This window comes from Chenopodium album, chromosome 3, assembly GCF_948465745.1.
Source record: "Chenopodium album chromosome 3, dcCheAlbu1.1, whole genome shotgun sequence".
In the NCBI taxonomy this organism is placed as follows: domain Eukaryota; kingdom Viridiplantae; phylum Streptophyta; class Magnoliopsida; order Caryophyllales; family Amaranthaceae; genus Chenopodium; species Chenopodium album.
This window is the reverse complement of record NC_137836.1, coordinates 73,284,547-73,428,725: the sequence shown is the minus strand read 5'-3', so window position 1 is coordinate 73,428,725 and position 144,179 is coordinate 73,284,547. Positions and strand designations below refer to the sequence as shown.

The window sequence follows — 144,179 nt, the reverse complement described above, 5'->3', positions numbered from 1 at the left end:
GACCCTCTATTGACTAAACCATATCCCGAACTTTAGAGAACTAGAGCCATGGTTAGGTTGCAAACTCATTGCATCATATTGTGCCTACTTGACTAATTGTGCATTATTTTGTTGTGCATACATTCTATGTTTTTCCTAACCGTTTGTTTGACTTGTGTCAAAACTAAATAAACTGATTAATGACTAAAGGACTTTGTTTAATTAATTAATTAATTAATTTGAGCTAATAAATAAATATAAAATCGAGTCATAGTTCCTTTAAGTCAACCATGATTTTTTTATTCCCGTATACTGCACAAACGTCAACTTGTTTTGGTCATAGCCGGAGTTCTAGGAAGAACTACGAGTCGTACAACATATGGATCTGTAGCCCCGAGTTTTATCTTTAATTTGGCATTGTTTTCATCCAAATCAGAGACACAAATAAAAAGTTATGACTAAAATACCAGAGTCTGTCAAGTTTAATGCATATACGTGAAATCTTAACTTAGTCTTTGCTTGAGTCTAGTCACATAGTCTAGCCACATGGTCATGACACAAGTCTTAACATGTCACATACACTCACTAGTCATATCACACACTTTTTATATGTCACCGTGACCATGTCCTAGGTTCATGCATGAGTCGGTCTTTTCCGTCATTTGAGTTGGGGGGTACATTCTATTCCTAATTCTTCATATCCCTCCATCTAAATCTTCTTTCACATTCTATTCCAATTTTTCTTCACTTCCTCCATACATTTCATGTTGAATAAAGTTTGAGTCAAATAATTAACAATAAATATCCCCAATTTCCTTTTCCACAGTACTTGGTCGAGGAGAGAAGGGCGATTAATCAAGGACAACCTCTTTGTTCAAGTCTCACTTTTTGATAAACCGATTCGTCAAAAGAGGAAGGATAAGAAGATAATGGCAACTCAAGAGGAAGTTAATGAACTTAGGAGTCAATTGACTAACGTGACTGAGACACTGTAGACACCCATTTGTGTCTCCCCAAAACCAAAACCGGTGATGAGTGCCTTTCACGTCGAATCATAATCGAATGAAACGAAAGTGTGGAAAGGTCTAGTGTTGCGGAAAGTTTTATTTCTTTTCTCTTCTCTCTGTTTTTGAAAACTTTATTTAAGAAAATAGCCAATCCAGTTTGGTTGGTCCATGATATGGGTCCAATAATGGTATAGTTGGATGGGGCTTGCAAAGACCTTTCCAACGATATATTATAAGCCCAATTGCGATGAATATTGAGGAATTTATGACCAATTTACTAAACTGGGCCCGGTTTGAGCTTTAAGTACGGCCCAATGATCTAGGGGAGGGCCTAATATAATTTATCATTCCTAATGCAATTAGGAATGGTTTTAGTCTTCTAGAACATTCTAGAAGGTTCTTTTCATTCCTAATTCAATTAGGACTCTTCAGAGTTTTAATTAGATCAAATAGCATTTTCGATTGAAATTATATTATTTTATCTTCCAGTACGGTAAAATTATCAGATTTTCGAAAACGCGTTAAAAGCCGGTTTGGCGTCCAACCCCAGGCCTTGGCGCCTGGAATCGGGATTGGCGCCAGACGCCAGCATTGGCGCCTGGCGCTAGCCACTGGTTCTGGCGCCAATTAGCCAGGGCTGGCGCCAAGGTGTTTTTGTGGTCTTCAGACTCTGTTTTGATAAATTATCTTTTTTGGATGATTTTCTCTATAAATATCGTATCAAAAACTCCGTTTTCAAGGACCAAGATTCACCAATTCTCTTTATTCTTAAGTTTTAATAAATTCCGTTTTAATCAACTTTCTTTCTTCACGAGTTCTCATCAACAATTAGTTTTAATTAGCATTCATCGATTCTTTTCATTCATCAAGTTTTCATTCTTTAGCATTCCATTCTTTTCTTTTCTTTTCTAAACTTTGCTTTTTCATACAAAATTCCGCATTCGCAAGATCTTGATACACCTAGCCATATTCGAAGTTACCTTCGCCCTAGACGTGAAAGGTTTTAATTTCTGAGGGTTTGGTCCCAAATCTCTATTTCAATTATTTAATTTAATTGTTTGATTATTATTTTCCTTGAAGTTACTAATGCGTGTATTTTGTTATTAGAAAGAGGTACGAGGCATCCAAGTAAGTGCTTTAATTGGTTTAATTGATATTATGATGTAGATATCATGCTTAGATTGTTATTTTGATTCCTAGTATCATGTCTAGGGTAATTTTAATATTAAGTATGATTAAAAGTACGATGCCTCTTATTCTCTTCCTAATATTTGTTCATGTTAGGATTAAAGCTTTGATTTTTATTGTTTAGTGACATGCTAGGGTTTGTTATTAATCTTGTTAGTATCATGCCTAGGATCTTGCTATGCTTTAACATGATTATGATTGATATTATGATTATTATTATTTTATTCATGATTATTTATTATGTTGCTTGGTATATTTTTTATTGTTATTGCTTGATCACCTTTTTATGCATGTTAAAGGGAATTGGTACTTGTAATCACGCTTAATAAGATATTTAATAATCTTGTTAGGTTAACTTTGATTATAATTTCAAGTGATCGCCAATAATATATTTGTTTGTGCATTAATATTCAACCAACATAGATTAAACAGGTTTAGGGTTAATCCTATTGATTGCATGTTAGTCAGAAAGCGCACATGAATACGATCAGAATAAAGTAGAGGCCTATTATTAGGGCAGGTTCAATCTCTTTTAGGTTGGATTTGTACCATCATCCCCGAATCCTTATTTGGTTCATGACCTTATGGAGTTGAAGATCTCTTGGATCGTTAAGGGGTGTAACCTTCATCCTATGAACGGTTTACAAGTTCCTTAAAAACTTGTTGGCGACTCTTTTGCTCTATCTTCTTCCCTTTTGGACGCCACCGTACTTTAGTGTATGATCACAGTGGGGTTCAAGCTAGTGAGATTTTAAAGGCTTGAAATTATTCCCTACAGTTTTTGGCGACTCCACTGGGGAGGATTTCTATGTTAATTCCTGAATTTGTTTTGGCAATGATTTAGAATGAGTGGATGAGACTCGAAAAGTTCTAAGTATTTCATGTGCGTAATTTTGATTAACATTTTGTCATATGCATAAAAAGGTTCTCATTGGAAAGACCATCCGTAATGAGTAAAAAACATAAGGATTTTACACGTAGGAAATTTGAGAAATGTCTTTCACAACTAGGACTGAAATAACACCGCGCGAAACTGGATGATTTTATTGAGCACAGAAAGCTGCTGAGGCATGTGGGAAGTAGCGTCAGGGGCCAGAGCTTGGCGCCAAACTTTTAGCCGTAGCGCCAGACGCCAGTATTGGCGCCAGGCGCTACAGTTAAAAGTTGGCGCCAGTCTCTGTTTGCTGGCGCCAATTTCCCCCAATACCGAGCCAGAAATATGCGTTCTAATTTCGACCGGTTTTTCGTATCGTTTGCTCGATCCTACTTCCTGATTGAATTTTTTCTCACTTTTCTGAAACCCATATGTGTTCTACATATGGACATAACCCTCTGGGAATTCATGCTCTATCTACCCGATTGAACGCTCCTGGCAACAAAGGGTACATCTGAGAGGTTGAATTCACCAAACCATGGAAGTGAGTTTTTTTCTAAAAAAACTCGCGGTGTCCTATCCACACGCGTTAACCCTTCACGGTTAGGCTTCTACGCGGTGCATCTGGACAATTAACCATGGACCCTATTTGACTAAACCATATCCCGAACTTTAGAGAACTAGAGCCATGGTTAGGTTGCGAACTCATTGCATCATGTTGTGCCTACTTGACTACTTGTGCATTATTTGTTGTGCATATATATCCTATGCTCCTCTTAACCGTTTGTTGATTTGTGTTGAGATTATGACTTAAAGAACTTTGCCTAATTAATTAATTAATTAATTCGAGTCAATAAAGTTTTTTCTTCTTTTAATCGGAATTGACCTAGTACGACTTTAGGCATACCCCAGTTGACTAATAATATCGAAAACAGTCCCAGACCGAGGCTCCAATATTGGTGCCAAAATCTGAGCTGTAGCGCCACTGTATGGTGTGTAGCGCCAGACATTTACTAAAAAGTCTGGCGCCAACCACCATATTGTGACGCCAGTCCTGTCGCTTGGCCGACAGTTCGGTTTATTTGTCGAGTCATCACCTAATGTCTAATTAATCAGTTTCCTATTTAATTCGGTTAATTTTGCTGGCAATAATGCTTAATTAAATTAGTATTCGAGTTTAGGCACTAAGTTCCATGGTCTTACACAAAAGTCCAAGCATGTCACTTACACTCAATACACACACCAACACACATGTCTTGACCATGATTAAGGGAGTCTTGTGTGCGCGCGTCATTTTTCGTCATTTTTTTTTAGGGGGTAAGTCGGATATTAATCCTCCAATAAATAATAAAACTTAAGTTCCCTAAACACATGTACATTATTGCTCCCTAAAAATATGCATACTTTTTGCATTCCCTTTTTTTTAAAAAAATAAAAATAAAAACCATAAAGTCAAATTGATTCGAGTCAAGTAATTAAAACGCAAACTGGCTTAATTTACAGCGCGTGGTCAAGAAAGGAAGGACGATTAATCAAAGATAACCTCTTCGTACAAGTCCAACTTTTCGACAAACCTATAGCCCACAAGAGGAAAGCAAGAGTCATAATGGCAACTCAGGAAGAAGTTAACGATCTCAAGAACCAACTGGCTACTGTAACTGAGACACTGAAGCTTCTCGCACTTAAGATCGAAGATCCCGCGAAGCAACAACAAATGGACCTCATGCAAGAAAGCCTAAGCAAGTTGTCCAGCGACTACAAGTTTCAAGAACTCACATCCCAAGGGGTCTCGGTGGATAAGGATCTTCTTCCGCAGAAGTTCAGTGCCAACGACATCCCAAAGTTTAGGGCAATCGACAACCCATACTTCCATCTAAGGGCATTTTAAACAATAATGAGTATCAAGGGTATCGATAAGAAAGTCTTCCCTTCTCTGTTCTCGCTATCTCTCGAGACCGTTTGCCAACAATGGTTCTTTTCTCTCGAAAAAGAAAAGACCTCTACCTGGGAATCCATAGCAAACGCTTTCGTTGATAGGTACAAGTGCAACGTTCAAGTCGAAACTGACCATAGAGAACTTGAAATTCTCAAGCAGAAGGAGAACGAAGGCTTCACATCTTTCTTTAACAAGTGGAGAGAAACCTCAGCTAAAATGATTGAGGTACCAAGTGAAAAAGAGTCCGTGAGACTGTTCATTAAAAACCTCCAAGAAAAATATTCAAAACATCTTAAATATCAAAATAACCTTCATACCTTTAAGGCTGTTTATGATATTGGGATTAATATTGAAGATGACTTGGCTAAATCTAAAGCTGCCAACAATAACTCCAACAGTGGCTGGAAAGGAAAGAAGAACGACAATCCTTCTTCTTCCAAAACCGCCCACTCAAATAATGTTAGCGCCTTTAATCTAGGAGAAGTCCTCGCCATGAACAATCAAGGACAAAAGAAACCGTTTAGGAGAAACTTCACTCCTATTGGCATGAGTTATGACACCGCGTTTGATCGACTAAATGCAAAAGGTCTTATAACTCCCATTGGACCATTTGGAGATCCACCAGTCGAGAAGAGGTCGCCTAATTGGAACCCCAATGCACATTGCAAATATCATCAAGGTAGGGGCCATTCTACTGAAAGATGTTGGAAGCTCAAGGAAGCTATCCAAGACCTAATTGACAGTAACAAGCTACCGTTGCCCCCTGCCAGTAAGAAGCCGAGTATTGACAATGCACCTCTAGCTCATACTTTGGCTATCTCTGATGAAGAAAGCGAAGTTGACCCCTCACCTCTCATTAAGCCTGTCAAAGCAACCAATGTCGAAGAGGAAGAAGAAGAGACCTTTTTCGATGTCGAAGATAATCTTCCAGAACCAGCAAGTGAGGTAGAGATACGAGTGCTCACGCTGTATCTGAGGGAGACATCGCAACTGTTACATGAAACTCTATGAACTTCACAAGGAATATGATGAAAAACCTAAGAGAGAATTCACACCAGTAAAAACGACTTATGAGGCAAAATACTTTCCCTTACAAGTCACCGAAAGATCCAAGAAAAGCAATAAAGTTTATACTCCAATTGGGATCCCGTATACACAAATGTTTGAAATGCTCTCCGAGAATGGCAAGCTCAAACCTCTCGAACCGAGACCATTTGAATCATTAAAAAGGACAGATAGATATTACTGTCAATACCATCAGTCAGGAGGACACACCCTAGAAAACTGCTTCAAGTTCAAGGATTTGGTGCAGAAAATGATTGATAGAAAGGAATTAGTCCAAGTTCAGCAAGAAGAGGAAATAAATGTTAATGGAGTATGGGACAATGATGAAGAAGATGTCTATCTAAAAGACATATTAGGACCTTCACCTTCTGTATCATACACCACGGACGACATTTGGGCTGAAGAAGATTCATCAATAGACGTCCTCACAAGATCCGGGAGAATACAACCTCTCGTTTCAACACAACCTATGCCTACTGTACAACAAGTTCCCATACCTATCATCGAAGACAATGACATCGTTAAAAAATTCAAGAAGACAAAAGTTGAGATGAATGTATGGAAACTTCTGGCAACATCTCGAGAACATAGGTTAGCTGTGATGAATGCCTTGGATAAAATTGGGATAGATTCTGACACCACTCCTGAGGGACTAGCTAACTTCCTCACGAGTGACCTCCCTAGTCCGATTAATCTAATCACCTTCTCTGATAAAGACTTACCCCCGGAAGGTGACAAACACTACAAGGCGTTAAACCTCACGGTAGTCTGCAAAAAGATGAATGTTCCCATGACTCTTGTAGACAATGGATCGGCTATTAATGTCTGTCCACTTAGGACTGCAAGGATGCTTGGCATAAGAGATGAGGATTTAACTCCGTCCACACAAGGAATAAGAGCTTACGATAATACTCGGCGTCAAGCTCTTGGAAAAATAACCCTAAATGTGACGGCAGGAGCAATAGAACATGCTACTACTTTTCAAGTGGTAGACATCAAAGCCTCATTCAATCTGTTGTTAGGACGCCCTTGGCTCCATGATCTAAAGGTCGTCCCTTCATCTCTCCACCAACAAGTGAAAGCCATAGTTGGAGGAATCCCCATCACTATGGATGCTTCGCCAATGAGGATCAAATCAATAGAGAATCCAATCATCAACGTGGAGCACGATGAAGATGATGAAGACCTATGGGGCTTTAACGAAGAAGTCTCCTTAATCCAAGAGGATGAAAGGACATCTCTTTACCACGACCCCCATTCCAACATGATTATCAACACTATGTTGAAGAAACAAGGACACTTCCCTGGGATGACCTTAGGAAAGAAGAAGGGGATAGCAAAATCGATAGAGTCACCTGGCTTCCCTAAACTAGATACTTTTGGACTTGGTTTCGAACCGACTCGGAAAGATCTCAAGCGAGCCCAGGACAAATTGAAAGTACGTAGGGACGCTCGTATTCAAAAGAAAGCAATTCCAATGGATCAGTACCCTCTTACGCTTAATGGTCAGTTTATAAAGGAAAGAGAGGACTATCCATGCCATGAATTTCCCGAACCATTTGTTGTAAATGGCATACGACAACCAGGATTCGAGATTTTCTTGGATTGCTACTTCACTGAAGAAATCCCAACTCCCGTCCATAAGGAGAAAGCACCCCCATGCTTTGACTTTAACGTCATGGGATTACTGTTTGGGCGAGAAAAGGATGAGTCAGTTTATGAGGAAGACAACTCTTCACTCATTCAAACGGTCCTACAAAGCGAAAACTTCGACCCCTCAAAACTGATTATTCCAGCCGAAGGATCGCTGTAAGGGTGGCGCAAGACTATCAAGGTGACTACTCCGAGTGAAAGGAAGATATCGATCACGACAGGGCAAGGGCCGATGTTTGAAGAATCGTCGGAGTCGAAGTCAGAGTCAGAGTCTGAGTCAGAGTCTTTCCCTATAGAGTCTTCTAAGTCTTTAGCTATAACGCCTCCCCTTCCTATCTCTTCTCCTAGGATAGTGAGTGATCAAGTCCCTGAGGACATATCGCTCTTTGATGTTATGATCTCAGAGTATAATAATATCGCTCATTCTTCTTACTTCTCGTGTTCTTCTCTAACCCAAGATGACGAATATTGCTTAGCTAACGATGAAAAAGATAAAGAATTTATTAAAGCAATGGAAACACTTGAAAAGAAAACACCGATAATTGAAGAGACTGAAGCAGTTGACATCTCAAATGATTCAACTCATAAAAGAGAAGTTAAAATCGGACTAACATTGAATAAACAAGAAAGAACCGATTTAATTAACTTGCTCAAAGAATTTATCGATGTATTTGCTTGGTCATATGAAGATATGCCAGGCATTAACAGAGAAATAGCTCAACACACTATACCATTAATACCAGGAATGAAACCTGTAAAACAAAAGTTGCGTCGAATGAAACCCGACGTAGCACTTAAAATAAAAGAAGAAGTTCAAAAACAAATAACTGCAGGTTTCATCAAGGTATCCAAATACCCCGAATGGGTCGCCAACGTTGTCCCAGTTCCAAAGAAAGACGGAAGGGTAAGGATGTGTGTCGACTATCGAGATTTAAATAAGGCAAGTCCAAAGGACGACTTCCCTTTGCCACACATCGATATTTTGGTAGACAACACAGCAAATCACGCGCTTCTCTCATTCATGGACGGATACGCAGGGTACAATCAGATTCTCATGGCGGAAGAAGACATGGAGAAGACAACTTTCATCACACCATGGGGCACTTAATGTTACACGGTAATGCCATTTGGGTTGAAAAACGCAGGTGCTACTTACCAACGTGCAGCAACTGCCTTGCTCCATGACATGATGCACAAAGAAGTTGAAGTATATGTCGACGACATGATTGTGAAATCAAAGGACCGTCCAGGCCATCAAGTAGCCTTAAGGAAATTTTTCGAAAGGTTAAGAAAATACAATATGAGGTTGAATCCATCAAAATGTGCTTTTGGAGTCACCTCAGGCAAGCTCTTGGGGTACGTCATAAGCTCTAGAGGACTAGAGATAGATCCATCCAAGATTAAAGCAATCATGTCGATGCCACCTCCCAAGACCGAGAAACAGATTCGAGGATTCATTGGCCGATTGCAATACATAAGTAGGTTCATATCCAAACTGACAACGATATGTGAACCAATCTTCAAAAAGCTCAAGAAGAACGTACCAGTAATATGGGATGATGAGTGTCAAAAAGCCTTTGACCAGATCAAAGCCTATCTCGCAAATCCTCCCGTATTAGCGCCAACACTTCCCGGAATACCTCTTAGATTATATCTGACGGTTACCAAAGAGACAATGGGAGCCATGCTAGCACAAGAGGTAGAAAACAAAGAGAATGCAATCTATTACTTAAGTAAGAAGATGCTCGAATACGAAACACGCTATACACCACTCGAGAAATTGTGCCTCGCTTTGGTGTGGGCCACAACTAAGTTGAGACATTACATGTTGGTGCATACCGTTTTCGTGGTATCCCGGTTGGATCCACTCAAATACTTGTTCGAGAAATCAACGCTCAACGGACGTATTTCAAGATGGATAGTCAACTTAGCCCAGTTTGATGTGCGGTTTATGCCACAAAAAGCTATTAAAGGATCTGTGGTGTCAGACTTTCTGGCAGACTTTCCAATAGAAGACTCGACACCGATACAGGACAATGAATTTCCAGATGAAGATTTGATGGTCACCGAAGATGATACTTGGACCTTGTATTTCGACGGAGCCTCAAACCAAAATGGATGTGGTGTCGGAGTGCTACTAGTATCACCTAAAGAAGAACACGTCCCAATCTCAATAAAGCTTGATTTCGACGTTACCAACAACGCTGCTGAATATGAAGCATGTGTGGTAGGCCTTGAAACAGCCCTGGCGTTGGGAGTAAAGAAGTTAAGGATATTCGGAGACTCTTCTTTAATTATCAATCAGATATCTAAAAGGTGGAAAGTAAGGAGTGAAAGCCTAGCCCCTTACCAAACTTATCTGGAAACTCTTACCGATCAGTTAGAGAAGGTGGAATACACATATCTACCTAGAGAAGAAAACCAATTTGCTGATGCCTTGGCAAGATTAGCCTCAATGGTTAGGATTCCCACGGATATCGAGCAAATGCCTCTAACTATCGAAAAAAGGCACAAACCGGCATATATACAGGCTATAGAAGACGACGACCCAGTCCAAGACGAAGATGAAGAACAAGAAGAAAAACCATGGTACACAGACATTCTCAACTACGTCACCAATGGAGAATACCCTCCTCATACTGACAAAAGAACAAAACGAGCCTTGAGACTTTTGGCTTCTCAATATGTACTCATAGACAACAAGCTACATAAAAGGGTACCTAAAGGTCGAGCTCTCCTATGTGTAGGGAAGGTGGATGCACAAAGAAGGTCCACGAAGGAATCTGTGGAACTCATATAAATGGCAAAATGTTAGTCCAGAAAATAATGCGAGAAGGGTATTATTGGACTACCATGAATAGGGACTGCCATCAATATGTGAAAAGATGCCCTAAGTGTCAAATTTATGCCAATTTACAACACGTTCCTCCATCTTTGCTCTACACCTACACATCACCATGGCCATTCTCTACATGGGGAATTGACATAATCGGCAAAATCACTCCTCCAGGGACAGGAGGCCACGAATTTATTCTAGTAGCAATTGATTACTTTACGAAGTGGGTTGAAGCGCAATCATATGCTAATGGCCTGTTGCAGTATCGACATAGCCTTAGCATTTTTCTCTAGCTTTTTGTAATCAGTGGAGATGTATTCATCTTCAGCCTTTGGGACTAGCTTCCCTTCTGGATCAGACTTCTCAATGGTCAAGGGACCATTCTTAACAACCAACCAGCATTCATAATCAATGCCAATGATGATGTTCTTGATTCTGTTCTTCCACCATGAATAGTTCTTCCCATTGAACTTTGGTGTCTTGTTGTCATATCCCATAGCATTCATTTCCTGAGTACTCATGATCTACTTCTCTAGGTGTTACCCTTACAAGAAGCCGAGGCTCTGATACCAATTGAAAGTGCAGCTGGTACTCAAGAAGGGGGGGTTGAATTGAGTACAGGGCAGTGTTAAGAATTATTGGATTTTCTTCTCTATTTATGTAAGGGGACCAGGTGATGAACTGGTCCTGCAGCGGAAACAGAAAATTCAATAAATAATCAACACAAAGATTTAACGAGGTTCAGCTCAACTCTGAGCCTACGTCCTCCACTACCCTAATTACTTTTATTAATCAACTCTGAAAAACAAAAGCAATTACAAATGATCACACTCGTGATCCCCACACCTAACTCTAGGTGTCACTTCGCACTTGAACTCACAAGCACTTGCACTCACACTCGTAAATGCTACCCAATCACTAACCTCTTAGTGATTCAATACAAACCCTTTGTTTCCCTCTAAATGCTTCCACTCAAAGCTTACAAGAGATAATTACAAAACAATTCTTACTGTGTGCATAAATAGTTTGTAAGAGATGAACTAACTATTTCCCTTAGAGTGTATTTCGAGCTTTCAAAGATAGAGAAGTTTTTCAGAAAAGCTCACTCGAAATTCTGATCGAGTTTATGCTTTTATAAGGTTGGGAGATGAATTCTTTCGTGATCTTTTCAGATCATAACTTAGGAAAATAGAATATCTTTTATTTTGTAAATAAGAGATATTCTAAGATATTATTCTACTTTCCATAAATGGGTAGAATAATATATTCTAAGTTATATGCGAAATAATTCATCTCCAACTCTGCATAAATTGAATCAATTAGTTTAGTAAATATTCTCTAAGGATAGGAAATATATATTCCAGAAAATATTTACTGAACTAATGTCCAGGTTCACGAAACAAGCTACGAAGCAGCTGTTTCCTAACCTGTTAGTGTCCTAGAGATCAGGTCAACTTTTCCTGATCTCTACAACACTAAATATTCTAAGTAAGGGATACAGATAGCTTACGTACAAACATCCATGCACACTTAACATTATAAAGACTACAAAGATCAACTATCCTAATCTGAGAGACTTCATAATCTTCAAGTCTTGACGGCCTTCCTTGATAGAACATTCTGATACATATTTCTTGAATGCTTTGATTCAAAAGGACTTCATATTGCCTCAAGTACTTGGGATAGCTGTTCCTGTTCAAAATGTCAGTTGATATGATATAAAACCAACAAGAACCAGCTAGTCAGCTGTTTGTCATCACTCAAAACCTTAAGTGACTCAACAAATTCCCCCTTTTTGATGATGACAAACACTTTGAAGTTTCCTGCACCTGCACGTTAGTGAGAAACAGCAAAGTAAAGAAAGTTCTAATCTACACTTAAGAAGACAAGACTTTCTACTAGACTTTCTACACAAGGGATATCTTGTGTAAAAGACTTATGACACTGATGACTGACCAGGATAGCCATCTTTATTTAAAAGAAACAACCTGTTTTTGGATTTTTGGAAAAAGACACTGAAACAGTTAGTTAATCTAACTGTTCTCTCTAAAAGACACTGAAACAGTTAGTTAATCTAACTGTTCTCTCTATTTTAACTTGTTTTTGTGATTATCTGACTCAAGGAAATAAAAGACTCAATCTAATTGTCTAACAAGGCCTTTTCAGAAACTTCAACCTGCTTTTCCCCCTTTTGGCATCATTAAAAAGCATTCAAAAAATAGAATTGCACACCAAAATATCGCAAGTAAGCCAAAAATCAGTAGTTTCAACCACTGATCAATCTCAATGCTGCAGGTTAGCACAAACAGGTTATTCAATCACATGAAACAGAAAAAGCTTAAAACTGTTCAGGATTACACACCAGAAGGTTAGAAACATAATAGAAACCACACTGCATGAAAAACAGTCTAGCAGTGTGGGGGAACAGCAAATATTATGGCAGTTAATGGAAGGGGAGGGGGAGACTGAAGTGATCATTCATCATCATCTTCATCCTCTTCTTCATCCTCTGGGTTGATCTCCTCCTCGAAGTCAGAACCTTCCTCAGCTGTCTTTTCTTCTTCCTTCTTCTCCTTTTCCTCTGTCTCTTCTTCTTCTTCCTCATCAGATTCATTTTCCTCTTCTTCAGAACCCTCTCCTTTTTCAGCATCAGGACCCTTCTCACTGGAGGATTCCTCATCATCCGTCTCAATGATCCTACAGTGTGTAGAGTCAAACTGCATCCCAGACTCTGGGGGCAACAGGTGATCAATCACCCTGCAAATAGTGAGGAATTTCCTGTTGTTCATAAGCTTGTCAAGCTTCCTTTCTTCTTCAGCCAGCACTAGACTGGCAGCCAACTTTATGATCCTCTCATCCTGCCTTTCCAACTTGGCAAGAAGCATTGCCACATCCTCAGGAGTGATTTCCTCCTGGTTCCCTGCATCCCTTGGGCTACTTTCTTGACCTACAAAAGTCAGCCTCTTTCCAGAGTAGTCAATCTTCTTTTGAGTGAGTATTTTCTTGGAGAACAACTGAAGACTCACCACTTCACCAGAAAAAGAAAACTTGGGATTCTGCTCCTTGATGATTTTGCAGATAAAGGAACCATAAGGCAGGGAGTTGTGGGATGAAGCATGGCAGTACAACATGTGCTCCATCATTAGAGCAGGCAGATTAACCTTAACCTTTTTCAGGATCAGATAGATCAGAACCATGTCCATGATCCTAACAGTACCTCTGCCTTGACCTTTGGGCAGAAAGACCTTCAAACACATGGAGTGAAGAACTAACATAATTGCCTCCCTAAAGTCACTAGGGGAACCAGCTTCTTCCTTCTTTCCAAACAAAAACTGAGTAACCTCCTCAGGTGTTACTCCTCCCATTAGGGGCCACCCATCACTGCTATATCTACCAAAACCATCTCTAGGTATACCCAGCAACTCAGATAAAACAGACTCAGAAACATGTACAATACTACCAGAAACAGTTGATGCCACAGACATATCAATGTTTTGCTTTAGATTAACAAAGAACTGACGAACAGGACCAACAAAAGCATCATTTAAATCATTAAACAGAGACATCCATCCTTGGAACTCAAGAAGTTCCTTAACTTGACTCAAAGCAGGAATATCAAAATATTCATTCTCAACACCACAACCAGATAACACAGTCCTAGAACTTAAAGAAGTTGCACCAGTACTGGGGTTAACAGGTTGTTTACCTTTAGCAGCCTTGGAGATACGGGAAACAGATGATGTTGCTTTCCTTTTCTCTCCTCTCTTAGGCTCAGATGGTGTAGTCTCCTTCTCTTCTGAGCCCTTAATGACCTTTGAAGCAGCCCTAGTCTGCCTTTTCCTTACAGAGCCAGTAGTGGTACCAGCAACCACCTTGGTCACCACTACATCTAGATCCTCCTCCATCTTCTTGTCCTCCTTCTCCTCATCCAATCCTTCATCAGCCACTTCCTCTAACTGTTTTTCAAGTTTCTTGGCTATCTTTTTAACAGGTTCCCCCTCAGAAGGTGATTTGGGGTTTGAAGAAACGGTTTCAGTTATTTGAGTGAGGGTTTCGATGGATTTCTCTTTTGGGGCCTTTTTGGATTTGGATTTTTGTGGAGAAGGGTTTAAAGTTTTAGTCTTTGATGGTGAAGCAGGTTTTTCCTTCAAGACATTCTCTTTTGAAGGAGTTTGTCTCAAGGGAACGGCCTTGATGGGTTCAGTTTCAGAGGGGTTGATTTCTGGTGTTGCTTGTGAAGGAGTCTGCTCAGAGACGTTCATAAGAACATCCTTGATTGTTTCTTGAGATTTTGACGAGGGGGATCTAGCCAAACTTGCTTTGGAACCTCCTTTCCTTCCTCCTTTCCTTCCAGTTCCAGCCTTTCTCACCATTGTTGCTTGTCTAAGCTTCGAAGAATTGATCTTGTGTAGAGAGAGAAGTTGAGAATTTTTGATGAATGATGAATAATCACGGAGCAAAGAAAGGGAAGCAAATATATAGCAAGAGGAATTATAGAGACAATCAGAAATAAAATCAGAGGATCAGAAGATATTTGGAAGTTATTTTAATTTGGAAATAACTTCCATAAATGAACAACTGCCCATAATTGCAACTGTCAGAACAAATTGCCGTTGGAGGAAAATAACTGCCATATTTTAAAGATTTTAAAATCAAATAAGAATATAAAAAATATTTTCTCACGGTTTAATTTGAAATTAATTTCAAAATTAATCCGTTTGTATTTGCTGCTGTTTCCTCTGCTGGTAGGGTTACTGAAACAGTTGCTTATCTGTTCAATATGGCCTTCAATCCTGAAAGTGATTAGCTGCAATATTGCTCACATAGAGATAAGCAATTAACATTGAGATAATAGACAGATTGCAAAGGTATGATGCACGCACACATTTAAAGAATACTTAATTAGCCAATCATTGGGGAAAAACAGCTGAGAGAGGTCTCTTAGTTTGACCTAGTCAGACCTAACATGACTCTAAACTTGCAGAAAGACTCTTTACCCAATGGCTTAGTGAAGATATCTGCAATTTGTTCTTCACTGTTGCAAAAACTCAGCTCTACAAGACCTTTCTCAACATTATCTCTTAGGAAATGATGTCTTATCTCAATATGCTTTGTCCTGGAATGCTGCACAGGATTCTTAGAAATGTTAATAGCACTTGTATTATCACATAAAATAGGTACATTTTCATAGAAAATACCAAAATCTTTCAACTGGTTCCTTATCCACAACAGCTGGGAGCAGCAAGCTGCAGCAGCTATGTATTCAGATTCTGCTGTGGATAAAGCAACAGAATTTTGTTTCTTTGATCCCCATGAAATCAAGTAGGGACCTAAGAAATGTGCCATACTAGATGTGCTCTTTCTGTCTACTAGGAATCCAGCATAATCTGCATCTGTGTATCCTAATAGTTCAATTTAACCACCTTTGGGGTACCACAAGTACAGATCATCTGTTCCTACTAAGTATCTAAATATTCTCTTGACAGCCTTTAGGTGAGATTCTTTGGGATTGCTTTGAAAACGTGCACACAATCCCACAGAAAACACTATATCTGGCCTACTAGCTGTCAAGTAGAGAAGAGAACCAATCATACCTCTAAACAGTGTAGCTTCCACACTCTCTCCTTTATCATCACTGTCTAGCTTTGCATTTGTAGGTATTGGAGTTGCATATGATTTACTGTCTTGCAATCCATACTTCTTGATTAGTTCCTTTAGATACTTCTGTTGATGTATCATGATCCCATCAACTGATTGCTTGATCTGCAATCCTAGGAAGAATCCTAGTTCTCCCATCATGCTCATCTCAAATTCACTTTGCATCAGATCTGCAAACTCACTACACAAAATTTGATTAGTAGCACCAAATATTATATCATCTACATATATCTGTACTACAATCAAATCAAAATTCCTGGTTTTGATAAAGAGGGTCTTATCAACCGTTCCTCTTCTATAGTCATGTTCCATCAGAAAGTTGAACAGCCTTTCATACCAAGCTCTAGGAGCTTGTTTAAGACCATAGAGCGCCTTGTCCAGCTTATATACATGATTTGGGAATTGACTATCAGCAAAGCCAGGGGGCTGCTCAACATATACTTCTTCTTTCAAATAACCATTAAGAAATGCTGTCTTAACATCCATTTGAAAGAGCTTAATGTTCTTATGAGCAGCAAAGGCAATCAAGATCCTTATTGCCTCAAGTCTAGCTACTGGGGCAAAGGTTTCATCATAATCAATGCCTTCTTGCTGATTATAACCTTGCACGACCAGTCTAGCTTTGTTTCTGACTATAGTACCCAGATCATCCAATTTGTTTCTGAAGACCCACCTGGTACCTATGACTGACCTGTTCTCAGGTCTTGGCTCAAGATGCCACACTTTATTTCTTTCAAATTGATTTAATTCATCTTGCATAGCCAAAACCCAATCAGGATCTTTTAAAGCCATCTTGTAGTCAGTTGGTTCTATATTAGATAAAAATGAGAAAAATGCACAAAAGTTTTCATAAACTGCTCTCCTAGTCTGAATGCCTTTACTGATATCACTCAGAATTTGTTCAGTAGGATGAGAAGATTTATATTTAAAAATGCTAGATCTAGGTGCATTCTCATTTAATCCATCAGAACCATCATGCATCCCCGGTTCATTTGTGCCATCGAATTGGTTTTGCACAGATGGACCAGTATGCTGAGATGTTCCCCCTACCTCCCTTACCTGGGTGGAAAACTTGTCCTGAAAGTTTTCTGTTCCCCCTGAGGTGTTGCTTTCTCCATTTACTTGGGGACCTTCATCTCCATCCTCATGAGTATCCACTTGTTGAGGATCTCCTTCATTGTGACCAAGTCCTTCACCAGCAGCATCTGGTGAACCAGTATGTGAACCTGGTTTTTCTAAGGAAACATCAGTTGATTCTCCTGTAAAATACAAAAGTCCTATCTCATCTAAGTCATCAACCTGCACATTCTCACAACACATATTAAATTCATCAAATACTACATGAACACTTTCTTCAACACACAAAGTTTTCTTATTGAATACTTTATATGCCTTACTGTGAGAAGAATAACCAAGGAAAACAGCTTCATCACTTCTTGGATCAAATTTATCCAAGCTGTTTTTACCATTATTATGCACATAACACTTACAACCAAAGGCTCTGAAGTATGCTATGTTTGGTTTCCTTCCTCTAAGAAGTTCGTATGGAGTCTTCTTCATTTGAGGCCTTAACATCAACCTATTTAACATGTGACAAGCTGTATTTACAGCTTCTGCCCAAAAAGACTTGGGAAGACAACTCTCAATGAGCATTGTTCTTGCCATTTCTTCCAAAGTCCTGTTCTTCCTCTCAACTACTCCATTTTGTTGAGGAGTTCTTGGGGCAGAGAAATTGTGAGAAACTCCATGCTCCCTGCAGAACTCTATGAAGCTAGAGTTATCAAACTCTGATCCATGATCAGATCTTATGGCAGCCAGTTGATGATTGATCTTGTTCTGAACCTGCTTTACTAATACAATAAACTCATCAAAAGTTTCATCTTTAGAAGACAGAAATAGAATCCATGTGTATCTGGAATAATCATCAACAATGACACACACATATCTAGAACCATTTCTACTTTGGACTCTCATGGGTCCACATAAATCAATATGAATAAGTTCTAGAGGTCTGCTGGTACTGATAGTTTTCTTTGGCTTAAAAAAGGATTTGACTTGTTTCCCTTTAGCACATTCTTCACAAACTCTATCTGCTTCAAACTTGATGTTAGGAAGGCCTATCACCAATTCTTGAGACCTGAGTTTGTTAAGAAGTCTAAAGCTGACATGTCCCATCCTTTTATGCCAAAGCCACTGGTCCCTATCAGAAACAGCACTCAAACAGATGGACTTGTTCTCAGGGATTTGGTTTAAATAAGTAATGTAAACGTTTTCATGTCTGAATCCCTGGCAGACAAGTTCATTTGTTTGCAAATTCACTATGTGACAAAGGTTGTCTTTGAACTCAACTTTATTACCTTTATCACATAATTGTGAAATACTCAAGAGATTATGTTGTAAACCATCAACATAATATACATCACTAATAGCATGGGAAAGTGACTTACCAACCTTACCAATTCCAAGAATGGTACCTTTGCTGTTATCACCAAAAGTCACCTTTCCCCCTTCATGAGCTGTAAGTGAGAGAAACTGTTTCCTATCCCCTGACATGTGTCTTGAGCAGCCACTGTCCAAATACCAGTAGGTATTGTCTCTCACTTCAGCCTGCACAGGAAAAATTCAAACGTTAGCTTTAGGAACCCAAATCTTTTTGGGTCCCTTTCCAACAACAGATTCAAGCAAGTCTTTTCTAACCCAAATCTGTTTAACATTTTTCTCATTTTTATCCAATCTACTTTTCCTGTCTTTACACTCATATTTCTTATGGCCATTCTTGCCACAATGATAGCACACATGCATGTCTTTCGCTAAGACATACTTACCTTTCTTATACTCCTGTAACCATGTAGTATCTCTGGGAGACCAGTTCCTCCTGTTCCCCTTCCCAGTATAACCAAGTCCCCTTCTACCACTGTTTCCAGCAGTTAAGGTTAACTGGTTCAATGAGTTCTGGGATTGGAGGACTTTATCCATTCTCTTCTTAAATTCTATGAACTCTCTGTCCTTTAAGTTCATTTTCTCATGCAGGGATAAATTCTGGTCAACAACTATCTCAAAGTCAAGCTTAGCTCTTTCAAGCTCAGCTTGCAATTTTGAAATACTTGAATCATGCAAAACTACAGAATCACATGAATTAGTCTTTCTAAGCTGGGCTAACTCAACCTGCAAGCTACAAATTTTAGCTTCACATTCATCATGCATATTACTAGAAACAGTTTCAGAACCAGTACTTTTGCTGTCCTTAACTAGGACATATGCTTTATATAGTTTCTCTACATCATCAACTAACAAGTTGAATCCTTCTAACAGTTTAGACCTATTTAGAACACTTGCCCTAGATTTTATACTATCAAAGTCGTACAAGTCATCATCACTATAATCAAGCACGTTAATGACACAACTTGTAAACTGTTTCTCACATTCATCATCACTGTCATCACACAAACCCATATCAGATTTTATTCTCTGAATTTCAAGTTTGCTTTGATCTAAAGCAATCTCTAGTTCAGCCACTTCCTGTTTCAAGTTAGCACAGACACTTTCCAACAAATCACAACTTGAATTAGCAATATCATATTCTTTAGACTTTTCTTTAAACTTTCTCTTAAAATTATGATAAGCAATTCCAAGTTCTAAACATTGATCTAAAGCACTACTAGCACATTCCATCAAGTTTTCTCTATCATAAAAGAGCATATCCTTTTTTATCTGATCAATGTTTACCTGATGTTGATCCAAGGGGTGCTTTTTTGCCATGAGGCAGTGGACATCTGAGCTAGTTCCTCTGTTGTTCCTGGTACCTTCTTCTGAACTTTGATTCAGTATTGCTGTCATACATACATCTGACTGACTTGAATCATCTCCCTCTTCATCACTGTCTGTATCTCCCCAGACAGCAGCAACCATGGCCTTTTTGTAGGCCATCTTGTCTGCTTCCTTGGACTGGTTGTCCTTCCATTGAGGACAATTCTTCACAAGGTGTCCCTTCTCACCACACTTAAAGCATCCTGTTGTAGAGAAGTTGTTAGATTTTTTATTTGATGCATTATTAAACTTACCCTTGATGAATTTTCCCTTCTGGTTTCTGAAACTTCTTTCAAACCTTCTAGCCATCATTCCTATCTCATCATCCTCATCTTCGACTGTTCCCTTTAGAGCAATTCCTTTTGCTGGTACCTTCTCTGACTTAGATCCAACCAGCATTTCATGGGTCATGAGGGAGCCTATCAACTGTTCAACTGAAAGAATTGAAAGATCCTTTGCTTCATAAATGGCTGTAACCTTGGGAGTCCATTCACCTGTCAAACTTCTCAAAATCTTTCTAACAAGATCTTCATCAGTAAAGCTTTTACCAAGAGATTTTAAATCATTTACAATAGTCATGAATCTACCAAAACAAGTATTAATATCTTCATCCTTAAACATATTAAAAGATTCATATTTTGACATAAGTAAATCAATTTTAGACCTCTTTACCTCACTGGTACCCTCAAAGGCAAGTTCAAGGGTATCCCAGATCTCCTTGGCAGTGGTGCATGCTGAGATCCTGTTTGTCTCATTCTCAGCAATGGCCTGTTGCAGTATCGACATAGCCTTAGCATTTTTCTCTAGCTTTTTTTAATCAGTGGAGATGTATTCATCTTCAGCCTTTGGGACTAGCTTCCCTTCTGGATCAGACTTCTCAATGGTCAAGGGACCATTCTTAACAACCAACCAGCATTCATAATCAATGCCAATGATGATGTTCTTGATTCTGTTCTTCCACCATGAATAGTTCTTCCCATTGAACTTTGGTGTCTTGTTGTCATATCCCATAGCATTCATTTCCTGAGTACTCATGATCTACTTCTCTAGGTGTTACCCTTACAAGAAGCCGAGGCTCTGATACCAATTGAAAGTGCAGCTGGTACTCAAGAAGGGGGGGTTGAATTGAGTACAGGGCAGTGTTAAGAATTATTGGATTTTCTTCTCTATTTATGTAAGGGGACCAGGTGATGAACTGGTCCTGCAGCGGAAACAGAAAATTCAATAAATAATCAACACAAAGATTTAACGAGGTTCAGCTCAACTCTGAGCCTACGTCCTCCACTACCCTAATTACTTTTATTAATCAACTCTGAAAAACAAAAGCAATTACAAATGATCACACTCGTGATCCCCACACCTAACTCTAGGTGTCACTTCGCACTTGAACTCACAAGCACTTGCACTCACACTCGTAAATGCTACCCAATCACTAACCTCTTAGTGATTCAATACAAACCCTTTGTTTCCCTCTAAATGCTTCCACTCAAAGCTTACAAGAGATAATTACAAAACAATTCTTACTGTGTGCATAAATAGTTTGTAAGAGATGAACTAACTATTTCCCTTAGAGTGTATTTCGAGCTTTCAAAGATAGAGAAGTTTTTCAGAAAAGCTCACTCGAAATTCTGATCGAGTTTATGCTTTTATAAGGTTGGGAGATGAATTCTTTCGTGATCTTTTCAGATCATAACTTAGGAAAATAGAATATCTTTTATTTTGTAAATAAGAGATATTCTAAGATATTATTCTACTTTCCATAAATGGGTAGAATAATATATTCTAAGTTATATGCGAAATAATTCATCTCCAACTCTGCATAAACTGAATCAATTAGTTTAGTAAATATTCTCTAAGGATAGGAAATATATATTCCAGAAAATATTTACTGAACTAATGTCCAGGTTCACGAAACAAGCTACGAAGCAGCTGTTTCCTAACCTGTTAGTGTCCTAGAGATCAGGTCAACTTTTCCTGATCTCTACAACACTAAATATTCTAAGTAAGGGATACAGATAGCTTACGTACAAACATCCATGCACACTTAACATTATAAAGACTACAAAGATCAACTATCCTAATCTGAGAGACTTCATAATCTTCAAGTCTTGACGGCCTTCCTTGATAGAACATTCTGATACATATTTCTTGAATGCTTTGATTCAAAAGGACTTCATATTGCCTCAAGTACTTGGGATAGCTGTTCCTGTTCAAAATGTCAGTTGATATGATATAAAACCAACAAGAACCAGCTAGTCAGTTGTTTGTCATCACTCAAAACCTTAAGTGACTCAACACGCTCTTTATCGAGAGAAATATCATTTGTCGATATGGAGTCCCACATGAAATGATAAGTGACAATGGAACTCACTTTCAAGCCGAATGTGAAGAATTGCTACATAAATATGGTATCCAACATCATCATTCGTCCCCTTATAGACCTCAAGCAAACGGAGCAGTCGAGGCAGCTAATAAGAATTTAAAGACTATCATCGAGAAAATGACATAAAATTATAAGGATTGGCCCGACAAACTTCACTTTGCATTGTGGGGTTATCGCACGTCAATCCGTACGTCAACAGGAAATACACCATTTTCTTTGGTATATGGAATGGATGTCGTACAACCTGTCGAACTAGAAATACCATCTCTACGTATTGCGCTAGAGAGTAGACTCGATGAAGTCGAATGGACTAGGGCACGATATGAAGAATTGATCCTACTCGACGAAAAACGATTCGAAGCTCTACATCACACCCAGTGCTATCAAACTCGTATGGCTAGACATTTTAATAAGAAGGTCAAGACAAGAAATATCAAAGTAGGAGATTTGGTATTAAAAGCGTTAAGGAAAAATGTTTTAGATCCAAGGGGAAAGTTTAGACCTAATTGGTCTGGCCCCTACATTGTCAAAACAATCCTGTCAGGTGGTGCAGCAAAATTAACTGATATGGATGGCAATGAATTCTCAAACATGACCAATCTTGACCAACTTAAAAAATACTACCCATAATTACTTGAGTAGGACACTCAAGAGAGCTACGTTCGGCCTGATTCCTTAGAAAGGGATACGTAGGCAACCCACTACGGGTGCGGCCACTTTATTATTCGACATCTCCGCATTCCAGAATCAACTAGAAGTCAACAAAAGTCGGAAAAGCTACTGGCGTCGCAGAACAGAGCATGGCGCCAACAATAGGTCGTTAGCGCCAGACGATGGTATTGGCGCCTGGCGCTAGACCTCATTAGTTGGCGCCAATCTGCAACTTCCGGTGCCAGATCGGAAATAAAATCTGGGCGAATTTTGGTGTTTTCGGAAAATTTTCGACTCCCGTACTCGAAGAATTTCTGGAAAATTAATTTTTTTCGGTTTTTCATTGCTTTAATAAAATAAATTTAAAGTGACAATTTAATTGAAAGTTGAAATTTCATTAATAAAACAAAATTACATTGTTAATGGGATTTAAATAAGGCTGAAATAAATTAACTTTAAAATTAACAATCTAATAAATCTAAAGCTAAGCAATGTTCTAGTCTTTCTTCTCCTTCTTTGCTCTTTTCCAATTCTTTTCTGTTTCCTCCTCTTCATCCATTACTTTAGCTAGTAGGCATCCTTTAGAGGACCTATATTCAATTTTAGAATAGATTGTTTCCCCTTCAGCTAACACCCCATGCTTCTTTTCCACCCAAACCTTTTTATCTATAGCTTTCCTTTTCCCCTTGTCTTTAGTAGTATTCTTCTTCTTAGGCATTGTAGGTGTTTTGAACTCAATTCTTGCACCTAAGCATTCTTTGGCCGGTGTCACCCTGTCACCTAGACGATTCTTCACATCGGTCCTACCCTGATCAATTGAAGACTTCTTCAACAACCACTTCTTTACATCATTAGGTAAAGAAGGGGGAACCTTTTGGGTAATCACTTCCCATAAAGGTCTAGCGCTCCAGTACGTGTCAAATTTATCTACTTCTTGAGATATGGGATACTCATAGGGAGGACGAAGATCCCCGGAAGGAATATTTTGAAGCAAGCCATATTGTCTCTTTACTCTGCAAGGATAATAATATGTCACGCGAGACAAGCTTGGAAGACGGCAGAAAGGTTGCTTGTTAACACCAACCATCCTTTTTATTTTCCACCATGGGATGACCCACTTGATAGCAAAATCACGTGATTCAAAAACTTTCTTCCACCCATAGCGCCCAATTTTAGGGATGCGCTTCTTTCTTCTCACAAAGCAAGTGGGCGTATAATTTTCAATGTCGTCCGGAGGGCTAATTAATCCTAGCCTCTCCATTAACCACATCTGTGAAAAAAAAATTGCAATGCAAATAAATTAATATTACAATACAAAAATATATTTTTTGATTCCGGTAATTAAAAATATTATTTTTTTTCTACCTGTAATAAAATTGGAGAACCGCGAAGAGGTGCTTTTGGGTCCCTTTTCAATTCATCTAGACTAATCATAGTCTCTCCAACTATTAATGGCATTGGATTTCTCCCTGATTCAATTTGTGCTAGCACAGTGGTTATAATTGATTGACCCTCGTTAATTTTACCACTACTAAGACAATATTGATTAAGCATGCAGAATAAGAACGCCCTTCTTCTATATATGTGAAAAGATTCAGAAAGCGATTTATCAAAATAATAGCGTGCGAATTCTTTCAAGTTCACTACATTGTCATCTACTATCTTTGATAAATCCCTTTCCTTCAAGTTAAAGAAGCGCTCAAAATCCTTATAGTAATATGCATCTACTCTAGGGAATACTACCAGGTCTATTGCAGGGAAGCCTAAAATAGCACCAAATTCCTCTGGCAAAGGGCTAATTTCATCATACCCTATTCTAAAACAATGTGTATCAATGTTCCAATATTCCAAAGCGGTATGTATGAAGTCTATGTCTAGATCTACCCCTTTAATGCCATAAATTCCCCCCAAGTGAAATAAATCAAATTCTTTTCTTTCTCTAGCATTAAGAGATCGACACCATTCATGAGAATATTAGGTGAAGGTTTTAGTGGCTAAAGCCATGATTATTATTTTTTCTAAAAAGAAGAATAATTTTTTCGCTGGAATTTTGTGAATAATCGGCTGAGCAAGGGGGCTATTTATGCACAAATTACGAGGAATTTCAACCTGACTGGAATACGAAGTCAGCGTCAATTGGCGTCACACACCCGAAATTGGCGTCACCCATCAGCCATTGGCGCCACACGCTAAGTGTAGCGCCTGGCGCCACGCGCCACAGGCTGGCGCCAGCTGGCGCCACATTAGCAGAAAAGCCGCGCGTGCTCAGTTGCGTTTTGATATTAAACTGGAGTCGGTTTAATGATTTTATGGCTCCGTTTTTATTTTTCTATATATTTTTCTATCTTTTTATTATTATTATTAATTAATTAAATATAGCAATTAAAATCAGCTTTTTTCTCCGTTTTATTTTTCCTTTTTATTCTTTTTTGGGGAAGAGAGTCGGATAATACCCTCCATCAATAATAAAAATGACGGAATTCTTGCGCAAAATTGTTATCACACTTGCACACACTAACATACACTAACATAATAGATAATAATGAATTTACAACAACATAACATAAAGTACAAAGTGTCTAAGTAATAAGTCAAAGGCAAAGTTCTATAAAAAGTCAAAATAAAAAACATATACAGAAGCAAACTACGGCGCTGGAGGACGTAGGCCCATGCCATAAAACTGCGTCGTCCGAGGAGTCACCTCTCCGCCAGCTCCGGCCTCAGCACCAGCTCCAGTCTCCGTAGGAGGAGGGAAACTCAAAACAGGACCGCTCCAGCCAAGATCAACCTGAGGCTGAGACCGCGGAGGCTGCTGCAATGACGAGCCAACCTCGTACATCCCACCACCTCTGAAAGCCGAGGTAACCTCTCCTACCGGTGCAGCAGGAGCACCCTCAGAAGAAGACCCTGAGCCCTCAGCAACATCGGCTCGAGCAGCCTCAGAACGACCACCTCTACCTCCGGACGAAGTGCGACGACGTCTCGAGCTAGACCTTGCCGGCTCTCTCCGCCCCTCAGGCCTCGTACGGGTGTGAGAAGCAATCGGCTGACCCTGCAAAAAGAATTAAATGAGAAACAAGATAAAACTGAAGCATAATGCAGAAATAATAAGTGAAGAAAAGTTACCTCTCGGACAGCGTCGTCTCGACGACAGGTAGCCGCATTCCTCATCCGAACGAGTTGGCTCCGGAAGGCATCTATGCATCGTGCCATAGCCGAAACCACCTCGCGTGAGAACTGTCAAGGAAAGTTAAGTCAGTAAAAATGCATGATAACTGAATACAAGATTCTGAATTAAAACTAGACTTACCCTAGTTTGGTGACGAGGAATCGACCGCTCCACGAAGCGCTCGCCCTCAGGAGCCGGAGAAATCATCTTCTCGATCGGCCCGTACATCCCCTGGTAGTGGATGGACATACGGGGTGGCACAAACTCAGTGGGACCATCCTGATAAAACAGAAAGAAATCAGCAAGGTATTACTTGGGGGCTACTCAGCGAAAAAAAAAATATAATAAAAATAAAAAAAAATAAGGATCTTACCCTCACATCCTCGGCCGGTACAGGGGCGGGAGCCAACAAAGGAAGTAGCTCCTCAGCATAACTCCGCCCAAGGATCACATGGGACCGCCAGAGGGAACCAGACTCCTCAGCCATGCTCGACAACTCTCTCTCGTCGAACATGTGACGTGGTTGAGGAGCAGGAACAACAAAAATATCGGAAGAGTGCTGTCTAGCAACTCTCTCTCCTAAGTATACAACTGCTCCGTAGGTCCCCATGAAGTAGCGGCGCTCAGCAGAGTACCGTGCGGCTAATCCAGGGACTGTCCAACCACCCCATGGTCGGTATACTACCTCAGGTCCCTATATAAAGCACCAATCACATAAGAACATGTCCAAAACATCGCAGAAGAGAAAGGCAAACACTAAAAGTCGTACCGAGATGATCCGACTCCGGACGCGTGCAGTAGACAGGTCCACATGGTGGCCGCCCCAAGAGGCGCTCACCTGTTGGGGTTGTGCTAGCCTTCTGCAATATATTCTATGTTTTCCTAACCGTTTGTTTGACTTGTTTCAAAACTAAATAAACTGATTAATGACTAAGGACTTTGTTTAATTAATTAATTAATTAATTTGAGCTAATAAATAAATATAAAATCGAGTCATAGTTCCTTTAAGTCAACCCGGATTTTTTTATTCCCGTATACTGCACAAACGTCAACTTGTTTTGGTCATATCCGGAGTTCTAGGAAGAACTACGAGTCGTACAACATATGGATCTGTAGCCCCGAGTTTTATCTTTAATTTGGCATTGGTTTCATCCAAATCAGAGACACAGATAAAAAGTTATGACTAAAATACCAGAGTCTGTCAAGTTTAATGCATATACGTGAAATCTTAACTTAGTCTTTGCTTGAGTCTAGTCACATAGTCTAGCCACATGGTCCTGACACAAGTCTTAACATGTCACATACACTCACTAGTCATATCACACACTTTTTATATGTCACCGTGACCATGTCCTAGGTTCATGCATGAGTCGGTCTTTTCCGTCATTTGAGTTGGGGGGTACATTCTATTCCTAATTCTTCATATCCCTCCATCTAAATCTTCTTTCACATTCTATTCCAATTTTTCTTCACTTCCTCCATCCATTTCATGTTGAATAAAGTTTGAGTCAAATAATTAACAATAAATATCCCCAATTTCCTTTTCCACAGTACTTGGTCGAGGAGAGAAGGGCGATTAATCAAGGACAACCTCTTTGTTCAAGTCTCACTTTTTGATAAACCGATTCGTCAAAAGAGGAAGGATAAGAAGATAATGGCAACTCAAGAGGAAGTTAATGAACTTAGGAGTCAATTGACTAACGTGACTGAGACACTGTAGACACCCATTTGTGTCTCCCCAAAACCAAACCCGGTGATGAGTGCCTTTCACGTCGAATCATAATCGAATGAAACGAAAGTGTGGAAAGGTCTAGTGTTGCGGAAAGTTTTATTTCTTTTCTCTTCTCTCTGTTTTTGAAAACTTTATTTAATAAAATAGCCAATCCAGTTTGGTTGGTCCATGATATGGGTCCAATAATGGTATAGTTGGATGGGGCTTGCAAAGACCTTTCCAACGATATATTATAAGCCCAATTCCGATGAATATTGAGGAATTTATGGCCAATTTACTAAACTGGGCCCGGTTTGAGCTTTAAGTACGGCCCAATGATCTAGGGGAGGGCCTAATATAATTTATCATTCCTAATGCAATTAGGAATGGTTTTAGTCTTCTATAACATTCTAGAAGGTTCTTTTCATTCCTAATTCAATTAGGACTCTTCAGAGTTTTAATTAGATCAAATAGCATTTTCGATTGAAATTATATTATTTTATCTTCCAGTACGGTAAAATTATCAGATTTTCGAAAACGCGTTAAAATCCGGTTTGGCGTCCAACCCCAGGCCTTGGCGCCTGGAATCGGGATTGGCGCCAGACGCCAGCATTGGCGCCTGGCGCTAGCCACTGGTTCTGGCGCCAATTAGCCAGGGCTGGCGCCAAGGTGTTTTTGTGGTCTTCAGACTCTGTTTTGATAAATTATCTTTTTTGGATGATTTTCTCTATAAATATCGTATCAAAAACTCCGTTTTCAAGGACCAAGATTCACCAATTCTCTTTATTCTTAAGTTTTAATAAATTCCGTTTTAATCAACTTTCTTTCTTCACGAGTTCTCATCAACAATTAGTTTTAATTAGCATTCATCGATTCTTTTCATTCATCAAGTTTTCATTCTTTAGCATTCCATTCTTTTCTTTTCTTTTCTAAACTTTGCTTTTTCATACAAAATTCCGCATTCGCAAGATCTTGATACACCTAGCCATATTCGAAGTTACCTTCGCCCTAGACGTGAAAGGTTTTAATTTCTGAGGGTTTGGTCCCAAATCTCTATTTCAATTATTTAATTTAATTGTTTGATTATTATTTTCCTTGAAGTTACTAATGCGTGTATTTTGTTATTAGAAAGAGGTACGAGGCATCCAAGTAAGTGCTTTAATTGGTTTAATTGATATTATGATGTAGATATCATGCTTAGATTGTTATTTTGATTCCTAGTATCATGTCTAGGGTAATTTTAATATTAAGTATGATTAAAAGTACGATGCCTCTTATTCTCTTCCTAATATTTGTTCATGTTAGGATTAAAGCTTTGATTTTTATTGTTTAGTGACATGCTAGGGTTTGTTATTAATCTTGTTAGTATCATGCCTAGGATCTTGCTATGCTTTAACATGATTATGATTGATATTATGATTATTATTATTTTATTCATGATTATTTATTATGTTGCTTGGTATATTTTTTATTGTTATTGCTTGATCACCTTTTTATGCATGTTAAAGGGAATTGGTACTTGTAATCACGCTTAATAAGATATTTAATAATCTTGTTAGGTTAACTTTGATTATAATTTCAAGTGATCGCCAATAATATATTTGTTTGTGCATTAATATTCAACCAACATAGATTAAACAGGTTTAGGGTTAATCCTATTGATTGCATGTTAGTCAGAAAACGCACATGAATACGATCAGAATAAAGTAGAGGCCTATTATTAGGGCAGGTTCAATCTCTTTTAGGTTGGATTTGTACCATCATCCCCGAACCCTTATTTGGTTCATGACCTTATGGATTTGACGATCTCTTGGATCGTTAAGGGGTGTAACCTTCATCCTATGAACGGTTTACAAGTTCCTTAAAAACTTGTTGGCGACTCTTTTGCTCTATCTTCTTCCCTTTTGGACGCCACCGTACTTTAGTGTATGATCACAGTGGGGTTCAAGCTAGTGGGATTTTAAAGGCTTGAAATTATTCCCTACAGACACTGAAGCTACTCACACTCAAGATCGATGATCCCGTGAAGCAACAACAAATGAACCTCATGCAAGAAAGTCTAAGCAAGCTATCTAGCGATTATAAATTTCAGGGCATGAGTTCACAAGGGGTCTCGCTGGACAAGGAACTTCTTCCACATAAGTTCAACGCCACTGACATCCCTAAACTCAAGGCAACAGATAACCCTTACTTCCATCTAAGAGCTTTCGAAACCATAATGAACATTAAGGGTATCGATAAGAAGGTTTTCCCCTCTCTATTCTCACTATCTCTTGAAACCGTTTGCCAACAATGGTACTTCTCCCTTGACAAAGAGAAAACCTCTACCTGGGAATCGATAGTAAACGCTTTCATTGATAGGTACAAGTGCAATATTCAAGTTGAAACCGACCATAGACAACTTGAGATGCTAAGACAAAAAGAGAATGAAGGTTTTACTTCTTTCTTTAATAAGTGGAGGGAAACTTCCGCCAAGATGATTGAGGTCCCCACCGAAAAGGAGTCTGTGAGGATGTTTATCAAGAATCTTCAAGAAAAGTATTCAAAGCACTTAAAATATCAACACAACTTGAATACTTTCAGAGCCCTCTATGACATAGGTATCGAGATCGAAGATGACCTCGCAAAGCAAAAAGCTACTAACAATAGTAACCACGGTGGCTGGAAAGGAAAGAAGAACGACAATCCTTCTTCTTCCGAAAACGCCCACTCTAGTAATAATGTTAGTACCTTTGACCATAATGGTGTCTTAGCCATGGACAATCAAGGCTCTAAAAGGAAACCCAGGCGAGAGTTCACACCCATTGGAACGACCTAAGATGCTGCTTTCGATCGTCTCTATGATCGAGGATTAATCAAACCTATTGGCCCTACCGAGGATCCAACACCAGAAAATATATCTTCGAGATGGAATCCAAACTCCTATTGCAAGTACCATCGAGGACGCGGTCATACCACCGACGAATGCTACAGGTTTTAAAATCTCATTTAAGACCTCATAGAAGCAAACAAGGTCTCATTGCCTCTAGCTAGCGAGAAAACGGGGTGATGATGAAGCGAATGACACAAGACAAGAGGCGAGCTTCAACGACAAGATTTCGTGACCTCTTTTTTCTATTTCTTTTTTTATTTACCCCTTCCCCAATAAGTCTAGCATAGGCACCTTTTTTATTCTCTTTAGATTTATTTTGTAGGATCATTATATATTTTCTTTTAATAAAAATGAGAATTTATTTCCTTACATATGATCATTTCATTATATTGCACAAAAAAAAAAAAAAAAAAAAAAAAAAAAAAAAAAAAAATCCATGTCGAATTAAGCACAAGGTATACCAATGATTTAAGGCACCCCTTGTAGCCACATCAGATCATATTACATTTCACCTTTCAAATATGCAATCCTTTCTTCATAAACCACTTTGAGCCTCGTCTAACGATAGACCTTTCTTTTTTCAACCTACATCTATCTAACCTTGGGATGGGATGGTTTGCAACTTTTGCAATTCTAAAGAAAGCTTGAGCAAATTCAAATATTAAAATAGCAAAAAAAAAAAAAAAAAAAAAAGTGTACAAAAGGGTAAGTGTTCCAATGTCTTTGATATGAAAATATCTTTGATAAGAACACGTCTCAGATTGCGTCTCTTATCGAGTGCTCGGTACCGTGCCTGAGAAACATGAATGCCAAATAAGTGATATACCGCATGATCGAGATTGCTCACACTTATAAAAATGAAATAAATTCTAAAGCAAAAGAGAGAGCTAAAAAAAGAGTAGAAACTCAAGCATAAAATTATAAAGATTCAAAAGCGAGGTTGCACACCTTGGGGGCTAATCTAGGGTCTTGAGCCTTTATCCCCTTCTTCTTCAGCCTTTAGCCTAACTACGTTACAACCCTTAAAAAGACCTTTTTGAGGTATACACACTTGTGCGAGGTTCGGCTAGAGCTACGTTCGGCCTGATTCCTAACGGATACGTAGGCAACCTCACATCGAGGTGCGGCCGTAATAAACATGCATTCATATTCACATTCACACACTTACACCATGATCATATCAAGGGATCTCCAATGCTCATCCCTATTCATTTAGAGCTAGACTTGGGGGCTTGATCCCTACATATTAGCTTACCTAGCCTAAGAGTCACCACCATTTGACTCTTTTCAATATATTTTTCCACACACTTAGCTTTGCGGCCTAGCTTTAGTGTCACTTTCACACACTGCACAGATACATGACCAAATATATTTTCCATTAGGAACCCTTTGTCATGAAATAATAACGTTGAAGCATGCTTTGTCAAAATCACTCATAATTGTCATTGCATCACAAAGTACGAAGTGCTTAGCCTCCGTGCCTAAGTTACCTAAATGCTTTCATCATTGAGTCAACAGTTGAGATAGCCTAGGATGGATTAATCCTTGCACCTTGAGAGACAGTATCAAACAACATTTGACTAAGCTCATTCAACATGCATCTTCAAACTTTCGATTCTTTTTCGCGTCTTTCTTTTTCGGGAGAAAGTCGGTACCCTCCACAAAAATGACGGAATATTTTTGCTTTTTTAGCATTTTCGAGTCACATTGAGTCAACACTACGCACACACAAGTCACATCGAGTCGAGTCAACCTCGAGTCAGTCAATCAGCGAGTCAAGTTTATACCTTGAGTCGTGTCAAGTCGATGAGTCAAGCAACATTAAACCTTAGGTCAACTCTAAGATAATTTTAAGCCTTAGGTCAACCCTAAGATGATTAAAGGGATTGGCAAAGTTTTGTAGTCAAAATAAATACAGGTGTAGCAGAACAGGGAAGACCCTGTCACAGCGTTCGGCGACAGAGTCAATTCTTGGCACCAAAGATATTTCAGCAGCGACAGAGCTCGAAGCCACTCCAAAAGGTGATTTCGACTTCATACAACGATTTCGGGTTCCTTGGTAAGCCAGTTAGCCCCTATAAGCAATTTGACATGATTGAGTAGTCGATTTGATTACAACCGCAAATAAGTGATCGACCTGACGAAAGATCGTCTCACTTAGCTTAAAGCGCCTAAGAATTGGCTCATCACGGAGACACCGACATACTGGTTTTAGTGGAAGCAAAGTTCAAGCGAGCTTTAAAGATCGTTAAGTGTTGGTCTTCAGTAAATTTCTTCGGAATATTATCGAAACAACTGAAGATGACTTCAAGTAAAGTTATTTTCGACAACGTTCGCTAAGATTGTGGAGGTTGTCACTAAAGATTTGAGAAGATAGCACGAGATGGGCGGTCTTCGACAGCGTTCGCTAAGATTGTGGAAGTTGTCACTAAAGATTTGAGAAGATATCACGAGATGGGCGGTCTTCGACAACGTTCGCTAAGATTGTGGAAGTTGTCACCCAAGATTTGAGGAGATAGCACGAGATGGGCGGTCTTCGACGGCATTCGCTAGGATTGTGGAGGTTATCACCCAAAATTTGAGAAGATAGCAGGAGATGGGCGGTCTTCGACGGCGTTCGCTAAGATTGTGGAGGTTGTCACCAAGATTTGAGAAGATAGCACGAGATGGGCAGTCTTCGACGACTTTTTCTATGATTGAAAAGGTTGTCACTATGATTCAAGAAAAGGCTCGAGATGTAGCAACGTTGATTGACGGCGTTCCCTAGATTGCAGAAGATCGTCAAAACAAGCAGTAAGATGGCGTTCCCTAGATTGTGGAGAGTTGTCACAAACAACTGAGGATTGTTTCAAGAGAAGCAATCTTCGATAGTATTCCCTTAGATGTGGAGTATTATCAATGCGGATAGGGATTGTTTCAAGAGAAGCAATCTTCGGTAGTATTCCCTTGAATGTGGAATATTATCAAAGCGGAAGAGGATCGTTTCAGGCGAAGCAATCTTCTAATTTGGAAGCAGTTACGGGCGTAGCGGTTTTCAAGCGGGATAGCATTCTCTACCTTGCAGAAGGTCATCAAAACAATAGTAAAGCGACAGCAAATCGGTTACTTTCAGAGACGTGTGCTCGACGTTGCAATATACGCGTTTCTTAACTCTTTTATCTGTTTAACTAACGCTATTTTTGCAGGTATCGGCGTTACAAGAGTGATTTAGGATCGCAGAACGTTCTGAATCATTCTTCGTCCCTATCGCTACTTTGACTTTCGTTTTCGAAACTTGCGTTTCTCCAAACTCAGTCAAAGTGGGGGCTTCTGTAGACACCCATTTGTGTCTCCCCAAAACCAAACCCAGTGATGAGTACCTTTCGCGTCGAATCATAATCGAATGAAATGAAAGTGTGGAAAGTCTAGCGTTGCGGATAGTTTTAATTTCTTTTCTTTTCTCTTTGTTTTTGAAAACTTATTTTAAGAAAACAGCCAATCCAGTTTGGTTGGTCCATGATATGGGTCCAATTGTAGTGTATTTAGATGGGGCTTGCAAAGACCTTTCCAACGATATATTATAATCCCAATTCCGATGAATATTGAGGAAGTTATGACCAATTTACCAAACTGGGCCCGGTTTGAGCCTTATATGTGGCCCAATGTTCTAGAGGAGGGCCTATTATTAATTATCATTCCTAAAGCTATTAGGATTGATTATAGTCTTTTAGAATACTCTAGAAGGTTCTTTTAAATCCTAATGGAGTTAGGATTGATAATTATGTTTTAAAGAGTTTGAAATTGAATAAAACTACTCCTTTTAAGAATCCTTGTTTTGTACGAAGTGGAATATATTCAGATTTTATTTTCGTACCTCATAATATTTATCCAAATTTTATATGGTTGGATAGATCTTGAAATTATCTTTCCAATGATATATTATAATATTAAATCCGACTTATAACAGAAAAGATATGAATGAGACATGAAACTCTATCTAAAACTGACACCCTTCCACTATTTTGGACATATCTTTTTATCTACAAAATATTTTAATCTGATTATAATTGGGTTGGAAAGTATACTTTAAGAGCTTTCCAACGACATATTATATGCCTTATTTGGACTTTCGGATCAAAAGATATGATAAAACAAAAACGCGTGAATTTCTGAAATCAGCGCCTGGAACCAGGCCTGGTGCCTGGCGCCTGGTGCTAGCCATTGGCGCCTGGCGCCAATAGCCTGGTGCTGGCGCCAGCTTTGTTTTGCGTGCGCCAACCTCGTTTTGCGTGCGCCAAGTGCTCTATTTTGATATTTTATCTTTTTGGCTGATTTTCTCTATAAATAACGTCGTAAAAACTCCGTTTTCATTCACCGACAATCAGTTTTCATTCGCAATCATTAATTTTCTAATTCTCTCTTAATCATTCACCAACTCTCATCAAGATTTCCTTAATTATTCTCTCTCTCTCTCTTTTTCTAAACTAGCCTTTTCTCAAATACAAAATTCCGCATTCGCAAGACTTAGATACACCTAGCCATATTCGAAGTTGTCTTCGCCCTAGACGTGAAAGAAAGAGGTACGAGGCATCAAAGTAAGTACTTTAATGGTTTTAATTGATATTATGATGTAGAAATCATGTTTAAATTGTTATTATGATATTCCTAGTATCATGTCTAGGGTAATTTTAATATCAAATATGATTGTTATGATGCTTCCTATGTTCTTCCTAATACTTATGATTGTTAGTATCATGTTAGGGTTAAAGATTTGATTTTTATTGCTTAGTGACAAGCTAGGGTTTGTTATTAATCTTGTTAGTATCATGCCTAAGATCTTGCTATTATTATGCTTTAATATTAACATGAACATGATTATGATTATAATTGTTATAATTTATGATGATTATGAATATTATTATTATTATTATTATTATTTTGATGATGATTATTATTATTCATGTTTATTCTAATGATTGATTATTTATTATGTTGCTTGATTTTATTGTTATTGCTTGATCACACTTTTATGCATGTTTAAAGGGAATTTGTACTCGTAATCACGCTTAATAAGATAATTAATAATCTTGTTTAGGGTTAATTGTGATTATAAATTCAAGTGATCGCCAATAATAGATTTATTTGTGCATTAAATTCAACCAACATAGATAAACAGGTTTAGGTTAATCCTATTGATTGCATGTTAATTAGAAAGCGCACATGAATACGATCTGAATAAAGTAGAGGCCTATTATTAGGGCAAGTTCAATCTCTTTTAGGTTGGATTTGTACCTTCATCCCCGAACCCTTATTTGGTTCTAGACCTTATGGAGTTGACGATCTCTTGGATCGTTAAGGGGTGTAACCTTCATCCTATGAACGGTTAACAAGTTCCTAAAACTTGTTGGCGACTCTTTTGCTCTATCTTCTTCCCTTTTGGACGCCACCGTACTTTAGTGTATGATCACAGTGGGGTTCAAGCTAGGGGTTTAACGCTTGAAATTTATTCCCTACAACTACGCATCGAACGGGTTTCCCCACTAACCTCCCCCATTAAATTGAGATTACTGACACGGGAGCTAACCGTGCCAGCATTAACAACCACTCGTAAGTGGCGGAATTCCTGCGCATAATAATAATAATAAAAGGAATGTACAATGTCCTAAACTCCAATAGAAGTTATGGTTAAATATAAAACCCCATAACTCCCCCCATATGTTCATATTCAAGGTATATACGTTCCAAGAGTTTTGGTGCGTAATCTCTTTCACTTTACTTTATTTACATATTATTCAGTGGCGATTCCAGGAATTTTGCGTTATGGGTTCGAAGTCTAAGTACATATAATGAAATCAAGTACCATAATTTTAAATACAAATAAAATTAATAATTAATTTGGGTGTGCACAAACATAAAAATACAATTTAATTACATTTGAGCTCATCGAGTCTACATATTTTTAGCATTCAAAGGAAGAAAATAATTTTGGGTATGGGAATAATCTTCTGATCAACCATCAAATAAGTAAAAGGCCAAAAGCAAATTTAAAAAAAAAAAAAAAAAAAAAAAAAAAAAAAAAAAACACAATAATGGGTGCTAGGGGTTTCGAACCCACGACCAATGTAAAGATATTCTTACCAACTACCACTAGGCTGCAGGAGAAAGCAATGTAAATATGCGCATCGTAATATATATAAACAATATTAGTTTTTTAATTAAACTGGTCAGAATTTTCCAGAATCCAGTATGGGTTCAGCTGAACCCACTGAACCCATACTGGAATCGCCACTGATATTATTAAACTTGGTGATGACTCTCAAACCATAATCATTCAATCAACAATAATTATTCAAACAATCAAACATACCAATTTAATTCTTGAATAATTAGTGACCACATAATATTTAATGTTGAACCCTATTTAATTCTACCTCGGTGCCAATGACACATTAAACGCATAAAGCGCCACAAGTCCTATCCCTCAGTGTTAAAAACACCATAAGTGCACTAAGACACTAACATAAAATTTATTCCTCGTGTACATAGACACTTATATAGTTTCTTTCTTATGCTTATATCATCAATAAAAATTATATGAACCATAATAAAATTCCTTTTCAATATTCCAAACCAAATTAAGCATTTAGTTTAATTAAACATGCTCTCTAACATGCCACAAATAAATATATGGTTAAACAATACTCCAAATAAACTATAATTTTTCAACAAATAATCCATCACAAATAAATCATGCCTCATTATTCAATCACCAACAACAACCAATTCATAAATTCCATTCCAAATCTAGCATGATACTACTTGTAATCAATTAAACACATTTAGCATGCTACTACATCAATAAAATTATGCTAAGTACGCGAACGTACCTTGTATACGATCTTAAAATCGCCGCGACTAATAGAAATCGTTCACTGCAAAGTCTCCTACAATTTAAAATCATAGAAGAGTATTAAAATCCTCTCTACACAAATTTCCAGCAGCAACATATACTATTATAAAACCCCTCATAATTTAATTAAAATAAGCTGGAATTATATTTAAAATATCATACTTTAATCCCAATTAATGGGTAATTAAAATTACTTAAAGAAACTTGATTTTCAATGCACTACCAAAAATTCCAGTACTATATTTTAATGAAAACTTGTTGTAATTAAGCCATAAAATACTTTAATCAAGGTTTAAACCATTTTACATCATAATCCTTCAATAATTTATAATTCAAGAACCTAGGGTTTCAAAAATTGGGGCTTTTCAATTTAAAATATAATCTGAAAATTAATTAATATAATACTCATAATCAAACATCAAAAATCAAATCACAAAACTCATAATTAATAATTAGATCTAGGATTAAATTGATTTTTAAAACAAAGTTTTATTTTTTTTTCGGGAAAATCGGGCAGCACCAGCCACCACGGCATGGCTGGGCTGCTGCCACGCCTAGAGATGGCAATGGATCGAAGGTGGGTTGGGTGATGCTTCATCCGCCTCCATCCACCAACGATCCATCCATCACCTAATTTTTTTTCATCCACATCCGATCCATCCGTCATCCATGGATGAATCGGGTGGATCGGGTGATAATTCGGGTGAAATAAATAATATAAATATAACTTTTCGTTTTCATAATTAAATCAAGATTTGAAAAAAAAAAAAGTGATCAATTTTATTAAAACTTTGATACATCTTTCTAATACTTGTTCCTTTTTACTAAATTAAAACAAATATCAATTCCTAACACTACAATAGACATTAAATTATTAAAAAAGATATTTATTTTTATTTTATATATATATATAAATTTAACGGGTAGATGGATGGGTCAGGTGATGGGTTGGATGTATCATCATCCGTATCCGACCCGATCCATCCATCATCCATCCGTCATCCGCTTAAGTTCGGGTTTTCATCCATATATTTGGATTGGGTGGATGGTTATCCATCGGGTTTGGATGATATTGCCACCCCTAGCCCCGCCTAAGCCGTCGTGGCTGCTGGCCGTGCGCCGGTGGCCTGCGGTGGTGGCCGGTGGTGTGATGGTGGTGGCCGGTCGTACCAAAAAGGAAGGGGATGGGGAAAAGAGAAAGAAAAATAAAGAGAAAAGGGAGAGAAGTTTACCTTGGGTTTTCTCCACTCCGGGCAAAGTTTGATTTGCCTCAAGTGTTGAATATTTATACCCCTTCTCTAGAAACCCTTCTCCCTAAACTTTCCTCTTTTAATTTTCCTATTCCCTTCCCTAATTAAACTTTACTAAAATAAAACTTTCCTTAAATTAAATCCCAACTTAAATAAAATACTTAATTAAATAAACTTTCCTTTTATAAAAATTTCCATACTTATTTAAAATAAATAATTAATATACTTTAAATAAAACCATTCAACTTAATTAAATACTTCTCAAAATACTCATTTTAATTAAATACGAGGTATTACATCGATGACCGTGCCGCCCGGCGTGCCCGTGCCGGATTTTCTTTTTTTGTTCACGGCACGGCCCACAAGTGGGCCACCGTGTCGTGCCTTGCCGCCACCATGCCGGCACGGCCCGTGTTCATTTTTACATGTGATGCTTTATTAGCCAATAAGATTAAAATATTGTTTTACAACAACCAATCCCTACCTTATAAAAAGTAGGAGATTGCGCTTATAAATAGTGCACGAACCTGTATGCCCTTCAAAATGTTTGTTTACGTTCTTACCCCCATACACAATTTCTTACATTTATGTCCTTCCATGTGTACAGATGTAATAATGAGTATTGAGCTTTCTCTCTCCTTACATTTATGCACTTTTAAATTATTTATTTATATTGTAAGTAATTAAATATTATAGGTAAATTTAAAGTTCACCTATATTGCATTATTGCATTTTTGAATAATTGCATAGATGGTCCCTGAAAAAAAAAAAAAAAAAGTCGCGTAGGAAAAATGAAAAGTTTAAGCACAACCCAATATACACATTCCATTAATTTATCAAACTATTTTCTCTAAAATCCAATGTGGTGAAGAGTTTAAAATAACCCAATATAAACATCAAGAAATGGCAAGCCACTCCGCGCGCTGGCTGCCCTAGTATAATTAAAATACACAAGATTGCCAAGCTAGCAATTTTAAAAGGAAGGGAAATGAATAGATGTTGGGAAAAACAAATGGGTCATTCTTTTTTGGACTAAAAGTAGGCTAAAAGAGTCGTTCTTTCAGGGAAGGAGGAAGTAACATTTATTTATTTTTTATAAGTGAAAAATTAATTCAATAATATGTAAATGGTGCAATTGTCAAAGTGATGCATTTAAAAAAAAAAAAAAAAAAAAAGGGAGAATAAGTTTATCAATTTCGAAGACCGTAGCTTGAAGCAATAATGACATAACAAATTCAACAAAGCCAAAAGTAACAAAAGCAATGAATAATCAGACATATTTGCAAAATTCTCAAGCTTCGTTTTTGCAAATTGTTCCTCCAAATACACAGCCCTAGTATGCTTATTGTCATGAAAAATCTCTTCAAGCCGGGTCCATAATTCGAGAGTCGTTGCACCCGGTTTCATGATTGTGGTAACTAGGTCACGGGAAATAGTCCCATAGATCCAATTCTTCACTATAGCATCCAAACGTTTCCAAGTAACATCATCTATCTCCTTCGGACGTGCGACTGTTGAATCAATGTGGTCTGTAACATTGAAAGCACAAGCAGTAATTTGAAAGATTTCAACCCATGTAGCGTATTGAGCATCATCATGATCAAGGCTAATAGAAATATGGTTTTTGATGTTAGGTACGGCAAAGGCCGGATGGAAAACAGGGGGTACGGTTGTGGTGGAGGAGGGGGAGGAGGGGTGTCATCACCAGGCATTGAAACGGTTGAAGGAGGTGAGGGACGGTGATGTTGGTGGTGGACGGCTAGGATCGATTAGGGTTTGAGAAGAGAAAAGATAGAAAACCCTAAAAGGAATCTGATACCATGTAGAATTGTGTAATTCTCCTTAGTTGGAGTATTCTCATTAATCAATATATATAGGTATGTACAACCTAATAATGAGAGCCCTAATTACACGAGATATATCATTTACAGAATATTAACAAGATAATATATAAATCCATAAAATATTCTCATCCTAGGTTTAGGATATATTTTGTATAAGATTATCTTTGATATCTGTACATATCTTATAGTTACCTAATATGATTAGGTTTCTCATTGTAACTCTATAAATATTGATCAATGGAAATCACTGTAATCAAAGAGTTTATATTATCAGACATGGTATCACAGCTTAGGTTAGATCTTGGGATTATATACAAAAATTCTCACCCTGCCGATGGGTTAGAAAATTAAACCCACCGGCGGGATATACAAAGTTTTTTATGCTTCCGCAAACACACATATGGATTTTTTTTTTCTTTTCTCAAGTTTTTTTTAGAATCTTTATGTAACCTTGCGCCTCCCACCAACAGTAGCAATCGCGAAAGCCTCCTCCATCATTGTTGGCAATCACATACACTACCGCCTCCCACTACTGGCAGTAACCACATCTGTCAACCTACTCCATGTGCCGCAGTCTATTTCCACCTCCCCATGACCAACAATGATTCTTACATTGCCTCATTGGTTTTTTTTTAACACATAATCACATAGATTTTGTTTTGGTGGTGGTATATCACAATAAGGTCAAATTTTGCACATCTCTTTTTCTATCAAGTTAGCTCCTTTTATTGTTAAAGCACTTGGAATCTTTGTGGAGTATTACTTCTTGCTACCTGGTTTCTCTTTTGAGAATTGATTAATTTCAAGCGGTAGGATTTAATCTTTTCTTGTGCAATTTTATTTGTTTTTCTTCAATTGTGATTTCACGTAGTAGTGTAGTGTCTTCTCCCCGATGATGGTTTGATCCCTTAACTTATTCTTCTCTGGATCTGCAACTTGGCCCAAGTATATGCGTGACTCTTCTCCTTCGGCCTAAAAGCGCATTTCTCTACTATACGTAGGTCGTGGTTGTTGCTTCTCATCGTCATCACCAGCACACGTCTACTACTTCTCTTTTAATCATGGGTTACTATACTATCTTTACCGTTCGATGCGTGATTCAGATCCAGTCTGAGCATCCGATTTTCTCCCGCTCTGACTGCGGGGGTGTGATAGAGAATATCCATAAAATATTCTCATCCTAGAATATTGGTTTAGGATATATTTTGTATAAGATTATCTTTGATATCTGTACATATCTTATAGTTACCTAATATGATTAGGTTTCTCATTGTAACCCTATAAGTATTGATCAATGGAAATCACTGTAAAAAAAAGAGTTCATATTATCTGACAGGAGACAATTACTTTTGGGTTGCCAAGAAAAACAGAACATTCTTTAGGTTAAGGGTCTGTTCTGATTGACTGAACTGAACTTATAAGAGCTGAACTGAAAATAATCATATCAGAACAGGCTATAATTGAAGTTATGTTTTTAATGTATCGATTTTCTAAAGGCAACCAATCAACACTAATCCAAGTCTTTTCTTCGTGTAATTCAATGCATCTAAATTTAGTGTTTTAGGGTTTGTTTGAATTTGTTTTTTGATTTTTGTTTTCTGCTTTTTGGAAAACAAAAAACCAAAAACAAGAAATAAGAAAAAGGTGTTTCCACTTTTCTGTTATCAGTTTTAATAATTATCATGATTTTAATAAGTTTGCTTAATTTTTGTTTCATTATATCTTATATGACATATATCATATGACTTTAAAAAATAAAAAACCAAAAAACAGAAAACCACAGCGATGCGAAACAAGCACTAACCCTAAGGGCTTGTTTGGCATCATTTTTGGTTTTCAGTTTTCTGTTTTTTTGAAAACCAAAAACAGGAAATAAAAAAAAAAGGTGTTTCCACTTTTCTGTTGTCAATTTTCAAAATTATCATGTTTTTAATAAGTTTAAATAATTTTTGATTCATTATGGGACATATATCACATACTTTTAAAAATCAAACAACCAAAAAACAGAAAACCGCAGCAATGCCAAACGAACCCTTAATTAATGGTTTTACTACTATAACTTCTACTAATACTTTGTACAAACTTTAGCATGGCGGATTCAAATCATCATTCTTGTGGATTCAGAGTCCAAATACGTATAGTAAATAAAATAGCGTATCAGAACTAGGGATTGTTTTGGACGGATGGAGTAAAGTTGTAAAAATGAACTTAATAATCAAATAAGAAAGTGAACCATAATAACTAATGTGACTATATATCCATTCTTAAATTGATGTTTTATACAAAGAATTTAGTATATTATAATTGAATAAAAACATAGTTAAAAGACAGTAAAGATGGTAAGATTATTAATTCATTTCTTTTTTATATTGTGTTCATACCTTATATGGAGTAATAAATGTTTATAATATAAAGGATGATGTGGCATGTACAGCGGGTGATGTGTCACATTTCTAGGGCGCTAAGTGGCAAATTAGGAGAGTATTCATGTGGAGAATACTCTTCACGTGTTTAGAGCTAACAATTTTTCAAATTGAACGAGTCTTTTGGCCAAGCAATGCCCCAAATTATTACATGAAACTGATCTATAATATATGTTGTAATTTATGATTTAATTTTCTTCTAATTAAATTTGTTGTTCGTAATGTCATATGTTATATATTAATATTTTGTATTCAAAAGATCACATAAAAAATCGCATAGGTTGGTGGTAAGACAATTAGTTTTAGTGATGAACTATTTTTTATTTATATTATTATAAGTGCACGCATGACATGTAATGAAAGCAAATGGAAGGGAGAGTCACATAGCGCTATGAATAGTTGCATGAGTGACGTGGCGTAATGAAGAGAGTTTAAGTGACACGTGAACGCCTTTTAATATATTAGTATAGATTAACAATAATCTTACATTAAAACATTAGCCATAAATAATAGTTTCTTGACAACATACTTGTAAAATTATAAACAAAGGGAGTATCATTCTACTTTTATACTATAATCTAAAATAGTGAAGCTTAATATAATATTAGATTCTATGGTTCATTTTTTAGATTAATTTACTTCAACTAAATAATGATTAATCTTGTCAAAAAAAAAAAAATGATTAATCAGTAATTGCTTAACTGTAAACAACAAAAATCACTTCATATAAACATGGAGTAGGACAACAAAAATCACTTCATATAAACATTTAGTAGGAGAAATAAAATGGTAAATGATTGGTACTTTGGTTTGTTGTGGAAATGGGAATTATCCTTTTTGTTTAACGTTAAGACAAATCAATAGTAGAATTGTACCATTGAGATTTATCCTATTGTTTTTACTCCCTCCGTTTTTACTTGTTCCAATTTTCTTTTTCGGCCGTTTTTAAATACTTGATCCATTTCTTTATTTGAAAAGTTTTAACAATATTTAACTAATTTTACTCACCTAGTGGACCCACCACATATTTTCTCTCCTCCAATTCTCTCCACTACTTTTGCATTTTACAATTTTTTATTCTTCCACTTACCCCACTACCTCTATATATTATTATTTCAAAAACTTATGTATACATCCGGTTTACACTAATATTAGTGTACATCGAGCAGTATAAGGGTAACTTTTAGCTAATTTTAGGGTAACTTTTTGCTTTTCTTTGGGTGACTTTAAACATAATACAATTTTTATATAAATAGATAACAAGAAAAGTTTTAGTTTTATAGAGGTAATTTAATTACATTCAATCACTAATAATTGATTTTTAGTCAATTAAAATATGATTCTTTACTAATAAAGCGTACATAATTTTTATTTGAATTGGGTTACTTTTACGCATATTGAGGTAACTTTTATTCATTTCAGGGGTAACTTTTAATGGATGTACAATAATTATTGTACACCCGATTTTTTTAAAATTTTGTGTTATTATTTTCTCCAATTTCTTCTAAAACTCCGCGCATGGAGAAATGGAAAGTATTTAAAAACGGAGGGAGTAATATATATGCAATATGAACTAAAAATAAGAACCCAAGATGCACGATGTGTCACTAATCTACATATCGAAATAAGAGCAAAGCAACGTCTTAAACCTTGCAATATCCAAAACAGAACTAATTAAATATTTGTAAAGGCGAACCAAAACCATGTACGTAGTATATACTAAATAGTTATAAATCATGTAATCAACAGTTATATACATTCCAAAAACCTCAATCATTTCAAAACCAGTATAATATCAAACCAGAGTAGTGATTCGGAAAGAATAATTTAATACTAACACCAGGAAGGAAGGAAAAAAAAAATCTACATATATCGAAATAAGAGCAAAGTAACGTCTTAAACCTTACAATATCCAAAACAAAACAAATTAAATACTCCGTACCAAGTATGAATAAAGGCGAACCAAAACCATGTATATAGTTATAAATCATGTAATCAACAGTTATATACATTCCAAAAACCTCAATCATTTCAAAACCAGTACAATAATCAAACCAGAGTATGATTCGGAAAGAATAATTTAATATTAACACCAGAAGAAAAAAAATTCATAAAATCTCTTTCCACACACCATACCCCTCACCCTGCTTGTAATGGACGAGGGCGAACACCAAAAACTACATTTCTAAAGCTAATAAATGCCACAAATGAATCCCCACACACGAACACCACGATGCATTTTTCACACCATTTACAGAATACACAACAATGAATTTGGAACTACCAAGACCCTCTATAAAGATCATTGGCCAGCATCTATTGGAGTCCCCGCTCTAGCTTGTGAGATGCGGTTAGCATAAATCGTCACCAAACGCAATTGAGTACTGTTAAGTCCCTCCAGATATGGCAGGAATGCTTTCCCAAGCATGATATAAATGTCAACCAGACAAAATACAACTGTCTGCAAGAAAGAAAAAAACAAAAAAAAAAAAAAAAAAAAAAATCAGTAGAAAAATAGCTTTTTAAATAGCTTTGTTTCTTTTCCGCCAAGGTACCAAAGTGTTTTTTAAAATAGCCTAGTTCAGCTCGCAAGCTGCTAAGTTCATTTCAGAACTTTAATTTGATTCAAAAGGCTAAGCTGGCTTATATTTTTTAGCAGTAGTAGTTTCGACATTAATTTTGACGTCCAAATCATGTTTAAGCTTTATAAACTTGTGAGAAATTATATAAAAAAGTATTTCTTTGGTTTTCATTCTTGAACTCAATTCTTCTTTACAGGCAACTAAACTTCAAGTTTATAAGATCAACAAAGTTCAAACTTGGATGTAACCCCACAATCCTAGTTCTAACATATAGTACAACAGTTACCTTGCGCACATCAGCACTCTGATTCCCAAATGCATCAAACAGAGCTGGCAAGAAAGACGGCAACTGATTCATCAATTCCTCTTGAGACAACCTGCCCACAAGCTGAAGGAAGGAAATATACTGACATCATTTATTTGAAAAACGTGAAAGCCAAAAGCCCACGTGTAACATTCCTATTTGAAAAGTAGCCAGCCAACCTTGAGTAGAAGCAAGATAGCAAACAAATCCAGACAGATTAATGTGGTTATGTAAAAGAGAAATACCTCTTTCCCGAGTCAAATCTCTCATGAATTCTAAATTTTGACCAACATTAACCTAGAACTGAGCTAATCCATCATGTTCAGCTATACTTGATTTATACAGTATCTAATATGAAAGCAATCGAATAATAATCACACAAAAAAATTTAGTTCATAGTGGAACCCTTCTCCAATGTACTTATTTTCTCACATCATTTTTCAAGCAAGAACCCACAGGAGAAGACAATCTCAGTTAAAAAGAGACTACAATGATTAATAAACTTTTTTTTGGAATGAATTTTGATTTATAGTGAGAATTGAATTTAAATAACTGAGCCTTATTCAATCTTGAACCCAGATTTAGTCCCTAAGGGCAATATCCTAAGTGTGAGGGTACTGGTGTAGTGGTGATTGCAGTTACCTAACATTCTTTCCAAGTTTCTATTGTCCTTCAAAAGAGCAGGCTGAAGAGAGGACATCATAATATAGGTCATACAGTCAGAAAAACAAGTAATGGCAAGATTGCACAAAACCCAAAATTCAATATCCAACCATACTTTTAACTTTTTAAGTAAGTGAATTTTGTGCATAAAATAGAAGATAGACAGCAACAAATACCTTGGTCAAACAATTTATGGAAGCAACAAGAGTCTTCTCATCCTCTGCAACCAACAGAGGAACAATCACCTGCACAGTTGACAAAAAAGAGCATCACAAAGCATGCAAGAAATATTTGAAACTTTGTTGTCAAAAAAAAAAAAGAAATATTTGAAACTTCAGTGGGATACAAATCTTGCTACTTACACTCAAACATCTAAATGGGTCGTACTGGGCCAACAACGTAGTCAAGCAGTTCTCTGCTTCATTAGCAACCTGAATATGAAGGTATATTGTTAGACTTGAAAAATAATTATAACTAGACATGATCAATGGACAATTCCAGGCTAAATTGAGCCAGTCCACAGAGCCAGGCAAGATAGGCAATTTCTGTCCACAAGGCTTAAGCCAGGCCCACTAGGGAAGGCTTGGCCAGATAAGATCCCAGCCATCCTACATCGATTGCTGGGACAACAAAATATTAATTTTCATAAAAAAAATACAATTTTAATGATTTCCCACAGAATGTGGTGACCAGCTAGTCCTCTCTGGGGGCAGGTTTGTGATTCCACAAGCCCAAGGGTTGCTAGGACTGGCAAGTGCAGTGAGACAGGCAATTACAGCCCATGCAGGGCAGCTCATTATGTCTAACAAATGCGTACATGAAATAAATTTTTTGTAAAAAAAACATTAATTTACCTTGGGAGCAGTATCCTTTGAAACATGAAGCAGCTTTTCCATTACAATTTCAACAGATTCTTCCATGGCTTCTTTCTGGATTTTGGAGTCAAGTGGCAATCAACATGTTAAAAGTAAGATATGTCATGGGAAGTAACCATAGTCCATTGGGAACAAATAGTATATTGACAAAGTGAACAGCTCACCTGATTTCTTAGCATTTCAGCAATCAGCAATAGTACAAGTTCTTTAACAGAAGATTCAGGATCATCTAATACCTCAAGCACAGCAGTTAAGATCTGATTGAAGTACTGCAAAACAGGAAGCAACAGTACTTAGCATACCCTTCATACTTTCAATATCAACCAAAACAAATTCTCTATTTATTTTAACTAAAGGCAAATACAAAAGATTACCTTTCAGAGCCACTATACATGTCAATAGAAGATGCCCATACATAATTAAGATGCTATACATGTCAATTGAGATTCAAACAATGAAAAAGAAATAGAATTTTTTTTTTTACATTGAACCTCAAACTTACAAAATTTCCCAGAATAGAGATAAGGGGGAAATCTAAGTGGAACAGAGATGGTAAAAGTTCATCCATATTAGCAGAAGCAAAATGACGAACAATAAGAGAAAAAGGGGAGGAAGCATCAAAGGGAAGAGGAAGGAAAATCTCAAGAGAAGGAAAAACATATAGCTAAGAAATTGGAGAATTAATTGTAAATATGAATAAAAAGGGGGGGAGCGAGGAGTAAATGAGAATAGAGACAGGAAGACGTCAAGAGAAAGGAAGAGAAGAGATGAAAGGGAAATCTCACTGCATTATGAGCAGAGCATGCAAAATCAAGTGAACAACACTAAAGAAAAAAAAGTGAAGCCAATGCCACATTAAAGAATCCCCCACTTGTCTAGGAATTTGTTTTCCTTAGACCTGATGTATTCATCTTCAAATCAAATACTTTTATCCAGCTAAACAAAATTTTCATTTCCAGGTTATTTTTTCAGCAAGAATTTTTAATTTCTAAATTTTTTTAAGGAAAATTTGCAAATTACCACCCATAAAGGAGTCCTGTTTTGAAATTACCACCCATTAAAACTTTTATTTTAAATAACCACCCGTTAAATTAAAAAAGTTTTCAGATTACCACCTTTTTTGTAATTCCGGTGGTAAATCCGTTTGAGGGCCCCACATAACGGCTAAAAACGGCGAATTTGACTCTTCTGAATGTTTCACTCCTCGATTTTTTTTCTTTATAAATTATCCAACATCAATTCACAACTTTTGCCCCAAATTTCATCAAAATTTCCTCAAATTGCAGCTGGTACATGTCTGAAATTTTGGAATTAGGGCTCATGGGGCAATAAAATTGAGGATTTTCTGCAATTTTGGAATTAGGGTTCCTGGGGCTTTAAAATGCAATTAGGCTACATGTCTGAAATTGTAAAGGGTCCCAATTGCTTACCTCAGGCGTCGCCATTGACATCACCATTTGACAAGAGCTTCACCTACGCGCTTTTGGTCCTCAGAAAACACATCAAGATGGCGACTTCAACAACAAATGCAAGTACAAATAGGGTCCCAATTTGAAGAAAAAAAAAAGTTTTGAGTTATGATTCAACCCTTAAGGGGTAGTTGCAAAGTTGACAGAGAATTAAAGGAAGAAAAAGGGGAAAGATTGATGCTTTTGGATGAATTAATTGATGAGAAGATTTCTTTTGAGTTTAATGTTTCAATCAGAAGGTTAGGTCGAGGGAAATGAAAAAAAAAAAAAGGAAGTTAATAAGGTGGGGCCCTCAACCGGATTTTCCACCGGAATTTCAAAAAATGTGGTAATTTGAAATGTTTTTTAATTTAATGGGTGGTTATTTAAAATAAAAGTTTTAATGGGTGGTAATTTCAAAATAGGACCCCTTTTTTTAAAAATAGTTTCATGCTATGGAGCTTAAAGGAGAACTCTTCTAACTTTTGACAGCACAAACTCTAAAATGGAGTCCAGTACAAGCATACAACAGGCCCATGATCCTTATCTGGTTATCTTACTCAAATTTACATGAATTCACATTGGAACATTGGCTGCACTGCACATAGTGACAATGAAAAGGGCCATGCGAATTTAGATCCAGAAAAATCACAAATTCCCAGCTTACCAAAATATTGGAAAGAGCATATAAAACCAACTCAAGAATATAATCACGCAACAGACACAATATATGTCAAGGGTTCTATTATTAGGAACATAAAATCCTTACCATCTGGATGGGAAACATCATGATATACCTAAATGCGATTATACAGAGTACTCAACAAGTCAACAATAGTAACACATGAATGTAGAACCCATCTTCAATGTTACCAAAGAGTTATATCATCAGGGTTGGAAATTGCGGAGAAGGTGATAAGTTAGTCCAAGTAAGTATACCTTGCTCCACATGGAGGAATCATTTGATACAGATGCTTCGATCAATTGATGAATTGCACTTTGCCTGCTGTCGGCGGAGCTTCCTTCATTCCCGTTACAAATCTGTAAGAAAAAATGACCAAATAATCAATCATGAAACTTGTTCCGTTCATCTCTTGCACAAGAGGATCATCTAGGGTTCTAGGCTAAGGAGGAGACAATAGAATGCAAATAAGAATAAAATAAAATAAAGCCCATGAAGAAAGATACCCCATTGCAGCTCCAGGTGAATGAGTAAAAGGCTAACAAATCTTTTTCGAGAGGACCATATTATTAATGTTCTGTGTTTTCTCTACCCTTTTATCCCAGTTTGGATTATGCAAGCACAATTCATGATTTAGATTTCTAGACAAGGAAAATTACAAAAGAGAAGCAAAGCAATATTATAAACAAAGGACATTGAACTCACTGAGTGAAGAACTTGAGGAATGCTCAGACCAGATTCTGAACTGGAGGCAATCTTCAACACTCCAGTTTTAGTATGGTCTGTAGCCAAATCATTTGAGAAACCATTTTCATGTTGCAATTCTGCGCTGGCCCCAATACTGTCCGAACTCTTTTTAAGTCCATTAGTGTCCATACGTGGAGTGGACAAAACGCCTGGATTGTCACTACTGTCCACATTTTCCAATCGACTGGCCCAATATCCTACACTTTCACCACTGTTATTACCCATATACTTATCTTTAATTCTTGAATCTAGAATCTCGTGACCAGATCCACTGTCATGACTCTCGTACAGGTTAGCATGCGATTCATCAGTAGTAGCGTGATTGGTACGACCACTTGAGTATGTTGAATCCAGCATTGGATTCCATTTCCTGCCTCCATCACTGTCAGGGGAATTAGCAGAATATCTTCCAAAATAGCTCGTTTTCTTAGATACTCCCATATAGCCCTCTTCAGAAGACGTCCCCACAACATCAGATGGATCATAAGCAGCCTTCGAACGCTGTCTCTCTTTCTTGCTTTGCAAAAAGTTCATCAAATCCACTTCTATACGAGGTGTATACTGCTTCAGAGCTCGCCTCAATGAATTTTGCTCTTCAACAGATAAGCTTAGGATAAAATTCAATACATTTGTGGGATCATAGTGGGTATAGACTGATATAAAACACGAAATAGCAGCCTCCTTAAGTTTAGTATTTTTATCATGAACTAGAGGTGTCAATTTTGCAAGCCACAACTTCAATATGCCAATGTTACCAGCACCTTCAGATGTAACAGAATTCTTATTAAAAGAGCCAATTGCAAATTCAATAACAGCCAATTTTGCTTTAGGTGATCGCTGTTCATCCAGTGAACGAAGCAATGCAGGCAACAAAGAATCCACCCCATAGGTTTTGCCAACAATATCCAATGTTGTCGAGCAAGGCTGACGAACTACCTCTTTTGGATCAATCAACCGGGAGAACACATGTGGCAAAATCCTTTCCATGTAACTTTCAAAAGGTCTTCTACAAGCGGGAATTATCTCTGCGAGAGTTAAAAGAGCAGCCTGGGCAACCTTATGATGAGGATCATCCAGATGCTTAAAAAAGAGCTTCATCACCTTTTCAAAATTTTGAACAATGTCCTGAATACCGCTTGGGCCTTGCTGCAGCAGAGATCGTATATAGTTGAAAGCAGCAACTCTGGCACACCAGTCAGAGCTTGGACTTAGTCCCTCACCTAGAGCCTCATGAAGAGAAGCTGGGCCTTCCACAAAACTTGGTGTTTCCCCAAGAGGAAGATGGCTGTCATCAAAACTTCTCCTCCTGCTTGAAGATGTACTCCTACCTGTGACATTTTTTCTTGATAGTGGTCTCTGAAAATTCGGAACATAACTTGAATCTCTAAAAGTTGATTCTCTATAAGGTGTATCAGCATATTGCCTATCCATGTGTGAGTTCATGTATCTTCTAGAATCTCTGATGTCAGTTTGCTCTTCAGTAAAGTTTCTCTCGTGTGCTCTTTCTGAAGCTCTCTTTGCTGAGTATGACATCAATGTTGATGATGGCTCATTCATGAGACCACTACGATATGATAATTTACCAGCATCTTTCGAAGCATGCAAATGAGAATACATGTCAGAATGAGCCATGCCACCATTGCGGTTTTTATTTCCAGTGACTGATGACAACTTTGAATCCAATGATAAGCTTGTGACTTGATTTGAAGCAGGAACGGCAAGGGGATATGGAGGATCACGAGACGAAGGAGGGTCAACTCCTGCACTAGGGGCAATAAAAGAAAAATTTACCCTTTCTCGATGTAGTTCCAAAAACATTTTTAAAAAAATACAGGTTTTACTGTAGTTCTAACAACATATTTTCCAAATAAAAGTAGTAAAAAAATCACACAGAGTAAATAGAAAAGAAGTTATCCATACCTAGATCAAGGCTAGAAGATCTAATAGTTGACGAATTATGTTTTGAAGACAAATCTAGACCTCTAAGCAAACTTTCAATTGCCGAAACTTTCTCTTTGCTGGAATTCAGTACACTTTCCAGGCTACGGTCAGACCATTTATCAAGAGACTTTGATTGAGACAAAAGCATCCCAGAAGAAACTGATGCTCTAGAGGATAGAGTTGCAGTCTTGTCCATTGCAACAATAGCAGAAGTACCATAACCAGGCATATTTAAAGAAGCAGATGACTGAGGTGTATTTGGCACATTTCTTTCGCGAACAGAAGGAGATGCATGCCTTCTATGTAAACCCCCATCTTCTTCATTAATTATCTAAAACAAAAACCAACTTCAATTTGCTAAGAAACAAAGGGAAAAGCAGGAATAACCATTGTCTTCAATATCCAACCAATAACAAAGACAGAAGAGTTCCCAAACGTAGGAGAAATAGACCCTACCCTCTGTATAACAGGATCAAATGATTGAAATAGCCTTCTAGAACGATCAGGCCAGGTTTTCGCAAACATTCTATAGCAAGCCCTTGCAGTTGTTCGTACCTAAAACAAAAACATATTAGTTATGAGAATAAACATACTTGAAACAACATTTGATAAGGAAATTCCCTTTCCCACAAATGTCATGATCTAACAGTTAAAGACAGTCCTAATTTTATAACTTATTTCTGTTTAATTTGTCCTTGGTACTGCGGGATGGTCAAAATATTCCATACATTAATGCCAGGATTGTCACCTCTGAATATTTGACCATCCTGCAGATGGTATCATCATAGAAAAACCAGTTTAACCATGTAAAAAATAGATATATACATCTAAAAAAGGTTACAGCCAAAAATTTATGAAGTGTTAATGAGATTAAAGTTGCCGAGAATATTCAAATGTGCTTTACCCCCTCCGTGTTTTAATAAGTGTTACACTTACCAAATCTGGCCGTGTTTTAATAAGTGTTACACTTCCTTTTTTGGCAAAAAGCTACATTAAAATATTATATCTCTCTCCTCTCATGGTCCCCACCCAAACCCACTATTACTTTTTTTAATATATCTTTCCTCTCACATTCATTACTTTTCAATAAACTATTAACCCCACTATCTTTATTTTACAATTTTTTTAATACTCCAACTACCCACTTACATGTTATTTAAGTCAATTAAATTGCCTATAACTATGTGCCGGTCAAACTGTAACACTTAAAAAAAACACGGAGGGAGTATTTATCATTTTCTTTCAGAGAGTAATCAAAGATATACCTCGCTCACAGCATCACCAACACAACGTCTAATCATATCTTCATATAGATCAGCTGCTCGCTGTATTTCAGGTTCATCAGGCCAATGTTCTAGGACTAACAGTGCATAATCACAACACCTACATCAGAGGACAAAAGGATTAACATCAATTCAGAATCTGAAAGTTTTTCAAATTTCACACTTTGATTGAAGAATGCAAACCTGGCACGCAGCGCTGCATTTCGGTCATTCTTAGCACAATCTGCTATTCGAGGAAGTACACGAGCAACTTTGCAGTTACGCAACATCTTGGATTGCAAAGATTGCAACTTGTATCAAAATTTTATACAACAAAAGAAAAAAATAAAGAGAGTTTAGAAACACTAATTAAGGAATTAGAAAAGGTACCGTCTTAATGCAATTATCAGCAGACTCTGCAATTACGAGCACTGTTATCACAACAAGCTTGAAAAGAACCTACAAACATAATTGAAATGTCAGAGACAGCCAAGTGTAGTGCAACCACAATCATGAACATAAAGAAAACTTTATTTAAAAGAAATAATAAAAAAAGTTACTAAATTGAAAAGAAATTACAGGAATAAAATGCTCCGCACAAGCCTCGAAGTCTCCCAGCAACTCCTTTGACAAAAAATTCAATAAATGACAAGCCTGCAGATAGTGAAACAGATTAATAAGAGAAAACCAGACATTAGAAATAATAATCTCTGCAGCTATACAGAAAAAGGAAGAAATGGAAAAGACAAATAATTAACTGAAAATTTAGTTGACAACTGGACAAACAATCCAGACAACTGGTTTCTTAGATTCACTATTATTAAAAAGCATAAAATCATCAGCTGTGAAACCCTGGTGTTAGCCCCATAAGAATCCCGCAACTTCAAATTACCCTGCAAGGCTGCAACAGTCATCCATCCAGGAGCAGAATCACTTTCACAGGCACAGTTAGTCAATTGCCAGTGGAGTGTTTGCACAGCATTCTCTGGACAACTGGCAATAATAAAGGCAAGGAAGGAGCAGAGAAATAACCATACCACCCACCCTTCAATTCTTTCCACGTATTTGACATGCTATTGCTGGGCTCCATCATAATAAATTTCAGGATGCATCGATTTTACTTATGTAGAGTGTCCTCGTATCATCTCAACTCAGTCCTTGAAATTTGACAAGATTGGCCACTGGGAACATACTTACTCATTCCTTATCCCTGAATCTGAGTATCATACTCATCAACCACCTCATCATTTCAAAACATCTTCAGACTTGCCCATTTAAAGAAAGTTCATCTCAGGTAACATTAGCCAATCCAGAAAGACCAAAGTTCAATACTATTCACTTAAGAGTTGAGACCAAAGTTTACTACTATTCACCATTACAGGGAAGCCAACATTCCAACCCAATGCCTATCACAATTACAAAGATGAGAAGCAAAACCATCTTATAATAATAGGTAGCTGCATAGTGCACACATGATTGGCATTCAGCTGGGACATTTAAGTAAGGAAAAAGAAAACAGGCTGCAGAAATATAAAACTAGTACCAAGACAATTATGAGGTTGAATGTAGTTTTAATATATAGCTGAATAACTAAGGGAAATTCTTTTTAAGGCATGGAAAACGGTCCACCAGGAAGCCTCACACCTTTAAAAAATAGGAGAGGCAATATTCTACTGTAAGACCATAAACTGCTTGCATGAACATACTAGCTAATATGGTCCGAAAGAAGCAACTCAAAAAAGTTTGAATTCAAATGGAAAATAGAGCAAACTACACCAGAGTTTAGAAAGAAGATAAAGCAGAAACAAAGTATTCACAAGATCAATAATTTATAGGGAGACAACATACTTGCTTAACTATGCTTGACCTACGATCGGAAAGCTGTGTGCTCAAAGGACCAATAAGTTGCTTTAGCAATCCCCGGAAACATGGGTAATCAGCAGCACCTGAACAAGATATATTACAGAAAAACTTAGCTCTAGACATATCTACAATTATAACTATCTCACAAACACAATGACATGGTTGAAGCAAATATTACAACGTAGTGTTTGGTAATTTAGATTTGGGATTTGATATCTTTGGATTCAATTCCAGAATTCGAAATGGTGAAATTGAATTTCAAAACAATTGTATAGAAAATTCTAATAATTTCAATTTCACCCTATTGTTTGAGAAATATGTAGAATTTCATGTCTAACAATTTTAAAAATTCCATTGTTGTTGGCGTGCTAAGATGAATCATAACTATCATTAGACTTCACCAATGCCACTATCAGATGTTATGCCTAAATTGCTACTAGTGTTGGAGTAGAAGCAAAAGTGGGAGAGGCGATTGGAAGGAATAATTTACTGGAGTGCGGGAGAGTGACTGAAACGATTATAAATTTATAATAGAAGAAATTATGAGAAGGCGAAAGTAATTGGCGGAGAAGGGAAAGAATTGTCGAAGGAAGAAGGATGATGGGGTATAATGGAGTTGAGATAGTAATGACGACGCTATTAACAATCATATTCATGAATAAATACCATGAAAATCGAGCAGTATTATGAAACAAACCAAGAAATTTGAACATAAAGTGAAAAATTTAAAGGAAATCAATCTTGCTATGATGGAAGCTGAGGAGAAAGAAAGGATAGGACTACTGAGAGAGCAAGAGGATTGGGACTAAAAGGTGTCATGAATAGAATAGAGGAGAGAGAGAAGTTGAAGTCTAAATTGGATTTCAAAATTCTAAGAATCATGTTGTATTTCATTTCTAATGATTTGGCTGGTTTTTAAAACGACATGGAATTGGACCCAATCCAAATTCTTAGAGAATCCAAACAAGTCACTTGACCCAATCCAGAATTTGAAATGAATTCTATGTCCCCAAACAGGCCATAAGACTAATTCTACTCAATTCCATTGTTTCAACAAACAAAAATGCAAGATAGCTGTTCGTAGACTTTGTACAGTCATCACTAGACCAGCAGACAGATTATAGCATCTACATCACATAAGTAATACTCCCTCTGTCCCATAATCAAGTGCATGTTAGGTATCCCAAAAGTTAGTGCATGTTTCTAAAACTCTCAATCCAGAAACTTTTTTACCTTTCCCATATTAAATTCTCCTACATATCCATAAATTTCCGTGATATTAAATGCTTTTTAACATATCCCATACAAAATACACATATATCCAAAATGTCATTACTCACTTTTTACCTTTTCCATATAATATTCCCCTACTATCAAGAATACTACATACTCCCTCCATTCTTCTTTATTCCCATGAAATATTAGAAATGGGCACTTAATAATGGGACGAAAGGAAGTATTAAAAAAAGGATAAGCCCATGCCTTAGGACAGACTAAGAACATAAACTGGTTGGGAGATCAGTCACATCAGTGTAAAAACTTCCTAGTGTGGGTAGGCAGCAAGAGGCAGATAAAGGGCATATGTAGTTAAAAAGTATTAGTTAAGGTACTAAGTCTAATCGTCAAAACCCACTGCACCATGCTATAATTCCTCAATCTAAGCCTTGTTCTCCTCACCTGATATTTACAAAATATAAATTTTTTTCAACCGACTTTGATTATTTTTAATGAGTATCTCTCAATCTAAAATTTTTTTCCTGAAATTAAATTATTTTTACTAATTAAAACTTAAGATTCACCATTATATTTATCTTCACTGTAACTTAACTAATTCTATATTTATCAAACATAACTTATTATTACTAAACATAAATTTTTAAATTTAAGAGAACATGGCCTTAGTCAGACATGCCAGTAGCAGAATTAAAGACCAGACCAAAATAGGAGATCACAATTCACGAGAAGTAAAACAGTTTTTGGTACACATGATAACAGAAAATAGAGAGGAAACCTCCAATTACAAGGCCTTCAAATCTCTGCATGGCTGCAATACGGTGAGACCAATCCTTTTCTGGTACAAGTGTCGAAGCAATTTTCTCAAATTCCCTGATTAGCTCCTTCTCTGAGTAAACTTTTACAGGGTCTACTGGCTTTTCAGTAACATCTCCATCAGCTGCAAACCAGAAAAACGAATCAAGGTTTTGCCAAAAGGATGCTAGGAATTCCTTTAACTATCGGGAATGATGCTGAAGAAATGACAATTAAAAGAGCTACATACACAAGCAACATACAAACGCTTGTCAAAAAAGGTTCAAAATAAGCTATTCTTGGTTATTTCGAACTTAAAGATAAATAAAAACAAAATGTCAACTCACACAAAATACTGTAAAAGCTTTCCACATCTACATATATAAATTTACAGGAATAGAGTCCAAAACTGAGATAGTTGAACAAGCTAACCTCCGAACAAAGACGTTTCACGAGAAGAATTTTTCGCTTTGGGACTGTTTCGCTTGGGATTATGATTAGTAACCTTATGCTCATTAACAATACTACTACTAACAGCGCCATCAGAAGAACGGGGCTTTGGTTCAATCCTCTCCAACCTCGCATTAATATCTTTTACCTGCAACCCGGATACCAAAAAAAAATGATAAGAAGATACAAAACTGAAAAACAAAGTTCAATGGTGAAGACCTCAGACTTTACATCATAATCAAGGAGAGAATGAAATCTTAGCAATTTTACAAATTTAACAAGCCATTCCGAAAAAAATATCTCAGATAAAAATTAAAAAGAAATTAGTGTCAATGACATTACCATATATGATGGAAGCTGATGCCTTTGAAGTTCTTCTTGGAATTGAGGCCCAATCTGCATATACATCTCCTGCAGATAACGAGAGAAAAATGTATTCACTTTAGACATAGGAAACATTTGTGTCGAAAAGAATTGAATAGATCGGACTCGGTAAAAACACATAAAAACCATGAGAGCAACCACAAGCGTACTATACTAAACTTCAAATTCTTGCCTTTCCTTTTATTAGGATTCCCTGATGAAGAAAACAGTTTTCCACCCTTCTTGGATGAACAAAGATTATGAAATTATGGTACTTGCTAAATCAAAGATACCTAAGAATTTGACTAATTCCAAATTCAGATTTTAACAGATGATTTCATTTTGAACTGACTTAAATCTTTGTATGAAAAACTAGCAGCTTGCAAATATGATAGTTGAATTACGCCAACACTCAAACAAGCTACAATTACCAGACAGCTATGAAAGCTAATTTCCCAATACATCAGATTTTACAAGTGTAGGAACCATATCCCTCACAATAGTTTTCATTAATACGTTCGACAGCTTGTGGGTACATTATTTTGGTCTTAGGCCTCCTAATGGAAGCGGGTCCACATAGAACTAAAACTTGGTTGTTCTCTAAGTTGAAATGAAAATGGGACTTGCTTTTTAAAAAAAAAAAAAAAACCCAGTTATGAGTTAAAACACATGATTAGGGACAAGGCACTTAATCAAGCAAACCTTAAAATTTTAAAACCTCTATATTCAACCTCAAAGCTTTTAAATAGTCGAAACCGACACATGAAGTAATGGTAAAATGAAATGCATGATATATCCTTCCCTTCTTAAACCCCGCCAAATTCTTCCAATTGAAAACCATCTTTAGTAAACTATCAAAAATATTTCTCCTCTCTCTACCAACTATCAAGAAAAGTTCCACTATTTTTTGGCATCTACATTATACCTCTAACAATCACATGTTACTTAATGAGTAACATATGACTTGGCATAACATAATATTAGTTGTCTTCTTGTAAAGAAAAAAATAAACAAAGGCCCACGATAATTGCACCTAAGGCCTCTCAAAGATTGTCTAACACAACCACTAAACTACAGTTGAACCTAACCAATTATCTCATCATATGCTACCCCAAAAATGAACTCCCTCCTCTCTCACAAATCGGCACCATCTACACCTCTTCCATCTTTACAACTCTCTATTACTATGGTAACTAAATCCTTCCAATAATGTTGTGATAAGTATGCGATTCTCCTTTGGATGAAAGTGCATAGCTATGTGATGAGTATTCCATCTACATCTCCACCATTAACGGTTGGCCTTATGTCATTAAGGAGGCATGCTATAACCAAGGTATAATAACTAGTTCTTATATAAAAGAGGTCATATTCATTACTCCAAACGACTTATGGAATAAGGCCTAATGTAGATGACCTCAGTCAGCTTGGTGAGCAAAAAGGTTAATTTCCCAAACAAGACCACATCCCACACCATGCCCATAGTTGGCAAAAGTTGATTTGACTGAAAATTCAGACGAAACTGACCTGAAGAAAATGGATCTAAGCTCTAGAACACAATTATATGACCCATGACCTGAAATATACAGAAATAAAATTACTCGAAAACAGTGGGTCAGACCTGAATAGTGCCAGTCAACACAATGATTTAATTGCTTTCCTTAGTTCAGTACATTGAATTTAGGTTTAAAAGACAGTGATGCAAAGCATAGAGACCCAAGAGACTACAAAAGCTTTTGGAACACCAAAAAAATCACAATATACGAGTCATATTGTAATTTCTTGGAAAAGAACTCAAACTCAAAATAAACAAATTGAACAAGTAACTATTGCAAGTTTGGCAACTGTAAAATAATAGGGAATAAATTATGCTGATCATAAAAATTCACCAACCTCGATGCAGGATATTGCAGCTTCCCTAACACTGTGATTGGGATCATTCAACATATGCAATATCTGAGAAGGTGCCAAAATTTTAAATCAGTTATAATTAGTGATAGGAATTAAGACAACTTATTCAACTATAAAGGCAATGCATAGCAAGGTAATCAACAAGCTTACTGGAGGAAGAATGGCCCTTTGGAGAGGGAGCTCCGTAGATGCAAACAAATTCATTGCTGATGTCACTGTGCGAGCAAATTCTTCCCGGACTCTCCAGCTTTTATGCTCCCAAGCATAGGAACCAGCTCTTTCCACAATAATTGTAGGTGACGAAACCTGCAAAATGCACCAGCGTGATATGCACTCAATCAGACAGTGATCAAAAGACGCCATAAAACATCATAAAATCACTGAAACGAATTTGGTCAATTCAGTGAAAGAGGACTAAATGCACCAAATACAAAGATGTTCACAACAACCATGTATACTTTCCTGACCACTATACTGCTTCAAATCGAGAAATTACAACTACACACAGTCCAGCTTTCTATGGAACACCCCTACTTCCACAAAACAAAATTACTCCGCACTATCAAAAAATTAAAAATTTACATTTTTGTCTCACTAATGTATCAAATAACAAGATTTCCTTCACATAATTACTAAAAAAAATTATCAGCTACACACAAGCTTCATTATTTAAGCCAATTTCTATTGAAAAGGATTGCATAAAAATAAATTGAACTAAATCAGCCTCAACTTAGATTTATCGCGGCGAAAAACCAAAGACATGGTCATTTAACTCATCTTTGCTTTATTTCTAGTGAAATGGATTGCACATAAACTACATTAAACATGACTACAAATGCAGCCAGATAATTGCATGAATCAGAAACAAATAAAAATCATCATAAACTAAAACCAAACAAATTATATTTTTTTTTACAATAAATCAAACAAATTGTATAATTAAAGCAAAAACAAATAAAAATCATCATAAACTAAAATCAAACCAATCAAATAATTAAGAATTAAGAATTTCCCCCAAATATTTAATAGACTTTTACTCATTCCAAAACAAAATTAAATCCATTATTCTTCTCAATACCATATAATTATTCACAATCTCTAATCTTACATAAATAAAAGAAATCAATAAATCAACATCGAAAAAAAGGAATGTAAATAACCTCCATAAGAGTAAGCAAGAGACGGCGAGCGGCATCGCGAACAGGCTGTTTAGCATCACCAAGACGCTCAACAGTAGCAGGAACAAGGGAATTAAAGTGAATTTTAAAATGGTCACCAGAAATAACAGCAGCAGAAGCAAGAGCAAGGAGAGAGCCTTGAGAAACTCTGAAATTGTTATCCTTAAGAAGATCTAAGCAAGTATCAACAAGAGAAGTAACTTCGGAAGAAGACAATGGTTTTCTGGAAGATTCGAGAAGATGGTGGAGACGTTCGACGGCAGCCATGCGTTGTTTGGTGTCCTTAGCTCGAGCGAGTTCGAGAGCCTCCTCCATTGTTAGGGTTTGGAGGAGATGAGAGGAGAGAGAAAATGGAGCAGATCTGGGGAAGAGAGTGAATGTTGTTGAGGAGAGAGAAAGTGAGAAAGGGGGTAAAGGTGAGGGAGGAGAGAGAAAGTGGAGTAAAGAGTGAGTGGGATGTGGGAGTGTGTTGGTGGTGGTGAGTGAAAAATGAGGGTGGCTAGATCGACGGGCATAGACGAGGCGAATCTATTTTCTAATACGACTACTGTTTGTGGATTACGAGATTATTTTCAACCATTGTTTTTTTTCTCAAGGTTACTTATTTTTAATTTCAGTTTTCTACTTGAATTAATAAATGGGTAATGTTATATGTAGCCCTAAGGGCTATATATAAGCATTAAATGTACTCTTGGAAATTGTATAAAATTAGGAATTTATGACAAAAACACGCGTAAATCAGTATTATTAGTGTTTATATTTTGATGATTTCTTAACTTTTTACGATTTTCAAGTGTAAATTTAATGCTTATATGTAGCCCTAAGGGTTATGTATAACATTTTCCTTAATAAATTAACTTGAATTAATTTGAGTTTTTTTTTCTTTCAAAAAAAAAAATAATTAATTAACTTTCCTCCAAACCACAAAAAAAAAAAAAAAAAAAAAAAAAAAAAAAAAAAAAACTCACTTAAAAGTTTATTTTTCTCTTGGTTTCAAAAAAAAAAAAAGAGTTTATTTTTCTCTTTGTTGAATTAATTACCCATTTTTCATTTGAATTTGGTTCATTTATTTTTGAGACCATGCATATCAGTGACATTTCTGTAAATAACTTAATAACTTTTATTAAATACGAGTTTTGATTTATTTACGAAAATGTCATGTTAATTAGGATATTTTGTTGATTTATTTACAAACAAGCCACTATAATAACGATTTTTGTTTATCACGAAGATTAAGTGGGCTCCCTTCTATTTTTGATTGAATTTATATTGTATGAACTTGTTTAATTCTATATGAACAAATTTACTTATTTTATTTTTAGCACTTTTTTGGTGTGGCCAGCCACCCCATGCAGCAAAAGACACGCGCCAAAATATTGATCCGGTAAAACCTGACCGACCAAGTAACTTCAACCACACTGTATGCCCTGCCACATATGAAATATTGTGTATTATTTTATCTGAACTAATTTTATATATTTTTTTAAAATATATATTTTCTTTTATTTTTCTAAACTTCTTGTCCGAAATTATTTTACATAATCATATTAAATATGAACTTATATTTAAATCTCATAAATATGAACTTTATTTATTTAAAATTTTATATGAACTTGTTTTTTCTGAAATAAGATAATAGGTTAATATTTAAAATTTTATATGAACTTGTTTTTTCGGAAATAAGATAATAGGTCAAAATAAGATGAAACAAACCGATCCTAAGTATTATTTTCTTTAAATTGTTTTTACTGATTGAAATAAAGGAGATATTAATTTCTTACACGTTCAAACAACATATGTTTTTCAATCAGTAAAAGTCGATTGTATTTAGGTAAAATAAGATTTTAGTGGTAAAAATTGAAAAACTCGACCAACAAATACAACATTAATGAACAATTACATTAAGCTCAATAACAAATAATATTCCACAGTAATTAACTTATATTTAGTGAAAATATGTTTTAATATGTAAAAGGGAGTTTTTATTTTGTAAAAATTTAAAGTTCAACAAGAAAAATTAAGTGAGCTAAAAATGGTTTTTTTGTTTTTTTTTTTTAATTTGTAGAAAGGTGAATTTTGGTAATGACATAAGCATTAGTTTTTAAAAAAGAGAATCTTACTAATAGAAATATTGAATAAAGAAAATGTCAAAGATTTGTGAGAACATATATACCTGAGTGGAAAATAAAAAGATTCAAAAAGAACAATTGGAATATTATTGATTCAACTCATAATTGAATATTACTACTTAGAAATGCAATTAATTGATTAAAACTTCAATTTATCAATCAAGTGATACAAACTAAAAAAAAAAAAAAAGCTATTAGATCCGTGCATGTGAGATCTTGTTATATTCAATTACTCATCATGTTATAAATTATATATAGCTTTAACTTAAAAGTTATTAGAGATATTAATGGCATAAAATGTGCATTGACAAGCATGAAACCAGCCGTCTCAATAACTATGTAGGATTGTAGCCTTGTAGGTCCTTCTACAACACCAAATTAGGCCTAATATACTATATATGTAAATGTAACTTTGTGATTAGTTTTTACTTTGTGGAACTACGTCAAATATACATTATATTAATTACTAGCTAGGTAAGCCCTTGACCCTTGTGGCCTTGTACAATGAGTCAATGACAAATATATCTTCCTAACAATTGGAACGAGCTTAAAGCAAAGGAAAATTAAGCTTTAGTTAACGGCTAATTACTACTATTAATCAAATAAATGTTGGTTGTTGGCAACTGGCCAAGTCATGTTATTTTATACTTCAAGTTTTCATTCATCTTTTGTGCAATTTGCTACCTACGCAAACCTTCAATTAATAATACAACTTATCAAGTTATCATCCTCTACTATACTACTATCTAGGCTTTCAAACATTCTAAAAACTACTTATACCTTGCTTATTATTAATTGTACCATAATGGTGTTTGACATTATTCAAGTACGTACTTCACTTTGATCATCGTTCTTTGTAATCTTAACGGTAGTACGCATAATTTCAAATCATCAATTTCTTTTATAATTTTCCTATTAGACAATTAATGATATATTAAGCGTTAAATTAAACAACTTTATTTTTGTGAAGTCGAGATCAACCTAGGTAATGATTCAAGTTAGGATTGATCATACATTTTACCAAAATTCTAAACCACCAATGTTTTGTCAACGAGTCTAGCTATCAAAGAGACATTCATAAATATAAAAGTTAACTAACCATATTATAAAAGATAAGACCCTAAATAAAAACAAAAGATTGTTGTAGAGGGCGTGAAAAACACACAACCAAACAAGAATATACAAGGCTTAATTAACTTGATGGAAAAGCCAAGCCAACCACCCTTTCTTTTGGACAATAATGCTTAAGAAAAAAAGAAAAGATCGTCCACTTTAACTTTTGTTCAATCATGTTTCCTGTTAGGTTTTGTCATGTTAATTAATACAACTATCTTATACTACTATTATTCAATTATTTCTGATTAAGTGGTCATTACAATCTGGATTAATGTATTGTATTATCATAAGCTTTTACAGGCTGGATGACAAAGGATGTTGGTATGGCCTAGGCATCATCAAGCACAAGGGGTATGACACGTACTCGTGTAAAACAGTAAGTATTTCATTACATTGTCTCTTTGTCTGGAATTAATAGTCGCATATGCTAATTTACTATAGTCGTGATTTTTCAAGCAGTAGTACTCCGTATTAGCTTTGGAAATATGCTTATATTTACAAATACACCACACGACTATTTAAATAGTACGAGTATTACAACTATTCCGTATTGAAGAGTATTTGTAAAAGTATGTCTTATTATTAATTATAAGTAGTTGAATACGCAAACATAATAATATAACAATTAATTCTGAAAAAACTAAAATATGTGGGTAAAAGAGATGCAAATTATGAAGACATGAACTAATTAGATGCTCATCATTTTCATACCACAAAATTATTCCAATAAGGTCAAGCTTCCCATTATTATTATTAATTAGTTTTGAACTCCTTGGCTCCACGCCTCCACATATATGACATTGGATAAGAAAATTTATGTTAGTTTATGTTTTTAGTGTTTAATAAGACTTAGCTTCACCTAATCTATCCATTAGGTGCAACCAGCTGGAATCTAATATCTTACTTAACGAAATATTGTTATCCTTAATGTCTTCAAAAATTCAGAATTCATTCAAGAAAAAAAAAAGAAAAAAAAAAGAAAAAAAAAAAGGGGAAGTACTGCGTAAATGAAGTCTGTGAAGATAACTAATTGGTAAGAAAAACGTGTAGAGGCCAGGGAACAATATTCTTTGATACTTAATTCCAAAATTGTATATTTAGGTATAAAAAGAAAAACAATAATTCTTGTGTGTGGTTAATCATATGATGTGACCATATAAATTTACAAGGGTACTTTTTATATACTACATATATTTGTTGGTGTTTAGAAATTTAAGTAACCCTACTTATGAAATTAAACCCTATTTTTCATAGGAGCAACCCTACATCGGTCGAGGTAATCCTATTAGCTCATCACGTTAACTCTTACTTGTATTATTCAAATAATACACTTTTTTTTTTTTTTTTTTGAAAGAACTCAATTAATACCTTTTATTTAAAGGGGTCACACTATTTGAATAGACCCATATAAGAATTTATGAATAGAAACGAAATTAAAATAAATAAATAAACCAATGCTTGAACATAACTTTTCGAATATTATCCATGTTATCAAAGGGAATAACATTGAAAAAACTTGTGAAATGTAAATTTAGAAAAATAAAGAATCACAACCTTTTTTTTTTTTTTTTTTTTTTTTTTTTGAAAGAAGAAAGAATCACAAGCTTAGTTAGCTAGGTAAGTAACGAACTTTTCAACAGTCAAATACTTTTCTTCATATATTATTATACTAGCAATTGAATTTCCATCCCAAATTAACAAGTAATTTTGGTTTTGAAAGGATTGAAGCTAAGATTATAAATGGGAGATTTAGATTGCGGCGATTGCAACTGCGACGGCTGCGATTGCGATTGTAATTGCGATTGTTGCTGTTGTATAGAGGACTGCTGTTCGGTACGAACTCACTAAACTGATTTTATTGCTCAATTTTGCCCTGTTTTATTTGATTTTTATTGTTCGTGTTTGTTTGAATCTTTTGTTAATTCTTTCGATTATGTAGTGATTATGTTGGAATGAAAGTGGGTTGTTTGAGGAGAGGCTAAAGAATGATTTGGGAAGAAAATTTTATGTTTAGCTGATTTCGAAAAATAGGATAATTAACCTAGTTTATGTTTTCAGATGATTTGAATAAAATATAATTACTTGTATTATCATCAATAGGATAAAATTAAATAGCTAAACATATTGTTGATAAAAAATGAATCAAAGAGATATTCATATATAATCATGGCCTTGCTCTTAATCCCTAAACTCTTCAAAATATAAGGGGTGACTTAATCTCATGATAAGTCAACTATTGACTTTCTCGTACTACACTTTGTCTTGAAGCATAAAAATGTACATAGTCTATGAGCAAGTTCATGTAAATAATTACTCTAATAATAAGTGTCTCTTGGTACATTTATGGCGCCATATCGTTTAGTATAAAAAGTTGAGAATTTATCAAAGATACACGATTAAATCGGTGTAATAAATATTTATTTATTGTTAAATCTTTTCACTTTTAGCTTCTTATATGCAGTCCTAAGGAATGCGTATATCTTTTTCCAATAATTATATACTAACATAAAGTAAAAATATACCAATCATTTTAATTTGTTGGTATATTGAGACCTTAAATTGGCATAGTTATTATACTACTAACTACTACCGACATAAGCATTTAAAATACTACCAAAAGTGGTATAAATTTGGAAAAGCATAACAAAATCACGCGTCGATCGGTGTAATTAATGTTCATTTTAATTTAATGTTTTCACTTTTAGCTAGCTTATCCAACGCCCCCGAAACGTTCGTTAACTTTTGCCATTTAAAAATACCAACGGGACCTTGTTATAGAATAGTTATTGTTTCATAGTACATAATTGAAGGTGGGGATTCCCATACATATATATCGTATACATTAGTCGTGTTATATTGCATGTGCAGGGTGATCAAAACAATGTGATTCTATGTTGTTGCTTGTTTCCATCCTCTAATGGTAATGCAAGAAGAACAAATAGAGGAGTATCTACAAATACAAATACACATACAGACTGCTCGCTATGTTGTTGCTGTTGCACATCCCCTTCTCCAACAACTAACAGATCAAAGGAAAAACGATCTAAGTGTTTTTGTTCACGCCTTTGGTCGTGGTGCATTGGGAGTAGTAGTAAGCCTTCTCCACCTTCTTCCCCGTCCCGAGGGCAATCATCGTCGGATATTCCATCTCCTGTTCCGGTGGATAACACGGGACGTCGTACCGGAAAGCAAGCTAGCTGGGAAGGGGTTACTAGTTCCCGGAATGATTACAAGATGGATGGAAGATGGTCTAGGCCGGAACGATATGGTGACCATTATCAAAGGCAATTCCAATCATAGTGTTGTTGTGTGCATATATATAATCTCGTTTTTACTCTTGTGAAGGTGTTTACTATACTTTATTTTATTAATTTGTTAATAATTTGCAAAATAAAAATAAAATAATAATAATAATAATAACAATAAAATTTTATGTACCTGTTCAAGGAAAAATTGACCATAGTGACACACTTATTCACGAGGTGCATAGAACAACATATATAACTTATGCATTAGATTTTTCAATTCATAGCATCATCTATGGATTTGGGTGCATATAATGACATAAATTAAAGGAGACAAGAGGATGGAATTTCAACAAAAAAGTTAAATCATTTTTTTTTTTTAAATGTTAGTTATGTTATATCAAACTAAGGGCCTGTTCTCTTACGTTGAAATTCAGTTTTGTTCAGTTCAGCTCAGCTCAGCTCAGCTCAGCTCAGTTCAGTTCAGTTCAGCTCAGCTCCTAATTTCCTTCTCTTATAAAATATCCAGTTCAGTTCAGTTCAGCTCAATTCAGTTCAGTTCAGTTCAGCTGAGTTCAGTCAATGAGAACATGCCCTTAGTATAGTGTCTATGTAATACACGATTTATAAATTATTCACTTTATGATCAATAAGATTAAAATTCAAAGTGATGACAACATGCATGCTATTTGTCACGTGTCAAGTTTTCTTGACTTGGTACCATATGCATTTTGACATGGTGAGGGTCTGTTCTCATACGTTGAAATTCAATTCAGTTCAGTTCAGTTCAGCTCAACTCAACTCAGTTCAGTTCAGTTCAGCTCAGCTCCTAATTTCCTTCTCTTATAAAATATCCATTTTAATTAGTTCAATTCAGCTTAGTTCAGTTCAGTTCAGCTGAGTTCAGTCAATGAGAATAGGCCCTAGAGTCCATAAAACCTTTTATTTAAAACTTACATAATTACTTAACATTAGATGGGTTGTTTAAAATTGCAAGCAAGTTTCTCGCTAAATACAACCATTAGGTAGTAAGTTATCTAATCACCCTAATAATAAATACCTCGCTAACTTATATGCACTAATACTTTATTTGTACTTTTATTATTTAACTAACCACATACAAGGTATTACTTTAGAGTCTGGTTTATGCAATTGCATGTTGTTATTATATCAAATATATTTCTAACCTATTTAAAATCCTTTTAAAATCAAATACTTAACGATAATTATATTGTTATATTCTAACGACTCGAGACATCGTCTAGGCTAGAAAAAAGATTTTACTTAAAGTTTTATACATATTCCAATCCTAATAATCATATCAAAGCTAGAAAAGTTAGACTTAGTTATTGGTTAGAAATCAAAGGCCATTATACAATTATAGATTTACTTTACTGGAAAAATTAAATAAAAGAAAACAAAAAAAATATGAAGGAAGGAGTATGAATTAGGCTAACCATGGGCAACCATATGGTCCATATCTAGTCATCAACAATGCTACTTGGAGTTGATTTCAAGTCAGATGGTTTGAAGAATTTTATTCGGTTGGACCATTTAACTTTTTACCTTGCTTCCATAATTTTTTTGTGCTGTTTTGTGGATATTCAAAGGCTTGTTTATATTTTATTTTTAATAAAATACTATAAAAAAAAAAATACTTCGTACATAGTAGCTCTTTTCTTTAATTTGTATGAAGTAACTAATTAATACTGTATCTAAATAATAGAACCTGTTAGACCATCGTTTACAAAAAAATATCGATTACAAGCTTCAATACTATTTCTACTAACATCATATAGTAATACGAGTAGATATTTTCCAATTTTATGTGTTCGAGTTTAGTCAATTTTCGGAGTACATTGTTAAAGCATGATTCGGATATTAATTTAGGTACCTTTTAAATTCATGATTAAACACAAGGAATACAAAGTACGTTGTACTAAATATTCAATTAATGAAGCTGAAATTTCAGTGCTTAAGTGACAACAAACTAACAAGAAGCCAAATGTTGTCGGTTTAATACAAATCATATTACATTATGTTGACTTTATCTTAATTTATAAATATATAATTTGAGGCCAACATTTTCTAGTATAGAATAAACTCAACATCCTAGCTAAATAATAATAATAATTTACTACTATAGCCAAAAATAGAGTTGTCAATATCTATAGTACGCACTTCTACGACTGAGCAGAATAAACAGCATAGTATGGGGCTACTGCATAGTGCATATATTGACATAATATGTGCATGTAAACTTTGTTATCAACGAATAAGGACATGCAGTAGTTTAATGTACTATAGCCAAAGCAAGCAGCCAAGCAGTCATCCTTTCGTGTCGTGTTTCGTGTATAGACGACATCCATCCATGCTCTTGGGTCTTGGCATACAAATGTAGCCAAATCTTCACCTTCAGTATAACTCTCGAGGTTATGAGATCAAGTCTTTGTAAGATATGGACCGTAAGGTACTATGGTGATTGGTGAAGTATATAGTACTTACAATACACATGTACTTAGAATGGCATACATACTCATTGCATGCATCTACTATGAATTTGCAGTATGATCCTCTCTCGGTGTGTGCTTAGGTTGGGCGTATGTGATGTAAAAATGAAGAGAACAAAGTCGGATGTTAAAGGGATAACCTAGTTATTGTGAAGAGGAGCTAGTGATCCAACAAGGCATGATGATGGTGTGGTTTATCGTACATGACACTAGTGCTTGGTCCTATCAAAGGGGAACATGTTTAGTAGAGACGGTATCAGAAACACATATACTCGGTATAAAGTAAAAATCACTCGAGTCGTGAACGTATACCCAGTGTGCCCAAACCATCTCATGACGGCCTTTCTGAAATGCATTCCAGGAACGTAGCGCAACCGACAAGAGAGCCAATATGCTACACGTTGCCCCTTTCCCCTGTCAACTCGAATAATTGATAATTGGTACAAGATGTGGTAATACCAGTGAACAAGTTCATGACAGTGGGGTTTTCATTAAATGAAGCTATATCCCCTCAACTGTTCTAAGTGTGATTAATTATATCACATGAACAAATACTACTGCCATTTTGGCATTTGTTACTCAGAGTTTCAGACTGTGAACCCAAAATAACTGCGAAGTACAGCGAATATTAAACCTGTTACATCTTATGGATAAAAAAAGGAGGTATATTACATTGTTCATTTTAATTTCTGACTTTTTGCTTCAATGCTCCTGCCGCATTGTATACGAAAAATATTCACCAAAAAAAAAAAAAAAAATAAATAAATAAAAAAAAAAACCTTGTACCAAAAAATGTAGCAAAAAGTTCTACATGCTACTTGCACTGCCTATTAAGTGATGAATTTACATCACAATGAGAAACCCTATAGATGACATTCATGGATTGCAAAAAAAAAAAGGAAAAAAAAAAAAAAAAAAGAGAGCAATTTTTCTCATGGATGTTGTTTTAAGTAGGGAACATACGTCTAATTCATGCCAGTATGTCACTGCTCTATGGATCATCATCATACAGCGTGTCTTGAGAAGGCGAGGTTGAGATCATCACAATTGGTTCTCCATTGTATTGAAATTCAGAAAGTGCCGATATGTGATCAGCCTGGCAAATTTTGTGGTTTCCTGTAAGATCAATACGTTGAAGATTCCCTGATTCAAAACAATTTAAGTTCATTTCAGAACCAGTTATATAACCTGAAATGAATATGATCAATTAAATCAGTGTAGAAGAACATTCAGCAATCAGCATTGGTAAATGCTGCCGCTATCTGAAAGTAGCTACTCCAGTAGGGCATTTGTACATTTCTAATAGTTTACAAGGTACAGGTTGTTGTACACTTCTCTGAAGCAAGGGTTCTTTCTACTAAGAACTGTATTTCGATTTTAACAACCCAACCCTGATTAATAGTTCCCGACTTACCAGGTTAAAGAGCATAAACAGAACATAGGCTGCCAAATGAAGATTTGATCAATTTCTGAATTTCTATATCCTTTTGGCAACAACCTGGCCCATGATCAACTCTAGCCTAGAGCAGCTACTCCAAAATAGTCACTTAACAAGAATGTTGAGAATATAGGCTAACATGGAAGGTCAAAGCATGAGAGCTATACGAAAGTATACGTCGGAACTCGGAAACACAAGTTAATAATTTTAATATAAACATATTAAAAATCACTACAAGATACTAGGAATTTGTTGACTGAAATCACGATATATGGCTTTACAAAAGTAGGTCTGTTTTGCACCATCTTAGAGCCATCCTGACCCTGTTGATTTTTCTCTTTGAAGGTTGATTTGAAAGGACCAAGTTGAAGTTTAGAGCTTCACTCAGACTGCAATCCCAAACAGAATACAACAGATAAAATATATGGCAAAGGGCAACACAAGGCAATCAATGTTAGGTTTGTGTTTCTAGAGAGGGCCGGGGCTCAAGCTGAACACTATTTTCAGCATCATTATTCCTTTTGGACCTACGAGGAGCGTTAATTTTATGTCCCCAGGCTGAGTTCAAGAGCTTTGGGAGCCTCATTGACTACAAAAATTAGAATTTGGGTGGATTAGAAAAACAGTTTTCCTTACAAATCACAATCTCATCCCGGCAGGGTGCTTAGAACATATGTTTAAATTGCTTATTCCAGGGAGCTCTTATTCCCTGCTAATCTGGACAATGGAATGATTTATTTTTTTAAATAGATTTTCTCTATTGTAAGAGGCCAGATGGTCCTTCCAGTTCTATTAATGACATAGGCAACCAAAAAAGAATTTTATTTAAAAAAACACAAGAGGACTGCAAACTATGTTGATGTTTATCAAGCAATATAGAGTCAATTAACAAATTTGGAATGCTTAAGCAGTAAGATGCAGTTTCCTACTGATAACAGGGTGACTTCTGGTATATTTCCAAACAAAGCAGTTGCTCATGAATCAAAAAGTAAAAGAAAATTACTTGGCAGTGGTTACCATTTGAATTCTGCTATAATTTTTTATTTTCACTGTTGCATACCTTTAGCTGTTGTGAGGGCTGAACATATAATTTTCAAGGATTCCGAGGGCATTAAATTGTATCCTACATGCACATCAACAAGTTCTGAAGCTCTAGAGATAAGATCTTCAAGAAATTCCGCAGCTTGGATACCCCCACGATTCTCACTGTGAAAACATAGCAATTCAACATTCAAATTGATTAAAAATTATTGGAAAAGTCGCAAAAAGGGATCCAAGAAGTACCTTATGTTAATGCTGATTAGCTTCACCACATCTGGCATATTAATCCTCAGTTCTAAAAATCCAGATGAACCTAGGCCAATGTCCCTTATATCAAGCGACCTTATAGATGTGTGCATAAAATCTCCGAGTAATGGTGCTATTTGGCTTCAGAAATATGACAAGATATCATCATTTACAAGTAAAACAACATTCACCAAAATAAATAGAGATTTTGAAGGAAAAAAAACTAACCTTCCAAGATCATTATCTGCCAGAGAAAGAGAAGTCAGAGGGTATTTTAATGCCAAAAGAACTTCCAGAAGTTCAGTTGCTCCATTACAGGAGAGCTTACAGTTCTTCAAATTAAGATTGGCAAGGGGAAAGTGTTCAAAAGTCTTGACAAAGTAGGGGATTAAACACCTGCGATGTCAAGAAAAGTTTCATAAAACTATAGCTCACTGTTGAAATTGGCAGGAAGTTGTCAAAAAAAAAAAAAAGGCCAAGACAACAAACTCACTTGATCCCATCATCCTCAAAGGGATTGTCATCTAAATCCAGAGTTTCCAAAACTGGCATATGAATGAGTGCAGATGCAAGGTCTTCAAGGTCATTCTTCCGCAAATTGTTGCCCCTATAGTAAGAGATAGATCTTAATCAAACAACTTCCACATACACGGATGGAGAGGAGGGAACTTATTAAAGAGCAAAAAAAAGACAAAGTTTTATGACATCAATATCCTAGTAACCAAAATAAAGTAGTACAAAGCTAAAGCTGCCATAACAAGAACCTACAAAAATTGAAAACAAGATTTACTATTAGTCAGTTATTGCAGACACGAAATTCATGGAAGTAGTAAAGACTGAAAGTGGACACTTTATTTAGCTCAGAGTGCAGCTTCATCAGGGAAGTTTCACATAGGTCCCCAACAGATTGTTCTCTTCCATGCCCAACAGCATTCAACACCAGAGAGGCAGTTAATCGTAAACAAATTCGCATAGTTAAGTCCTGTATGAAGTCTTCATTAAAATAATGGTGTATATAGATAAATGTGGCACGATATCTTTTTTCTCGGTACGCTACTTTTGCACGAGGAAATCAGCAAAAACAAAGCTCAGAAAATCTTTTAAGCCAGTAAAAGCATGTCGTAAACTAGGTTCCCTGTTCAAAATTTTGGTTGGCATTTAATACACCAGTCCAGCAAATAAAGTTTCTCATAGAGCTTTCATTCAATGGAATTCTGCCAAACAGATTCTTAGCCAACTGGGTATATGATATACTCCCTTACAACACATGAATACTTGTAAAACATCCAGAGGCAATAGGTGGATTAAATTGTTCCATTACTTCCATGGGTGCAAAAAAACCTGCCAGACTGTCACTGAGTTGAGAATATGAATTTCACAAATGTTTTGAATTATCTTTTTCCTTTCTTTGACAGTATAAAGTATGACTTCAACTGGATTTTGGGATATTAATCGATTTCATGTAATTACAGGAGGTAGCTGACGGAACTGTAAGAAACTCTAATTCAGAACAAAGAACCAGATTTGAATCAGATCAAGGTTATTTTGGTGCAGAAATGACAAATTGGGAATCAAAGAAAATGAAGTTAGAAAAAGCAGCCAAATGAGCAAAATGAGATCAATTGAGAAGCACTGAATTGGGAGGAAGGGGGTTTCTGTGAAAGGATTCATCTGAGATAAGAGTAAAATGTTCACATGTTCCACTGTTCGTCTCATTTATTATCCAAGCACTTTTGATCAAATCTGGTCAGGGATAAGCCCAAAATCTTAATAAAATCAAATTCGAACATTGATAATAGAGTGTGGAAAGTATGGAATCAAAGAGAGTTTCTAAACCACTCCCTTTGTTGGAAGTATGTCCTAGGCAATGATAGTTCATAGGATTAGATACAAATAACGAATAATTAGTTATATGATCAGATACAAACGGATGAATTGAACTATTTTTTCCACCATAAAACACGTGAGAAGAGATAAAAGGGAGAAAAACTCTCCTTGCACAGTTGCACATCGATCTAAGTTGTCAACTTGTAATGGACCGAGTAATTGGGCCTGCTGTTAAGCCACCTATACTCAAGCAATATCAGAGGAGGGGTAAGGTCGTCCAAACTGGATTTCCACCAATCACTACAGCAGCAACATATGAGGAGGTGGCGCAAGAGGACAATGTCAATTAAAAGAAGCAGAGGGCAGTAGCAACTTTGGGTAGTGGAACCTTGGCAAAACAATGACAGTGAATGAAGACAAGAATTAAGGACAGCTAGCTAGTACTAAGGGGCCGTTTGGTTTACACGGGGTAAACGGAATGGAATGAACAAAGGGAAAGAAAGAGAATGGAATGAAATTACCCAAAATTATGTAAGTTGTTTGTTTTAAAAACAAAGGGAAACACTATCACCAACTTCACCACCACACAACCACCACACAGCCACCTTATTTCTTCAATTCCCACATTTCCCAGCCACCACCCAGCCCCCCACCAACTCGCCGCACATCCCCAACCACCACTCACCGCCCTTCGCCCCCCACCAAACGCTCCCCTGCTGCTTGTCGCCGCTGCTCGCCCCGCTGCTCACTGCTCGCTGCTGTTCTCGGCGAGGGTGTTAGCAGTGGTGGGTTTGGGTTGTGGGGGTCTCGGGGATGGTGAGTCGATCTGGGGTGTCGGCGATGGTGAGCTGGTGGGTTTGGGTTTGTGAAATTGTGAGGGTGTCAGATCTGGGTCTTATCGGTGGGCGGCGGTGGTCGGGGAAGGGGTGGAGGTGGTCGGGGAAAGGGCAGCGATGGTGGTGGAGGTGTGACTGGTGGCAGTTGGGTGGTGAGGGTAAGGTAAAAGGGTGGTGGCTAGTGTGGGTGTGGTGGTGGATGGGTGGCTAAGGAAAGGGAATGGGAAAGTCTAGGGGGGGATGGGGAATGAAGTTAGAAGGATTTGGGTTAATGGAGGGGGTAAAGGGAATGAAAGAAAGTGTCTAACAAACAACAACAAAGGGAATCGGCTCAGTTGATTCCCATTCCCTTTGATGAATACCCCCAACCAAACGGCCCCTAAGTTGTAACCCTTGTGTATAAATTACGAGGTTAGGGTAAGAAGGAGGTTATGTGATTAGACTGATTTGAATTGAGCTTTGTATCCTAAAGATACTATTTTGGAGAGTGGTAGACTGAAGCTACCATTTTATCTTTTCCTTTCATTAATCAAACACCATTGCTAGCTGCCTCATTTGCTCTGTTTTCATTATTGTTGATCTCTGTTTTCGTGCATATTAGTGTAGGCGAGGGTTGAGTCCCTCACAAGACTCTTGTTGCGGTTCGATGTTGTGTGCCAACCATCAGAGGGGATTCAATTGAAGTTCTAAATTTTGTAACCTGGTTGAATTGGCTAGGGAAAGCACGCATAAAAGTATATCAATTTCAAGATAGATTCATAAGTAACATGTGTATCATTCGATGCTTTTTGCAAACCTTGTTTTCATAATTCGAAGACCCTTGACAGCAATAACCATTCCAAATCTAACAAAAATGAAAGATGAAAAAGCCAAATGTATCTAACTGTGAGTTAATCAATAAGTTGATGAGAATTCTAAGATATATTCGCAGAACATTTATCTTCAAGGCTTTTCATTGATTACACCGATAATAGGTTGTTCTTGTGTTGTTTTACAAAAGAGCTCTTAGGGCTTGGTCTAGTAGAGTAAGCTGAACGTTAGGCTGGTTGGTTCGCTACATACATATTTCTAAGAGTAGTAACGTGGACATGTAAACGTGGAATGCATGACAAAGAACATTGTGTTTGTGTCAAAGTTGTTGTAGATGATGAAGATTTGTTAGTATTATGCTTGTCACACATTGCTTATGCTAGAAACGTTTAGTGAATTGTTTGTTTATTTTAATTTTTAAATTTTTTTTTTTTTTGATGCATTAGTGGGCCAAGCCCAAAGAGAAAACAAGCAAACAGTAAGCTACAAACCGAAGTTCAGGCACCCTCACTATGTCCTCCCAAAGTCGGTCCTTTATTTCGATTGGAGGAGTATCGAAATAAACGACCCTTTCTTCGAGAAGAACCCCTACATTAACAAGAGAATCTGCTACACTTCCCTTATTGGGAAGTTGCAAATTTATTAAGAATTCACTATATCAGCTAGAACAAAGCCTGAGAAGTTAGTTTCAAAGTGGACTACTTTTCTTCATAGTCATCGAAAAATGCATTATCAGTTGCATCACTTCAGTCTGCACCTAACATTTGATTAATTTGGTTGGTGAAGGTAATACAGTCTATACCTTAAATTAAGCACACGTAAAGACTGCAAAGACTTGCTCCTTTTGCAAGACAAGGCTTGATTGGAAGAGCTGCACCGAAAATCAGAAAGCCAGCCTGAAATCTGCAGTAAAGTGAAAACTTATATTGATAATATGAACTTCACAACAAAGAGGACAAACATTTGATGTGAGTTGTTCCAAATTTTAAGATGATTCTGATTAAGAAAGAAAGCACACAGGGCTTTAAATAGGCAGATGATAAAGTTTGCTTACATTGTTATCTGATAGTTCTAGGGTGGAGAGAGCAGATGAAGCATCAAGAAGTGCCGTGAGAGTCAATTTAGCATAATTTCTCCCAATATGGTCATCACAAAGGCTTAATGACTCCAGTGATCTGCAGTGACAAGGAAATTCAACAAAAAGCAAATCTGATACAAGAGGAAAGATGATTGAGAAGTAAAGCGTCATATTAATGATCCATGAGCTTGCTGATTTGAATTTCACTAAAAATGTTCCCCAACATGGGTCTCTGTCAAGACAATGAAAATACTCCAACTTCAAATAACAAATTCTAAGAACAAAATAGGGAAATAATTACAAGGAATGCACCTTGATGATAGAAAGGAGACAAGCTTTGGCGGAAAAGACGCAGGATTTTCTTCTAAAAATTTTGATGCTTTCACAGAAAAATGTTTCACTCCATGTGCTTGTGTACCTTCCATTTCCAATGTATTACAGATTACCTCCAAAACTGCCAATGAAAACTTGCAGTTGACAAATTCCAGAGATGTTATTGTTTCTCTGTTCTGGTTCAGTATCATGCATAATCCATCATGCTGCAACAACATATGACATATACTCTTAGAAAACACCAGATGTACATACAAATGCCTCTTTCAGTCAGATAATGGCACTTTAACACACATTTTCTTTGCTGTTTCTCCTATGTGAAAAGGATCTATATCCCACAATCAACCTTGTACCATTTCAATGCATAATATTCAGTGGTATAAAGAAAGAATTAGATATTTGTCTAGATAGCGCAGCACAGCCATCAAAATTTAAGATTAGAATTAGGTTTTAATGTTTTATTTTGAGTTCCCTGGGTAAAGCATACTGAATCAGAAGTTACCTATTTCAAAAGGATTGACTACTTTCAAAAACACATTGGTGACAGCACATTAACTACTTGCATCTACAAATATGAACGCAATTAATCATTGAATAGGTTGAAACTTCGAGACAAATGAGCATTCACTCTTTCGCAAGCACTGAAATTAGAGCCAAAGTACTCGAAAGAGCCTACAATTATTGCTTGAAGGAAACTTACTCAAATTTTTTTTTTTCCCTTCATGTTTTAGGAAAAGGGTCCATACTCTCCATAAAATGGGACAAACACAGTCTAGTAAAAACAATCTAGGAGTTATTAGATAGTTAAGTATTGTTAATAGTGCATTGACAAACTTTAATGGTTTTTGGGGTTTCAAAACTTCAAAAGACAACATCCAAATCAAGGTAAAAGGTATTCCATTTCATCAATTTTATTTAGTTCAATATGTAATTTAATGCTCATTATCTTTATATCTATAAATTACTACTTGGAATCATTGCCATATATCCGCTTAAACTACACCAATTAAATAGTTCTTACACGCCCTGGCCCAGCGCCTTAACCCGTAAAGATGCTAGATAAGTTACTTTGTCCTGTGCTAATTCAGAACATAATAAAACTCCAGAAAAGACACGGAAAATTTTGCTCCAACCAAAAGCACCACAAAATTGGCATAAGAGCATTGTCCCCTCTATTGTGCCACAACACCTTCTTTCCATTGTCCTTAACAAACCTCGAAAATTAAATTATTAGCCAATCGGCCAATCCACCACTGTCAAAGGGTAAACCAATTAACCAACATTCAAGATCCTAGGCAAACAATCACTTCCAAAAGTAACTTGCCATTTCACAATAAAGGAAAACATGTGAGCAGGACACACTAGCGCTTCGGCACAACAAAAAAATATCAGGTGAAAGAACTATAGCATCAACGTACACCATTGAAGCATGTCAGTATAATTCTATCAAAATGCCAAATAATTGCCGATCTCTAAACAAAAGCTCTCACCTTTAAAGGAACTTTTCCAATCAAATTTACTATCAGGTCAAACAACAGAGTAAAGACTTACTTAAAAACCTCCCTTTAGAGTTCCCCATCCATATATTTAAATCCTATACTGCAGTCAATTGAAGGTTGAGATCCTCCAGACACAGGGGCATTATGTAGATAAGAACATTAGTGGTATAATCAGGTTATTAAACATAAAAAGTTTGCCCTCCTCTTTGAACATCTATTCAAGAACAAATGCGAGAGACCGAGAAACAGCCCCAATCTTGAACCTCAGTAGAGCCGTAGAGGGAAGAATAAGTGAACACCCCTGAAATAAATATTCATAGACAACCACGTGTAACTCTGGCAACAATTTCCTCTGTGGATCCCAACCATTTTGGTGCTAACCAGAATTTTCTCTTATGACTCAATGCCAAGGGGACACTGAATCACGAGGGGCGGGCCACAACCATCTATACACAAGCACAGTCTTTTTAGCCACCACCTTCCCAGATGACACGACACACGAATTCCAAACCCACGAGGTGATCTTTCTAACATCAATAGACCCAGACCACAGAAAATTCCCCATCATCTTCTCAATCCAACTATACACTCACAGGTGTTTTGAATAAGGAAAGTTAGTAAAGAGTGATACTATAATTCAGTTAGTTTTCTAGTACTTTGAAATTAAAAGCAAACATACAATAAGCAGCCGTAAATGCTTTTACAATTTCACAAACGCAAGGTACATATAAAAATTAGTAACTGCAATAATGTTTGACGCGCCAACATGAAGCTACTAGAAGAAGGGAGCTGAATATAGCTCAGACTTATGAAGAATCATAAAATTTTAAGATACCGGGACTCACGTGCATGTCAGAGGAAAGTCTCCTTAGCAACAAACCTTGCAGCTTGCTGTTTGCTAGTAATTGCTGCAATAGAGCATAATTATCAGAGAACAATATAAGATGCTATGTAAAAACCAAGAAATCAAAGCACACCCAAAAAAAAAAATAAAAAAAAAATAATAATAATAAAAAGAAAGAGATAAAGGGAGAGAGAGAAGCAAAAATCAATCCCAAAACAAAATTAAAGAGAAAGGGAAGAAGTCAAGAGCCTGTAAACTTGGGTTAATTTCAAAGGATTAGCATAGTTTAACGTCTTGTTTGCGCTAGAGTACATTTGATAACAAATTTGACATTGAATTAGGTTTACAATTCACTAAGAGAGAGTCAGTCAGACCTTCAACAAAACGTTGTAGAGTAATGCAAATAAATAATCATGTCGTCCATGTAGCATATATAATATATTAATATACAACGTATGGACTTAATGGTTAAGGAATTTATGTTAAGGATGATGCCCTTACAAGTTAATATGATATATATTTTTTACTTTATCTTGGTTAGGTTAGTTTTTATTCAAACCCCTGCCAGGCTTCAAAATTTTCATATAAGTCCAATTTTGATCTCTATTATCCTAATGAGATATAATCTACGTGACCAGTGACTATTAATGAGAGGTAGAAATTACAAGGTGTTCTATAACACCGTTGGAGACAATCTCCCATCATTAATATCTATGATCCAAAATAGCTTCTTCTTCACCCATCAGCGCACTGGACCCTTTATATGTCAGTTTCTGAGTACGAATATAAGTTCGATGATCAAGATATAGAGAAAAGAAAAAATATGGAAAATGTAAAAAAGATTTTATCATAAAAAACAGACACATCATACCAAAATTTGGTCCAAACATGATAGATTTCAAAGGGATGACATCAAAGGGGATTGTTGAGGAGAAAATACGAGCAGTTGACAACTAGCAACTCCGACAGTTAACAATTAATCTGTACAGCATAATGTGACAATCATCATGCCGTTAAACTTGTACACAAAATAAAAAAATTAATTAAGAAAAGTTTAATAAGCCCTGGGAAGGCCTTGACATACAACGACCAGGAAAACAGCTTGATCCCAAAGAGATGAACAAGACTAGAAGTAGTAGCTCAATCAAGGATTATTATATCACTCCTTTACAACACACATGGGCATACAGCAACCATGAAAGCAGGCTGCCAGTTCTCCCAGCCCGTCCAAGGCCCAAACCAGCATAAGTCACCAGGAAATTATCAAATTTAGAAACTTGGTAAACCACCAACTCACCTTATGCTGTAGTGTCCTGGTATTAAGATAGATGCCGACATTTTTTTAAATAAGGCCATGTTGCACATCATTGCAAGAGTGCAAGAGTGCAAGTGCAATACTTTTCAGCTTTACAGATATCTAATTTACTTGTGACTAGTTTTTAAGAGAGAAATTTGCACATAACTGGTTCTACATACTGCAGACCAGTATGTGCAAAAACAGTTTAAGTAAAAGTTATTAAAATCGGGATTCTACTTTGAATCGGAAGGGGCTATCAGAATCGAATCGTAAGATTCCACCGACATGCATAATCAAGACATCAAATATAAATTTAATTAAATATATTGAAATTATGAGTTTGAAACCTAATTATTGATAGATAATAGTTATTTACCCATTAAGCTATCAATATTTGACAATATATATTTATAAAAACCTATATAAACATGTTTGTTACTTGTAAGGATTTCGCTACTTCAGAAAAATATGTGAAATCGGGTAGAATCGTAAATCGAATCGTATGATATACATAAATCGTAAAATCGTAAGATTTTAAGATTTAAATCGGGATTTTAATAACAATGAGTTTAACTCAAATGGGAACTGCCCAATCCATATTCTGGCAAGAAGGTATCACCACTTTTCCAGAATCCACAAGATCATATTCCTCAAGTCTACATACCAAAGCTGATTATTAATGCTTTCTCAATGTTCCACCAAAATGTCATCGAATATCAACAACCTACACCATTTTTACCCCAGGGCTACAAACTGATAATAATGAACTCTATCATCTTTGATATCTTTAACCAAAATAATCCGCAATTCCAAAGCGGCAAAGCCTATCAGCCACACCAAAAGGAACCTGTGCCAAATAGATTATGCTTTAAAGAAAATTCGGATGAGAGTGAGAGGAAATATAAACTCCTTTTTACTTGTATAGCCTTTATACAACTACAGGGCATTGAACTCCTCACCCACCACATGGATAAAAACTCGAATTATTAAGTGGTGATAGGCTACCATTTAAAACCAGCCAAGAACAAAACCTCAAGATGGACAAACTACCATCCCTCCCCTTATTTATTTAAAAAGGACTTGGCCAGATAGATGCTATTTCCACACCTAATAAGCTCAACATACTGAAAAGAAATACATTCTTGAACTTATGTACATAATATGGAAAGTTGGAATATTCTTTATGACAAACTACAAACAGTGGCGGAGCCACATTGTGTCCTGGCAGGGCACGTGCCCTACCAGGTTTAGATATAAAAATAAAAAAAATAAAAGGTCAAATTTTTGTTTAAATAGAATACAAAGTGCAATATTATATTATGTTTGAGCTTACTAGTAGCCTAATGGTTAGAGCATTACCTTTTCAATCAAAGGTCATGGGTTCTAACCTCTTGCCCAACATTCTTTATTTTTTTTCCCTCTTTTTTTCTTTTCTTTTCTTTTCTCTTAATGTTCTATTCATCCAATTTCCCAAATAACACAAAAACTTACCAACATAATAGTTTGATCACATTGGGCAAGATTATTGATGATATAATGATATGCTTTCAAAACTTGAAAACTAGAAGTTTTATTTTAATATTTATTTTTACATGTATGAGTATACTTGAATTGTTACTTATAAATCCTTATAATTAGTATTTTGGATCATCCTATTTGATACGAAAAATCTATCTAGTGATTCCAAACCTATTATAAACGATCTAAAAAAACACGAGGTTATTGTTTAAAGTCTTGAATAGGAGTAACATTTGATGTATTTTTTTGAATAATAAAGGTTTGACAAATACAATTTCCAAGTAATTTTGAATCTTGATATTTTGAACATTCTTTCACAAATGTGTCTGGATTTTTTTTTTTTTTTATTTTTTTTTTTGATAAAATGGTTTTAGATAGTATGGTGCATTACCAAAAATCCTGGCTCCGCCACTGACTACAAATATAGCACATAGACCTCCTACCCTTCCGCAAGTGAGCCATTCATAAAATGGACCCACCCTCTCCTTACCCCCCCCCCCCCCCCCCTAAAAAATAAATAAAAAGAATCCGTCTCCAACCACCAAATTACTTCTCAGGTATCATATTTGTCAATATCAAGAAGCAAAGGAGAAGAAAGAAGATAACATTGAATACACCTCCCACATTTGAATTTTTTATTCCAGCACTAATTACTTGATGCAAATAGCTCTATCTCTAGCACAAGCTTTTTCCGGATCAATCCAGCACAACGACCCTTATTACCTATGTTCATTGTCCACTGCAGATTACATTTGAACCCAAACCAGAGTCAATCTAAAGAGAAACATCAATTTGACTGACCATATATAGCCGATTTGGTCGTTAACACAAAGAATAATAATTAATGGCAATCGAAAGGGGGGAGGAGAAAAAGTGACTATCTGTGGTTTTCTGCAGCTGACAACGGCTGGGATTCTGGGATGACAAGAAGGGAGAAGGCAAAAGGATGGAAGACTGGTTAAAATACAATTTACTGAAAATAGCTAATTGATGATGAGATGTAACAAATAATGATACACAAGAGCGAGACAGAGCATTTGAACTCCCTCTAAAATTGAGTCAGTGTTAACATCTAATGCCATGAAAAATAAAACAGTAGAACGTATGAATCAAATCCTAGATCAGTGAAATGCTCAAACTTGACCAGAAAAAAGTAAATGGTAGCTTTCTTGTCACATTTTTTACTCTGAGTACTCACTCTACTCAGACACCAGCAGGAATAACAAAATTTGTCCAGCTTACAAAAGAATGTTAATTTTCCTATTATTATATCATCAATATGAGAGCACATATTTTACTTGCAAGTGATATAAAAAGAATTATTTTGTAAAGAATACATTCAATCACTAGTTTAAGCTTTACCGTACAATACTTATCTCTGCTGCAACCCCAAAAATCAGAAAGTAGATCAAATATTACTTCAACTAGAAGTCAAGGTTATCTACTAAGTGTGAATCATCAGGATCCAAAAAGTTAATTTTCAACTTAACCTTCCAAAAGAGATAGGAAATTATCTCTGATATCAAGAAACACACTTCTTTTTACAGAAAACAGTAACACTATTTTTGAAAACATTATTGAATCTTGACAATGTAAAGCAAGTTGCAGTTTATACATCTTTTGCCTTTCAGAACAGGAGATAAGACAGCCACTTACACAAGTTTCCTTATTGCAAAATATGTTCTGAAGCCTCAAAGATCTGCAAGCACAAGAATACCATTTAAGCACCTTCAACTGTCCCAAGATAATTGAACTTCAAATTACAACATGATATTAACCATGCAAACAGATCTTTCCAACAACATAGATGAACAATAAAAGGGTCACCACTATATGCAAGTAAAACCTCAAAGAACACATAAAGTGATGAAAAAGATGATCAAAAGATCTATCCCATAAAAGTATCAATTAACCAGGACAACATGGATACGAACAGCTAATGTATTCTACCTCACATAGCATCCAAAGTCTTTGCAGTGACCACGCAATCTGGAGTAATGATGCATTGAACCTTTAGTTGGTTCCTCATAACCCATGATTTTGATTAGTCCATCTAGAAGTAAATCATAACAATAGGTTAGCACATGAATATGCAAAAGAAAAATATTCAACTAGAGATCCAACAACCAAGTTACACGGCAAGATGAAAGACATATGAGAGCTGAATACATATTGGAATTGACAGGAAAATTACTTTTGTCAGGAAGTTTCGGGACAAAATTATTTATATTTTCATAAATTCCTAAAGAAACAAAAAGCAAAAAGAATAAACACAAGAAACTGCAGAAGCATATAGATGAACACAATAGCAAACCAAAGTCAAATGGGCAATCTGGCTGGACTGCTGGATCATAACATCAGTTCAACTAATTACCAGAGCTTCCACCAAATAAAGTTTTTATCCCATGCCCCATATTCAATAACTGTATGGCAGATGAATTGGCTAAATAAAAAATATTGGTAGCCCACTATAATAATGTTTCAAAATAATATAAAGCCAATCTAACACATCAAAACTTCACATCCAATTAAACCTTGAAGAAAGCATCGAGGTACCTGGAATTTGAACATCCCCAACACATCCATTAAAAGACGGTAACATAGCTCTCTCTGCAGCTGCATCAAAGCAACTAACATTTGGGTGAGAAGCCTGAAAATAAGTAATGATCAAATGAAATTTTGATTGAAAAAATGAGCTAGCTTATTTTGTCGTTTCACATACTTCTGAAGATGCAGCTCCCAATACTTATGTTGCCAGTCAAATGTTGCTTCACATTCCAACATACTTTTTTGTGACGAAAGGTTCTCTTGGGAATGCTTGACAAGTTCAGGCCAACGCAAGGAAAATAATGCCTTCCATGCAATTTCGAACTTGCCATATCTGAGAAAGGGTACTGAATATTACAATCCAACTTTGCCGGAAAGGAGAAAGAATGCCATTGAATGAGAATCTTACCTCACACGCTTCCTTCCATTTCCAGAGCAATCATACTCAAGGTCAAACTCAGTCTGTCTCTCCAAAGGCCTGCCAGGATATATAGAATAACACAAAAATAAATATCTAGAACTTGGGGAAATATTTCCAACACTCCATAGACAAAAATAGGTATCCCCTCCTTCGCACCTAGAAGATGTTCATTTTCACAAGGGATGACATTGATGGATGACGGGTATATAATCAACATCACTAGTCATAAATATGTCAAAATTGATGTAACAAAGACGCTTAAATAGATAAGTAAGGCTAGTCATTAAAAAGCTAATCTTGTTTGCTTAATAAACATGAAAAGCAATGCAGCTCAGCATTCCACTCGAGCTTGGTTCAAGCACAAGTGCAAAACTATGATTATATTCAGCAAGCTTGACATCCGCAATAGAAGGTTAGGCTTAATCGGTCCGCAGTCCACACCCCTCTTACTATCCAATAAACTGTTATGAATTACCGCCCATTTTAACTCAAAGACTGAACACATAATTAGCCCTATTCCAATAGTCCTCACAGTACTCTAACTTGTCAATACCAAACCAAATTCAAAGAGCCAAGCATTATTAACTCCTTAAAACTGGCACATTAGCAATACAATGAACAACATACAAGATTATCTACACATAAGCAATACAATCCCCGCCCCGCCCGCCCCGCCTCCCCATAACTTGATAGATCAAATTAAAAAAAACCAAGCAAAATCATCAAATAAAGAGAATTGAAGCGAAAACAAACAATAATATAACCTAATCAGAAGTTGGGTTTTTTTTAATTTTGTGAATTGAAGTGGAAATCAAAGAGTACATACATTTGTAATTGCAATTTTTGGAGGGCTAATGCAGGCAGCTTCTTCAATAAACCATCAAACAGCTCAGTGGGTAGCTCATATATTCCCTGCACAATCTCATCATCTTCCCCTGCAAAAATTTATATTTAAAAAAAAAAAAAATCCCAAGAAAAAAGATGAAAAGTTTGATGTACAAATTAATGAATATTTTAACTAAAATTAGGCAAAAAGAAAATTAAGAATATTATTATACCATAAAGGATGTGACTTTGAAGGGCACCATAGCAGAGGTTCACCAAAGATGGAGTTTTTGCCATTGTTTCGCAATAATTTAACACGATTATGCTGCAATTAGTAAAGTAAATGATTATTTTGAAAAATCAATAAAATTTGGGTATTTAGGATTAAGAGTTAAATGGGGAAAATGAGACAGTTACCAGAAATAATGATAGTAATTATCCGCTAATAATGAGACATTATTAGCTTCAGCTGCAGTTTTGCTGCAGTTGCACAACGCAGAAGAAAAATATATCGTACTCAGTAATGAATAACCCATAACGGCGTGTTTACTTCTTATTTTTTTATGAACTAAAATTAATTTTTTTGAGCTAAAATTATTTTTTACTAGTTTCTGTTATATTTTTTTGTATCTGTTTTTTTTAAATATATATATTTTTGTAACTATTGATTTTTATTAAACTAAAATTATATTTACTACTAGGTAAATTAAAGTATTTTAGCACGGTGATCTATAGTTATAGATGGTTTTTTTTATTTTTTTTTCTTTTCTTTTTAATTAAGTTATAGTTTATTGATTGATAAATATTACTCCTGAATTAGTAGAGAAATAATATAAGTATGTCTTTTGGTTTGATATTTGCATTTTTTAGTTGTAACTTCTAATCTTTTATATAATTGTAGAGTGATTTAACTACAACTTTTCAAAAGCCAAATTCTCAAATCTCATGCATTTGAGGTTTTTATTTTTTATTTTTTATTTTTATTTTTTATTTTTTTATTTATTTTTTAATGTGTTGTTGTTATAACCTCCAATTAAATAACTTCCACTTCATTTTTTTTTTCAAATAACTCCCCCATCTTATACACCGTGCATTAGCACGGATACAATCTAGTCTATATTATAATTGTAGAGACACTTTTCACCAAAATCCTCCAAAACCCAAATGCTCAACTCTCATGCATTTAAAAAAAAAACTACCTATCCAACAACTTTATTTTTATTTATTTTTTATCATTTTTTTTTTAAAAAAAAAAACAATAACTACCCATACAATATTTCTTTTTTGTTTTTTTTTTTCAAGTAACTACTACTAACATTTAACTTTGTGTTTTTTTTTTTTTTTTGGGTACGTAGTATAATATATGACATGCATTAGCACGAGTATACAGTTCCTTTATCAACAATTCGCTATAACACTCAAAATCCCCAACATTTCACTTTTTTTAAAACAATATGTACTAACATTTCACTTTGTTTTACGAGTATTTTTTTGTACATAGTATAATATATGTCATGCATTAGCACGAGTATACATTTCCTTTATCAACAATTCACTATAACACTCAAAATCCCCAACATTTCACTTTTTTAAAAACAATATGTACTAACATTTCACTTTGTTTTACGAGTATTTTTTGGTACATAGTATAATATATGTCATGCATTAGCACGAGTATACAATTCCTTTATCAACAATTCACTATAGTACTCTAAGGGCCTGGTCTCATTGACTGAACTCGGCTGAACTGAACTGAGCTAAACTGAACTGAACTGAACTGAACTGAAATGAATATTTTATAAGAGAAGGAAATTAGGAGCTGAACTGAACTGAGCTAAACTGAATTGAGCTGAACTGAACTGAACTGAAATGAATTTCAACGTAAGAGAACATGCCCTAAATCCCCAACCCTTCAATTATATGCATTTTTTTAGGCACTACCCTCTAAACAATTTTCACTCTCTTATCATAAAAATTAAAAATAAAATAAATAAAAAAGTACAACACGTTTTTACGCAACTAGCCTCACCGAATAACTATTTGCAACAGATTAAAGTATATAACTCAGTTCAGTTCAGTTCAGCTCCAATCAGTTCAGTTCAGCTCTAATCAGTTCAGTTCAGTTCAGTTCAGTTCAGTTCAGTTTTATGCATTTTAATTTTTCAGTTCAGTTAAGCTCCCATCAGTTCAGTTCAGTTCAGCTCAATTCAGTAAATATTAACAGGCCCCTACTCTTTCCTCCTTCTTACTTGAAAAATCTTCAAATAATTTCAAATTTTCTGCATCATTCAAGATCTGTCTTCTTCAATCAGTCTATTATTAAGAAATTTTGTTGAATTGAAGAGCTAATTGTTCAAATTACCAAAATAAAAAATGTTAAACCCTAAAAATCAAATTGAGTGTTTTATATTTGTGAGAATCTTATTAATTTTGAACATCAATTAAGTTGAATGACACGAAATTTGATGTAAAAATTAATTTACTGATAATTAATTGAGCTCTTTTTACGGAAAGGGATATTAACATATCGTTGTGTAAAAATAACATACATTTGAAAAAAAAAATAACAATAGGTTGAAGCAAAATAACACAAAGTTCAAGTAAGATAACACAATAATCTTTTAGCAAAATAACAAATGATTTCAATAAAATAACTCAAGCTTTGCGTGAAATAACACAAGTTTATGATAAAATAATACGGGATGAGGTTTAGACAAAATAACACTAGAATAATTTATCAAAACAACACATGGTTTACGTAAAGTAACACAATGTTTTAGCAAAATAACATAAGGTTATTTTAGCAAAATAGCACAAGGTTTGCGTAAAATAACAAAATGTTTTATCAAAATTACATAGTATTGTTAATTAGTAAAATAACATAAAGTTTTCATAAAATAACACAACGTTTTAGCAAATTCAAAAATAACAAAGATTCAATTAAATCAAATCAAATGAACATATTTAGTTCAAATTAGCAGTACAATTCCAATTACTTTAAGTAAAAACAAAAACAAATTAAATCTACTTACTTTGTTTTGCTCATTCTTGTTCGCGATTGTCGTATCTTAATATTATTCATGAATATCATTCATTTTTTATGTAGTGAATGAAATTGATTTTCAACTTGGATTGAGAAATTTTGTGCTTGTTTGAGTGTTTAAAACAATAATCAAATTTTTTTTGTGTGGTTTTTGTTAAGAAGAATGAAGGATTTGATGATGCTAAAATGGTGGGTTAGGAAGTTAAAGAGAGAAAAAGGTAGGGAGAGAGAAAGTGGAGTGAGAAATGAACTTGAACTTTTGATTATTTTAGGTTTGTTTTCATTTATGTACTCTCACGGATTTTTGTTATTTGTATACACCAAAAGAGGCTGTACAATTTTTTGTTACCTAAAATAAGACTGGAAAAGAAAATTCTACCACTGCTAGTTTGGAAGCCATATTACAAAAGATAAACGAGGTTATTCAAGAGGCAATTGAAGTAGTGTCACCAGATGTTTCATCGAAGGACCTGACACATGTTTCCCCCACCATCGGATGTTGTCCAACTAATGATCCCGACGGAGAAAATCCTTTGCGTGGGACAGCCAATGGAGATACCATACTTGGGGCATAGCCGACCCCCTGATGAATGTCATGGAAGTGAGGATCGAGTCATGGATGGAACCGATGAAATTGGTGAGTACCCAATGAGGTAAATTTATTAATGCGATTTATTTCTAATGCTTGTGTAAGTACCTTAACCTCGATTCCTACTTTAATGCAAGACACTATATCGAATTTAGCTCCAACTTCCCTGTCTATTTCATGTATGGTATGGAATGTTTAAGGGGCGGGCAGTCGTGCTTTTATTAGTACTTTACTCGATGTAGTTAGAAACCATCGGCCTAATGTATTAGCTCTTGTTGGAACTCACATGGGGGGGGGGGGGGTAGGTCAACAGGTGGAACATATCTCAAATATTATTAGTTATACGGGTCATACAAGGGTAGATGCACAAGGTTTTAGTGGTGAAATATGGATCTATTGGAAATCCGATGTGGTCACCGTTGAACCAATCTACCAACATCATCAGTATATATATTACTATGAATATTCGAAAGGTAGGGAAAGAACCGTGGTATTGTACTGCTACATATGCTAGCTTCGACTCTGCTAAGAGAGGTGATTTATGGCGTGAATTACAGGAATTTGCAACAACTCATAACAAACCTTGGATGCTAGCAGGAGATTACGAGGTTTAATGAGTGGGTAGAGGACATGGACTTACTGGAACTTGAATTTAGTGGACCAAATCATACTCGAGCTCGAGGCAACACAATTGAAACTCGAACTAGCGCAAGACTTGATAGGGCTCTATACAATGGTGAATGGAGTCTCCGTTTTGCCAATGCAGCTGTCAAAAATCTTCCCGTTGTACAATTGAATCATTGTCCGATTTTAATCTCGCCGAACGGATTAATTGATGCAATTAAATAAACCTTTCAAATTCCAAGCAGCATGCATGGCTGACTTACGAGCAATTCCGTGAATTTATTGAAAATAAATGGGACAAAACAAGCTCACTAGTACCTTTATTAAAGAAAGTAGGGAGTGATTTGCAAGAATGGAATAAAGATGTATTCCATAATATTTTTTAAAAGAAAAGGACTTTGCTCGCAAGAATTGGTGGTGTACAAAAATGTTTAGCCGAACAAACAGTACTACAAAAATGAGCAAAGAGACTCGTCCAAATCTACCTTAGAGACCACTATTGAACGGGTCTCTAGCTCAGGGGTCTGTTTGATAAAGAGACCCGTCTAAGTGAGGTGGTCTGTTTGAAAAAAAGAAAAGACCTGTTATTTAAGAGAGGGGTCTATTATGTTGACAAAGTGTCTTAAAATTAAATAATAAAAGAGACCCTTTACTAGAGAAATGGGGTCTATTTGTTAAATGAAAGAGACTCGTTATTGGATAAGTGTGGTCTGCTTATAAAATATAACAGACCCCATATTAAAGATATGGGGTCTCTTACATTTTTTATATCAAAAATTGGTTTGGAGCGCTTTGTTTTTCAACTTAAAAATTAGAAAATTGAAATTTTAGGCTTGATTAGAATTGGCGGAAATGTAAATAAATTAAATCAACCAATGTGAATTTTCATAAGAAAATAAATAATCTATACCATGAATCATCAACTAATTAAAATTTCAATTACAATACAATTGATTTTTTTTTAAACTAAACAAATTAATTGGAAATTACAAGTGTAGAGTAAGTGAAATTGACATTTAAAAGGTTAAACTATGTTAAATCAGAATTATCAAGTAAAACATGCACTAATAAACTTGTTGGTGGAGTTTCATATGCCGATTTGTAATCCTCATTCCTTAAACCTCAATAAATCCAAAGTCATCATTAAACCTGTAATACAAGTTAATTTAATAGTCAGTAGTTGTTATTGTGTGGTTAGCCGCCGTTTGAATCGGTGGTTACATGCTAGGATGAGATCTAAACCACCTATAGGATGAAGTCGGCAACGATGATGAAGACGATTGAAACTTTTTTTTAGTGAAATTAGTAATGAAGAACAAGAAGATTTGGAGGAAGAGAAAGGAGGCGTTATAAACTAAGAAAAAAAAAGAGTTAATGGAGTGATGGAGTTAGTGGTCTGTACATTAGTGGAGTATATATATGAAGGCTCCTTGAATTGGTAAAGTTGTAAAATAAGGTAAAGGTAAAGACCTGTTCAATCTAACGATGGGTCTGCTATCTACCTTTTTGTTTTTTTCAACCATAAAATAGTGGGTCCTACTAAATTTTATAGACCCGTCAAATTTGATAACGGGTCTCTTCTTTCTTGCACTATTTTTTTCCCAACTAAAGAGACCCGTTATCCCTAATATTAGATCTCTTACATCGAACAGAGCTATTATTGAGATGATGGGTCTATTATTTGGGGTCCTTTTTCCAAATTTTGTAGTAGTGAAAAATTGAGAGTTAGATGAGGTAAGCTACGCAAAGAGTTAGATGAGGTACTTGAACAGGAAGAGTTGCTTTGGTATCAAAAATCAAGAGTCGAATGGATACGAGATGGTGACCGCAACACTTCTTTCTTTCATCTAAGTACCATAGCCAGAAGATGGAGGAATAACATGACATCCATAAAGAAAAATGCTAATGGTGAGTGGCTGTGCGAGAAGGAAAAAATTGAACAAAATATTGTCTCTTATTTCCAGGAATTATTTGCAGCAGATGAAGACCTGATTCTTGGTTCAATGCCCACTGATATTTTCCCAGAATTTACGGAGAGGGATTGGAATCTTTTATCAAAGTCGTTTTCCAAGTGCGAAATAGAGAAAGTTGTGTTCAAGATGGGTGCAATGAAAGCACCGGGACCAGACAACTTTCAAGCTTTAATTTATTCTTCTAGAAACACTAGGATTTGGTCGATGACAATGTATACAAAGTAGCCCTTGATACTCTGAATGGTAAAGGTCTTCCAGAGAATTTAAATGATACCTTTATTGTTCTTATCCCCAAAGTTGAAACTCCGGAGCTCGCTACTTGTTTTGGGTTTTTTTTGTCCCTCGGGAGAGTTACGTCACAAAGATTGGTCCGGCTAAGCTGTACCTGCAAAACAACGGAGACTCCGGGTGGTTAGAGCTCCGCCTCCGAAGATCAAGTTAGTAACTTGAAAGGGAATAAAGAGTACGGAAATTTAGGTGGGGATCTGCTTGGATTCCAAGTTCAGGTGTTTCTCTGATGAGAGAGAATGTAGGTGTAATAAATGATTGAATGTGTCCCCAAAGTGGAGAAATATCTCCCTATTTATAGGGTCAATTGAGAATGTGCCCCTATCTAGGTCTGTTGATTTAGATTTTAGTGGGCTGCGCCGTTTTACGACGCTTCTTGGGATTTGGGCCCTTGAAGGCCGCCATTTCAGAGATTTATCCAAGGGGGCCATGTGTCAAGGGGATATTGGGCCGCGTGGGCCATCCTGAACTCGACACGCGGCCTCCTCTCATTGGTCCACGTGTTTAGGGTATTTTTACCCTAAACATTTGCCCCTCACAGGGCTCACGTGCGTATCACGTGGGGCCTGTGACACGTGTCCACCTATCAGAGGTGAACAGTAACGGATAGTAAAATTTTAAATTTCAAACAGGAATTTCCCCCGTTTTCACCTTCTATAAATAGAAGTTTACCTCCCCCTTTTTCCCTCACTTTATTCTCATTTGACTTTTTAGAGAGAGAAAGAGAGAGTTTTTAGAGAAAGATTCTCTGCCTCCGTCTGTGTCAAAGTATTTTCGAGTTTTCGTGTGCTAGCAGTTCAACACCCGGTTTACCGGCTGTAGCGGTTTTCAGATTATTCAGAGTTGAAGTAAGGTAACCGCCTGTACCATTTTAGCTTTTCTCTTTTCCAACTTGTATACATTCTTTCTCCGCCTGTATACATAGTTTTAGAAAATAAAAATGAGTTCTCAATCCACACTCGGCACTGCCTAGGACACTCAGTCGGTACCCCGGAATGGCTGAGTCTAGAACAGGGGGTGCCTTTTCTGGACTGTCAGAACTGATGTGCTCATCCCCGAATTCCTCCCTCTCTGTGTCTGTGCAGGATACAATGGCCAGAACGAAACAGACGGCCAAAAGGTCTAGGAGCCGGCGCACTATATCAGTGTCAGCCGATGAGGTTGTCCCAGACGGGGAACAGAGGGATTTGGAGGAGAGTAGGTCTGATGAAGAGGCTCCCTCTACTTCCGGGAGCTCGGGGGTACGAGAGGTAGGCGACGAGAAAGCCGCCTCCTCTAACGGAACCAGCGATGCTGAGGCCGGCGAAGGATCAAGGGCCGAATCTTCCGGCTCTGACCAAGATAGTTTTGCGGCTGACTATCAGCAGCTGCCTAAGGTCGCCAACAACCCCAACCCCAAACGGACTAGGATGCTGCCGGGTAACATTGCCCTACTAAAGAGCGGCTTTAGGGCTTTTAAAGAGAAGCACCCCTTTGGAAGGGGCTGGGACATCATCGTTTCGCCGGCTGACGCAGTAATGGCCTGGAGCGATGACATTAATAATGCATACCATTACTTTGTCTACTACGAGGCGGTCATCGAAGTCGGCCTCCGGTTCCCCCTCCACACCGGGATTAGGAAAATCCCGAAGGGGTACGATTTAGGAGTTTGGCAGCTCACCCCCAACTCGTGGGTGAATATTCTAAGTTACATCGCCGCTGTAGGGAATATTTCAAGCGTTAACCCCTAGCTTGAACCCCACTGTGATCATACACTAAAGTATGGTGGCGTCCAAAGGGAAAGAAGATAGAGCAAAAGAGTCGCCAACAAGTTTTTTTAGGAACTTGTAAACCGTTCACGAGGTGAAGGTTACACCCCTTAATGATCCAAGAGATCGTCAACTCCATAAGGTCTTGAACCAAATAGGGTTCGGGGATGAAGGTACAAATCCAACCTAAAAGAGATTGAACCTGCCCTAATAATAGGCCTCTATTTTATTCTGATCGTATTCATGTGCGCTTTCTGACTAACATGCAATAAATAGGTTTAACCCTAAACCTGTTTATCTATGTTGGTTGAATATTAATGCACAAATAAACTATTATTGACGATCACTTGAATTATAATCATATTAACCCTAAATAAGATTATCAATTAGGAAAATTTGTCTAGAAGGGACTTATATGTTCACTATTTTGTCTGAAAGGACCTTATATCCTGAAAGTTGTCTAAAAGGACCTTATAAGTATGTTTTGTTGTTTGGAAGGACCTTGACATTAGAATTCGGCGTTTTGACTTTGATTTTCCGACATTGATCCCCCCATGTGCATGTCACATGGCATTAAAAAAAATACCCTCACTTTTTTCCCCTTAACATTGGAATCCGGTGTTTGACTTTGCTAGTGTTTTGAACGCTAGGGTTGGAGGGAAAAAGGGAAAAAAAAGGGAGAGGGTAATTTTTTTAATGTCACGTGACATGCACGTGGGGGTCAACGCCAGAAAATCAAAGTTAAACGCCGAATTCCGATGTCAAGGTCTTTATAAACAACAAAACATACTTATAAGGTCCTTTTAGACAAATTTCGACATAAAAGGTCCTTCTTGACAAAATGGTGAATATATTAGTCCCTTCTAGACAAATTTTCCTATTAATTATCTTATTAAGCATGATTACAAGTACAAATTCTCTTTAAACATGCATAAAAGGTGTGATCAAGCAATAACAATAAATAAGCAAGCAACATTATAAAATAATCATAACAATCGACATAATCATAATAATAATTATTATAAATTATAACAATTATAATCATACTTAAAATAATCATATCAACGTTAAAACATATTAATAGCAAGATCCTAGGCATGATACTAACAAGATTAATAACAAACCCTAGCATGTCACTAACATATAAAAATCAAAGCTTTAACCCTAACATGATACTAACAATCATAAATATTAGAAAGAAAATAAAAGGCATCATAACAATCATACTTAGTATTAAATTTACCCTAGACATGATACTAGGAATATCATAATAACAACCTAAGCATGAACTCTATATCGTAACATCAATAAAAACCATTAAAGTACTTACTTTGATGCCTTGTACCTCTTTCTAATAACAAAATACACACGTTAGTAACTTCAAGGAAAATAATAAAACAACAATTAAATTAAATAATGGAAAGAGAGATTTGGGACCAAACCCTCAGAAATTAAACCTTTCACGTCTAGGGCGAAGGCAACTTCGAATATGGCTAGGTGTATCTAAATCTAATGAGTGCGGAATTTTTATATTTGAGAAAAAGCTAGTTTAGAAAAGAGAGAGAGAGAGAGAGTAAATAATCAAGAGAATCTTGATGAGAGTTGGTGAGAATTGATGAAAAACTGATGATGAAAACGGAGTTTTTATGAGACTATTTATAGAGAAAATCAGCCAAAAAGATAAAACATCAAAAACAGAGTTCTGACGCAAAAAAATCCAGGTTAGCGCCAAACGCTGACCTTAGCGCCAGACGCTAAGGCTAGTGCCAGGCGCCAAGCGTAGCGTTAGGCGCTACAGTTGGCGTTTGGTGCTGACTCATAAATCCACGCGTTTTCTTAAAATCAGATAGAAATTGTCGTACAGGAGGATAAAATCGTATTTTCCTCAAAAAACGTTCTTTGATTCTGATTAAAACTCTAAAATGTCAACAAAAGTCAATTTATCAATGCTAATTCAATTAGGAATGAAAAGAACCTTCTAGAAGAATCTAGAATACTAAAACCATTCCTAATTGTATTAGGAATGATAAATCTATATTAGGCCCTCCTCTAGATCATTGGGCCGCATATAAGGCTCAAACCAGACCCAATAACTTCCTCAATATTCATCGGAATTGGGCTTATAATATATCGTTGGAAAGCTCTTTTCAAGCTCCATCCAACTACACTATTATTGGACCCATATGATGGACCAATCAAACTAGATTGACTGTTTTCTTAAAATAGGTTTTCAAAAACAGAGAGAAGAGAAAAGAAATTAAAACTTTCCGCAACACTAAACTTTCCACACTTTCACTTCATTCGATTATGATTCGACGTAAAAGGTACTCATCACTGGGTTTGGTTTCGGGGAGCACACAAATGGGTGTCTACAGCCGCCTGCGAGCTCTAGAATATAAATCCCAGTTTCTCCACCTTCGCTCATATGCATTATTTGAGCAAGGTCCTAGGCGGCCATGGGGCATGGTATACTCTTACTACCTTCCTTTAATATTTGATGAGTTTGGACAAAGTGTCCAAGTGGTCCGGGTGGAAGGACAAATTTTATCTGATTTCTTCCCCAACTCTGAGACATAACCGAACGGCTCTTCTAGGCAGGAAATGCCCTCTCCCGGAGCTATCTACTAAGGCCCGGGAGCAAATAATGGATCCGGGATTTTTTGAGACCACAACCGAGCCCATGGGGGATGGGACTCACATTATAGTTCCCAAAAACTAGATCCCCCATCCGGACTTCTTCAAGGACGAATGCTTCTTGTCCGCCTCCGGGTTAAGTCCCATGTTTCCCAAGGGTATATCACCTTACATCCGGAGTTTTTGTTATTTTATTTTTATTACAAACTTGCCACAATTTCTTCTAACCTTGAATTCTATTCATGCAGTCGACGCCTTGAAAATGGTCGACCCGGCAAAGACACCGGCTAAGTCAGCGGCTAGCTGTGCAAGGAGGCGGCTCTTGCCAAGAAGGTAGCCGTTGACGCCAAAGAGTCCAAAAAAGGCGGGGTAAGACCGCCTGAGTATATATTATTATTATTATTATTATTATTATTATTATTATTATTATTATTATTATTATTATTATTATTATTATTATTATTATTATTATTATTATTATTATTATTATTATTATTATCATTATTATTATTATATTTTTACTAACGCAATTTGCCGGTTGGGTATACTTAACCTTGTTCATTTCTCAGGACTCTGCAAAGCTAGTGCCACGATCCTTCTCAAAGCTTCTCAAAAGGCAAGGAGAGGATCTGGAGAAAGCTCCGGCTGCGAAGGCCGCCAGAAAGGACCCTCCTCCCCAGACAAACTCTGCTGCCAAATCCGATCGTCCAACGATCGGAGGCAAATCTCCTGCTGCGATGAAGATTTTGAGCGAAAGCTCAGAACGCTCACAGCAGAAAGCGCCGGATGCCTCTACGGCATCGAAGGGTGGCGAGCCACCTAATGTTGCAGCCGGTGCGGCAACAACCGGGGAGGAGCAGAAGCCTGCGCCCCATCCGGATACCCAAGGTAAGGGAAGGATTGAAATACCTTGGCCACTTGACTTCATGAGAGTCAAGACTAAGGTAAACCCCTCTGGGGGTTCAGTCAGCAGCCGACAACGGATGAGTGCCAACTATGCTGCCTCTTACTCACAGAGTACTACTTTTGGTGCAGATCTGATATCCGACGAGCCGAATCTTGTAGGTTTCGCAAAACGGATGGTGAGGACCCTCACCCGGTCGGAGAAGAACTCCATACCTGACCTGCAGGTGGTAGACTTCGACCGGATAATGGGCCAACTGGCTGAGGTAAAAAATCCACAACCCCAATACTTTTTCTTTATTTTAACTAAGTATATCATAATCCGACTGCTCTTTTCTCAGGTAATGCTGAGAATGGATGGCCTCCGGGGCCCCTTTAGGCGGAAACAAGAAGAGGTAAATGACGCCAAACAGAGGGCCCTTGAAAACCTCAACTCTGCTGAATATGCTAATTATATGTGTGATTTAAAGATTAAAGCAGTAGAGTTGAAACAGGAGGAGCTGATCCGGAGCTTGACGACTACGAACGATGAAGCCACCAGCCGGGCTGATGACCTTGAGCAAAAGCTGAAGGATGCCAAATTTGAGCACAAGGCATTAGAGGATGATGATAAGGAAAACGCCTAACTCCGAGTAGACGTTTCCCGCCTGGGGGTTGAGATCGTCACTCTGCGAAACAAGCAGTCGGACGAGCTCGCCCAAGAGAAAAAGCGGCTGATGGAGGAGAATGAGCGAGATAATTTAGCCCGACTGAAGATCACTTGGAGCCTCCTCTACCCAGATATAGACTTTGACGTCTATAAACTCAGGTATGATTACGCTAGTGAGGTGTATGATGCCCAAGTGCTGGGTGAGGCTCCTCCGCCTCGCTTAAAGGATTGGGCTGCCGAGCAAGGATATGAAGTCTCTGATAATGAGGAGCCGGCGGCGGATGAGCAAAATGAAGGCCCAACTGGCAAAAATCAGCCGGAGCAGCAGCATCCACCTCAGCCCTAGGTAGGCCTCCCCACATTCTGCGGCAGTATGCCAATTTGTTTCTTTACCGGCTTGTATGCCGTGTAGCGTTGTATCTTTACCAACTATGGAGTTGGGTTAACATTTTATTTCTTTCTCTTCACCGGATGTGATTCCGGTTAACACTTATTCTGGCCTTTGTGCCATTTTTAATATTAATGAAGTATTCTGACTCAGTCGGTGTTTATATATGTTTGTGTTTGAATTTTTCAATTTGAATTTTGCGTATGTTTGCAATTCTTTAATATTTTGCCTAACTTAAAAAAGCATGCGGCAATTTGTAATCCGGGTGCTCTTGCCCCTGGACGGCTGTGTGGTTGGTTTTATTGCAAATTGATTGATTGGCTTGAAAACACTTGATACTAGGAGAAGTATGGAGTGTTTTTAGGCCAATCAATCACAATGGTGATTTCCCCAAACCAAGTGCACAGCCGGCCATTAGAGCGGGTGCTTTGAGCCTCTTACCCAGGCGGTAATATTTCGTCTGGGGTTATCACATAACCATTACACAAAATCTTTTTCCCCAATTGGGAGAGAGTGTGCAACTTTGGAATAAATAACCTAAGTGAGAACTTCAGCCGATAATCGACTGATGCCTCGGGGCATCCGATATTCGGTAACTTAATCGTTCTTCATAGATTATTCTGGTCAGACGACTATGAGTTGACCAATTCGGTCGTTCAATTTTCGTCGTCTGCATAGGTACGTAGAACCGACAAATAGTCTGTTCTCTGCGAGGATTGCACCTGGAGGGGCGTCGCCGGACGCCTTTGTCCATGTTGGGATAGACGATTTTATAAAATAAGCAACCATCCGGCCATTTTGGCCTTTGGTCCTGTTTGAGACCGGTTGTATAGCCACTAAGCGGTTTTATGCTTAGTTTTTTAATCGGACCGTACCGTTGGTCGAGCGTTATTACAACATTGAATTTACACTAAATGTCGAACTTAGTTGGTTAAACAAATAGTCCGTCTGAGCATTACCCTGGCGGTCAAGCAATTATAACATTAAATTACACTAAGTATCACACTTAGTTAATTAAACAAAGAGTCCGTTTGAGTATTACCCAGGTGGACAAGCAATTATAACATTAAATTACACTAAGTATCAAACTTAGTTAGTTAAACAGAGAGTCCGTCTGAGTATTACCCAGGCGGGCAGACAATTATATAGTTGAACTTACGCTAAGTGTCAAACTTAGGCAGTCTAACGTCAGTTTCATCTTAGGATAACCCAGAAGGATAAGTAATAAAAATAGCAAAACAATTTTGCAAACAAAGTCCGATTTCTCATTAATTGACTTACTGTTTATAAAAAATTTACATTTCTCAGAAGTAGTACTTTTTTAAATTATCTACATTCCAAGTTCTAGGCAGACGGCGGCCGTCTGGAGTTTCCAGACGGTAGGTGCCATCCCTGACTTCTTCATAAATCCGGTAGGGGCCTTCCCAATTAGGGGTTAGCTTTCCAGCTTCATTGGCCCTACCGGTTGCCTCCATTTTTCGTAACACAAAGTCGTCAACTTTCAAAGGACGCTTGTGCACTTTCTTGTTGTGGGCTCTGGTCATTCTCAGACGGTATATCTCATGGCGCAGGGCAGCGTTGCCCCTGCGCTCCGGGAGGGAGTCCAATGCTAGCCGCATGGCCTCCCAGTTTGCCTCTTCGTCATAAAGCATGACTCGTAGAGTCGGCTCGTAATGTTCAATGGGCAGGACGGCTTCTGCACCGTATTCCATTAGAAATGGGTTTTCACCGGTTGCCCCTTTGGCAGTAGTCCGGATGGCCCATAGGACATGGATTAGCTCTTCTGCCCATAAGCCACCGGTTCTTTCAATTTTCTTTTTTATGCCGTCTGAGATGAGTTTGTTGAAGGCTTCGACTTGGCCGTTTGCTTGGGGTCGGCCGACTGATGCAAAACAATGTGAGTTACCCTGGTCTCCCAACTAAGTCTTAAGATGAGGGGTTTCAAACTGAGGACCATCATCAAACACCATGGACATAGGTACCCCAAACCGGGTGATGATGTTCTTCCAAATGAAAGAGATGACATCCTTTGTCTTGATGTTCTTAATCGGCTCAGCTTCTACCCATTTGGTAAAATAATCCACATCCACCAAAATGTAGCGCTTTCCGCCTGGAGCAGGCATATAAGGACCTAAGATATCCATGCCCCATTTAGCAAACGGGACTGGGGTGTGGATTGCCGTCAGGTCAGTAGCCGGGCGGTTAATAAGTTTGCCAAACCTCTGCCATTTTTCACATCTCTTCACCAACTCTTTAGCGTCTGCTTCAAGAGTAGGCCAAAAGTAATGTCGCTTGGCTCTGACGGCTAGGGACCTGACGCCTATATGAGAGGCACGTTACCCAGCATGCAATTCTTCGAGAACTTTTTTCCCCTTATCTGGGGTAACACACTTCAATAGAGGTTTAAGGAAACCCGCCTTGAAGAGCTCTCCGTTTCTCAACTCGAAGTTTGCTGCTCGCTTCTTCATGACGGCTGCTTCCTGTGGTGAATCAGGAAGTATGCCGTCTGCTAAATATGCCCGGATGCCATCCATCCAGGTAGAGCTTCGGTCCAGAATTCCAATGGGCTCTTCATATATGCTTCTCTTTTCAAGAACTTACCAAAAGACCGACCGAGGCGTATCACAGCAGGCGGATGAAGCCAATTTGGACAATGCATCCGCCTGATTGTTATCCGACCTGGGCACTTGATTCAGACGGAATTCCTCAAGTGCCCCAGCCTCTTCTTTGACTGCCTGAAGGTAGTTGATCATAGCCGGATGAGTTGCCTCATATTTTCCCTCATACTGGCTAACGACCAACTGTGAATCAGAGTAGGCGTCAATTTTAGTTGCCCCTGCTTCCTTACACATGCGAATTCCGGCTAGCAGGGCCTCATACTCCGCCTCGTTATTTGAGGCTTGAAACTTAAACTGCTGTGCATATTCAAATATGTCCCCCTTAGGGGACTCATATATAATTCCTGCACCGCAGCCGTTTTTCGTCGAGCTCCCGTCTACATACACTTTACAAACCTGGTCAATGTTATCCGGTTGCACCGGTCGTGTCATTTCAACAATGAAGTCGGCAAACGTCTGACCTTTCATTGCCTTTCTAGGTTCAAAAGTGATTTCAAGACTTTGCATTTCAATAGCCCATTTCAACATTCTGCCGGATGATTCCAAGGTAGACATTGGCCGCTTGAGGGGCTGGTCGGTGTATATTACCACCGGATGGGCCAGAAAATACGGTTTCAATTTCTTGAAAGCCATATACAAGGCAAGGCCAAAATTTTCCACCATGGGATATCAGAGCTCAGCATTTTTTAGAACATGGCTAATGAAATAGACCGGGAGCTGAATGTCGTCTCTCTCAGCAAGGAGAATAGCACTGAGGGCGTGATCTGAAACGTCTAGGTACATGTATAACACCTATTTAGGCAGTGGACTAACAAGCCTTGGCAAAGAGTGCAAGTGTTCTTTCAGCCGTCGAAAGGCCGCCTCAGCATCATCCCCCCATTCAAATCTGGTCTTCTTCCTGATTGCTTGGAAGAAGTAAAGGCATTTGTCACCTGACCAGCTGAGGAACCTCCCCAAGGCCTCCAGGCAACCGGTTATTCTTTGAGCTTCCTTGACAGTGCGGGGTGACTTCATGTCAATTACCGCTTGTATCTTCTCAGGGTTAGCCTATATCCCCCTTTGATCAATCAGAAATCCGAGAAACTTCACAGACTCAACACCAAAGACGCATTTCTTAGGATTTAACATAACCCTATGCCGCCTGAGTGTGGTGAAGGTTTCTCGGAGATCAGCAAGGTTATCCGCCTGCTCCTTGGATTTGACTATCATGTCATCAATTTACGCCTCCACATTCCTCCCAATTTGATTAATGAAGACCGTATTAATCATCCGTTGGTGTAGACACCCATTTGTGTCTCCCCAAAACCAAACCCAGTGATGAGTACCTTTCACGTCGAATCATAATCGAATGAAACGAAAGTGTGGAAAGGTCTAGTGTTGCGGAAAGTTTTTATTTCTTTTCTCTTCTCTCTGTTTTTGAAAACTTTATTTTAAGAAAACAGCCAATCCAGTTTGGTTGGTCCATGATATGGGTCCAATAGTGGTGTAGTTGGATGGGGCTTGCAAAGACCTTTCCAACGATATATTATAAGCCCAATTCCGATGAATATTGAGGAAGTTATGGCTAATTTACCAAACTGGGCCCGATTTGAGCTTTATGTACGGCCCAATGATCTTGGGGAGGGCCTAATATGGTTTATCATTCCTAATGCAATTAGGAATGGTTTTAGTCTTCTAGAATCTTCTAAAAGGTTCTTTTCATTCCTAATTCATTTAGCATTGATAAGTTGACTTTGTTGACTTTTCAGAGTTTTAATCAAAATCAAATAGCATTTTCGAAGAAATTATATTATTTTATCCTCCAGTACGGTAAATTTATCAGATTTTCGAAAACGCGTCGAAATCAAGCTTGGCGTCCAACCCTAGGCCTTGGCGCCTAGAACCAGGCTTGGCGCCAGGCGCTAGCCATTGGCGCCTGGCGCTAGCCATTGGTGCCTGGCGCCATCTAGCCAGGGTTGGCGCCAGCTCTGTTTCCTGAGCGCCAGACTCTGTTTTGTTAAATTATCTTTTTTGGCTGATTTTATCTATAAATATCGTATTAAAAACTCTGTTTTCATCAATCATCATCAATCATCATCTACATCTATCATTCACCAATTCTCATCAAGTTTTCCTGATTATTCTCTCTCTCTCTCTCTCTCTTTCTAAACTTGCTTTCACATACAAAATTCCGCATTCACAAGATCAAGATACACCTAGCCATATTCGAAGTTGCCTTCGCCCTAGACGTGAAAGCTTTAATTTCTGAGGGTTTGGTCCCAAATCTCTCTTTCAATTATTTAATTTAATTGTTTGATTATTATTTTCCTTGAAGTTACTAACGTGTGTATTTTGTTATTAGAAAGAGGTACGAGGCGTCAAAGTAAGTGCTTTAATGGTTTTAATTGATGTTATGATGTAGAAATCATGTTTAAATTGTTGTTATGATATTCCTAGTATCATGTCTAGGGTAATTTTAATATTAAATATGATTGTTACGATGCTTCCTATATTCTTCCTAATATTTATGATTGTTAGTATCATGTAAGGGCTAAAGATTTGATTTTTATTGCTTAGTGACATGCTAGGGTTTGTTATTAATCTTGTTAGTATCATGCCTAGGATCTTGCTATTTTTATTAACATGAACATGATTATGATTATAATTGTTATGATTTATGATGATTATGAATATTATAATTTTATGATGATGATTTTATTATCATTATTATTTTTATGATTATTATTATTCATGTTTATCCTAATGATTATAATTAATTTGTTATGTTGCTTGATATTTATTCTTTGTTGCTTGATCACACCTTTTATGCATGTTTTAAAGGGAATTGGTACTTGTAATCACGCTTAATAAGATATTTAATAATCTTATTAGGTTAATTTGATTATAAATTCAAGTGGTCGCCAATAATAGATTTGTTTGTGCATTAAATTCAACCAACATAGATAAACCGGTTTAGGGTAATCCTATTGATTGCATGTTAATCAAAAAGCGCACATGAATACGATCAGAATAAAGTAGAGGCCTATTATTAGGGCAGGTTCAATCTCTTTTAGGTTGGATTTGTACCTTCATCCCCGAACCCTTATTTGGTTCTAGACCTTATGGAGTTGACGATCTCTTGGATCGTTAAGGGGTGTAACCTTCATCCTATGAACGGTTTACAGGTTCCTAAAACTTGTTGGCGACTCTTTTTCTCTATCTTCTTCCCTTTTGGACGCCACCGTACTTTAGTGTATGATCACAGTGGGGTTCAAGCTAGTGGGATTATGAAGGCTTGAAATTATTGCCTACAGTTGGAATGTAGCCGACACATTTTTCAAGCCAAATGGCATCACAGTGTAACAGAATAACCCCTGATCAGTGACGAAGGCCGTCTTCTCTTGATCTTTCTTCCACAGGGGTATCTGATGGAAGCCGGAGTAGGCATCCATGAAACTCATCAAGGCATGACCGGCTGTCGAATCGACCAGACTGTCGATCTTAGGAAGCGGATAACTGTCCTTGGGACATGCCTTATTGAGGTCTGTGTAATCAACACACATACGTCAGGTACCATTCGGCTTCTTTACAAGAACAACATTTGCCACCCAATCGAGGAAATTACATGGCCGAATGAACCCAACGTCCAACAACTTTTTTACTTCGGCAGCTGCCGCCTGACTTCTTTCCTCGCCGTGATTTCTTTTATTTTGCCGGATGGGCTTCTTTTTAAGATCCACGGCGAGTTTGTGGACAGCAAGATCCGGGCTGACGCCTGGCATCTCTTCCACTTCAAAGGCAAAGATGTCTTTGATTTCCTTCAACAGGAGGTGCATATCTGCACCCAATTTAGCATAAGCAGCTGTCCAACCTTAACCGTACGCTCTGGACGGCTGTCGTCCAGAGGTATATCAATATGGTCTCCAACCGGTTGGGGACGGAGCTCTGCTGACCGCTCCCCGGTCAGTGATTGCTATTTTTTCTCTTTTTTCACCTCCACCAGCAACGGTGCCTTTCTTTTCTTTTCGGCTGCTGGTGGGGCTGGGGCTGGGGCTGGGTCGGCATTCTTGACATTGTCAAGTTCTATTGGTTCCTGGCCGTCTGAGGCCATAGTATCTTTGACGGCTGAGAGATAACACTCCCGGGCCGTCTTCTGATCCCCATTCAAGGAACCAACAGAGCCGTTATCCCTTGTAAGTACATGAGGTTGGTGTATGCCATGAGGTGATCTTCCGGGTTGGTGGTACCGTCATAGGTAGCTACCAACACATTTTTAACCTTCGCCGGCTATGCCGCCTCGGTTATCTCACGGGTGAACGCAGAAGGTTGTTCACCCAGGCGAAGCAGACGGAGCTGTCAGTCCAGTGGCTGGACATTGTTGTATGCCGCCTGACCTCCGAAGAAGGCCGGCTGCATGAAATAAGGAGGATACTGACCGTAGACCTGAGAAGGTACATACGGTGCAATCCCAATCATTTGAGGGCCAGAATGGACGATATTACCGCCTGTCTGGCTCTCATGCAAGGAAAGTGCATTCCCTGCAGAAGTATTGTTGAAGCTGTCTGGAAAATTCAACGTAGAAGCCGACTCAGACAACTGTTGATTCCTCTTGCGGGTGATGATCTCTCGGGCATCAAGAGTTGATTTTTTGCTTCCTACCGGCTGTTGAGTCCGGCGAGGATTTTTGATATTCCTCTTAGGCAGAAGAATTTAGGACCAATCAATGGTCCCGGCTGCCTTCTCCTTTGGATGAGGAGTTGGCTGCCGATCTCTGACTGACTTCCCCTTTTCCAGAGTATTCTTCTTTGCCGACTGACCCCTACTTGGGCCAGCTCGGCTCTTAGTGATCAGATCTTTGATTTCACCCTTGAAACTTGTCATGAACCTCATGAGTTCGTCTCGGGTGATAGGAGCTAATCCAGCTGCTGTGAGGGTTTCCCCTTCCGGCTGCCCAGGAGGTCGATTTGTACCCGCCTGGGTGGCACCCCGCTTCAGAGTATCTCTGGGCCGGATGCGCTTGGTTATCAAAGAGCCATCATCGGCTGTATAGGTTTCAACCTGAGGATCTTCATCCTCCTGGTCTGTGAAAACTTCCGGGTCATCGCCCAGACGCTTAGGGGGTGGTACAGACTCTTGAACCATCTTCGAGGTACTCTCCCCACAGACGGCGCCAAATGTTTTGGGTGTTTTTGTCCCTCGGGAGAGTTACGTCACAAAGATTGGTCCAGCTAAGCTGTACCTGCAAAACAACGGAGACTCCGAGTGGTTGGAGCTCCGCCTCCGAAGATCAAGTTAGTAACTTGAAAGGGAATAAAGAGTACGGAAATTTAGGTGGGGATCTGCTTGGATTCCAAGCTCAGGTGTTTCTCTGATGAGAGAGAATGTAGGTGTAATAAATGATTGAATGTGTCCCCAAAGTGGGGAAATATCTCCTTTATAGGGTCATTGGAGAATGTGCCCCTATCTAGGTCACTTGACCTAGATTTGAGTGGGCTGCGCTATTTTACGGCGCTTCTTGGGATTTTGGGCCCTTGAAGGCCGCCATTTCAGAGATTTATCCAAGGGGTCCATGTGTCAAGGGGATATTGGGCCACGTGGGCCATCCTAAACTCGACACGTGGCCTCCTCTCATTGGTCCACGTGTCTAGGGTATTTTTACCCTAAACACTACTTAATTCAGGCCTATTAGCCTTTATACAGTTGCATATAAAATATTACAAAGGCTATTGTAAATAGGATCAAACCTATGATGCCTCACTTGACCTCGTGCATGTACTCTAACAAGTTTTGTTCCCGGAAGACAAATTACAGACAACATAGTTATTGTTCAAGAGGTGATTCATACTATGAGACAGAAAAAAAAGAGGAAAGGATCTAATGGAAATAAAAATCGATTTTGAGAAGGCTTATGATCGTTTGAGGTGGGATTTTATAAGAGACACTCTCTATGTAATTCGTTTCCCCCCGCTCATGATTTATGGAATGTATTACGACTTCATCAATGAATGTACTATGGAATGGAGGGCCTACTCAAATCTTTAAACCAGGCATGGAATTCGTCAAGGGGAACCCTTGTCTCCTTACATTTTATATTATGTATGGAGCGGTTTAATCAACTCATTGAGGAATCAATTATGGAGAATCGATGGAAACCGATCTATGCTAGTAGAAATGGGCTAAAGCTTTCAAATTTGTGTTTTGCCGACCACATTATACTCTTTGCAGAGGCTAATGTTGAACAAGCAATAATTATTCAAGAGTGCCTTGCTCGTTTCTATAGCGTATCTGTTCAGAAGGTATGTAATACCCCAAATTTTGGAGTATTAATTTTGGAGTATTTTTAGTCAACGATTTCTTTTCAAAAATAAATAAATAAACTTTAAAACTAATTATTATTATTATTATTATTATTATTATTATTATTATTATTATTATTATTATTATTATTATTATTATTATTATTATTATTATTATTATTATTATTATTATTATTATTATTATTATTATTATTTTCGGATTTGATAAAAAAAAAAAAAAAAACTGATTTTGGATAACATACAGAGATTGGTTTGAAAGCTGATAAAAAGGAATTTTGAAAATTTGTTTACTGAGTTTATGTAACAAACTCAAGATAAGTTTGACCCTTATCTTGTGAAATTTCTAGAATGCTAAACAACTCAAATTATATAAAGCCCCTTAACCTCAAATTTCAATACTGTACTTTCAATCTTTTCTCAGGTTAACTATCTCTTCTAAAAAAAAAAATTTCGAAGCCGAATTTGCCGAGTTCGGAAGTCACCTGCAACTCGTCACTTTCCATCTTGTTTTAGTTTTAATATTTGGTCCGTTGGATTTTTGAGTTGATTGATTTTTTTTTATTTTTTTTTTAAAAAAAAAACTTTGTATTCATTTAGTGGATTTTGGGTTACTCTGTATTGATTTAGTGGATTTGGGGTTTGGATGTCAGTGATGGTGATGATGATAATCATGGTGATGATGATGATATAATACGTTCTTTAACTCTAGAATTAGTTGTTTATATTTTATTTTTTGGGGTGACTAGATTACGGGTTATGATAAATTAATCACACTCTAATTTTTTTTATATATAGTCGTATAATTATCTAACTTAGAATCGTTTATTTGTAGACGGAGGCTACTAGGTGACCGTTTCGGAGGTTAATTACCTTGAGTTTTACGCACGATCAAGGTAATTTTCAATGTCCATCATCTTTAGAATCCCGTTAGGAAATTGTTTTGAAATATTATGTGTCAAATACGTGCTTATGTAATCATATGTGATGAGTGTGCTATCGTATGATATTATGGAATCATATATTATATATGAGTTTTCTATTTTGTGTACTAGTATATGTAATTTCGAAAAATATGATTATTTGTTATCGTATGAGTTTTTTTTTTTAAAAATATAATCTTGGGTATTGGATGATTGATTATACGTGATTAATGGTCTATATGTCATGTAGGATGACTATGGTCTAATAATACTGAAATTGAAGTATTGTTACTTGAAATTAAATTGATTTGTGCAATACTTGTGTACAGTGTAATTGGATGATATAATCTAATAAAATGTACAGTGAAATTTAATTTAAGAAGGGAAATGAAACCCGAAAGGGTGAAGAACAGGTTGCCCACTAGTAGTGATGGTTGCTACTAGTTGGTTTAAATTATTGTATATTGCTGTTAGTCTTCCTCCTAATCACTGGGTATTAGTGAGGGGTGTGCACACTAGGGACATTCTGTTTTATTTTATGGCCAATTGGGGTTACAAGCGACCCTCTGTAAAGCAGGTGGTGACAGGGACTAGTCCCGGCTTACTAGCGTTCTCTTTCCCTTTCTTAAATAAAGTAATAATATGTTATGTGACTATTTGAAATTGGTTGAGTATTAAAATATTTATGAGACTATATTATGTATAAACTGTTTTGAACTAAAATTATTTATTTTACGGGATGGAGTTGGAATTCCTCAGTTTATCTGATTTTTGGGAGTTTTCTCTCTTTTCTTGTTTCTGATTTATTTTGCAGGTTGGTAAAAAGGGTACTCAGTTACGTGTGAGGAGACGTTAGAATAATCATGTAGCTAAGATAATTTAGTTTATTCCCGAATTTAATTATTTCCTCTCAATTATTGGTTTCAAATAATTGCAGTTTTGATGTAATGACTATTTTATTTTGCCACAACTTAGACTACTTAGTTTATTTAAATATTATGTTATTTTTGCTTTGCATTTATTTTCTATGGAAAATAAGTGTAGCAGTAACACTCCCAGAGTTCGATGGTTGAGTTTTTGAAAGTTAAAGGTTACTCTTATTGTTTTAAAGCTTAGGAAAGCCGTGAGTGTGGGAATCACGATAAGGGATTTATGTGTTTTATAGTACTTTTATTTAATACTTATTATGTGATTATTTACTTTCTTTTATTAGATGGTACGAGTACTTAAAACTGCAAGAAAGTCGAGTGCTAGGAAGAGTACACATTTATTACTTGATTCTCCTTACAGGATTCGTATGAATTATAATGAAAATATTCGACATTACGTGTACCGCTTAAATCTCTGCATTGAGCACTTTCATTACTATATACTTTGGGGACAATCTGATTATCTCACTCCAGAGAGGCGATCTCAAATACTTCTACACACGTTAATTGGGAAGGGACCCTATGCTCAACTTACAAAGAAGTATGTTGATTTATACATTAATGGTAAACCGAATGATAAGTATTATTATGATGAACAATGGATCCCTACTGTGAACTACCTTGAGAAGGCAATGATGGAAGCTAAGCGAGACTTTGACTATAACCTGGATGATGAGGAGAAGGATGAGCCCCAGGAAGGTGAAGCTCGTGAGAGTCAAGGGGGAATAGTAATTGAATTATTTATTTATTTTATTTAAGCTACGTTTAGTTTATTTGGTTAAAATTTTTATATATTAGTTTTACAAATAAAAGCTAGTTTCTTATGACTAGAAACTATAGTTTTGGTTTATTTGTAACTAGTAGTTTATTGAGCTATTTAGTACTAGTATTTTATTTCAAAGAGGATTTTCATTCTCTTCTGGTTTTGCAATAAAATAATTTTGATTAATATATTTATACCTTGCTATTTTATGATTATTAATAAAAAAAAATCAATTCATTTTTTCTATCTATTGTATTTATATAGGACAAAGCTCTTATTTTCTTATGCTTACTTTAGTCAAGACTAGTAATGACTTGGTCGGGTGATAGTGAAATCACAAAGCAATGCGCGAATTTATAGTCTAATGCTAAGTTGATGCATTATTTGGTTTGGAATTTGGCCGACTCTTTGAATGCTATTGAGATTTAATAAATCGCTTAATTCTTGTCTCTATATGTGCTGATGTGTTACATGAAAGTATGTCGTGGTTGATGATTTAATTGCAATTCACACGATCTAAATAAGTCGTGTTAAAATGTGTATGGTGGTAACACTAGTGTTGAAATTGTGCAGACTGTGTATGCAAAATTACCACGTTTACACCAGGTCTCGTTGGAGAAGAATTGCACAAATGGCTGAGACTCCTGAACAACTTGCTGCTAGGTTAAGAGCTCTTGAGCAAATGAACCACAACCTTGGAATGTTGTTGCAAAACCAGCTGAATAACAACAACAACCACAATAATAATAACAACGACCCTCAAGCTGCTATGGCTAAGAAACTTGCTGCATTGAAACCTCCGCTATTTATGGGGAAGGAAGATCCCATGTTGGTTGAGAACCGGGTACGTGACTTTGACAAGATTTTCACTGCTGCTGGTACCCCTGATGCTTAGAAGGTGGATCAAGCCACATTCTATTTACGTGAGGCTGCTGATATTTGGTGGGAAAATGAAGGAGCCACCATAAGAGCTCAACAGAATTTTAACTGGGAGGCTTTTAAGACAGTAATCAGGGATCGTTTCTTTCCTGAGCATATCAAGAGGCAGAAATACAGTGAGTTTAGTAGGTTTAACCAAACAGCTGGTATGAGTGTGCAGGAGTATGCTGAGAAATTTAATGAGTACGCAAGGTTTTGTCCTAATGTAGTGCCTGATGAGAGATCCAAGGATCAGAAGTTTGAAGATGGACTGACTTTTAGGATCCAAAAGAAGGTGATCGGGGGCTGGTACTGCTGCTACTTATAAAGAGGCCTATGATAGAGCTTGTAATATTGAAAGGATTTTGAAACGTGAGCAGGAGGTCAAGGATAGGCATAAGAGGAAAGGGAATGGTGAGAGTTCATCGAACCCTTAAGGTTATGACAAGAGACCACACCTAGGGGGTAATCGCAATGGGAATGGTGGAAATGGTCAGCAGGGAGGCCGTAACAACAACAATCAAAGCAATAATCACCGGGGCCAGGGGCAACAGAATCAGTAAGGATCTCGCAACTGACCATGCCGTAAATGTGACAAGAGCCATCCAGGACGTAACTGCAATGGAGATTTTCTTACTTGCTTTGAATGTGGGGAGGTTGGTCACAAGAAATTTGAGTGCCCAAAGAAGCAGAATGGCAATAATCAAGCTCAGAATGGGCAAGGTAACAACAATGGCAATACGGGAGGTGGTTATGGGAGGAACTCAAACTACAACAACCGCTTCAACAACAACAATTCTCAGGGCCAAAATGGCAATGCTCAAGGAGGGAATGGCCAAAGCAACAACAATGGCGGAGGAAGCAACCACAATGGCAATGGTAGGACCAGTAATGGAAGAATCTATGTCATGAACCAGAGCGAGATTGACTCTAATACCGACGTTGTGACGGGTACTTTTCTCGTGAACTCAAAACCTGCTTACTTACTTTTTGATTCTGGGGCATCTCATTCTTTTATAGCCACTTCTCTCGTGCATAAAAATGCTTTAAAACCTTCATCTTTGTGTCAAACCAATATAACAATTCCTTCAGGGGAGGTAGTTCCTTGTAGATCCATATACCAAGACATTCCAGTTAACATTGCTGGAACTGAGTTGCTTGCAAACCTTATTCAGTTTGACTTAACTGACTTTGATGTGATATTGGGGATGGATTGACTTAGCAAATATGAGGCTAGAATTGAGTGCCATACCCAAAAGGTGTCTCTTAGGGGGCCAAGAGGGAATAGAATCTCTTACCAGGGGGTTGTGTCAAAACCAGGGATCAGTATTGTGTCAGCCATGACTTTTCATTCTTATATCCGAAAGGGCTACCCTATTTATTTATTCCATGTGCAAGATGTGAGTGTAGAAGAGAAATCCATAGAGAACATTCCAGTGGTGAGAGAATTCCAAGATGTGTTTCCAGATGAAATTCCAGGGATGCCGCCGGTTAGGGAGATGGATTTCAAAATAGACTTAGTGCCTGGGACTGGAGCTATTTCTAAAGCACCATATAGAATGGCACCAGCAGAGATGAAAGAGTTGAAGGTACAATTGGAGGAGTTGCTGGAGAAGGGTTATATAAAGCTAAGTGTGTCACCTTGGGGAGCACCGGTTTTGTTTGTGAGAAAGAAGGACGGATCCTTAAGGTTGTGTATTGACTACCGAGAGTTGAATAATGTCACTATAAAGAACAAATATCCATTACCTAGGATCGAGGACCTGTTTGATCAGTTTAAAGGTGCTGGGATCTTTTCAAAGATTGACTTGAGGACAGGATACCATCAGTTGAGGATTGCTGAGGAAGATATACCAAAGACAGCGTTTCGCATGAGATACGGACATTATGAGTTCACTGTTATGCCTTTTGGACTCACTAATGCGCCGACAGCTTTTATGGATCTCATGAATATAACTTTTCAGCCATATTTGGATAAGTTTGTGGTGGTGTTCATAGATGATATTTTGGTGTACTCGAGGGATAGAGAAGAGCACGAAGAACATCTAAGAAAAGTGTTGGAGATTCTTAGAGAGAAGAAGTTATATGCCAAATTTTCAAAATGTGAATTTTGGCTAGAGAAGGTAGCATTTCTAGGCCATGTGATCTCAAAGAAAGGAGTTGCGGTGGATCCATCCAAGATTCAGGCAGTTTCTGATTGGCCAAGACCCAAAAGTGTGATCGAAGTGAGAAGTTTCTTAGGGCTTGCTGGATACTATAGGAGATTTGTACAAGACTTTTCGAGGATAGCTCAACCCTTAACAAATTTGATGAAGAAAACTACTAAGTTTCGGTGGGACGAGAGGTGTGAGCAATCTTTTCAAGAATTGAAGCGAAGACTCACCTCAGCACCAGTCTTAACCTTACCATCAGGGACTGAGGGGTTTGAAATCTATAGTGACGCATCTAAGAATGACTTTGGGTGTGTACTTATGCAACATGGGAAGGTTATAGCTTATGCATCAAGGCAGCTCAAGCAACATGAACATAATTACCCTACTCATGATTTGGAGCTAGGAGCTGTAGTGTTTGCTCTCAAGATCTGGAGACACTACTTGTATGGTGTGAGGTGTAAGGTGTATATGGACCATAAGAGTCTTAAATACATATTCACACAGACTCATTTGAACATGAGGCAAAGGAGATGGCTTGAGGTGCTAACCGATTACAACCCAGACATTCTATATCACGAAGGAAAGACGAACAAGGTAGCTGATGCTTTGAGTAGGAAGACAAGTCATTCAGTGAACTTGATGATTTTAGCCAAGGAACTTTGTGAAGAACTTAGGAATTTGAACTTGGAGGTTGTAGAGTATGGTCAGGTGAACGCTCAGTTGAATGCAATGTCAGTCAAACCTACCATATATGATGAGATTCGTGAGAAGCAAATGTTAGATGAGTGGTTGACCAAGGTGAGGAAGATGAAAGAAGAAGGAGCGACAACTGAGTTTGATGGTGATGATGATAATCATGGTGATGATGATGATATAATACGTTCTTTAACTCTAGAATTAGTTGTTTATATTTTATTTTTTAGGGTGACTAGATTACGGGTTATGATAAATTAATCACACGCTCAATTTTTTTTATATATAGTCGTATAATTATCTAACTTAGAATCGTTTATTTGTAGACGGAGGCTACTAGGTGACCGTTCCGGAGGTTAATTACCTTGAGTTTTACGCACGATCAAGGTAATTTTCAATGTCCATCATCTTTAGAATCCCGTTAGGAAATTGTTTTGAAATATTATGTGTCAAATACGTGCTTATGTAATCATATGTGATGAGTGTGCTATCGTATGATATTATGGAATCATATATTATATATGAGTTTTCTATTTTGTGTACTAGTATATGTAATTTCGAAAAATATGATTATTTGTTATCGTATGAGTTTTTTTTTAAAAAAAATATAATCTTGGGTATTGGATGATTGATTATACGTGATTAATGGTCTATATGTCATGTAGGATGACTATGGTCTAATAATACTGAAATTGAAGTATTGTTACTTGAAATTAAATTGATTTGTGCAATACTTGTGTACAGTATAATTGGATGATATAATCTAATAAAATGTACAGTGAAATTTAATTTAAGAAGGGAAATGAAACCCGAAAGGGTGAAAAACAGGTTGCCCACTAGTAGTGATGGTTGCTACTAGTTGGTTTAAATTATTGTATATTGCTGTTAGTCTTCCTCCTAATCACTGGGTATTAGTGAGGGGTGTGCACACTAGGGACATTCTGTTTTATTTTATGGCCAATTGGGGTTACGCGCGACCCTCTGTAAAGCAGGTGGTGACAGGGACTAGTCCCGGCTTACTGGCGTTCTCTTTCCCTTTCTTAAATAAAGTAATAATATGTTATGTGACTATTTGAACTTGGTTGAGTATTAAAATATTTATGAGACTATATTATGTATAAACTGTTTTGAACTAAAATTATTTATTTTACGGGATGGAGTTGGAATTACTCAGTTTATCTGATTTTTGGGAGTTTTCTCTCTTTTCTTGTTTCTGATTTATTTTGCAGGTTGGTAAAAAGGGTACTCAGTTACGTGTGAGGAGACGTTAGAATAATCACGTAGCTAAGATAATTTAGTTTATTCCCGAATTTAATTATTTCCTCTCAATTATTGGTTTCAAATAATTGCAGTTTTGATGTAATGACTATTTTATTTTGCCACAACTTAGACTACTTAGTTTATTTAAATATTATGTTATTTTTGCTTTGCATTTATTTTCTACGGAAAATAAGTGTAGCAGTAACACTCCTAGAGTTCGATGGTTGGGTTTTTGAAAGTTAAAGGTTACTCTTATTGTTTTAAAGACTCGAATTTTCGGGGTGTTACAAGGTAAGCTACTCGAAATCAAGGGTTTATTTTTCACAAAATATGCTCACGAAAAATGTTGCAGAAATCTATCATGCACTAGAGATAAATGAAACTGATGATTTGGGTACTTACCTTGGAATTCCTACCCTTTCAAGTCGAGTTACACGGGACACATTTGCATATCTATGCGAAAAGATTGATCGTATGCTGGCAGGGTGGAAGTCAAAGTACATATCCTTGGCGGGGAGAATCACTTTAGCAAAAACCACCTTGACAACCATGAGCTCGTATGCTATGCAAACAACCAAGATCTCAAGGGCAATTTTTGATGAAATTGATTAAAAGACTAGACGCTTTATTTGGGGTGGTGATGAAGAACACCAAATGTCATAACTTTGTAGCAAAATATCCCTTTTGGGGCGCGAAACGCCGTGGCTTCTTGATCTTCAGGCATCATGTGAATTTGATTATATCCGGCTCTGCAATCCATGAATGACAATGCCTCATGTCCAGTGGTGGCATCGATCATAATTTCTGTGACTGGAAGTGGGAAGTCATCCTTGGGACATGCTTCATTCAAATAGCGAAAATCCACACAAACTCGCAGTTGCCCATTTTTCTTCCTCACAAGGATAATGTTTGTTATCCATGTATGTATTTGACTTCACGAATGAACCCTACATCAATGAGTTTGTTCACCTCATATTCAATTTCCGGTATCAACTCTAGCCTGAATCACCTTTGTGATTGCTTCTTTGGGCTCACACCCTTTTTGATTGCCAATCGATGGACGGCGACTTTCGGGTTGAGAGCTGGCATTTCTTTGTAACTCCATGCAATGACATCTTTGTAATCGGAGAGTAATGTGAAGTACTCTTGTTCTTCCGCTTGGGTAAGAAGAGCACTAATGTATAAAGGGCGTAAGTCTTTAAGAGTGCCAAGGTTTAACTCTTTTAACTCATCTACTGTTGCTTGCCCCCCGTCTTCAAGTTTCTTGGGAGTTTCATCAGTTTCTATTTCCTCATCGGGATTTGGCACCTCTTCAGCCGTCACATGGTTCGTGGAAACAACCTCCTTTGTACCTCTATAGCATGGTTTGACGACTCATTTTGGTTAGTGAAAACCACAGTGCAAACTCTTGCCTTTAAAGATTGTTTCTCAAAGATGTATATGTCTTGCGTTCTCTTCATGAGAGAGGGAACAACACTTTTCGGATCGTCATTTTTCATAACATTGTCTTCCCTTTTCTTTATGCGACTAAAATCTGACTATCTTCGTTCTTTGCTAGAGGCATTTGTCATGCCTACGCGGTTAAATACATATACTTTTCGCCTTAAGGGTTGAGAACTTGAAGTTTCTTTCACCCTATGGTCACATTGTCCAAGCCTATCGAACACTGAGATATGATTCCTCATAGTAGATGGTTGAAGTCGATCAAATACAGAAGTCCTGGGAGTGGGAACATCGTTCTCACCTTCACCTTCCCTAGTTCCTCGGCAGTAATGTACCGTGAGGAAGAAGTGTCCACTTTACTCCATACACCAATTTTGATGGGTTTGGGGCGCTGAAACCCTAGGCCTGCCTTGGATTCTTGATAACTAGAACCATAGTCAAGCAGTTTTTTCTGAGTATCATTGAGTTCGTTGGGTTTAATGTCTATTACCTTACCCATAGGTGTTGGGTTTTCAAAGTCATATCCCGACTTTGCCAACAGCTTGTATGCATTTTGGTCGAACTTTGCTTTGTTAAGCTCTTTTGCCTTAGATAACTCTGTTGATAACTTAGAAACTTGGTTTTGAGTGCCTTTACCCAATAGTAAAATTGTTTTACTCTTCAAGCTTTCGAGAGTAGTGTCATCAATTGGCTTTGCTACCTTAGCATAAAGGTTAACCTCTTGACACAAAAAAGGCGACTCTTCCTCTTTGCGACGTGATTTTGGGATGTATCGCAAAATAGGGGTTGACAACTTTGTTTTTTCTTTTGTGACAAGCTGTGAGACACTCTTTTCGTCCAATTCTACCTTTTGTTGAGACTTCTCCTCCACAGGAGATGTCTTTTTGTCATTTGAAACCAAAGCAATGCTCTCCTTAACTTCTCTTTTTCCTGTGAAAAGGACTAGCGAAGGTAGTATCTCACTTGACACCTCTTCTTCTTCAAAAAACTTGGCGTCAGCAAAGTAAGAATCTACTTTGCTAAAGGGTTTAACATCCCCATTTATCTTATTTTCTCCCCCACGATAGTACTTGAGACATTGGTGGAGGGTCGATGCAACAACACCATTCTCATGCAACCAAGGGCGTTGTCCTAGCAACATTTTGTGTGATGTATTTGTGTCAATCACATGAAAGAGTGTTGATGAAGTTAAGTCTCCCATTGTGAGTTCTAGGCGTATTATGCCTATTGCATGCTGACTGTAAAAAAAAAAAATAAAAAAAAAAATAAAAAATAAACCCTTGGATCACTATGCGACTGTAGATAGTTCATCCATCTTGATTCCTAACTCTGTCATAGTGGATTTTGGCATAATGTTGACAGCGGATCCACCATCAAATAAATGCAACTCACTTTTTGTTCGCGGATGTACCCCGACACAAACAAGGGTCTATTGTGGGGTTTTAACCCCATCAACAAGTCATCATATTTGAAAGCCAAGGTTGCGTTGCATGAGACACGTTTTGTGGCATTTTCCGCAGGTTCTCCAGCATCTTTTGTAATACCCCTCATGATTGCTTTAAAAGGATTTGATATATTACTCATATCAACAAGGTGCATTTTCCTTTTAGGGAGATCATTTGCTAAGATACTCCACAGTTAAGCGTGCTTGGCTGGGAGTTGTCTTGGGATGGGTGACTTCAAGTTTTCCTGGGGCGCGCATGAGTGAGGACAAAGTGTGCTGAAAGGACTCGTGTTGGTTTATGAGGACAATTGTTGGCCCTTGATGCGCATTTCGTGGCAATAGGCCCCTCCCTAATTTGTTTGGGGTCAGGGTGTTACATTTTTTACCTTATCGACATACAACTCTAGGTGTTGAAGTGCAAGAGATAACTGTTGACACATCTCTTTAGGCAATTGAAAAATTTTCCTCCATCCCATGCGTGAAGAAAGAGCATCGAAGACAATAGATATTTTTGGGTTTACTACCACCTCGGATTGTTGTGAAGTTGATTTTGTTGATGTTTCATTATCAACTTGTTTCTCCTCACTTTCCACAAAGGAAATCGTATTCGCCGTAACCAAAGTAAAGTAGTCTTCTAGGAAATATTCCTCCAAAGTTACGAGACACAACGGCTCTTGCTCAAGAAAGTCTATAGGGAGGACCTTTTGCTTGCTAGCTTCCTTTGCTTTCTTTCTACCCTTCGAATGCTTAGGTTTTCTCTTCCTTTGCTGTTTTCTTCTACGATGTGAAGGTTGTGATTTAGGAGTATTCACTTGTTTCCTTGGCCTTCTCCTTGTCACCAATGTTCACCCTTCGTCATCTTCTTCATTCCAAGAGTTTAGATGTGTAGGTTGTTCAACCTGGGATGAGACTTCATGTCGAATAGGTTGACTCTCAACAAGTATGATCACAAGCTCCAAACTTCCAAATTGCAAAGTTTGAGTCTGAAATGATGGTGCAAGAGCTAATGTGGCATAATTGGATGTCATTGGCTCGTCGACATCTTATTCGATTGTCCCATCCTTTGCCAATTGCATAATTTTCTCCTTAAGTGTTATACACTTTTCAATAGGATGATTGATCAACCTATGATACGGACAATAATTGGGATGCTTAGGGCGCTTTGACTCAGGCAACTCGATGGTTTTTGTTTTCCAGCAATTTGTTTAACATGCCAGAAAAGTCAGAGTCTGGAAAAGGATATTTCTTAGCTTGAAGCTCTTTCAAAGTGGGTTTATCTTTCTTGACAAATCTTGAAGATGAACCCTTACTTTCTTCTTTCTTCTTCCCCGAAATCTTAATGGGTGCAGAAGATGTAGTCATAAAAAACGTCTCCTTAATTTAACTTTAGATTATTAATGTCAGATATATTGGATTCACGATGAGTCTGGTCTCATGCAAAACGTTTTCAAGTTATAATAAGTACTTGAATATAAAGTCTAATAAGTTTTAATCAAGTCTAATAAGGTAAACAGAACTTATCACAACTTATATATCTTATCTTATTTGAACTTATCTAAAATTATTAACCCCTATCTAAACTTATATGAACTTATTAATTCTAGAATAGGTGGAAGTAAGGTTAAAAGAACAGGGCCTAAGTTCTCATAAGTTCAACCAGGTTAGAGAGTGAAGGATAGCTCAAGTGGTTAGAGCTCCCTTCCCGATTCCAGAAGATCTGGGATCGATTTTCACCTCTGCCCTTGTGGCTCTCTAAACACCAAAAAATAAGTTCAACCAGGTTTAATAAGTTCCAATAAGTTCAGCAAGGTATAATAATAAGTTTCAATAAGTTCAATAAAGTCTAATAAGTTTAATAAGGTATAACAAGTTTAATAATCTCTATTAAGAAGTTCTTTTAAGTTAAGTTCAATTCAGATAAGTTCAGGTCCAATAACATGATGAGAACACATCCTTAAAGGAAGAAGCAAACATTAAGTATGTGGAGAATAATATGTCTTAATATAATTCTCAACTCTTCAAGTCATATATTTGACACTGTTACGTTGATATATGCAAGTGTATATAATCATTTTAATTATGTAGATAATATTCTCATATCTCTTATGTGGATGCATTTTTATTCTTTTTAATTTAAGAAAATGCGGATGCAGTTGGTGTGCGCTAGTTGGTGGTTGTTGGTTGTTGGTTGGTATTGATAGATTTCAGAGAGACATAAATGAGAGACCGAGATAAATGACTATGGAATGGTTTTATGTCAAAGAGAAGAATTTATATTTCAAGAAATTGGAATATGAGATGATTTTGTGTCAAGAGAAATTGCAATCTTCTCTTTGAAAACAATTATATATTCCAATTTCAAATCTTTAACATAAAATCAATTCTATATTCCAATTTCAAAGAGAAGATTGCAATTTCTTGACACATAATAAAATCAATTCTATATTATTCCAATTTTGAGGATATGATTGTACTTTCTTAGTTTCTTGACATAAAATCAATACCTTAGCTTATTCCTATTTTGTAAGACATAATTGAAATTTCTTGACATAAAGCAAATACCACATTCCAATTTCAAGGATATGTTTGATTGCAATTTCTTGTGGTTAGAGAAAGGTATATCCAAAATTTTTGGAGTGCACAAGTTAAAAAGCATAATAATTTAATTGTGAACAAAGCAAATATTTTATTCCAAAAGTGAGGATTAAGTGCACTCTATATATCTTGTCTATAAATTAGCTGATGGTGCCAGTGCCAATGCCATTACATTTTTATTATGTACAAGTATTAATTTATATGTATATCACAACCAAAAAACAGCTACAGGTTTGGAGAATTGAAGCAACCAGCTGCTTGTCAAGTTGTCAACCCTACCCAACCCAAAAGGTTCGCAAATACATTAATTATTATATTTTCAACTATATGGTTGTATGATTTATATATTTTTTTTTTGAAACCAAATGGGTGCATGATTTAATTTGCGTAATTTTAAATATTTTATTTTTCCTTTTAGCTTACTATATTAGTCAAATGAATCGCTTTGCATTTCAAATACATTCAATTCATATGTAGTGTGTAGTTCGGCGTTGCCCCGGGTTGCTACTTTTGTAATCGTGCAATTAAAATATTTTTGTAAGTATTTCAAAATCTGAAATCGACATTATTGAATGTGTTTTTTTTTTAAAATAATTAAATCTTGTAGTTTACACTTACGTATATTTCTTTTTCATATTTATAACATGCTTGATAATGAGCTAAGATGGTTAAATAGCCAACTTTGTTATAAATGGTTGGGTGATGTTTGAATCCCCTTAACCTTTTAATATATTAGTATCATGTACTTTACACGTATCCCTACCTTATAAAATATACTTCGTAGAAGATAACTCTTAGGAGTAGTGTGCTACCAACTATACCCTCAAAAGTGTGTATTTACTTTTTTACCCTCATTAATATATTTAATGTTTTTTTTTCATTAAACATATCATCAATTAATTCAAAGTTTTTTATTCTACAAAAAACCCTTTTAATGCCCTTTTCTAATAATAAAAAAAATTATACATCATAAATTATTATTATTATTATTATTATTATTATTATTATTATTATTATTATTATTATTATTATTATTATTATTATTATTATTATTATTATTATTATTATTATTATTATTATTATTCAAAAAAAAATGTATGTACGAAAAGATTGTTTATCCTTACCTTATAAAATATAGAAGATAACTCTTAGGGATACTTTGCTATGAGTACCAATTATACCTTCAAAAATATGTACAAAAATGTGTATTATTAATATGTTTACTCTCATTAATATATTTAATTTTTTTTCATTAAACTTATCATCAATTAATTCAAAGTTTTTTTTTTTTAACAAAAACTTGTAATGTCTTTTTTTTTATTTAAAAAATTATACTTCACATGTTATTATTATTATTTAAAAAGAAAAAAAAATGTATGTATGAAGAGGTTGTTTATTTTTACTCCTTCGTGGTTTCTCTTCTTATTTACAATCTTATCATCCTTTAATTGTAACTATTGTTAAGGTTTATCAGCTTTTGAATTATACATTTTCCTGTTAAAAAAAAAAAAAAAAAGAATTGTACATCGTCTGATGGCACATAAACAACATTATGGAATTTGAATGGGATTCATATGAAATAGTGACATTTGAGCAGATGTTATCAAGAGGTGTAAAAAAACTTTAAAAATCCTAAAATCAAGAAAAATCGATGATTAGAAAAAAAATGGCATTAATTAGTATTATGGAGAGAATTTAAGAGGAAATATATAACTCAGTGATTATTGTTTTAGTATTAGATATAGATATAGATATTATATGGTCGTAGAACATTAAAAAACTTACATTATTAAATTTTTAGCTACAATGAACATTTCACATATTATTAATTACTCTGTATGATCAAAGCTCACAAAAAATTTATTTGAAGAAAAATACGCTAGGTATTATCGAATCATGCAAATCAGTTAAGAGTTCTAAACTAACAATAGTTTAAGATATGAAGGGATGCAAATCAATTAAATACGAAGTATTACTTAATAATAATTTTGAAATAACAATGTTTGAGGGTTTTAACAAATAATTGTCATAAAAGATTTTAGTGGCTTTCTTATACTTCTAAGCCACCACATAGGTATATAAGCCAAATAATACGTACTAATACTACGTATCAGGTCTACCACCCAAACCAAAGGTTTAAATACACGCCAAAACAATTTCTCTGCAAGAGCTAGCCCTTCGCGCACGTAGACTACCCTAATATGTATAAGTATATCTAACACGAGTAAGACAACTTCGGTATCATAATCATCTTCCTTTCATTATGTATTCCTTGTGGTTTATTAAATTGACAATTAGATTATTATTAGTAGTTTTCAATATAGTGTTCTAGCACACAGTATAAAAATGAAATGGATAATGTCATAATGATATAATTTCGTATTTATAATCTTTATAAAGTCATTTGAATTGGGACATTTTGTAAAAAAACTATTTTATAAAACACTTTTTTGCAAGAAACTATCTAATTAGAAAAAAAAAATTGTAAGAAACTACCTTATAAAAGGGTAAATGTTGTAAGAGTTCACTATTGGTCAGAAAGTCACCGTTGACTTTCATTTTCCGGCGTTGACCACATCACATGCCATTATGCCAATCACATGACTTTTAATTCACCCTTTCCTTTTTTTTTTTTTTTTTTTTTTTGGCACGTGACATTATCAACGCCAGAAAATAAAAGTAAATGATGACTTACCAAAAATGTCAGAAACTGCACATCTTAATATGGTAGATGAGGTTAAGTCTTGGCGCATAGCACCTATTGATTTCAACACATATAGGATATCAATTTTGCAATTAAAAAGTACTATTCAGATAACTTATACTTTAGTGGTACATTATACATGCATAATGGTATATTATAATGTACCACTATAGGATGTTAAAAGTACCACTACACTCGTAATAGTCCACAAAAAGTACTATTCAGACAACTTATATTTTAGTGGTACATTATACATGTATGATGGTACATAATGGTACATTATAATGTACCACTAGAGAGTCAACTTTTTGTAGAAGCAAAAATTGAATCCGCAAAAATTACTTCCTTACCCTCCTATTTACATAGCTCGCTCATAGGCTCGCTCATAGGCGCTATGCGCCCAGACTCACTTGGCAGATGATATTATTGTAACAGGGAAAAAATGTCAGAAATCATAGTTAAGTGTGCAAAAGAAGGAAGTATGCAAATGTTGAATGCAATAAAGAAGGCTTACCAATACATCCAAAAGTACGAAGACAATATTGTAGAATTTCAAACACAAGTAGACAACCTGAAAAGTCATTTGAAGGACATTAATGAGAAAGTGAAGCAGGGGGAACAGAAGGGAGAAGTATTGTTACAAGTAACTAAACGGTGGCTTAACAAGGTGGATGAATTGGAAAAAGATAAGAAGCTAAAGAAGTTTATAAAACAAAAAGATCAATGCTACCATGGAACCTGCCAAATTAATCCATTTTACCGATATAAGTGCAGCAGATATGCTGAAGAAAAGGCTAAATTACTCCATCGTTATATTGCTCATATTCCGAAAAGTGCAGTGACTCGACCTCTTTCTCTCTCAGAAATTCAATTGAGTCACCCTCCATCGCTCGAAGGGATTCAATCTATCATTGATATGTGTAAGAAATTTGATTGGAAATCTAAGCAAATTGTGGAAATTGTGCTTCAGAAGTCACAACAAGCAGTGACGACTCAACATCTGTCTCTCCAAGAGATTCAATTTATCATTGATGTCTGTCAGAAAACAGGCCTGGAATCTAGAAAGCAGCTTCTGGATAATGTGCTTCGGAAGTTACAAGATGATCAAGTTGATTTCGTTGCTATATATGGCGAGGAAGCTGTGGGTAAGTTCAATTACCTAGTAATTAATTTATTTATCTGTTTTAAAATAATTGTTACAAGTTTAGAACTAAATACTAATTATATTGTTGGCATGTTATATATACTATGTATATGCTATAGGTAAGACAACATTGGCAAAGGAAATTGCCAAGAAAGGAGTAAAGAATATGTTGTTTGGAAAAATGGTGATGGTTGAGATTTCAAGAACCCCAAATGAAGAACAAATCCAAGAACAAATTGCAGATCAACTTAATCTAAAATTAAACAATAAGCATCGTATTGAAAAGAGGGCGGACTTTCTATTCACGAATTTGAAGAGAAATACTAATAAGATACTCATTGTATTGGATAACCTTTGTGAGAAAATAGATTTGGAGAAAGTAGGGATACTTCAACATAATAATAACACACAACAGTTTTGTTGTAAGTTATTAGTGACAAGCACAAAGAGGAACGTGTGTGAAGTTATTGGAGTATCAATGTGTAACATATTTGAAGTGTGTCCAATGGATGATTATGAAGCAAGACAACTTTTTAGGGAACGATTTGGGGCTAATAATACTAATCTTATACTATTAAGAGGACAAGCAATAGAAGAGGAGAAGAAAATGTTGAACATGTGTGGAGGATTGCCTCTTGCTATTGTGGCATTGGCATATGTGCTTAAGAACCAAGAGTTGTCAACTTGGAAACATTTTGCTACTGAGCTAGAAAAACCTATTTCAAACAGTCAAGCCAAAATTAATGGTGTACAGTGTCAAATATACTCAATTTTAGAAACAACTTATAGGCTTATGGAAAATGAAGAGAAAAGGAGATTCTTCTGGCTTGCTTTTATGTTCCCCTTTGGTGCAAGTATACCTGTTGAAGAAATGATAAGATATGGAATAGGATTGGGGTTGTTTCAGTTTCAATATGTTGACCATCTAAATGAAGCCATGAAGCAAGCCAAAACATGGTTTGATGAACTCAAATCATCGGCTTTGCTATTAGAGGACGGAAGTGAAGATTATGCAAAAATACATGATGTGGTTCGGGCTTCTATAATATCTCTGGCTGAAAAAGGTATGTCTGTCATCGCGACATCCCTTTCAGTTTAAATTTTATTAATCATGTACCTTAATCCATATTCACAACTTGTGCAAGTATATTTATTGGAAGTGTAACAACATATGTAAGCATCCATATTGATAAAATTAAAGTAGAGAGAATTAAACGTTTTATATAACAAGGGTCAAGGGGCTAATCCTCCTATCCTATTGTTTGAAAATAATGCAGATGGCCATGGGGACATGGTTATGGAAGAAGCCTTTCCTCAATCATCGTTGGATACTTTCCAAAAGTGCTATGCCTCATCAGGCATTGATCATTCTGGAATAAGTGATCTCAACTCCGACAAGCTTCAAATATTGATATTAGATAAGAGCAAACATGGAGATCATTTTCCTGACAATTTCTTTGAAGGGATGTCAAATCTAAAGGTTTTAGTGCTGAAAGGAATGGACTTTACGCTGGGGTTGCCAAATTCCATGAGAAAACTAAAGAAGAGTCTTAGAACATTACTCTTGGAGGAATGTAAGTTGGGAGATATCACCGGAATTGTTGAATTGACGAACCTTATTGTTCTTAGCTTGCGTTGGTCATCAATGGAGGAATGACCAGAGAAAATAGGTGATCTTTGCAATCTTCGTTTGTTGGATTTGAATGGGTGCATGATTAGCAAGAAAGGGGTATCAGCTAATGTCCTATCTAACCTCTCTCGGTTGGAAGGCCTTTACACTCTTAGTCCCAGTTGGCGATTTGATGATGGTGATAATACTACTGAAGGGGGTGAATATGCATATGCTCGCATTGCTGAGTTGAATAAATTTAGGCACCTCAAAGTACTTAGCGCGAATTTAATATTTGAAGATTGGCCTATTCACAATGAACTTGAGTTTGTCAAAAATCTAGATCAGTTCCATATATGTGCTGGAAGGAATAGGCTTGACTCACAAAATTACTCTCGATCTCGCTCTTTACAACTCACCCACATCAAAAATTTGAGGTCATCATGTGTGGCATATGATAGTCTAAGGGTATTGCTTGAGAAATCTCAATTGTTAATGGTTAAATTTATGTGGGAGCTCCAACATATATTTGATGACACCCACCAACAACAAGGCGAAACAAAAATGCAAAGCTCGGTTCTTGAATATCCGCATTTGCAACATCTTATTGTTAGACTATGCCCGAAGATGCATTCTATCTCATCTACCCCTTTTGCGGCACCCAATTTGACTGAGTTAACTGTGTCTAGTTGCGATAATATGAAATTCATTTTTCTAGAGCACGCTCGTCAAGGCAACATATGTATTAAAAGATATTCTGGTTTAAAGCGGATGAGCCTAGAATATCTTCCGAAATTGAAAAGTCTTACAGGTATAATCAAACGCTCCACCACCAGTAACAAGGCTCGGCATCAAATTCTTTTCAATAAAAAGGTACGTAGAAATTAAATATGTTGCATGTGTTATTGTGTTTACGTATCTAGCTTACTATAATTCAATCCCTAAATGAGATGATTTTCTACATATACTGATATACATATCTTAAACAAAATATTCCTATACAAATTAAAGTAAACTTTATGTTAAAATTGCAGATGATATTCCCATTGTTGGAGCAATTGGTTTTGCACAATTGTGACAGAATTGAAAAATTGTGGGAGGTCAAGTGTAAGGAGATGAATTATTATTCCAGCTTTAAGAATTTGCGCACATTAGAAATTACAAGATGTGACAAACTTAAAGTATTGGGTTTGCTCTCGATAGCAATTGCACTTGAACAACTCGAACACTTATCCATAGATAAGTGTTCACAACTAAGGGAGATTATAAGTCAAGAGGAAGAAGAAGAAATAAGGATCTTAATTATGGTTATGAAATCTTTCCATTGCTTGAAAGTGTTACAATAAAAGACTGCCCCAAGTTGAAGATGTTTATATCAGGACAAAATCTTAAGGGTCGATTTCCTAAATTGTTGTTATTGTCTTTGCAAAAATTAGACATTAACAAATGTCCGCAGATGAAGTTTTTATCACTTGGGCCTTCTTTTATGGCACCCAAATTAAATCAAATTGAATTTGATTGTGTCGTTTATCCTATGGATGAGACTAATAAAGACGACATTAATACTGCATTTGTCAAAAATTATACAACCACAAACCTAAGGTATGTTTCTCTATAACCCCTAACATTATCCCTGCATTTCTAATTCTAATTTAAAAGATTAATTAGCTTATAATTGTATTTCCCCTCAATTCCTATTTTAAGCCCCGTTCACTTCACCTTATTTTTGCCGAACTGAAATTATTTTTATTGAATTGAAATTAAATTTACTAAACTGAAATTATTTTAATGATTTTCTATTATATTTTTTTTGTAGAGATATTGAAATTATTTTTACAAAACTGAAATATTTTTAGTTAATATAAATTTTTAAGGTGAAGTAACCGGTGTCTTATTTTTTACCCTCAAAATGTTAGTTCACATGAATTTTCGAAACACCCTTATAATTTTCCTTATTATTAGTCCTCCACTTTCATTTATTTTAAATTTTTAATGCTACGTATATATTTTTTTTATATAGTTTTATTTATTTATTTATTTATTTATTTTTATCATTTATAGTTTCTTTTTCTCTCTCTTGTCATTTGGATTATTCTGATTTCACATGAAACTGGGCATTCATGTTGGATTATAAATGTTACATTGTTATTGCAGTGAAGACATCGATGAAGAGTATAGCAGTGGATCTGAGTAGCTGCTGCTTTCAATTGTACAAACTTTCGATTGATATACTTGTCAAGGAGCCACAATTCTCCTTTCTGTACTTAACATACAATAATAAACTATTCTAGGGAATTTCATGTATTTGTTTTATTCTTATTTTATTTATTTTATTCTGTTTACACTTATCTATGTAAATCTTGAATCTGTAATAAGCCAAACATGAATTGTTGGGCATTTATTTTTTATTTTTTTTATACTTTTTATTTTTGTATTTAGAGAACCCCAAAGACAAGTGATGGGAATCGACCCCAAAATTACCTAAAACCGAGCGGATTGGAAGCTCTAACCACTTGAACTATCTCTCACTCACACTGAGAGTATACCCAATGGATGACCCAAAATTCTTGGTCATGGATTATTATATAATTTCTTTCACTTTTCACTCATCCATGACTAAGTAACATGACCAAAGACTCCCAATAGTTGCCCAAAATAATTTTGGTCATGATTTACTCTCTCTTACTTTACCATACAAATACTCATTTCCTTCTTCCAATAATATGTAGCCACTTGTCAATTAATATATTCATGACCAAAATTTTATCTTGGTCATTACAAAGACTTGGTCATCAACGAGGAAGTACTAATGAAGGTTTGATATGTATTTGCAAATACATATCAAACCTTAAAATATTAAAAAGTATTGTAAGCACATGGGGGTGAGAGAAAGGAGGAGAGAGATTGGCAAGTGGGACCAATTTTTAAATGTACCACTAAAAGCTTATATAATATCATTGAATGTGTAGTGATATTATTTCTATACGTAGCTGGTACCACTAAATGAATATACAGTACCATTGAATGAATATATAGTATCACTGAATGTTTAATGATACTATTTGATCATCTAGTGATACTATTAGTCACCCAGTGGTACACTTAAATCCAGCACGTGGGGGTGAGAGAAAAGGAGGAGAGAGATGGGTAAATTCCATGCGAAATGTCTCAAATGCCCCTTGATATGTATATACAAGTACCTATCAAACCTCCCTTTGGAAGACCTCGTCATCAACTTCTCTTATCCCTTTTTTTTTTTGAACGGAACTTCTCTTATCCCTTTTTTTCTTTCTTCCATTTTTTTAATATAAAAAGTTCTTTCTCTCTCCTCATGACTAGGTCATTGGTCATCCAATGGCCACCCTCTGATGGGCATGTTTAGAATAACGTAAGACTATTTTTTTATTTTTAAAAAAAAAAAAAAAAAAAAAGAGGTTAGACAATTATCAATGTGATCTTAAAATATGACCCTTTTTTTGTACTTCCTCCATTCTTTTTTTATTGCACCATGAGGGATTTCATGCTTGCCAATGCAACACTTTAGCTATTAATATCTTCAGTTATACTTTTGTAAAAATTATAAAAATTTGATAGTTGAAAAGATGATTTGAGACGAATCTAACTAGATTCCACATGACTATATTTTTCCTAATAGATAAATCATAAATGACGGTCAAAGAAGATTAAGTGAATAGCGTAAAAGTCTTAATGGTGCAATAAAATAAAAACGGAAGAAGTATATATCTTTGACCTATTTATTTTTAAATTTCCCATTATGTCATACAATATCTTAACGATTATTGTTTTGTATTTTTCTTTTTCTTTTTATGGGTTCATGCACCTCTACTTTTTTTTTTTTTTTTTTTTGAAACAACACCTCTACTTTTTATTTTCCTTGTAACATAAATAATAGTGTGTGCTATAAATAATACTTGTAAATTTGTAATAATCAAAGGCCCTGTTTGGGAGAAAGCTGAAGCTGATTGAGTTAGCTGATTTTGACTAGCTGATTTTATTAACTGATTTGACTAACTTATTGTATTAACTGACTATATAAAAGTGTTTGGTAAATAGCTGATAGCTTAAAGATGATTGAGTATGTGAAATGACCAATAAGCTAATTGTGGGGTAGGTAGTTTAGATAGGATTTTAAATTAAATGAGGTTATAAGTGTAATTTCACAATAATTAATGAATAAGCTAATTGAAAAAGCTTCTAAAATGAGCTTTTTCAAAAAGAGCTTATTTAGTGGAATAAGCTCTTTCAATAAGCTTAGTACCAAACACTTGTATTAGCTTGTTTGACTAGTCAATCAGCTAAAGTTAGTCAAATAGGCTAATATACCCCCAATAAGCTAACTACCAAACAGGGCCAAAAAGTCCTAGCTAAGGAAATGTGCTATATTTACACGGGGCGAAAAGGCTCAATTAGCTTAGTCTATGCTTGATCACACATTTTATGCTCTATAAAATACATCTTGTAAGTGTTTCAAAAAAAAAAAAACATCTTGTAAGTGTTTCAAAAAACAAAAATACATCTTGTAAGAAAAATAATATAAATATGTTTGAAAAAATGAACATTTAAATAGAATGAACATTTATGAATCAAAAAAATAGAATGAACATTTAGTAATAAAATAGAATACGTCAACAAAGGATGAACATTTAGTACTCCGTATCAATAACTTAATACTAAAAGCGAAATCAGTGATGACACATGTCATTCACTGGTTAAAAATTTTCCCTCCATTCTTTATCTTTCTTTATGAAAAATATTTATAGCCTATAATATTTACTTTCCATTTTAGCGATTATATTTTTGCCATCAATAACTTAATACTAAAAGCGAAATCAGTGATGACACATGTCATTCACTGGTTAAAAATTTTCCCTCCATTCTTTATCTTTCCTTATGAAAAATATTTATAGCCTATAATATTTACTTTCCATTTTAGCGATTATTTTTTTTCCATACACATTCAAACGAAATATTTTTGAAAGTATATTTTTATAGTAATTCTATTTTTTTTTTTTATCATATAATTGTTAAATTAATGTAGTAATTTACTATATAAGTTATTAAAATCCGTGCATTGCACGGGACTTTAACTAGTATTATAATAAAAATAAAAATGATTATCATACAATTAATACGCACAATCTCTTAATTACAAAAATGAATATGCAAAAGGTTATGTTTAAGGTAATATATTCATTTATTATTATTACAAGTTCCATTAACATGTACTACATGTTCCTTATATAGTACAAACGTTTTTTGAATTTTCTTGGACTTGGTCCTTTCCAAAAATTGATTTTCATTACAAATTAGTATAGCGCTCATATTTAAAATTTCAATATTCTTTTACAAAACATACATTTCAAATTCGAATAATGTTATGTTTATAATAAAATAGTATTGTGCTTACAATTAAAAAAATAAATTTTGTCAAAAACCACCTTTAAAATGTTTTTATTAAGTATAAAAAATCACCTTTTAAATGCATGTTTTTTGTGAAATGCTACCTTCAATAAAAAAATGTTGTACCTGTAAAAAAAAATTGTTGTAAAAAATGGCCTACTTTAACATTATTGTTGCAATTCATCACTTACTGTAGGAAAATAAACATTGACTACTAACAATTTAGGCCCTGTTCACTCCACCTTAAAAGATTCATTAAAAATAATTTCAGATCAGCAAAAATAAGTTTAGTTTAGTTAAAATAATTTCAGTCCAATAATTAGTAATCAGTAATCTTATTAATAAAATATAACTAAAAATCAGTAAAAAAATAAATTATTTTCAATTCAGCAAAAATAATTTAAGTTCAATACAAATAATTTCAGTTCAGCAAAAATAAGGTAAAGTGAACAAGGCCTTAATTATCATTATTTAATCTGATGCTGGTGACGAATTACAACATAATTTTTAAATTAGGTGATTTACATATCGTATTTTTACAAACGACTGTTTCCAACAAAAAAAAATATTTAAAAGGTGATTTCTAACAAAATTTCCTATATATATATATATATATATATATATATATATATATATATATATATATATATATATATTTATATATATATATATGTATGTATATAATTATTAAAAATAAATAAATTTCTAGAATTTAAAAATAAATTTAAAATAATTAATTTTTTTTTATTAAAATTACTAATTAAAAATAAATAAAAAAATAAATATATCATCCGTCCATTTTAAAAAATTGTGGAATTGTGGTATTCAAAAGTCATAAATTAAAACTGCATTAGAATAGTCTCCATCGATCCATCAAACCATTGAAATTTACAATTCGACGACTTTATTCATGTTTTAATATAATTTTTCTCCAAATTCTTTTCAATGGCTTTTTCGAAGGAGAAAAGATCAAATGTCGGCAACTGAAATTGGTCTTGGCTGCACTCTAGTGCAGCTAAGATAGCTACAACAAGTGAAGCCCAAAACGCGCGACCCAAATAAAAAATGAATATTTAGTTGAAAAATATGAACATGAAAAAAAAATGAACATATAAAAACAAAAAATGAACAACGAAAAAAAAAATGAACATTTAATACTAAAAAGTGAACATGTTACAAGAAAATGATAATTTATTAAAAATGAATCTAATTATCATATAATCATAAATTTGCTAGACCACGACCTTAAAAATGAACATTTAGTTAGAAAAATGAACACATAAAAAAAAAAAAAAAAAGAATATTCAGTAATAAAAATGAACATTCAGTAATAAAAAGTGAACATGTCAAAAAAAAAATGAACATTTAGTATATTAGAAATGAACCTTTATCATACAACCATAAAATTGGGATCATATACATTGGAAATTCTCCAACTTAAAGGCAAATTCATTGTACATATCATATACTTCTTCATCACTTCTTAGTTGTTTCTTCACTAATTCAGAGTCTTTGTCTTCTACAAATACAATTAATCTGTACTCACTAAAATATAACAAATAATCAGAATTTTCATAATCATCACAAAATATCTTCATAATAATTATTTAGAATGTTTATAATATATAATCATCAATACAATACTTAAAAATATAAATAATATTCACTCTATATGTCATATGTGTTCATAATCAATAACAGATATGTTCGTAAACAATAACGAAACATATATATTCATAATAAATTGTTCAGATTTTCAACATAAATGTTCAGATAGTTTAACTTTCAACGTATTATATTTTACTTTCAACCTAATAAAAATGAACATTTAGTATTAAAAAATGAACACTTATAAAATGAATATGTAACAAAAAGTTATGAACATTTAGGATATTAAAATGAACATGATTTTCATAAAGGTTCAAATTCATTGTACATAATTATTAATGAAAAATAAAGATAAAATAAATTGTCGAAATATGTTCATTTTTTATGTATTTAATATTCATTTTCGGTGTACTAAATGCTCATTTTGTAAAAGATGTTCATTTTAAATTCCTACGTATTCAGTTTTTGTTACAGAAATTATATTCAAGATCGATTGTAATTATTGAAACTCTAAAAAATTGATTATAAACCTTAAATCTAATCTTGATTCATCATAGAGAAAATAAAATTGATTTGTAACATGATTAGAAATCAAAAGAAAAAAATCAAAAGAGAGAGAGAAAGATAGGGGAGAGAGAAAATAACTACAAATTAAGCAATACAATTGATATTCATTAACAATTAAGCAATTTAATTGATATTCATCACAAACTCATAATAATTTCAAATAATCAAACAATAAATCATCATGCATGATCAACGAAATTATACAAAATACAATTACAAATTGATAAAATCTAACCTCCATTGTTTTCTTTAACTTCAACTTTCTCTCTCCTCCATTTTTTTCTTTCCTCTTTGATAAAGCCAAATGATTGAATCTGAAACTCATAGATTTAGAAAGAAAAGAGTATACCCATCAAAACACGAATTACTAACTCAAAATTTTATATAAAGAAGAAGAAAACTTTAAAGATTGAAGGGAAGTGAGGTAAAGAGGAAAGAGAAAATTTTAAATTGAGAAGAAAACGGAAGAGAAAGAAAAATAATAGAGCTAAGGAAGAAGAAGAAAGAGAATTAAGATATAGGGAAGAAAAAAAATGTATGTTCATTTTAACGTACTATATGTTCATATTTATTGCTGTTGTAGCTAGCTTGGCTGCACTAGAATGCAGCCAAGAATTAGTGGCTTGGATGATTAGTTGGGCTTGCTTGTTTTTTTGCTAAGAAACAGAATGGTAAGAAAGGCATTTTGCACCAAACGTCGTGTGTTGACACGGCTTAACAAAATGGTAGAGTTGAGCGTAAACATCGTCACATTTTAAATATGGCACAGGCTCTTCGATTTTAGGAAAAATTGCCAAAGTATTTTTGGGGCGAGTGTGTTATGACTGCGGTGCATTAGATTAATAGGACTCCGACTTCAATTCTCAATGGTAAGACCCCTTCATGAGTGTTTGTTTGGCCAAGTGTCGTCTTATGATAGTTTACGAGTCATTAGTTGTCTTGCTTACGCTGCGAATCGTCCACGGAATAAGGATAAATTTGATTCTCGATCCCGGAAGTGTTTTTTTTTTTTGGTATCCGCATGGAAAGAAGGGTTGTCGTCTTTTTGATTTGGATACTAGTGAGTTTTTTATTAGTCAGGATGTACAATTTTTTGAAGACAAGTTTCCGTATCTTGAATCGCTCCCCGATGCACTTCGTTTACAATGGGAACGATACTTTGCAAATCCCCCTATTTGGGATGATGTTGAAGATGAGTATTTTGTATTTGATGCAGAAACCGGTGATGCAAATACATCCCGACCAGCAGGGTCTGCAGCCCAGTCGCGGCATACCGAGCCTAGCCAAAGTCATGCTGCGGAGGGGTCTGCCAGCCGGTCCAAAAGTAGCCCGCATGCCAGGCAGCGGGCGCTAGTCGTAGCCAACCCCAGCAACCTGCTGCTACTGCTTGGGGTGCTGGCAAACCAGCGGGCGCTGGCCAAGAAGACGCGCAGCAACAGCAGTAGTCTGCCAGCAACCTCAGATTAGTGCTGGCAGTGCTAGCTGTGCTAGCTGTGCTGGCGAGCAGCAGCAGCCCTACACGCAGCAAGTTGAAAAAATACATTAGTTGAAAAAAATTGTTCGATTCGGACACCCGATAACCAAGTGATGGCCTCCCGAAGTTTTCGTCAAAATTTACTAAGTAACGGACAACATTGTTTTCAATAAGTGACGAGATTAGTCATTTTTAAGCATTCTTAATAATAATAGAAGGTTCCCAAGACACTTCATCGCCCACAATATACACGAATGCCAAAAAAATCTCCATTTTTAAGCCGGAAAGACGTGCAAACGCGATAAAAGAAGTTCGGAGCCATTGGCCAAGGGTCGAATCAACGCCCATGAATATAAGGGGCTGCAATTCACAAGAAAATCATCTCCCCCCTGTAGGGAATATTTCAAGCATTAATCCCTAGCTTGAACCCCACTGTGATCATACACTAAAGTACGGTGGCGTCCAAAGGGAAGGAAAATAGAGCAAAAGAGTCGCCAACAAGTTTTAGGAACTTGTAAACCGTTCATGAGGTGAAGGTTACACCCCTTAACGATCTAGGAGATCGTCAACTCCAATACGTCTGGAACCATGACTGGTAGTTCGGGGATGAAGGTACAAATCCAATCTAAAAGAGATTGAACCTGCCCTAATAATAGGCCTCTACTTTATTCTGATCTTATTCATGTGCGCTTTCTGACTAACATGCCATCAACAGGATTAAACCTAAACCTATTTATCTATGTTGGTTGAATATTAATGCACAAATAAACTATTATTGGCGATCACTTGAATTATAATCAAATTAACCCTAAACAAGATTATTAATTATCTTATTAAGCGTGATTACAAGTACCAATTCCCTTTAAACATGCATAAAAGGTGTGATCAAGCAATAACAATAAATATCAAGCAACATAATATCATAATAATAATTATTATTATAATTAACATAATCATGTTAAAGCATAATAATAGCAAGATCCTAAGCATGATACTAACAAGATTAATAACAAACCCTAGCATGTCACTAAACAATAAAAATCAAAGCTTTAGCCCTAACATGATACTATTAGGAAAGACAATAAAAGGCATCATAGAAATCATAATTGACATTATATTCTTTACCCTAAACATGATACTAGGAATCATAATAACAACCTAGACATGATTTCTACATCATAATATCAATAAATCAATTAAAGCACTTACTTGGATGCCTCGTACCTCTTTCTAATAACAAAATACACACGTTAGTAACTTCAAGGAAAATAATAATCAAAACAATTAAATTAAATAATTGAAAGAGAGATTTGGGACCAAACCCTCAGAAATATAAAACCTTTCACGTCTAGGGCGAAGGCAACTTCGAATATGGCTAGGTGTATCTAAGTCTTGTGAGTGCGGAATTTTGTATTTGAGAAAAGGCTAGTTTAGAAAAAAAAAAGAGAGAATAATCAAGAATTTCTTAATGAGAGTTGGTGAATGAAAACGGAGTTTTTAGAAGGCTATTTATAGAGAAAATCAGCCAAAAATATAAAAAAATCGAAACAGAATTCTGACGCGCAAAAACGAGGTTAGCACCAGACGCTGACATTAGCGTCAGGCGCTAACGCTAGCGCTAGCGCCAGGCGCCAAGCTTAGCGTCAGACGCTAATGCTGGCGTTTGGCGCTGACTAAAATATTGTCGCGTTTTCTAAATCAGATAGAAATTGACCGTACAGGAGGATAAAATCGTATTTTCCTCAAAAACATTCTTTTATTCTGATTAAAACTCTAAAAAGTCAACAAAAGTCAATTTATCAATGCTAATTGAATTAGGAATGAAAAGAACCTTCTAGAAGAATCTAGAAGACTAAAACCATTCCTAATTGCATTAGGAATGATAAATCTATATTAGGCCCTCCTCTAGATCATTGGGCCGCATATAAGGCTCAAATCGGGCCCAATTTAGTAATTTGGGCATAACTTCCTCATTATTCATCGGAATTGGGCTTATAATATATCGTTGGAAAGCTCTTTTCAAGCCCCATCCAACTACACTACTATTGGAATCATATCATGGACCAACCAAACTGGTATGACTGTTTTCTTAAAATAGATTTTCAAAAACAAAGAGAAGAGAAAAGAAATTAAAACTATCCGCAACACTAGACTTTCCACACTTTAATTTCATTCGATTACGATTCGACGTGAAAGGTATTAATCATTGGGTTTGGTTTTGGGGAGACACAAATGGGTGTCTACAGAAGCCCCCACTTTGACTGAGTTTGGTGAAACGCACGTTTCGAAAACAAAAGTCAAAGTATCGATAGGTACGGAGAATGATTCAGAACGTTCTGCGATCCTAAATCATTCTTGTAACGCCGATACCTGCAAACTAGCATTAGTTAAACAGATAAAAGAGTTAAGAAACGCGTATCTTGCACCGTCGAGCACACGTCTCTGAAGGCAACCGATTTATTGCTGCATTTGTCGTTGTTGACAACCTTCCACAATCTAGGGAATGCCATCTTTCTGTTTTGATGTTCACTCGTCTCTGAACAAAGAGCTTCTTTTTTTTGGATATGTCCACGCGCCTCTAAACAAAGAGCTTCTTTTTAATATGTCCACGCGTCTCTGAACAAAGAGTTTCTTTTTAATATGTCCACGCGTCTCTGAACAAAGAGCTTGGATGATATGTCCACGCGTCTCTGAACAAAAGAGCTTGAAAGAAATGTCCACGTGTATCTGAACAAAATAGCTTGAATGTTTATTGAGATAATATTTTGAAGAAAATTTTCTGAAGACCAACGCTTGTCGTTCTCTAAAGCTCGCTTAAACTTTGCTTCCGCTATGCCAGTACGTCGGCGGTTTGCTGCTTGTGAACCATTATGTCGGTGCCTTCGCTGTTTATGAACCAGTATGTCGGTGTCTTTGTTATTTATGAACCAGTACGTCGGTGTCTCTGCGATGAGCCAATGCTTAGGCGCTTTAAGCTAAGTGAGACGATCTTTCGTCAGGTCGATCACTTATTGCGATTGTAATCAAGCCGATCATGTCAAATTGCTTAGAGGGACTAACTGGCGTACCAAGGAACCCGAAATTGCTGTTCTGAGAGGCTTTGAGCTCTGTCGCTGCTAAAATATCTCTGGCGTCAAGAATTGGCTCTGTCGCCAGACGTTGGGATCTAGAGTCAGGCGCTGAACTCTGTTGCCAGACGACAGCCTTGTTGTCTGGTGATGGAGTCGGGTCTTCCCTATTCTGCTCTTGCTGCCGCTGGGATGCACCTATATTTATCTTTGACTATAGTACTTTGCTAATCTCTTTAATTATTTTAGGGTTGACCTAAGGTTTTATGTCGCTTGCTCATTGACTTGGCACGACTCAAGATATAAACTCGACTCGCTGTGATTGACTGACTCGAGGTTGACTCGACTCGAAGTGAAATGACACGTGTGACTCACGACCGTGTGACTCGAAAATGCAAAAAAGCACGACTCGAAAATGCAAAAAAGCAAAAATTTTCCGTCATTTTTGTGGAGGGTACCGACTTTCTCCCGAAAAAGAAAGACGCGAGAAAGAAAGAAGCGAAGTTTTTGAAGGTGCATGTTGAATGAGCTTAATCAAATGTTGTCTCTCACAGTACAAGGATTGTAACATCTTAGACTATCCTAGTTGACTTGATAATGAAAGTATTTAGGTAACTTAGGCACGGAGGCTAAGCACTTCATACTTTGTGATGCAATGATGATTATGATTGATGAGTGATTTTGACATGACAAGGCATGCTTCAGCGTTATGTTAAGATTTCGTGACAAAGGGTTCCTAAGGGAAGTATATTTGGTCATGTATCTGTGCGGTGTGTGAAAGTGATACTAAAGTTAGGCCGCAAGGGCTAAGTGTGAGGGAAAATATTATTTCAAGAAGAGTCAAATGATGGTGACTCTTTAGGCTAGCACTACAAGAAAACAACAAAATTGCGACGGAAAAAATTCGTCGGAACTTATCCAAAATCCGTCGGAAAGAAGGTTTCCGACGAAATTCCGTCGAAACCTGTCGTCGAAAAACACTTTGTAGGAAATTAGACATTTTACGACGGAAATTCCGTCGTAAACCTTATTTCCGACGGAATTTACGACGGATATAACTTCGTCGGACTTTAAATTGACCTTAACTGGCGGTCCGTCGTCGCAATTTTCCGACGGGAAATATCCGTCGCAAGGAACAAATTCCGACGGAAATTTTCATCGGAAATTATAATTTCCGAAGGAATTTTTTGTCGGAAATTGTATTTTGCGACGGAAAATTCCGTCGGAATTTGTTGCTTGCGAGGAAATTTTCCGTCGGAATTAATATTTTTGCGACAGAAAGTTCCGTCGAAATATGTATTTTGCGACGAAATATTCCGTCGAAATGTTTAGTTTTGTGAGGAACTATTCCGTCGGAATTTTTATTTAGTGAGGAAATATTCCGTCGAATTTTTTTTTTTGCGATGAAATATTCCGTCGGAAAGACCTTCCAGCCCGCAAGAAATTTCTGTAAAAAAATGCATTTCCAAACCTGAATTTTGTTTATAATAAATCGACAAAAAAAAAATGCATTTCAAAACCTTAAACTGTTGTTTTAAAAAAATTAATTACCGACCTACGAAATTATATTTATTTACATATATATATAATAATTATGTCCTAGTACAAAAGATAGTCCATATTTTGGTATCTATACCAAACAAAAGCTATGTTAGAGTGAATCTATGCTAGACTAAAGCTAAGCTACGCAATCGCCTGGAAACCCTGACCTGCTCCACCCTACCTGGGTCGTCCCTTGGGTCTCAATGCTGAGGCTGAATGGTGGAACATGAGTCGTTGTTGGTGAAACGACTCATTATCTCATCCATACTCTCCTTGTATCTCCTCTCTATTTCAGCCATTCGTGAGTCAATTCACCTTCGCATCTCGGCTTCCATTTGAGTTTGGAGAGCTTTCACCCTGTGTTCATCTGGTCTTGCATCTGAGAAATGATAGACGACGTGTATTGATGTGAAGAACGGGAAGCTCGACCCATCCGGTTGCCATAGTAGAGCTCTGCACTTTGGCCAAGTCCCTTCACACGCCCCTTCTTATTGCGCCCACCCACCGTCTCCCAGTAAAACTCATTAGGACTCTTTTGAATCCCCTGACTCCTTGTTTCTTCGAGCTTCTTCTAGTAGGTCTCCTACAAAATATTGAAGATAATAAAAAAAAATTGTTAAAAAAACAACCAACAATATAAGGTAAGGTTTCTTATTCTTGATTATTCAGTTGCATATTTGGCCTATATGGCAGAAATTTGAGGTGCCTAAGGATAGAAATAAAGAAAAATAAGCACATATGTCAATTTTCGACCCTTACTCATCCAAAATCATCCAAATTTGGCCTATATGGCTAAAACCATGCCTACTTTCTATGTTTTCAATCAAATGGACTCGTTCTTTTTTCTAGCATTCCAAATTTAATAAGTTTTAGGTGCCAAAGGATAGAAATTAAGAGAAATAAGCACATATGTCAAATATCGACCCTTACTCATCCAAAATCATCCAAATTTGGCCTATATGGCTAAAACCATGCCTATTTTCTATGTTTTCAAACCAATGGACTCGTTCTTTCTTCTAACATTCCAATATCAATTGCTTTTAGGTGCCTAAGGATAGAAATTAAGAAAAATAAGCACATATGTCAATTTTCGACCATTACTCATCCAAAATCATCCAAATTTGGCCTATATGGCTAAAACCATGCCTATTTTCTATGTTTTCAAACCAATTGACTCGTTCTTTCTTCTAACATTATGATATCAATTACTTTTAGGTGCCTAAGGATAGAAATAAAGAAAAATAAGCACATATGTCAATTTTCGACCCTTACTCATCCAAAATCATCCAAATTTGGCTTATATGGCTAAAACCATGCCTATTTTCTATGTTTTCAATCAAATGGACTCGTTCTTTCTTCTAGCATTCCAAATTCAATAACTTTTAGGTGCCTAAGGATATAAATTAAGAGAAATAAGCACATATGTCAAATATCGACCCTTACTCATCCAAAATCATCCAAATTTGGCCTATATGGCTAAAACCATGCCTATTTTCTATGTTTTCAAACCAATGGACTCGTTCTTTCTTCTAACATTCCAATATCAATTGCTTTTAGTGCCTAAGGATAGAAATTAAGAAAAATAAGCACATATGTCAATTTTCGACCATTACTCATCCAAAATCATCCAAATTTGGCCTATATGGCTAAAACCATGCCTATTTTCTATGTTTTCAAACCAATTGACTCGTTCTTTCTTCTAACATTCCGATATCAATTACTTTTAGGTGCCTAAGGATAGAAATAAAGAAAAATAAGCACATATGTCAATTTTCGACCCTTACTCATCCAAAATCATCCAAATTTGGCCTATATGGCTAAAACCATGCTTATTTTCTATGTTTTCAAACCAATTGACTCGTTCTTTCTTCTAACATTCCGATATCAATTACTTTTAGGTGCCTAAGGATAGAAATAAAGAAAAATAAGCACAAAAGTCACTTTACGACCCTTATTCATCCAAAATCATCCAAATTTGGCCTATATGGCTAAAACCAAGCCTATTTTCTATGTTTTCAATCTAATGGACTCGTTCTTTCTTCTAACATTCCAATGTCAATTACTTTCAGGTGCCTATGGATAGAAATTAAGAAAAATAAGCACAAAAGTTACTTTACGACCCTTATTAATCCAAATTTGGCCTATATGGCTAAAACCATGCCTATTTTCTATGTTTTCAATCAAATGGACTCGGTCTTTCTTCTAGAATTCCAAATTCAATTACTTTTAGGAGCCTATGGATAGAAATTAAGAAAAATAAGCACATATGTCAATTATCGACCCTTACTCATCCAAAATCATCTAAATTTGGCCTATATGGCTAAAACCATGCCTATTTTCTATGTTTTCAATCAAATGAACTTGTTCTTTCTTCAAACATTCCAATGTCACATACTTTTAGGTGCCTAAGGATAGAAATTAAGAGAAATAAGCACATATGTCAATTATCGACCCTTACTCATCCAAAATCATCCAAATAAGCATATAATGAGTTCTACTTTGCTAATTTGCCATATATCAAGTCATATAATAAGTTTTTACCGCAATTCTTTTTGCTTTGGTGTTGGCAGCCACTTGGCTTTTTCTAGGCACTTCCTTAAAGTGTGTCTTCAAGAAAAGATCATGGGCATTTGGTAATTGGCCTTTGTTTTGTGCAGCCTTCATATATACATGCAGAAAATCAATGAAAACATGTTAGCCCACCAAAAGTCATTAATACACAAATGACTTAATTGTTACTGGACATATTTTAGGAACCTTACCATCCTTTTGGCATGTTGTACAGCTGACATTGAACCTTGAAAGTGGGTCGGTTCAACGACATTTTCCATGGATCCGCCTCTTCGGTTCTTCTTGTTTTGTTCCGACTGCTTCTTATAATCTGGATCAGTGGCAACAATTCGCATCATGTGTTCGTGGATATCCTTATTAAGCCATTTTGGTCTGCCACCATTCAGCCTGTGTGTGATGTGGTAGAACATGTCACGTAGGCGATTTGCAAACTTGAATACGAAAGTGTCCTTCACATGGTCGTTTAACTCAGGTGCCCACTTGAATTTTTTCTGCAAATCAAGAAAATGTCTTTATTACAAAATTCAACTCCATCAATATACTTTATAAAA

The 144,179-nt window shown here is 36.1% G+C and overlaps 4 protein-coding genes and 1 long non-coding RNA gene across 5 annotated transcripts; 2 read left to right on the top strand and 3 right to left on the bottom strand.

The window, feature by feature from the left end:
* Positions 1-45,147: 45,147 nt before the first annotated feature.
* On the bottom strand, positions 45,148-61,999 carry LOC145624176 (CLIP-associated protein-like). Its single transcript, XM_081677154.1, has 21 exons — positions 61,472-61,999; positions 60,462-60,617; positions 60,294-60,356; positions 58,383-58,451; positions 58,023-58,188; positions 57,574-57,735; positions 55,548-55,645; positions 54,279-54,353; positions 54,090-54,158; positions 53,904-53,989; positions 53,703-53,820; positions 52,894-52,992; positions 52,417-52,768; positions 50,455-52,256; positions 50,007-50,108; positions 47,784-47,888; positions 47,599-47,673; positions 47,107-47,175; positions 46,921-46,989; positions 46,064-46,165; positions 45,148-45,656 (listed from the first exon to the last, which is right to left on the bottom strand). Exons 1-21 carry the CDS (start codon positions 61,802-61,804, stop codon positions 45,498-45,500), a joined length of 4,329 nt encoding a protein of 1,442 aa, XP_081533280.1. The 5' UTR covers positions 61,805-61,999; the 3' UTR covers positions 45,148-45,497.
* Positions 62,000-66,292: 4,293 nt separating this feature from the next.
* On the top strand, positions 66,293-68,142 carry LOC145616569 (uncharacterized). Its single transcript, XR_014107662.1, has 3 exons — positions 66,293-66,351; positions 66,455-66,567; positions 67,603-68,142. It is a non-coding gene; the product is annotated as an uncharacterized LOC145616569 (long non-coding RNA).
* A 2,989-nt stretch (positions 68,143-71,131) lies between these two features.
* LOC145616561 (uncharacterized) lies at positions 71,132-87,605 on the bottom strand. The gene is made up of 17 exons (XM_081671313.1): positions 87,467-87,605; positions 87,283-87,374; positions 87,051-87,159; positions 86,213-86,281; positions 85,979-86,137; positions 85,813-85,886; positions 85,207-85,309; positions 84,913-84,955; positions 80,443-80,505; positions 78,078-78,304; positions 77,742-77,862; positions 77,490-77,590; positions 73,708-73,821; positions 73,443-73,610; positions 73,212-73,355; positions 72,988-73,133; positions 71,132-71,632 (listed from the first exon to the last, which is right to left on the bottom strand). The coding sequence occupies exons 1-17, from the start codon at positions 87,583-87,585 to the stop codon at positions 71,481-71,483; spliced, it is 2,004 nt and encodes a 667-aa protein (XP_081527439.1). The 5' UTR covers positions 87,586-87,605; the 3' UTR covers positions 71,132-71,480.
* A 29,458-nt stretch (positions 87,606-117,063) lies between these two features.
* Positions 117,064-119,082, bottom strand: LOC145625348 (uncharacterized). Its single transcript, XM_081678408.1, has 3 exons — positions 118,151-119,082; positions 117,448-117,792; positions 117,064-117,331 (listed from the first exon to the last, which is right to left on the bottom strand). The coding sequence occupies exons 1-3, from the start codon at positions 119,080-119,082 to the stop codon at positions 117,064-117,066; spliced, it is 1,545 nt and encodes a 514-aa protein (XP_081534534.1).
* Positions 119,083-125,949: 6,867 nt separating this feature from the next.
* Positions 125,950-127,425, top strand: LOC145625347 (disease resistance protein At4g27190-like). The gene is made up of 2 exons (XM_081678407.1): positions 125,950-126,832; positions 127,046-127,425. Exons 1-2 carry the CDS (start codon positions 125,950-125,952, stop codon positions 127,423-127,425), a joined length of 1,263 nt encoding a protein of 420 aa, XP_081534533.1.
* Positions 127,426-144,179: the final 16,754 nt, after the last annotated feature.

Bases quoted from the DNA above. Each gene is read 5' to 3' on its own strand.
- LOC145625348 (XM_081678408.1), bottom strand. From the start codon at position 119,082: ATGGGAGACTTAACTTCATCAACACTCTTTCATGTGATTGACACAAAT. The intron at 117,793-118,150 runs GTATTTGATCGA...ACCATGCTATAG, and splicing joins TTCCCACTCCCAGGACTTCT to AGGTACAAAGGAGGTTGTTT. The intron at 117,332-117,447 runs GTGATTCAGGCT...TATCCTTGTGAG, and splicing joins CCAAAGAAGCAATCACAAAG to GAAGAAAAATGGGCAACTGC.
- LOC145616561 (XM_081671313.1), bottom strand. From the start codon at position 87,585: ATGGGTTATTCATTACTGAGTACGATATATTTTTCTTCTGCGTTGTGC. The intron at 77,591-77,741 runs GTAAGCAAACTT...ACTTTACTGCAG, and splicing joins TAGAACTATCAGATAACAAT to ATTTCAGGCTGGCTTTCTGA. The intron at 73,822-77,489 runs GTATAGACTGTA...CTCTTACTATAG, and splicing joins TTACGTGTGCTTAATTTAAG to GGGCAACAATTTGCGGAAGA.
- LOC145625347 (XM_081678407.1), top strand. From the start codon at position 125,950: ATGGTGATGGTTGAGATTTCAAGAACCCCAAATGAAGAACAAATCCAA. The intron at 126,833-127,045 runs GTATGTCTGTCA...AAAATAATGCAG, and splicing joins AATATCTCTGGCTGAAAAAG to ATGGCCATGGGGACATGGTT.
- LOC145624176 (XM_081677154.1), bottom strand. From the start codon at position 61,804: ATGGAGGAGGCTCTCGAACTCGCTCGAGCTAAGGACACCAAACAACGC. The intron at 60,618-61,471 runs GTTATTTACATT...TGCATTTTGCAG, and splicing joins TCTTGCTTACTCTTATGGAG to GTTTCGTCACCTACAATTAT. The intron at 52,257-52,416 runs GTATGGATAACT...CCCCTAGTGCAG, and splicing joins ATCTTCTAGCCTTGATCTAG to GAGTTGACCCTCCTTCGTCT.